Genomic DNA, 142,917 nt, shown 5'->3' on the forward strand with positions numbered 1-142,917 from the left:
AGCAACAGGGGAGGAAGAGGAGGAGAGAGGGGGAAAAGGTATAGAGAATAAGTAGCATAGATTGTAGGTTGAAAATAGATAGGGGGAAGGTAAGAATAGTATGGGAAATGTGGAAGCTAAAGAACTTATAAGTATGACACGTGGACATGACTAAAGTGGGGAATATGGGTGGGAGAGGGTATACAGGGTGGAGGGGAGTGAAGGGGGGAAAATGGGACAACTGTAATAGCATAATCAATAAAATATATTTTAAAAAATTGGAGCCTTCGTAGTCAAACTCTGATAGAGCTTAAGGCACACTGATGCTGAAAAAAGTAATGAAGAGCATGTAATTCTACCAAAACCATCAGATTTGTAAGACACACTTAACGTTTTTGAGGAATTTCAAGATGTTTTTAATAAATACTATAAATGAGAGATTCCACCCAAATTGGCTTTTTATTAATAGTAAAGACTGGACACATACTGCTTGCAAAAAGTATAGGCACAAAAATAAATTAGTAGATATTTAAGGGCAAATGTAAAGTTTGCACATTAAGTCATTAAAGATTTTGTATACTTTTTATAAGTGTTATTTATAAACTAGATTTATTAAGCACAAAAAAAGGTGCAAACCAGCAACTATATGCTAGCATTTCTATTTTTCAAAGGAAAAAATATAGTCAGCAACCCTTACATGTGCATAGACTACTTCTGGAAGATCAAACTATCAATAATTGCCTATGGAACTGGATCAGGAATAGGAAAGAAACTGCTTTTCATTGAAAAGACTTTGGTACAATTTAAAATATTTCAGAGTTACTCATGTACAAAATTCTTAAATATTTTGATTAATGTATTTAAGATTAAACCTTTAATATACAAATTTAACATAAAATTGATTAGTTACATGGTACAAAGAAATGATTTAAAAAGTCTTAGAGTTTTAGGTGTACTTGATAGAGAAATCAGGGTTAATTTAAAGCCAGCCATTAATATGCTACTTACCTGCATGTTATTCAAGACAAGAAAAATGTCAATATACAATAATTAAATTTTTATTTTCTGTTGAAAATAATGATTAAATGTAATTCAGAAATGTATTTCTCTAGCCTGGTTTCTCACATGTATCAAGGTGATGGCACATTAACTGTCTGAATATCATGTTTTATTATTTTTCATGTGCTGTCTAGGCTGGGTATACGCCCTATTTATATATGTGTTTTTCCCATTATCCCAGCTGAACAGTGTCATGTCCCCTCCCCTACCCCGGTACACAGCCTAAATCCAAAAGGAGAAAGTGGGATCACCTACTTTTCCCCAATTTTACACCTTTTGTTAAGGCATTTCAGAAACAGAAATGATCTGCCTTCTCCATTTCACCAGTCAGTTCCAACACAAGAACAACAAATAAAGCAATTTCTGTGATGCCAATGTCTTTGTACTTCCGCACTCTGGAACAAGCACATTTGCAAACAATCAGCTCCAAGAGTGTTAAAAGGCCCTCAAAAAACTAGGAGTAATATCATCTCTAGTATAAAAGAATTCAAAAACATCCAGTTCCAAAGAGTCCCTGAGCACACTGTCCATTCCAGCAAGAATCTCCAGAGAGGTAACGAATGAAAGGCACATTTTCTCCAATTTGAGGACCACTGATAGCATAGTACTAGAGATGGTACACCAGCCAGGCTAAGCAAGGTTCTAATTCAAGACATTCCCCTCTCCCAATTTTAAATCTTACATGCTGGGAAAAGTCTGATGTTGGAAGTAAACACAACACTTTAGACTATAGGAGTGGCAGCTGGAGTGTAACAACCTTTCCACAGACTATTCAAAAATAAAGGACAGCTTCAAGACTCCTCCTCTTCCTTTTCCAGGAAATCAGTCAATGTTCCATTGTCGATAGGAATTAATAAATATTCCACTCCATCAGTTCCCTAAAAGATATAAGAATACCCTGGATGTTAGTCATCTGTAAGAGATAAATTTGAATCCTATTGTAGGTTAAAAAAATGGACTCTCTCTCTCTCTCTATATATATATATATGTACATATATATGTATAAAATTTAAGGGAAAAGAGCACACAGACATATATCCATTTAAATATACGACATTTATGGTTAAGCCACTTCATAGTAGAAAAGACTAGGGGGTAAATAAAGGGGTATTTTCTTCATCCTCCTGCTCTTTCTAGATCTTAGGCTGTTGATTTCTGTTCTTTTATTCCGCTTTCAACTGAAACTTTCCCACTGGTTTTAAAAATATATTTAGGTATCTCCTATTTTTAAGTAACCCTCACTAGACTCCTCATTCTTTCCCAGTTATCACTCAACCTCTGCAGCTTTCCAGAAGAGTAGCCGACAGTCTCCATCTCCTCACTCTTCCCTCAACCCAGTCTGGCCTAGCTACTGCCACCATTTTCATATCCCCGAGTGAGCTTTTGCTCAGACCAGTGATTTTCATTTATCTCATGGCACACATAAACTAATTACTAAAGTTCTGCTGCACACCAAAAACCATATTTTTTGCTGATCTGACCAAAAAATGGGTATAATTTTGAATCATTCACACCTGATGGCTATTGCCGTGTTGGCAGTTGTCACTTTTTTGGCTACCTAAGGGAAAAAAGGCCATGCCGCTGACTAAGGAGTCAGATATGGCATCCATTGAAAATCACTGGCTTATCACCAAGGAATTCCATAAATCCAATAGGTATTTTTAGTCCTCTTTTGTCATCTCAGCAGCACCTGACACTGCTAACCATTCTTTTTTTCTTAAAACATGCTTTTCTTGGCTTTTGTAATATCATACCCTGGATTTCTTCCTGACTCTGGCTGTTTCTCTCAGCTTGCAGGGTTATCTTTTACTTGGCCATTAAATGTCATACTTCTAGACTAGTTCCTGGCCCTCTAATCTCACTATGTCTTCTCTCTGGGTAGCCGCACCAGTGCCTGGTTTCAGTCACAACCTAAATACACGGGAATCATAATCTTGTATGTGTAGCCCAGATCTTTCTTCTGGTTTCTTGTCCCAGGAATCCAATTCTCTAGTTGACATCTCCACCTGGAAATCTCGAAGGAACCTCAAACATAATTAAGTCCAAACAAACCAAGATCATGAGCTCATGATGCGTTTCCCCTAAAATGTTGCCTTCCTGTTTCTCATCTAATGAGTCCACCATCTCTCTGGTTATGGACGCCAGAAACCAGGAATTACTCTTGATACTTTCCCTTGGCTCCAATATCCAATCTATCATCAGTTCTTGTCAATTGTGCCTCCTAAGTATACCTTGAATCCAACCACTTTTTTCCCTTCACCCTAGTCCAAGTTACCATCATCTCGCCCAGACCACTGACACCGCCCTTGCTGGTCCTGGTACTCCCCATTCCACTCTGATGCCAGAGTCAGAACATTTTTTTAATGTCTTCCCATCACCGTTGAATAAAGATTAAAATCTTTTCCCTGGCCCAAAAATCATACATGGTCTAGTCCTTAGATTACTACTTTCTCAGGATTATTTTATGCTATGCTGGCCACCCTTTTTTCCAGGGTCTCTTTTCATGCTGTTCCTGCCTAGAATGCTCTTCTCTTCCCTGTCGGACTAGTTTTAACTTAGTCTGCCTTTAGATCTCAGCTCAGGGCTTCTGATATCCACAATTGGGTTGAATCCAACTGTTTTAATATGCTCTTTCAGAACCATGTACCTTCTGATCATAGGGCTTACCACAATAAAACTATACATGTGTCAGATTACTGAACACATCCATCTCCACTAGAATTAAAGTTCTATGAGAAACGGGTTTTTTTTTCTTACTACTATATCCTAATATTTAGTGCAATATAAAATATATGGTTAGTATCCAATAAAACTAGACCAGATTAATGAATGGGGTAGAATAAAGAGAGGGAGCAGGAAATAGAATGATCTGACTCATAATATATTTCTAATGACCTGTTACTCTAGACCTAGAACTCTTAGGTTTTGTGCTTTGCTCTAAAACCAACTTTCTACAGAACTCAAATGGCACACTGCCTGAATGGACCCTTGTGATCCATCACAGAACCTCAGTTTCATAATCAGATCTCAGTCAAAGGCTTGCTTGTCCAAGATATGCTAGTCCTGGAATACAGTGCCATAGTAGCAAAGTCTCACCTTCTTGGTTCTTATAAGCTTGTGGTCCCTAAATTCAGTTAACTGGGCCCGAAGTGTCAGATCACTATTGACAAGGAATGCCTCCCGACACTGCTGGTAGAAATCTTGAAAAGAAAGTCCTAAAGGTTCAAAAGGAGATTTGAACAGAAGTCAGCATTTAAGACATGACCTGCATATGGATACCCATACCAAAGCACACAGAAGAGTGCTGTGGCCACAGTATTTCAAAGCAATGACTAAGTATTGTTTTTTTGTTTTTTTTGGTGTCTGTGACTAAATTTATCCCTGAGGCCCAGCAGGGGATCAGGGCCCATGAGTCACACTGCTTCTGTGGCAGCCTGCGGAGCCGGGGCCTGCCACAGGTGCGGCAGGCCCCGAATTTGACTCGGCTGCAGCTGATTTTTTTTTAAAGTCCTCTGGAAAAAGCAAAACTAAAGAATACTGTGGCTTATATTTTTTAAACAAAACTGATTGGTTGAAAATAGTCAACTGTGATCAAGTTATTACATAACCCTATGGGCAGTTTTAAATAAAACTGACTTTTAAAAAGGGAACTGGTAAGCCATGAGAGCTGAACAATTATTAAAATGTTTACATTATTTTTACTCAAAGAGAGGAAAATCTGCTAAGATGCCCAATCTAGGAAATAGTAATTGTTAGACATATATCCATAATTAGCATAAGAAATTTAAAAAGCAAGCTGGGGCTGCCTTTCAATTCACATCAACAAGCAGCCTGCTCAGCAGTGCATCTGTAGGGCTGTTTGAACATTTGCTATTGGCACACACACTGATCACAGAGCAAACCATTCACTGCAGTGAAAAGCTGCAGTGCTATTATTAGATTCCAGAAAAAGGAATTTATGGGGTGAAACAAAAGTCACACAATTTAATATCATAAATATTGGATACCAAGGTAAGAAGGGTTATCCTGGCTACCCAGCTGATGCTTTATTAGCAGCCTGAAAATCCCCCTAAGGAAAAAAACAAAAAACAAACAGGAATTAAAATACAAAATATTATCAAAAGATAACAGCTGGTAGTAAAATACATGAAGAGAACGTGAAACACTTGGCTTGTCTATATTAACTTCTGTTCCTTTCTCCAAGGGACATCATATACTGGCCTGTATAAAAAGGAAAAGCTTCTTTACTTCCTTTTAAGGAAAATCTAAGACTATTTTTTTAAGTCAATAGGTTAGTCCACTGTAGAAAACTTGGAATATATAATAAAATCTAATGAGGAAAATATCAATTCCATAGCCCTAAAATAACCACTAGCATTTGATGTGGAGATATTTGTGTATGCTGCTTCCTAAAACCTTAGAAACCTGTAGAATGAGGTAGGATGAAAATACATAAATTCATGCATTTATACATGGTATATATGCTATTTTACACCTCACTTTTTCACTGATTTTGAGTTATTCCTGTAGGAGAGTGGACCAAGTGGAATTATGGTGTTAGAAGCAGTGCTATACAAACTAAGATTCCCAGGAGTCCTTGGTAGAGCAAAAATGTTAGACCTCTGTTTTCATTTTTGTGAGAATCTACAAAATAATTACTATAAGCATATTTTGGATTATCTAAATGACCACTTTATAATTTATAAGTTGACCCTGGAACAATAATGGGGGCATTAGGGGCACCAACCACCCAAGCAGTTGAAAATCCACGTATAACTTTTGAGTAGCCGTTGTCCGTCAGTATCCCCAGGGGACTGGCTCCAGGACGCCCTGCGGATACCACACTCCAAGGATGCTCAGTGCCCTCATATGAAATGGGGAAGAACCCCATAGAGTTGGTCCTCTGCATCTGCAGATTCCCAACCATGAACTAAAAATACTGTTTTTGATCTGCAGTTGATGAATCCATGGATGCGAAACAAGGGGATACAGAGGGCTTACTATATATTTATTGAAAAACGTCTGAGTGTGCAGACTCACTCCGTGGACCTGTGCGGTTCAAACCCCTGTTGTTCAAGGGTCAACAGTACTGCCACTAACTCCACAGCTACATTTGGTTAAGATTTTTGATCATTCACATTCATACAAAGTAAAGACTAAATGATACTGGAGTTTGCAGAATGAACCAAAATTTCATAGTAGTTTAAATATATTTTTAAAAAAGTGTCGAAGGCTTGCACATATTTAAGTATGCCAATTAAAAAATATTTGCTTTAGTGTAGTGTATTTATTCTTGTATTTATATTGCACAGATCCCCAACTTCATACATAGCAACTTGCAAGTAGTCCATGAGCACTAAGCCTAACAGTAAAATTGAATAGAGATTTTTCTGTTCCTAATTCCATCAAAAATTTGAGTAGATACCCATTTAATACCTATTTCAGTATTAACACAATGCTAATCTTATTTCAAGGAAATAAAAACAGCTTTATAAATAACAGTATTCATTGGCATTGAGGGTTAACATAAAAGGAGACTTGTGATGATACAGTTGAGTATCTTGATCCTGGTTGTAGTTGTCAAAAGCTACCCATGATAAAACTGCGGAAGTAAACACACACGCATGCACACCCACTCAAACACAAATGAGAGCATGCATCAGTGGTGAAATCTAAACAAGCTCTATGGATCAGGCCAACGTCAGTTTCATGGTTTTAATACTACACTTTGGTGTGACATGTCAGCCTGAGGGCCAGTTGGGAAAGAGGTGCTGGGACTTCCCTGTACATTTCTTTGCAGCCTCCGTAAATCTGTAATTATTTCAAAACAAAAAGTTTTTAAAAAGCAAAGAAAACAAATAAATGGACAAGAAATTGCTAGCAAAAAAAAACAAAAAAACCCCCCCTAAGATCTATTCAAAGTTCCTGTATACCCCAGTCTCCTATCTATTTCCCTTCCTTCTTTCCTAGGATCAGTACTATTCTAAATTAGGAATTTTTCATATCCACCTATATTTAAAATTTTTATTTATGTGTGTGTGTGCACACACATATACACAGGAGTGGGCAAAAGGAGGTTTAGAGTGGTTTCTATGGAAAATAATATAATAATTAATACATAATAATGTTACCAAGGAGACCCGAGTCAGGGGCTACCTGTACTTGGTTCTTATCTTGTTCACAAGAGAGAATTCAGGTGAGAGAAACATGTACAGTGGAAATAAGATAGCAAGTATATTTAGGAAACATATATGAGCATAAAGTTGTAAGCAGGTACCCGGCTAATCTGAATGTCCCACAGACAGAGAAAATAAAGTTGTTAGTAAGTTTGTTATCTACACACTTCAGCCCCAGGCTACAAGTGGGCACCTATCTGATCTGAGTGTGCCAACTACTGGGACTCAGGGGTTATATACTTTAGCCAGTTTCTAGGTCCCCCCTCCTCTTCTCCCTTCCAGACCAAGAGGTATATCTGAGTTTATACAATCTAAGAAAAGCTGGATATAGCATAAGCCAGCATAAATAAATAAATAAATAAATAACAGTAAGAAAATTAACCTGTTGAAAGAGGCTTTTAGTAGCAACCTACCCCCCAAAGCATAGAATCCTAGAACTATTTTTAAGCAAATTGCCTTGGGACAATTACAAAGGCTTTCTTTCCCAGCCAGTGGAGATGATACACACAGAATTTCAAGGGCTCCCCACCTCCTGCACTATCATAGTTTTGCTTGTGATGTTTGGGACACCTGGCAATCTTATGAGACGGAGCTCAGGACTCCTGGGTCAGCAGGTGAGACGTGACTCCCTTTTGTTTCTAGCCTCCTGTTTTACGTTCTTTATTAGATTGTAATAGCGGGGGCCCTGCTTTATTTCCTCTCCGGCCACTCATTCTTAGCTGCTACCTAACAATAATACAATAAACTTTGTTAAGCATACTCACAACTGTAAACCTACTTACTTTTGACCATCCTAAAGGAGATGTTCATATTTCAGAGTGAGGCTGTATCTTTTATTTTTGTTATTTTATATTTAATCTATTATGCAGCGTGTTTGGCCCAAGAGGAGATGAATTAAAGTGTGAAAGTATTGTGCCATCTTGTATACAAGTGTCCCTTTATTGCTCTTCAAAAAAATTTTTTTTAATTTTTCAGTTACATTCAGTATTATTCTGTATTAGTTTCAGATGTGTAGTGAAGTGGTTAGAAAATCAGGCGTGTTACAGAGTGGCCTTCCCCTGCTTCAAGTACCCACATGGCCCCATACAAAGTTATCACAATATTAATGACTGTATTACCTATGCTGTAATCTACATATATGGGACTATTCTGTAACTTCCCTCATTACACTTTAAAGAAAAAAAAAGACTTTGTTAGTCTCACCTGCTTAGCTAGTCTCACCTGCTTATTCCTAAAGATGTTTGTATTTTAATTCCAAGCACAGAAATCACTTAAAATTTGATTAATTTATAGATCTAATACATTTCTAACTTGAAAGGAATTGCTACCTTTATAACAGTTGTTCCACTCATCTAAGAACATAATATTTATTCAAATCTTTATTCTCAACATTTGCTTAAAAATAGTTCTAGGATTCTATGCTTTGGGGGGTAGGTTGCTACTAAAAGCCTCTTTCAACAGGTTAATTTTCTTACAATTTATTTTTTTTTGCTGGCTTGTGCTATATCCAGCTTTTCTTAGATTGTATAAACTCAGATACACCTCTTGGTTAGGCTGCTGAAATTACTTCACTGGAGACACCACACAAAGGTATTTAAAAGCATGAGCTTTAGAGCCAGGAGGATTTCAATCAAAATCTCTGTGCCCTTTACTAATATCTACCTGAGAGTGGCAGTTATGAAAATCAAATTAACTATTTCATGTAAAGGAACCTGTGTTTGAACCATAATATTCATGTATCATTAAAAATAACCATCAAATTTAGGTAAAGTCCATCAAAATTCTTCCACAATGACTGCTAACATGCTCTTATTCAGAATACAAAAAAATCTATTATGAAAAAAAATGTTGCAACTCCTGCTTATTACTGGGCAATTTGCCAGATGACTACTACTGAGCAGTCTGACTGTTACACAATCCAGTACTAGCAACTATTATGACTACTATTCTCTTAATCCTTCAGACTAAGCAGGAACTTTAGTATTGCCATTAAACATAATAGTACATGTCTTTAAATGTATAGTTTTTTTTAAAAAAAGAAACAATAGTTTTCATTCTTACCTTGCATTAGGGGTAAGGCTTCGTAAGACATGAGTCAGGGAACTAAGTGTCAGTGATCCAGACTGTTTAACCAGGAGAGAATTCTCATAGGAGGTTTCTTCAGTATAAGGACTGTATGTAGTAGTTTCATACCAGAGCCAGTTATAAAGACTCTGCTTTACATGATCCCACACTAGAGCACATGATCAAAGAAATAGAAAATTACTAATTATTTTCATATTGTCATGTTACTAAATTCCACTCTAGGAAAGAATAAGAAAGCATTAAGTGAAAACCAAATCTTGAAAACTTCCATTTTTGCCATTTTCCCCATCCAAATCAGTACCTGACAATCTAATTTCATTGTCAATCAACATCTAATCTTCCTTGGTATATTAAATACAAATTAAAATATATTAGCACTACCAAGGCATTCTTTTTAATAATTTAACATTTTGTTCAATAAGTCTCTGAATTAAATTGCATAAAACAAATGTTGCAATACCACAAAGAACAGGAAAAGACCAAAATAATAGTTGGGTCTTCTCTCTTCCATGAAGCTTTAGTTGTAAAACACCTCCTTTAGAACCTGAATTTTTATTTCCAATAATGTTCTAAATCATATTGAAGACACCTAGATTTTTGGAAACCTGTATCTTTAAAGATGCAACAAAAGAACTAAAACTGTACTAAAAAAAAGGTAAAAATGTTATGACAACATTAGGAAAATTTTCTAAGACTGCTCTCTCAGGAAAGAAAAACAGTGATATTTAACTTACTAAGAGGAGCATTGAGGTGATCAATAGATGCTATAAGGTATATGTTACGTAAAGATGACAACTGTCCAATAATTTGCTGGCTTTTGTCTCCTCTCAACATTTGGCTATCCAAATTGTGGATGAGAAGGAAGAGTTCTAAAGAAGAATCTAAAAGTAAGAAGAATTCAATTATCATTTTCAATGAGTATTTGTGAATTCCCTACCACATACAATATGGATTAAAGAATATATGACAGGACAAAGTAACTATTGCATAGGCATAGGCAATTTATTTGAGAAGATATGTCAGTTATTCATAAAATAGGCAAGACATTATTAAAGCCTTCAAAAATAAAATTTATCCAAAATCAATAGGGACTAGAAGGATTAGAGACTTCACTGGAATGGTTAGCACTTGAATCAGACCACAAAGAAAGCAGTTGCAATAAGACGTAGGAAATAACGCAAGATGCCCTAGCCAGTATGGCTCAGTGGACTGAGCACCAGCCTGTGAACCAAGAGGTTGCTGGTTCATTTCTGGTCAGGGCACATGCCTGGGATACAGACCAGGTCCCCAGTTGGGGGCGTGTGAGAGGTGACCAATCAATGTATCTTGTGCATTGATGTTTCTCTCCCTCTTTTTCTCTTCCCCTCTCTCTAAAAAGAAATAAAGAAAATCTTTTTTTTTTTAAGATGCACATTGGATTGGAGGTGAATCTGTGCATGTTGAATTGCAATGTGGAAGTGGAAGGGAAACACACAGAAAGAGACAGAGTATTCTCATTAAAAATCAAGAGTTAATTTAGAAAACTCTTATTATCACAAAAGCCAAAAGAGACAAAAAAAATGGGAAGAGAAGGGCTTAGGACATTATTTAAGGAATCAGGAAAGTGAGAACAGTGACCTTTAGTCAAGATATGGCATAGGTAAACACAGCTCACCTTGCACAACCACAGCAAAATTACAACCAGACTACAAAACAAGTATCACCCAGAATCGTCAGAATATCAAGTTGCATGGAAGTTCAACAACCAAGGAATTAAGGAAGTCACATTCATCCAGACAGGGAGGAAGGATGGAGGCGTGGAGACACAGAATGGGTGAAGAGATACCTCAGGAGCCAGGGATCCAAGCCCCACACCAGACCACCCAGCCAGGGTTTCAGTGCCAAGAAGATAAGTCCCCACAACTTCTGGCTATAAAAACCAGTGGGGGTTGGGGTGACAGAAGAAACTGCAGGATTCTCAGGAGTCTCCTCTTAAAAGGCCCACAATGAACTTGGGACTCACTCAGACTCACTCCATTTGAGCTTTACTTTACCACCAGGGCAGCAGCTAGAAGGGCACCACTGGCATACAGGGAGAAATTCAAGTGTCCTGCATCAGGCCAAGTGCCAGGAGACAGCTTCCTCTAGAACAAAACTCAAGAGCCCAGGCAGCAGCAGAGACCCTTTCTGAGCACTCTCCCACACAGAGCCATAGAGAGGCGACACCGTATCTGAGACCCCATCAACCTGGTTCACACAGGTTGCCCCATTCTGGTGATTACCTAAGGCTCCACACCATCCAACTAGCCAGTGTGCTTTTCTACAATAGGCCATGCTATTAAGACAGGGAGTCAAAGCAGCTCTACTTAATACACAGAAACAAACACAGGGAGGCTGCTGAAACAAGGAGACAAAGAAATATGGCCCACCTGGCTGGTGTAGCTCAGTGGATTGAGCGCGGACCTGCAAACCAAAAGATTGCTGGTTCCATTCCCAGTCAAGACACATGCCTGGGTTGTGAGCCAGATCCCCTGTAGGGGATGTGTGAGACACAACCACACATTGATGTTTCTCTCCCTCTCTCCTTCCCTTCCCCTCCTATAAAATTAAAATAAATAAAATTAAATTAAAATTAAAATAAAATAAAATTAAAATAAAATAAAATAAAATAAGAAATATGGCCCAAAAGAAATAACAGAACTCTGGAAAAAGAACTAAGCAAAATGTAGATAACCAACCTATCAGATGCAGAGTTCAAAACAATGGTTATTAGGATGCTCAAAGAACTCATCGGGTATTCAACAGCATAAAAAAGACGCAGGCAGAAATGAAGGTTACACTAAGTGAAATAAAGAAAAATGTACAGGGAACCAACAGTAGAGTGAAGCCAAGAATCAAATCAATGATTTGGAACATAAGGAAGAAAAAAACTATCAATCAGAACAGCAAGGAGAAAAAAGAATTCAAAAAACAAGGATAGGCTAAAGAGCCTCTGGGACAATCAACATTCGAATCATAGGGGTGCTGGAAGGGGAAGAGAAAGAACAAGAAGCTGAAAACTTATTTGAAAAAATAATGAAAGAAACTTCCCTAATTTGGTAAAGGAAATTGACATACAATTCCAGGAAGCACAGAGAGTCCCAAACAAGATGGACCCAAGATGGACCCAAAAAACACATCATAATGAAAATGCCACAGGTTAGCCCTGACTGGTGTAGCTCAGTGGACTGAGCATGGGCTGCAAACCAAAAGGTCACCAGTTTGATTCCCAGTCAGGGTACGTGCCTGGGTTGTGGGCCAGGTCCCCAGTGGGGGCCACGTGAGAGGCAACCACACATTGATGTTTCTCTTCCTCTCTTTCTCCCTCCCTTCCCCTCTCTCTAAAAATAAATAAATAAAACCTTTAAAAAATTCCAAAGGTTAAAGATAACGAGAGAATCTTAAAAGGAGCAAGAGAAAAGCAGAGAGTTACCTGCAAAGAAGTTCCCATAAGACTGTGTTGATTTCTCAAAACAAACTTTATAGGTAGAAGGGACTGGCAAGAAGTATTCAAAGTGATGAAAAGCACAGACCTACAACCAAGATTACTCGAGTAAAGCTATCATTTAGAATCAAAGGGTAGATAAAGTGCTTCCCAGACAAGGTATAACTAAAGGAGTTCATCATCACCAAGCCATCATTATATGAAATGTTATAGGGACTTATTTAGAAAAAGATCAAAACTATGAACATTAAAATGGCAATAAATTCACAACTATTAATAATTGAATCCAACAATACAAAGTAAGCATACAAGCAGAACAGAAACAGAATCATCGATATGGAGATCTTTGGAGGGTTATCTGCTGGGTAGGGGAAGGGGAAAATGAGGGGGAAGGTGCAGGGATTAAGAAGTATAAAGTTGACCCTGGCTGGCGTAGCTCAGTGGATTGAGCGCGGGCTGGGAACCAAAGTGTCCCAGGTTCGATTCCCAGCCAGGGTACATTCCTGGGTTGCAGGCCAGAACCCCCAGCAACCACACATTGATGTTTCTCTCTCTCTCTCTCTCTCTCTCTCTCTCTCTCTCTCTCTCCCTCCCTTCCCTCTCTAAAAATAAATAAATAAAATCGTTTAAAAAAAAAGATTTATTTATAAAAAAAAAAGAAGTATAAAGTTGTAAGTACAGAAGAGACAGGCAGATGTTAAGCACAGTACAGGAAATGAAATAGCCAAAAACTTATATGCCTGACCGCTGGACATGAACTAAGGAGGGGTGTCTTGCCAGAGGGGATGGGGGTCCCAGATACAGCGGGGGCAAAGGGGGAAAAACTGGGACACCTGTAATAGCATAATGAATAAAATTTATTAAAAAAAACAACAAAAACAGAACTTGGGCTGGTATATCTCTCCACACTATGCCCCCTCTCCATTCTTAGAGAGTGAATAAAAACTTTACTCTCTACCCTTTCTGTCTTTGTGAATTCTTTCACAGCCCATGTCACCAACCATGCTAACAATAACCAATCAATGTTTCTCTCTCACATCGATGTCTCTCTCTCTCCCCACCTTCCTCCTTCTCTCACTTTCTCTCTCTCTAAAAGCAATGAAAAAATGTCCTTGGGTGAGGATAAAAAAACTAAAAAAAAAAAAAAAAAAAAAATTTGGAGGATGAAACTGTCAACACCACCAAATACTGCAGAGATCAAGATAAAGGATGAGCCAAGGCCAACATGTTTAGTAAGAAGGAAATTATAGGTGATCTTCAAGCATACAGTTCAGGTAACACAGGAGCAAGAAATTAAGGAAATAGATAAAACGCAGAAGGCAGGACACGGCTTCAAAAACCCTAAAATTATACTGAACCAGGCAAATAAAATAGCATGGAAGGGCAGCACAATAAGGTAAAATTTTTTTCTTAAGGTAGAAGTCCTCTACATTTTTAAAAGCTATTCGTAAGTCTCTTAGGGGTTGATAAGAAATGGGACGTTTGGCAGTTATGTTGGAGGATGAGTCTTTTGGAGAGAATAAGTAAATTCCTCTTACACTGGAAATAGAACAAGAGAGACAATATAGTGACAGGGGAGATGACACATTTTGAAAGTCTAAGGTTCCTTGAATTCTAGAAGCCACCAGCCAATAGTATTTAAATTATACATAAGTAAACATATAAATTATACATAAATAGTATATGCTATATTTATATTATATAATTATATGTGATTATAAATATATATCATATATACCAAATATACCATATATCGCATGTATGGCATATATAATACATATACTATATGTATATGGGCATATATGATGAGTTAAGCATAATCAAGCACTCCTTTCAATTCTTCTTTTTTAAGTATTTTTAAAAAGATTTTATTTATTTATTTTTAGAGAGGGAAGGGAGGGAGAAAGAGAGAGAGAAACATCAATGTGCGGTTGCTGGGGGCTGTGGCCTGCAACCCAGGCATGTGTCCTGACTGGGAATCGAACCTGCAATGCTTTGGTTCGCAGTCAGAGCTCAATCCACTGAGCTACACCAGCCAGGGCCTTCAATTCTTAAACAATGACTAAATGACATTGTTAGAGCCTAAATAACTTTATTTCTAATTTTTTTGAAATGTTCATATAACCAGAACATTCACACCAAAAGAATAAAAAATGTTTTTTTATTCCAGATTTTAGTATATGAAATTATTGAAATGCAGTGATATTTACTCAGAATAAGAATGTTTTATAAAAATATTAAATATAAAAATATCAGACAAAGTATACCAATCAGCTGGAGGCATTTCACAACTGCCAAATAAAACCTGAAAATTATTCTGAAATAAGAAGCTTTGGTTGTACAAATTCAAGGTAGTAGGAATAGTTCTTTCCTATTAGTTAACTGGTGAAGTTCACATAAAAAGAAAACACAAATTATTTCAGAGCAATCTAAATCAGTACTGAGAAAAGTGACATTATTAAAATAACCCTCATTTTTGTATGCGTTAATACAAAAGTAAGTAGAAGTGTATGCTTAGTTTCACCCTAAAACCAGGGCATCTACTTCATGTTACCTTCTCTAAATTTGTTTATTATCCAGTCTAGCTGATCCAGCACACTGCGGAAAGTACCCGTATGATCGAGGACTTCTTCTGTTATAGAATTCAGGATCTATATCATAAAAGCACAAGAGGTACATCAATTATAACTTATTCTATCATATAAGATAAATACAACCAGCAAATCAACCCTTTTTTATAAATTAAAAATAAATGTGGATTTCTAACCAAATATGAAAAAATCACTTTAAAAATTCTGGTACTTAAATATATCTATATTGATATTTTTTTACATAAGTTATGGTTAAAAGAAATAAAACAGGGAACAGCAAAGATGCAAAGATAATATATGAGGGATACAAAAATCCCCCCCACAAAACCCAACAATATGAGAAACATTAGAAAACTACAGACCAAAGAAAACGGTACACTAACACTAAGAACACTTTTGGAAAGAAATATCCAGCACCCAAAAGATTTATATTGATTTTCGAATGATGAAGAAATACAAGCATCTGAAGTAAAAATGATCTATAGATGTGTTATAAAACTAGAAAGTATTACTTATATTTTTATTATTTTTAGAGTAGCAAAGTGACATAAAAGCATTATAAAATAAATTTATGCAAGTCCCCCATTATCCTGTCCTTCAGAAAAGTACTGTTGGTATTTGGTGTAGTACACAAAGCTAACTTTTCCCTAAGATTTAATACAGTATCAGTTACAAAGCAGGAAATTCAAAGATGGGGATTCAGAGCTAGAACCTTCTGAGCCCAAGCACATGAACTTAGGCATTCTGCAATCCTACTAGTAGGAAGGCTAGAAACAAATATTGAATACATGCAAATGAAAAGTAGCATCCTCATTAACATGGGGGTATAAATTGACAGATGTTTCTTTTAATATTTTTGAAACTTACTGATTTCACACTGATTCCAGGAAAGAAACCATTGATGACAATATGAATGGAATCTTGCAGCATGGTGGCTCGAAACCGTTCCAGTAAATCTCTCTTAGAACCCAAACCGTAAAGCACAATGTTGAACCCCAGGCTGTTAGGAAAGATGGCATTCATGAAATTAAAGTTCAGTACCTCTTATCACCAGTTTTATAGTTAACCCAGTTTCCTTAATTTAAGCTTATAGAAGAATACAGGAAGAACTGAGAAGGCTAAATAACTATATTGATTCCTAACTCATACAAGGTGAAAGTACAATTTTATTATCTGTATGAAATTGGAGCTTAGAGTTCCAATTTTAGTAGCTTTCTCTCCAGCTCATATTACGTTTAAGTGACAGGTGCCTGGAGGTAAAAGGACAACATGGTTGGTACAAGGTACTAAAACATTTTACAGGCTGAAGCAGAGTTTTAATTGACAGATTAAATTGGGAAGATAGATTAAAATGAGCCATGTCACAAAGGTCTTGTTAAGTCAACTAAAACAATTAGATTTTATTCCAAGGACTGTGAGCATTTATTAGTACCTAGTCAGTTTTTAATGGAAAGGTTTTAAGTAGGAAAATAACATGATCTTTTTAGAAAGATCACAGTGGCTGAGTGGGAGGAATGAATAAGGAGGAGAGACAAAAATGACTTGAATTAGGTGTCAAGAAAAAAAATGTAAGGTATCAATAGCTTCATAAGTCAAATCAATAGGATTTGGAAGGTAGTTAGAAGTGGGAGGCAAGGGAAAGGGAATACTGAAGAATAACTCAATTTTTGGCATAGGCATCTTTCCATGCATGGGGTGGCATTCACTGTGAGAGACAGCAGGTGTGGGTGGGAATGTAAATTTTATGTACACCAAGTTATTTATAGGGCATCCAGTATTCAGATATCCATGTCTGCTCTTGGGGAGTGAGATCTGGGCTGGGCTGGGCTGGGCTGGAGATACAGTTATGTGAGTTATTCACATACAAAAAGCAACTGAGGCCCAGAAAATGAGATGATGCAGAATATGGCACACTACAGGTCAAACTGAAGTTCAACTCCATGTTTGTGTATGGAGGTCAGTCAGAAACAGTATTTATGTGATGCTCTATAGCAATGCATGATATCCTAGAAATAGAAGAACAGAACAGAGATAACCCCAAAGGTAGAGATTAGCAAGATAGAAGCAGCAAAAAAAAGTAGTAAGGGAATTCAAAGTGCTAGCAAGTAGTGGACTATAAGGTACAAGCTAGGAAGCAAAGCAAATCAAGTTATTAAAGTTGACATACTGGAAGAAGGAAGAATTGATGGATTGGGGAATGGGAATAGAGTGAAGAACTGCTTTAGAAATTTATAATAAACCACAAAGAGTTATTGAGAGGAGCTAAGGCCATAGCAGGGAAGACAATCACTTTCTTATTATTATAACCCTTTGACCTATTATTGGAAAAACAAAAACAAAAAACCACCATAATCAATTGGGGAAAAGTGTGGCAATTTCTATGTTCCTACTGCTTGGTGGTCCTGCCTTCTTATTAATCTCATTATACTAAAGTCCTTTTAAACACAAGTATAAAAGTAATTATAGTTAAAAAATAGTTTTTTTTTATTTTAATCATTTTTCTAGGTATTTTAATGAAAAAAATTTTTAAGATTTTATTTATTTATTTTTAGAGAGGGGAAGGGAGGGAGGAAGAGAGAAAGAGAATCAATGTGTGGCTGCCTCTCACATGCCCCCACTGGGAACCTGGCCTGCAACCTAGGCATGTGCTCTGACTAGGAATCGAACCTGCGATGCTTTGATTCGCAGCCCATGCTCAATCCACTGAGCTACACCAGCCAGGGCTATTTTAATGAAAATTTAAAATTCAACATGAGGTATCTGAAAAATGATATAATTGAAAAAATATTGTAAGAAATAATTTTGAAATAGTAAAATAATGTTCAAAGGACAGATCTCACCAAATTCTGAAGGTCTACAGTATGTATATAGAATGAGATTAAAATAGAAATACATATTCTTTCATTTTAGGAACTTTACTATGAAGAACTGGATTAAAATATAACTGATATATCCTGAAAAATTAGATGTTTAAATATTTTTATGAATAATAACCTATAATTTTCAGAAAGGCTATTTATCTTACAAAAGGCTTTCACATGTGTTAAACTTAGAAAAGACAAAGTTCTCGAAAATGAGAATATCTAAGAGCCACATAATAACATTTCTACATGTGCATCATAAAATTGAAAAGAACACCTACGTTTTCAAATTCTATACATGAATAAAAATATTTATCATTTGTTGCAAAAAGAAAATTAAATGTTATATTACTTTGATAATAACGCATATATATTATTCTTTATTTTACAAGGGGTTGCAATGATGACAGTACTTACTGTAACTGCAACATCCATTTATGAAATAATTGTTCATATTGTTGATTTAGTTGTTTGAGTTCAGCAGAAAAGGTAGGGGAAACCTTACTCAATAAATTACGCAAAGTTTGCTTTAAAAAAACAAAGGGAAGAGAGAGGGAAGAAAATTACTTTCAAGCCACATATATCAAATCAATCCAAACTAAAAATATTTCCTTACAGGTGGAGTTTGAAAAGGCCATTAGTTTGGTAATGAGTGCATCAACTAAATACCCATAATGTTTCAAATATGATTTAAATATTTGTTTTCTTAAAGTTTTTAACATTCTTTTTGGTTCAAACATGTGATAGCAGTGAAGAATTTGCTAAAATTTTTTCTGGAACCATTTATATAATTATAAATTTGAAATATAAGGCTTTAATTTCTAAAAAGATCATTACCATAAAGAGATAATTAAACCTGCTTCCCAGCTTTGACAACAAATCTAGGGTTTTAAAAACCTATGAATCTGAAACAATCTAAAAGCTTAAGGTAACAGTTCAACATTGATTCTCAGAAAACATTAAAGTTTCTTTATAATTTACCATTATTAGTAGTAAAATAAACTTTTATCACTGCTCCTGTTCCAAAAGCTATTCCTAACAAATTCTTTAACTTTGATAAGTGTCTCATAGCTTTTTAAACAATAATGTAAATAAATTGAGGAAGATATATTGCCCTGCATTCAAAACTTGGAAATTCATGCTAGTGAATCAGCTCATTTTTTGAAATAGAAACTCTGGCAAAAAGCCTTAAGTGCATGTTTACCCAGGCACTACCATGTTTTCAAGATTCTACCTTCTAAGTAAAACATTCTTTTAACACTGAAGACTAGAACTGTAATCAACATTCCAGGCACTCTGGCCTATACAGTTTTTATTTAACCATATACTTAAAGAGAAACAGGATATTTTAAGAAAAACTGTTAAGTAGTTAAAAAAATTTTCTCTCATTCCTTCTGAAATTTAGAGCCCTGAAAAATTTCCAGCTCTGGCTGGTGTGGTTCAGTGGATTGAGTGCCGGCCTGGGAACCAAAGGGTCATCGGTTTGATTCCCAGTTGGGGCACATGCCTGGGTTGCAAGCCAGGTCCCCATCAGCGGGCACATGAGAGGCAATCATACATTGAGTTTCTCTTCTTCTCTCTCTCCCTTCCTTCCCATCTCTCTAAAATAAATAAAATCTTTAAAAAATAAAATCATAATCCTTAAAATATTTTTTAAAATCTCCACTTATTATGGATTATCAGAGCTGACACTTGAGTGTGAATTCTGGAATGTTATCTCATCTGTGAACTTTCATTTCAAATTTTAGTATCTGTAGAGAATCACATTATTGGTCTCCAAACTTTCCCCCTCTCTATAACCATTCCCTTTGCCATGTGACTTTGCAGTCCCTCCCACTAAAGAAGTGGAGTCTAGTTCTCTGCTCTTTGACTTTGCATCTCACCCATGTGATTTGCTGTGGTCACCAGAATAAGGCAGAAGTGACACTGAGCCAGTTTCACACTGAAGCTTATGTTTTTCCACTTCTCTTACCTCTCTAACATTATCATGAAAAGAACATGCCTCAGCTAGCCTGCTAATCCAAGGAGGAAGATAAAAATATATGGAGCAAATGCTAGATTAGCCAACCCCCAGCTGACCCACCAGACATGAGAAATAAATGCTTACTGACACATGCTACCGAGATTGCACTGCTTAGCTATGTCCACAATAACTTAAAGACCTTCCCTTTCCTCGCTATTGGTAACAGGTGTTTCTTTCACCCTCCTAGAGGTCTTTCAGCCTCCAGGTCCCATGTAGCCCTCCTCTGACCCTAGACCTATTTATCCTTCTCCTATATTACTTATGTTGTACATAGGGTGGACAAAAGTAGGTTTATAGTTCTGAGTATGCAAAACAGCTTACTCTTGTATTATTATTAATTATTGTATTATTTATTATGAACAACTTTTGCCCACCCCTGTATAAAAATATATGCACTAAACAGATGTTAGTGCAGTCACTTCCTTGATACCATTTGGCTTCAGCTACTCCCTGATCTAAGTCTCCATACCAACAGGCCAGATGGCAAAACAAAACCAACTGCACAGCACCATGTCATCCAAGTCACAGAGACTTTTCTATAGATTGAAAACTCTTGTCAAATCTCTTTATACCTTAGAAAATTACACTACAATCTAGCTTGCAGAGAATAATAAATCTTAATACTCTTTGAGCCAATAATAATTTCTTTATTCTTAGATTATCAACACCACTTTGAAAGATTTTTTCTCTGTTGAAGAGGTATCAGTCAAAACCTCAACAATTGTCACAATATGGTATTTCCAATAAAATGAGAAAATGGAACCATTAGTATATAGTAACTTGTCACATTACTGCATTGAGCATGGTTTCCATAATAGCAAGAAGCAAAATACCTTCTTGCTTTTTGCTAGGTTTGTAACTGAGAGTCAGATCACTTATTTTATGATTAGTGTGAGGTTCAATAAATATGTGGGTTAAATGAATAACAGGGATTAATGGTACATGGATATCAAATAAACTATGACCCTAATGATTATTATAGATCCTGAAGAAATAATAAAGGGGAAAAAGTATATAATTATAGTATGCCAAATAGATTTCTAATCCAGTGAGTCATTCAGTATTAATATAATAAAATATGCAAGTTATGTCACATTAATTTGTGTTTCATTTGATCAGGACAATAATTCTGCTTATGTGCACTTACTCTTTAAATTTGGTACTTATATAGTATAATTTTCAGCTTACAATAAGAAAAATTGAAGAAGTAACATTCCTTGCAACCTACCTGATCCAGTTTAGTTCTCTTTAGTTTCTGTAGTGTTCTATCAGAGGTTAAAACTTTGGAACTGCTGTGCGCTTCAAAATATTCTTCTAAGTCAGTCTGAAAATACAAAGTCAGTTCTTAGTTTCAGATATTTCTTTCATATCAAAACTAGACAGTAGTATTAGTGGAAAATATGTGTAATGCTTCTTTTGGGGTCAGTCACTACTTTCTATTTAAAGCAATAACAGATTTTGGACTAAGTGGATTTTATTGTAGTGAGAAAACTGAGTAACTCTTAAGATCATAAAAGTTAGAGAAATGACTAGATTGAATAGTCTATTCTCCAAAATAATCCCCAAGTCTCAACATATAATTTCCATTTAGACTTAAAACAGGGGGACTTTATGTATCAGAACCTTTATCTTGCCTCACAGTCTGAGCAAATCTTTTAATATTAGTACAGTTGAAGTACTGTGAAAATGAGGAGGATATCAACAGCAAGGTAAAAAAAAAAAGACTTGCTTACTATTAATCCAATAAAATGGCTTACACTTGTTCCACTGATGCAGGGCAGGGATAACCTCCACAGTAGTTCGGAAGGGATGAGAAGCCATTCAAGTAGCATGCTTCCCAGACTGCTCTGAATCTTTTCACAGAATGCCAGGATAATTAGCCTTTTCTCCAGTCATAGTGTCTAAGGTGTTCTTCCACACAACTCAGCATGAGTTGTATGGATCCATTGCCACATTATTTATGACTTGAATACATCAACGTTACAAAAATAAAACTACATAAGAAGGTATACACTGAGAAGTCTTGCCCCCAATTATCCAGTCAATGTATTTTTATATTAGAATCTCATTTTTACACACTGAATTGAAATATCACCTTCAGCATATATTATAGTATTATTACATAAACAGATGGCCAAGACAGAAAGTCCAGAAAATAACATATATGGGAATTAATGTGAGAGGCTGACAAAATATAGAAAAATGAAGAAAAACAATTATGCTGATTTCCCCATTTGGATCTCTTCTCTTAGGGTACCATATCTTTGAGATACTACACAATTTTTCTTGAAGGTTTAAGTCTCTCTCTTCACTTACTGTTTCATCTCTTTTCATTTTCTTAGAAGGTGTTTCTTTGCAAACAGGAGCTGAAACTCTATTCTGAGCTTGAATCTTTGAGCTCAACATAACTGTATTAGTGTCCTCTTCATCTTGTGCAACCCCTTCATCATCCTCCGAGTTGGAAGCAGAATATTCACTTTCACTCTCAGAATGAGACCTTGGGACTGTGGTGGGAAAAACAATTGGGAAAATTTGACAGTTTGACACAAGAGGCATTATGAGGTAATAAAAAGAACGTGGGCTTTGAAGTAAGGGCATTTGACTTCTGGTTTTATCATTCCTTGCTGACAATTTCACCAGAGCTAGTTACATAAGTTTTCAGAGCACTGGTTTCCTCAATTATCAAATGAGGCTAATAGTGCCTAATTTAATAGACTGTTGTGAAGATTACAGTAAAGTGTATGTAGAACTACTACCAATTCCTGGCACACAGAAACTGTCAATCATACCCAATACCTCTTTCCTTCTTCCTTGCTAGTAGAACTCCACTTTCGCAAAATGTGGCAATGTGTTCCACCCGAAGGGATAAATAATCATGGTCCTTTCCTTTGTCAGATACTTGCTTTCTCAGACTTCTTTGCAGCTAGGGTTGGCTATGTAACCCTTTGACCAATGAAACTTGAGAGGAAATTTGCTGCAAGCCTCTGAGAAAGACTCACCTTGCTTAAAGAAGGAAAGCCCCTCGTTTATATCAATAGCTTAAAACTAAGGAAGCCATTCTGCAATATGAAGTATCAAACCTAACAATGAAAAATGCTGGTGACAAAGCAAAAAGATAGGAAGAACTTGGGTCCTTCATGACACTGTTGAGTCACTACATGATGGAACTCTATATCCCTAGGCTTCTTATGATGTGAAATAATTAAATGTCTATGGTTTAAGCTGCCTACTGAAAATGTCATCTTAAGTGATACCACACCCAATACATGGTAGTTACCATTATAAGTACTACTGATACACAGGTATACTCTATTCCAGAATTGATACAATAACATTTTAAAATAAACTATAGAAGTCCCCTCTTCCCCCAAATAAAGCTAGTTTTACACTCATAAAGTCAGGAAAACAAGTTTTACATTCAACAAAGTATAAAACTATTATAAATAGTTTTCAAAAATATGAATAACTTTAACCAAATCAGTATATTTATTTTGAACAATAGATATATTTCATAATGTCCAGAGTCAGCATATAACAAATACAGATATTAAAAGAGGGGGATAAAGGCTTGACTCTGTGGGCATATACAGCTGAGCAGATTCAGATCTGCAAAGATTGCTGCTGCCCATGGTAGACACATGGGTTAGAAGTGGTAGGAGCTACCAGAAAATGTCTCTGCTTCATCTATAGCAGATCCACACCATACATGTAAGTATATGGATTCGGTGCTGATGACTGAGATAGAAGAGGAAATTCATCTTTTCTCTAAAAAGGATTCTTATGTGGGGTAAGGAGAAAACATAAGACCTGAGATATATTTGACACAAAATAATAACAATCACAGTTGCACATATCATCTTTTATTGCCTCAGATATCCAGTCACTTAGTACTGCCATTTTTATGTTGATTAAAAATACAATAGTAATAGTAGCTCTATGAAATCTATACTTTGAGAAGAAAGGGGTACAGCATGAATTTGACATTAGTTAATATTATTGTCAAGAAGTAAACCCCAAGGAGGAAGCTGACATCTTTCTGAAATATAAAGGTAAATAAATCATTTACCTCAAAGTTAAATATTTAAAAATCAAAAACCACCTTTAATTTTCCAGAAGGTAGGACCCATGTCTGTTTACTTGGCTGGGTAAAGCATTCCATACAACTATGACTATTTAACACTATTTCACTATAAAATTTCTAAATAAATTAACAGAAATACTTCCAAAACAAACTAAGTCTTGTTATTTTATTAGAGAAACATTTTAACTAAACTCAATACCCACTGACTATAGTGTGAAAGATACAATGCTAAGTGTTGGAGTAAAAAATATAAGATATAGTCCTTGCCCTTAAGGAATCTACAGTTTAATTGGGAATATGAACATATCTTGCCTTTCATGAAAATAGAAATCAGTAGTTATAAGATTAAAAGGTAATAATAGCTAACACCTGTTAAGCACATATCAAAGTCAAGCACTACACTAAGCACTTTGAACATCCTTTATTTCAAGTAATTTCAAAACAACTCTGGGGCTGGTACCATTATTCTATCTATTTTGCAAATTAAAAAACTGAGGAATAAAGAAGCGTCTAATAAATGACTGGCCAAAGATAAAAAGCAAGCAGTCTAAGACTAGAACCTGTATACTTAACCATCACTGCCCTTTTTTAGATGCCTCTTTTTATAAAAACTCAGTGTAAAAAGAAATACATACCTAGTAATCTTTTCCTTAGAACACGAGGTGCTGTTGACAGAAATTCACTTTTATCGCTGTCCTGTTTAAACATAAAAAAAGCAATATAGTTTGGTCAAAAAATAATGATGACATGGAAATTAATGATAGATCTGAATGAAAGAGGCTAGAAAAGAAGAAAAATATTTTGTTTTCAATAGGCCACATTAGAAATACTTCCCAGAACTAGAAGACAATGACAAACACACTGGTTGGGGAAAAAAAACCCAAAAATGATATAACAAACTCCAAAGGATTGCTAGAGTGATTCTGTAAATTGTATTCCAGACATCTGTAAAGTATATATGTACTTTTATTGTTACGTAAAGAAAAAACATAAGTATATTAGTGTTTTAAATCACTTTTCACCCACTAGATTAGCAGACTATTTTTAAAAATGTATTAATGTCCACTACTGATGAATACACAAGGAAATGGGCACTCCTGTGCATATGGCAATGGGCCTTTTAATATGGTGGAAATTTACTGGTGTTAAAGCATGACATTCTGTGAGGAAAAAAGCAGAGATTCATACTTTTTGCTTTTGTATTTTTAAATTTTTAAGCACTTTACAAAAGTATAAAGTATTTTTTTTCAGAGAATTTAACATTTTAACACCATTACAATACTAACCCATTCAAATGCCCACTGTTGTTTACATGTTAATTTTTAATGGTACTGATAAAAAGATAAAGTACCTTTGTTTTGGGTCAAGATAAAAATATGACAAAAAATGTAAGTCTTCTAGTGTCACAGGTTCAATTCCCAGTCAGGGTACATGCCTGGGTTGCAGGCCATGACCCCCAGCAACGGCACATTGATGTTTCTCTCTCTCTCTCCCTCCCTTCCCTCTCTAAAAATAAATAAAATCTTAAAAAAAAAATTTAAGTCTTCTGTTTTGTGATAGGTTGTTGGTGCTAGTTACAAATGTTAATAAATTTTTATTTGGGATATCAATAATGTACTATAGCCCTGGCCGAGTAGCTCAGTTGCTTAGAGCATTGTCCCAATACGCCAAGGTTGCAGGCTCAATCCCCGGTCAGGGCACATACAAGAATCAAGCATAAATAAGGTTATAACAGGTTAAGGAATGTATAAATAAGGTTAGGAACAAATCAATGTTTCTCTCTTTCCCCCTTTCTCTAAAAAATCCATAAATAAACATTAATAATAATAATAATAATAGTAGTACTACAGTAAGTGAGTTTGTTCCAATGGATTTATGAAGTATAGTACATTTCAACTTTTTTTGATCTATACCCTCACTGTGAAGGCATCATCCTGCAAACTGAAAGGTCCCTGGTTTGATTTACAGTCAGGGCACATGCCTGGGTTTCAGGCCAGGTCCCCCGGTTGGGGGCATGCGAGAAGCGGCTGATTGATGTTTCTCTCCCTTTCTCTCCCTCCCTTCCTCTCTCCCTAAAAATAAATAGATAAAATCTTAAAAAAAAAAAAAAAACCTTTGTGATCTACATCCTCAAAAAAAAATTTTTTTGCTATGTTGATCCGGTACATATGTGTATATTTAACTAAGATAATTATAATACTTACAAAATAGAAAATTTCTGTTATTCTATTTCATTTTTTAAACTGCACATCATGTCCTACTAAATTAATTTTAAGATCAAGAGTTGAGGCAGTCTCCATCCACATACTTTAATTATCAAGTCTGAGAATACCTGCGTCAAAATAACTGTTTCCTAACAGTTTGTTCATTTGGGCAACCTGTTCTCCCATCAGGACAACAGATTACTCACCAGGGTAAAGACTTTGTCTGTCAAAGAGTAGTTTACTTCTCAAGACCTAGTTCAAGACTTCCTCCTCCCTGTGTCCACCAATCCTCAAATATCATGTCATGAATTTTGTCTGATATAGATCAGTCCCCCATTTTGATAGATGTGTCTTAAGCCCCCTGAGTCCAGGTCTCCTCAAGACTTACACATATTTGCCCCTGAACTCCCCCATCTAAGACACTGCCCTAAGACTCTGTCATAGTGATGTTGTCTCTTACTGTGGTAGGTGTAATATTTTATTAACAGGTTTTCTGATGGTCGCTTGGAGAATTGACATGATCCACTAATGTGTTAATGATCCACAACTTAAAAAAATAATTTGCTAATATATCTAAATTATTGGTTGGATTATGGAAATGAGTTTTATTCTTTTGTAGTGATAATATACACAAGATATAGTGCAGGAAAGATGCATTTTTAAAGACAAAGGAGACTGTGGCATGTCTAATTACACACCTGGATTGCCTAACTAAGCAGGACATTCCTGCACAGGCCATAACCATGGCCCTGAATATTCACTCATAATCTCTTTTTTTTTTTTCCAATTTTCACCCAAGGCATATGCTTATTGATTTTTAGAAGGAGGGAAAGGCAGCGAGAAAGAGGGAGAGAAACATCAATTGGTTTCATCTCATTAGTGCCCCTAACGAGGACCCAACTTGCAACCTAGGCATATATCCTGACTGGAATCAAACCTGAGACCTTCCAGTTTACAGGCCAATGCTCCAACTAAGTTAGCCATACCAGCCAGGGCTGAATATCCACGTTCTTATAAAAGGTGTGAATTTAGCCTGTACACAAGTCCAGGCACGTCTAAATCTATAGCCTCCCAGACCTGACACACTAGCCACTCACATACTCATCATCATGGATTTGTCCTTGCCCATCTGGGCTTGCCCATATTCAGGTGGGGCCACTGGGCAAGGCATAATGAAAAAAATAAAACCACAAAAACACAGAGGAGAAAATAAAAATTGTCAATTCCTTTAATCTACTCTAGTATGAATTTACCAAAGCCAACTTAATTTTCAAACGTAAATTCTAAAAGGGTAGACTAATAGACTTAATGGACCTTGGGACCAATCCCAAGAAACAACAGAATATTTTATATAAAAGCAAGCAAAACAAAACAAAACCATGAAACTTCCAGGGCAGGTCTACTAAGCTGTAAATATCCAGGGATAGTTCTGACACAAAAGAGGCACGACAGTGGGGTCCTAAAGACCTGGCTTCATTTCCCAGCTATTGTCCCTCCTAGCTAGGTGAACCTAGACGAGTCACTCCACCTCTCTGAACCTCAGATTCTTCATTTGTAAGTTAGGTATTTAATTGGCAAATACCTGTAAACTATAAAGCACTATATAAATTAAAAGATGAAATAGATATTTGTCATCATGTCTTACTTTATAACACTAAAGTTTTTGCTTGTTTATTTTAGTCAATTGCTTACCTTCGACTGAACTTCATCTGAAGTTGAATGCCCTAAAGAATGAAACGAAAAGCCATTACTTACTATGAATACTTCACTTTTCGTCACAGTTTAGTTTTATTACGAGCAAAGCTGCAGTTTCTACTCAGAAGCCACCACATATTATTGAATTCTCAATTAACTGCATCTCCACTGCAGGCTGAATTGTCACTATTAATTACACATTTTACTCCCATTAGTGACAGCAATGTCCTGCATTCCTGTAGCATTCATTAAAAAAAAAAAAGAGCCCTTTTCTTTATTTAAAAGCTCATGTTCGACCTAGTTAGAATGGGTCACTCGAAAACAAATGCTCCACAATTCTCCACAAACTGTTAAGACTTTTAAACCCCCAAAGCATTATATCAAATATTACTTGCCAAAGCAGATCTTCCATGAACATGTGGCTACCTCAAGCAAATGACAACAGGAATTTAAGCCTCTTTCTAGTTGGCCCTATCAATCTGCACAACTATAACCAGCACAAATATTTATTGACAGCTAAATATTGGTATACTAAGGCACACAGTTTCAGGTATTAACTGCATTTTGTTGAATGAATTTGCAGAATAGAAAATAAAAGATAGAAAAATGTACTTATGACAAGGAAAGAAAAGTCACATACTATTGTATAACCTGAAGCAATAATGAAAACCCTCTTCAAAGAACTGAGGTAAAATCTTACCCTTGCTACACTGAGGAATGTTTATCATAATTTCAGGATCATTCTTCAAATTCAATGACACATTTTTTCTTGGTGTTTTTGCTAGTTCTGAAGCTGTAAACAGAAGAAATATATAAAATACCTCTTAATGGACAATAATAGATGAAGAAGAAAAGCAGCCTTATTTCACTTACATAAATTCTTAAAAAAAAAACAAAACCAAAAACCTGCCTGCTACTATTATGTCTCTCATTTTTTTTAAAAAAATGGGAGAAAATATAGTTGAATTTGCGTAAATTAAACCACTTACTGACTCAAACTCTTTCTAACCTATTTTAAACAGTTTTATCCTCCAATCTTGAAACTGACCCAAGATACTCATGAGAGTCCCCACAAAAGCACTGGCTTCTTCTCTGTTTCTTAACCTCCTTGGTTCTCTATATCATTCACTAGAGCTTTTTAAATGTTTCTTTGACATTACTGTTCTATTTCGGTTCAGTAACATTATCCTGGTCCCCTGGCTCCTGTTGGTAGTTATTCCATCTCTTTCACTGCCCTCGCCCTCCCCAACCATCTACCTGTAGGTATGCCTAGACTCAGGCCTTGGCCTTCTCGTTACACTTGAACAATACATTGATACCATTTTTAGACAAAAGGCTGCCAATCCACAGGATTGAAAAAAACTTCACGTCAACAAAAAGACCTGAAGTACAAAGCATCTTAGCTGGGATCATTTTGGTTTTATATTAAAACATGAAAATTATCTTTCCATGACTATTTTTCTTTCAGGCATGATGATGGAAATGCACACAACAACATTTAAGTTTCCTGCAGCACCCACGGTATGACACATATCATTTCGGTTCTGTGCATGTTGATGATCTACTTGGAGAACTTCTACTTGATTACTTCTCTGGGGTTCCACTCTTTTCACTATTAGTTCTCCTCTTTCTCCAACATTCTTTGTCCTGCTTCATTGTCCTATTGCTTCTTTTTGGTCTTGGTGTCTATCTGATCCTCCCTCTAATAATTACATTAGTATTTCTTCTCTGGTTTCTCAGATATCCTACACAGAATTCAGTCATTTCTAGAGATCAAAAAACTTTTATTTTCTTAATGTAGTTAAGAAATATCAATTAGTATAAATTATTGCATACACAATATTATTCAAAATTAATGATTGTATTTGATATTATACTTTTCAGAAAAACTGAATTTTTTTTTTTGCAATTGACTGAATCATATTGTTTTCAGAAACGGGTCTTATAATTACTTCTTATATGTTCCTATTCGGTGTCGACACTTAACAAGAGTGCTTTTCATTTGACCTTGAACAGTTACATGATCATTGACTAGAATGATTGCTTAAAAATATACCAGTTAAGAAATATATGTTGCCCTGGCTGGGTAGCTCAGTTGGTTGGAGCATAGTCTCGTACACCAAAAGGTTGTGGGTTTGACCCCCAGCCGGGGCATGTACAGGAGGCAACCCACCGTGTTTCTCTCTGATCTGACATTGATGTTTCTTTCCCTCTCTTTCTCCCTCACTCTTTCCTCTCTAAAAATAAATAAATTAAATATGTTTAAAAAAGAAATATATGTTGGTGCTTTATAATTATAGGTTATAAGCCTTCTTACCAGGTAGTAATTATTATTCTATTGCTCCTGACCTTTTAGTATTCCCAAACCTTCAAATACTTATAGACCACTTTAATTTTCAAAGTACTTTCCACATGTTATTTTCTTTCCTCAAAGCTTTTAAAAGTGATAACCCCTCATACCACAGGATCCAAATATAGTGCTATCTGAATTTTTTCAAAGAATTACTAGTTTAATTTTAATGTTATATGTAATTTATTATAGTCTAACTCTCTGAAAATCAGTAATTCATGTGTAGTTGGTATAAGTAGTAACTTGAGTAAGAAAATGTTAGAACAGCCCATTCCCAACAATTTATATAAATAGTTTTCTATATATAGTATAAAATTCTTGTGCAATAATTTCAGAACATACCTTTGTGACTTAAGTCACTCATTTACTTAACAAAAACTTGTTAAGAACCTATATAAGATACTGTGGGCAGAAAAGGAAAACAGGGTTCCTACTATGAGAAACTTCTAACCTAGCTGAAAACAGAAGACATCTGAGCATGGAGAAACAAAAACTACTGACTTTAAGTACGCTTGATAATATATGAAATGACATCCTTCATCATTCTAGGGAATGTAATTGGGAATGTGGTTAAAGATACCTTCTTTAGGTGAATAACAATCACAGAAATCAGAAAATTAACATACCTAATTTAGCCATCTTTTCAGGGTGCTTTCTACTCTGAAAAGAATAAACTTTATTCCCACTGACGGTAGTAGAGCCATTTTTCAAAGATTCTGAAAGAGAAAATACAATATGCATTTAGAAAAAACAGAATTAACCGGAAAAAAATCAATACATATTTATACATAAAGTATTTTTAAATACACAACAGACTATGATACTGTTTATATAAATTTTAAAAAACAAAAAATTTATTCACAGATACACAAAAATATATACATATATAAAATTTGTTTTTAAAAGCCCACTACAAAAACCCTCCACACTAGAGGGCTATGTATTCAATTCATGATAGTAGCTGCCCCTGTGGAGGAAGCACAGAAATGACTTTATTAGTTATATTTCCTTCCTGAAGCAAAGATGCAAAGAACAATTGCTAATTGAGGTTGAATTTAGGCACAGTTGGTACATGGTAAAAGCTCTTACTCTCAAGACCCTGAGTTATTTCATTTCTCAATCTTCCTTTTTAGTCCCAGCTGCTACCTACAACGTACTGGACACTCACGGCTAGTAGCCTGCTCTTTAGCACAGCAGTTCTCAAAGTGTGGTCTGAAAGGTCTCTGAGGTGTCCTTCAGGCCAAAACTCTCTCTTAATAACACAAACATAATTTGACTTTCTGACTCTCAGTCAAGGGTGTATAGTGAGGTATTCCAGAGACTACAAGGTGTATGATGACATCACCACCCTGTTGGCTACTGGAATGTGAAGAAGCAGATAGGAAAATCCAGCTGTCTTCTACTAAGACATTGAAGAGATTTGCAAAAATGTAAAACAATGCCCTCTGCACTAATTTCTTTTGGAAATAAATTATTTTTATGATTTCCTGATTCTGACATTTTGATTGACTGACCAACTAACAATGGTTCTAATCACACTGGACAAGAGGGCTTTACATTATATGTATTTATGTACATACAAAACTTGAGTGCCAGCTCTGAACCCAAAGGTTGCTGGGTCAATTCCCAGTCAGGGCACAGGCCTGGATTGTGGTCCCCATTTGGGGGTGTGCGAGAGGCAACCAGTCAATGTACCATATTTTGCCATGTATAATGTGCTCTTGTGTATAATGCACACCTGCTTTTTTTGCCCAAACTTTCAAGAAAACAAACTTTCATTTTAATTTTTTAATTAAATTATTTATGTATTTATATTTAGATACTTGTTTTTTATGTTATAAAGGAATTTTAGCATTTATTGTTGAACATATTTTATGTAACAAATAATTACAAAACATAAGAATAGATATAAGGTATTTCTTAGGTACTACCCATGTATAACATGCATCCTTATTTTTCCCTCAAAAATGTGGGCAATAGAGTGTGCATTACACATGAAAAAATACAGTATTGCACATTGATGTTTCTCTCCCTCTCTTTCTTCCTTCCTTCTCTTCTAAAAGTAAATAAAATATTTTAAAAAACTATATATGGATAATAACTATATGTTTTTAAAAATAAGTAAAATCAATCAAAATTTTTTTAAAAGCTCACTTTTTTTCTGTTTATAATAAAAGACAAGACAGAAGCTTTATTGCTCAGTATCTGAAGTAAGGTTAAAGAAGACTATGATAGATGTCACCATTCCTTCCCTGGAAAAAATAATAAAAGAAAAGTTTCCTTGCCCTGACTGGTATGACTTAGTGAGTTGGGTGACGTTCCTGCAAACCAAAAGGTCCCAGTTTAATTCCTGGTCAGGGCACATGCCTATGCTGGGGCCAGATCCTGGGTTAGTGGTACATGTAAAGTAACTGATGGATGTTTCTTTCACACATTGATGTTTCTCTCTCTCTCTATCCCACACTTCCCCCTTTCTCTAAAATTAAATAAATAAATAGAATCTTTAAAAAGAAAGAAAGAAAACTCTCCTTCTTATAGCTTATCTGAAACACCACTCTCCACCCCTATACACATTTTGGCAAACAAGAAAAAACAGGAAGAGTCATGTCTATAAGATTTAACTATAAGTTATGGGCTCCTCTGCTGTACATGCCCATAGCCAAATGAACAGCTCCGTTTCCTGGACTGAGAGACTGTTGATACAAGCTTATATGTGTACATGCATGTACATATAGATAGAAGATACACACCAAAGAGAAGATATACAGCAAATTGTTAAACAATTCCAAGTTTTCTAAAGCATGAATTTTCAACAGGAATAATATTACTTCTGATGGAATGAAAACTGGCTCTAGGTGCAAGGAGAAGTATGAAAAACATCTTAGATATTATAATAGTCTGTGGCCCTCCAGAGGTCATAGCACATAGAGATATACAGCACATATGTAGTATTAAAATTTCATGGATGGGGGTGATTAGGAGAAAACACTTAAAAGCATTCTCTGGAGAATGACATTTTTTCTTTAAAAAAAGAGGTTGAGAAACAATGGTCTAAAGCAAAATTTCCCTACCAGTCTGCAGAAATTAAAGGTATGGGTTATAGGTGAGCTGAGTATTGCTCTGATTAGGCTTTGAGGATGTCTATAGGTTGGGTGGGAATAAGGGTCAGAAGCCATAGGGCATTTGTCCCTGGTCTGGGCCATTCTCCATTTGTTCTAGTATGTTTCCAAATATTATTTGCTATTGGTGCTATTAGGTGAAAAAGGTTGGAAGCACTGAGTTTCTACTACAGATGATAAAAAACAATTTTTAAGAAAATACTTCTAAAAATACTGCTTTCGATCTATTCCTAGATCTAGCATAGTAGGTAGTCAAGAATCTTAAGTTGTACTTACAACATGCCTTAACAATGTCAGCTCTCCTTTGGGAACACTTTTCAGAGAATCCAACCTGCCCATTAAGCCTATTAAGGGACAGTGGTCACTTTCTGTATCGTGTCATTTAACACTTGTAACAAAAGCAAAAGCAATGACTTAAGATGTAACAAAAGTCAGGAGTAGTCATAATGGCTATTTATAAGCCAAATACAAGAGAGTAAAAAATACGTACATGAGGGAAACAGAGGCCACAGAGAGAACAGAACAGATACACAGACATGAGGGAGACTAGGAGACCCATGAAAAAGCAAAGTCTCAGTTTTTAATTGGTACCAGTTCCGATGCTCCTAGAGCCCAACAATACTGATTTTGTTCCTTGACCTCCCCTATTTTTTTAAGCCAACTTCAGTAGACTTGTGCTCCTTGCACCCTATTATAAATCTGTGCTCCTTAAGCCCTAATTAAATATAATTCAAGCCTGCCCTGGACAGGTGACTCAGTTGGTTTGAACATTGTTCCATGCACCTAAAGGCTGTGGTTCCATGTTCAGTCAGGCCACATACCTAGGTTGCAAGTTTGATCCCCAGTCAGGGCACATGTGGGAAGCAACTGATCGATGTTTTTCTTTCACATCGATGTTTTTCAAGCCTAAAGAATTGTAAGTATAATCTGTCAGGAATTTGGCATGGGTAGGTTAAAATGACATTATTTCTTGGAATGTTCTTCTCTTTCTGTAAAGAAGATCATGGTAATAGTGAAGTGACTGGCTTTATGAAGTTATTTCATATTGGCTAAAAGTAAAAATATCTTAAAAAATAACTTTGGAGTCTCTAGTCTATACAATCTGTCTTTCTAAAAGTGATTAAGAGGACTGGTTGTCTGTAGAGAACAAACCTGTAGTAGAAACTCAGTACTTCCAAACTTTTCAATTGTAGAGAATAAAACCTGAAGCAATGCTGCTTTTCTAATGAGAAATTATTGGATAGCACACCACATGAAAACAGTTCTGGAGATGGATGGTGGTAATGGTAGCACAACAATATTTAATACAAGTGAACAAACTCAACTGTACTCTTAAAGATGGTAAAATTTTTATGTATATTTACAGTAAAAGAAAAACTGGAAAAAATAATACAGCACACCATTGCCTAAGTTAACAGACTACTTTTATGTATCCTGCAAAGCAATTCTAACTATTTATAAATATACAGTCCCTCACCCTCCTCAAGTACCTTGAACATCTCGTCCTAAAACTGCCACATAGTTCTTATCTTTAAAGCCTTCTTGGCCATCTTCCTCCAAATCATATTCTGGCTTCTTTATTATTTTTTTTGTATTGACCAAAAGTTGAGGTCGCTCCTTTTTTAATTTAACTCCTGTAAGAACATCAAAAAAATCAGAACATGAAAGGTATAAATTCTTTCTAAACATTACATTTAAATAAGTAAATGAATTACACTACTTACATTGTTATTACCAAAAAGATAGAACAAAATTCAGTGTACTCTCTTTGATTAAAGTACACATCCAAGCTTCCACAGCTTATATAAGTTAAAAAAATAGAAAAACCTTGAAAGTATGTATTTTGAGGGGTCAAAATAACTACATTTCTATCACAATGGGTAGTTATTTACCAACACTATTGAGCATTTCATATTGGAAAAGGCTTATTTTTAATTTTCAATAAAGTTTGAAAGGAATGAACAAAAAATTAGTTTTTATTTAGAGTCTTACTACATCAACTACTTTGCTATATTTTCAAAAAAGGTTAAGATATTTTAAAAAGTGAAATAATCCAGCACTGACTTTTGTGGTTCAGTTGATTGGTTGTCATCACATAGGCTAAAGGTCACCAGTTCAATTCCTGGTCAGGACACATCCCTGGGTTGCAGGTTTGGTCCCCGATTGGAACATGTATGAGAGGCAACCAATCAATGTTTCCCTCTTTCTTCTCCCTCCTTTCCCTAAAAACAAATAAAGTCTTTTTAAAAAATCCATAACCATTATAAAGATTGTATGAACACTTACTACCTTCTTCTCTATCAAGAATATGATGAAGAACATCATCATCTCCCACGAACCGAACCTCCAGCATCTTGTCTTCCTTTAAGTTCAATTTATTCATCCTTGCTAACCTAAACAAAAGGAATAAAGCACTCAAAAGTGATGAAAAATTCCTATCAACAGCCAAATAAATTAAACATACACACAATGAATACATGTATATGTATAACATTTTAAAAAGTCTTCTTGAAGAAAAAAAGTTTTCTTAATTATAAAGACTACATTATGCATTATTGTATTGACGTAATGTTTTTGATAAAAAGAGGAAGGAGTGTTTCAGATTAGAAAAAAGCCAAATCCAATCAAGGCGACTAAAATTCCCTATGGTACTGACAAGAAAATAATTCTGCCTATACAGAAAGCTCTAACCAATCTACAGAACAACATTACCAGAAAGGGAATGGTTAATACATGAGAATTTAGAAAAGGTACAACCAAACAAAGAATATGGTTTGGTGGATTTTAATTTCTGCTCACTAGAAAGATATAGTCCATCTGGAGAAGTCTGTGTACTTCACTGGTATACCAAGCCTAGATCAAATAATCCTCAAGTACCTCCCTTTAGTATTACTGCATGCTCACCAAACAACTTTAAAAATATGAATATGGCTTTCTTGGTATCTTGGCAATTAAATAGTAAGCATAAATCTTTTCAATACTTTATAGTCAGTTCTTCACTAAACAAGCATGAGTTTGGCAGGCAAAAGATTAATCAGCTCTAGCCACTCTGACAAAATTTAGCTTCATAACTTATAATACAAATAGCCTGAAATTAATGATGATTCTAACTAGCTGCCAGCTAGTCATTTTACCCCCAAAGATGATTTCTCTTATTAATCCTATTTTTGCCTTTTCTCCTGACAAGAGGAACTACTAACTGTGCCCCTCATGAGTCAGCTATCTGCATGCAGATAACTTACTTAATGTTGTAACTAGCACTTAAAATGACTTGTCTTAGTTTTCATTTACCTTTAAAGGCACTGCATATTCTGCAGTTCAAAAATTCGGGTAGAGCCACCTGTAATTGAAAAAAGAACTCAGCATCAGCTAATAGGAAAACCAAAGCAACCAAAGGTCATGAGTTTTAACAAACAAAATGAATCGATAAATTGATTCTTACAAAGCTGAAGTTGTTATGGTAGTTATTATTTACAGTAAAGGGTAAAATAACCAGTACCATTTTAGCCAGGAAACTTTAGAAACTGAGATCTGGATTGGGGAGAGAATAGAGGGAGGAAGCCAAAATATGAGTACTTACTATATGCTAGACATAGTTCTGAATATTCTATATGTATTCTCATTTAATCTTCACAATGATTCTATTTGTATATAATGACAATACTTCATTTATAATTAACATGACCATTGCCAGTAAAATATATCCTTTTGGGTTATCTTTGTAGTCACAATAGTGCTTATTTATGGGAATACAGGTATATAGAGAAAAGGGATACTACATCTACATGACATTTGTATAAAATAAAGTCTTTTTGAGGGGCTATTTGTCAGGTTCTGTTTCAGGCATTTTTATGTATACCAGATCATTAAATCCTCAGATTCACTGAGGTAAAATATATATAATTTCCCCTATTTATAGATAAGTAAACTGAGTTAAATATTAAATTATTCAAATTCACACAATTAGAAAGTGTATTAGGGCTAAAACTCAAGTTTGCCTAATTACAAACTCTCCAATTATTCAGTTCAACCATGCACTTCTGCCATTAAATAAAATCTGTTATCCTAAATGCCTGTTTTGACATCTGAAAACTATTCACAATATGTTTAATCACTTTCCCATAGGACAGTACAAATATCCAAAGACATCTAGAGCTCCTTTAGGTTTCCAGTTCATTATGTCAAACATCACTAGTTCTACCAAGCATACTTTTAAAAGCATGGTCAGATTCAGCATAGTGTACATTATTTAAAACTGTATACTGCTGTGTTCTATAAAGGATTTGAAGCAGTGATAATAAGCAAATGCAATAAAATAATGATAAACTATAATACTAATAGGGAGTTCTGGATCAGGGAAAAGATAAAGCAAAGCAGAAAATAAAATCATACAAAGAATTTTGGCTTTTTGTCTATTTCAATGCTTCCCATTAACTCTTGTATTATATCTGTCATTTTCATCAGTGGCAAACTGTTATGTTGTAAAACAGAATATATTTATTAGTAAAAATTAGAAAAAAAAGAATTTTAGCTTTAAGCTTCCTAGCATTTTCAAAGTGAAAATGGAGGAAAGTCAATTTCCAGTACATTAATTCTCATTAGCAAAAGTTTAGTAGTTCCATCAGGAGGGAAAAAAAGATTTTCAAGTAAAATTTAAAAACAAATATTCCAGACAATGAATATTTTCCTAGGCAATTTCCCTATGACATTTTACTTAAGAATTGTCTGGACAGAGGTAGCCTAACTTGGTCTTATTTCCTTTTCTAGTTTTTTGTTTGTTTTCTTAAGAGAGACGTCAATAGGCTGCCTCTCCTAGGCTCCTAGATGTCAGGAGCAGAGACCTCCAGTACGGGCGGGGGGCGGGGGCGGGGGCTCCCCCCAGGACAAAACCGAATGTGCCCTGACTGGAAGCCAACCCACAACCTTCTGATTTACAGGATGACTCCCCAACCTAGAGAGCCACAAGGACCAGGGCCCCTTTCTAGATTTTTAAATTATCTATTATATAGGATCGAATCATCAAAATGAAGAAATTTCTACAAAGACTTTGAAAGAAACCTTTCCTTGCTTTTTCTTCAAGAATTTCTGAAAACAAAACAAAACAAAACAAAAAAACTCTCTACCCAACAAATCACAATAAAAGGCACTGTCTTAAGCACTTACTTTTTTTTAAGTGGACTCCTTTCAAGGAGTTAACAAGGTAATATAGCAGCACCAAGTGAGTGTTAAAACAGCAACACTCGCCCCTGAAAGCAAATAAAGCATTGGCTGCAAATTTAAAAAACACAATCCTTTTATAAAAGGGGGTATAGGTTAGTACCTAAGCACCAATTTTAATGTCAGATAAACTTTGGTTCTGATGTTAACTCCACACTAATAACTGTGTGACTGCGGCTTTGCAGAAAGTTGTGATTATGAAATGAGACCATGTGCTTGGCACATGAAAATGCTAATTAAATGTTCCGTATTATGGGTATTTTTACTTTTAACTTCGACTTAACCATGCAGCTCTCTTGTAGTTCTCTACATCCCATCTGACAGAAAAAGGGCTGAATAAACACTGAATAAAAGTGGTCCATGACACAAAGCTGTAGGGCCACGCTCTTTCTTCACATTGTAATTTAACTAGGGAAAGCCGTGATGGTTCCATTAGGATTTCAGTTGTAAAATGACAAGTGATCCATCAACATCCTTTTAGTTTAAAAAGCTCTAGCAAAAGAGCCCGACTTATTGACACTTTACAACCAAGCGTTGTCCCCAGCGACTGCTCAATTAAGGTTCCTGCGGGGCTTCCAGGTTGGGATGACATCAAAGGGTTTCGCTCCAGTGGTAGTTCTGGGACGAAATCGCTTCCTCCGCAGCGCTCGTCGTACCTGCTTCTCCCCCAGGGCACTTTTTACTTCCCTGGGCCCCGTTTCAGATATTCGCAGTTCTCTCTTTGCAATCACAAGATTCCTTACGTCGGGAAGCAGGCATGTTGTTAACAGGCATCCTTTGCACAGAAGGCCTACCACTGATGGACAGACCGACCAAAGTTGTCTTTCTAAAGGGAGCCTGTCACCCAAAGTATTTACGGACTTCAGTCTGGGCCTCGCACCATTGACCACTAGTTGTCTGCGCTCCACCCGCCAGGGATCCTCGGGACCACAGGGCTAGGGGGGGACAGCCCAGGGAAGGAAAAGGGGAGACACAGCGACCCTTCCCCGAGTGCCAAGGGGAAGCCCGGGACACGGTCACCCCTGCTCGATCGCTGGGCTGGACGCACCTCACCTCACAGGCTGGAGATAAGCAGGAAAGGGAGGCAAGCTGCACGCGCGCCACTCCGCGCACAGCTAGGTGCCCCCCAGGCGCGGCTCCTGCTGCCTCCTGCCTGCCCGATGCTACCCTGCTGAGTGGTCGCGGAGGGAAGGCGGCTTCGGCCCGATGGGGAAGGCCAAAATCTCGCAAGAGGTGCAGAACCCAGGTCTCAGGGTTGCACGGAAACACACTGCAGCGCGGCTAGCGGGGGATGGGACGCCTGCTGGTACACACCGAATCTCCCGCCCTGCTCAGTGGGCGGAGCCCCGGAAAACCAATAGGAAGCGGCGTAGGCCGAGAGCGAAGGCTCTGCTGGCCACCCGGCGCAGGCCTGCGGGCCGCCCTGCCCGCCAAGAAACCTGAGGAAAGCTAATCCTGAGACGCTAGATTTGGGGCCTTTCCTCTTTCCGTTTCCGGGGAAGGAAGAAGGAAGTGTTGGTTAGATCCCAGGAAGATTGCGGAGGTATAGTACGCTGAGCGGTTTCTCTGTCTTGAGGGAATCTTAAAAGTGTTCATTAGTTTCTCTACATACCTTCTTTTGAGGAAAAAATATAATGGGGATGAATTTGCGTTTTTTTAAACTTTACTTTCTTTGGCGTGAAATGTAGGATCCCGTGTATCTCAAAGGTTAGGGGTTAGGAGGAGGGGAGAAAGTCCTCTCTGTAAAGAAGAGAATTAGAGCCCCGACACTCAATATGGAGTTAGGATGAGACTGCTAATGGAATGAAGAGACAGGGAAAACAAGGATCAGGCATGGAAGGAGGTAATGAGGAAGAAAGGAATGAACCTGCTGGGACACAGTATTACCAACTAACAGAATGGTCATTCATTTGGATTCAGTCATTCATTCAAGACAAACTGCAGAGTTCCCTGTGAAGAATAGCGTGTAGAAATAAAAGAGTCAGAGTCACTATAGCCAAGCCTCTGAATTACTAAAATCAAGTAGGTGGGGGTATGAGGAAACAGTTCCATTTTTATTTAACTAGCCTGGGTACTTAAACTTTTGAACTTTTCAGTCTTGTGTCAATGTCTGGATATACATCAAACCTTCATGTAACCCTCTGATTACGCCCTGGACTAAGGAAAGAATGTTCCCATGTTTAGGCCACTTGACAGCCATTATCCAGACCACTAGTCATCTAGAGCAGGGGTCCCCAGCCACCCTCGTCCACCACCCCCACTTCCTCTGCCCCGGCCACGGACCAGTACCAGTCAGTGGCTTGTTAGGAACCGGGCAGGAGGGAAGCTCGCCAGAGCTCTGCCTCCTCGCCATGCCCCTCTCCTTGTCCACCCTGCCCCCGCCTGAGCTCCACCACCTGTCGCTCCTGCCACCCACCCCCACCGCCGCTTCCGTGGAAAGACCAGTCCCTGGTGCCAAAAAGTTTGGGGACCTCTGATCTGGAGGATTATCTCTTGGACCTGTCCAGAGACTAAATGCCGGACCGATTCTTCTCAAATGTACTTTTCACTGTAAGAACTCAGCTTTTCTTTTTTCTGTGGATGACTCTGGGTATGACCTAGTTGTGCTTATGGTTTGCAAACCATAAAACCCTTGAATAAATCTTCATTATTTCTAGCCAAAGCCACCACCAGACTCTTTTTGAGTTCAAAACCTACCAAATAATAAAGGTGCACTATTAAGTGAGCCAACATAACTTCTGTCCTCACAGTAACTACTATATTGGAAGAGAATGAAAACACAATAGTGAGAAAAATGCTATGATATTGTAAGTCCAGTGTTTTATTAGACTATAGTGTGGCAGGAATATCTAATTAAAGGATAGAAGAAATCATACTTTCCTTGGAGAAAGAGATATATTTAAACTAAACCTGAGAGTTGAATAGATTTGAGCCAGGAAAACAAAAGGAATAAAATTTTCCAGTAGAAGGCCCAAATCAATACAGCAAGTGCATAAAGTACCAAGAAGCAAGTGCCAAGTTTTGGTCTGTTGTTATGAAGGGCTAGTTTGTACTGAAAAATTACTAGTCAGATTTGTACTGAAAGATTACTAGATAAAGGGGGTAAGAGTGGGAGCAGAGGGACAGGAGAGATGGAGGTACGACCATTTTGGAAGCTGTTCAGGACATCCAGTTGAGAAACTGAAATGATGGTAGCCTGGATAACTTTCTCGCTGAATTCCAAACTCCTTACCTACACTTTTCCTTATAAAAAAGATTGGTTTAAAAATGGTTTAAACCATTGGTTTAAGACAGTCTGTTAGGGTACATAACCCACCATCCTCTCAGATCACTGACCATCTGAATAAAGCACCCATAAAGATTTAATCCCTATTTCTGCTTATTGGTTCTGGTAGTGACAGGAAGCACAAACACCAGCTTTTCTGGTTTCAGGTTTGAAATTTAGGGCCTGGCTTTAAAAGACTCTAATATAATCTGATTAAACATGGTGAATTGAACACTTGAAATGCAACTAAAATAACAAAAAAAAATTAAGTTGTTGAAAAACAAAGACTCAACTGAATAAGTTTAACAATCTAATTGGCTTTATTGAATGATTCATGAATCTGGCAGCATCCCATCTAACAAACAGTAAGTTACCCTAAGGAGTTACACAAAATGGAAGGTTTTTACAGGCAGAAAGATGGTGGGACAAGGAAGTTAAAGGAGTCCATTATTTCAGGCCAGTTGACACTTCCCACCAGGCTGGGGGCGGGTGGGCGGGGCAGGATTCTTATCAAGCAGATTATCTCACTAGTGCTCACCAGGAAATTCCAGGTTGATTCGTTTAAAATACTACTCCTGGGAGTAGCTGACACTGTAGTTAGGTTGGGTATTAAGTCTTGATGTAAGTTAGCACAGGTGACTCCATTCGGGTCTGTTGTTTGTTTTTAACAAAGTATAAACAACACACAATTAATATAACAGGCCCTGGCTGGTGTGGCCCAGTGGATTGAGTGCTAGCCTGTGAACCTAAAGGTTACCAGTTCGATTCCCAGTCAGGGCATATGCCTGGGTTGTGGGCCCGGTTTCCCATTTAGGGGTGTGTGAGAAGCAACCAATCAGTGTGATCTCTCACACATGGATGTTTCTCTCCCTTTCATTATCCCTCCCTTCCCATCTCTCTAAAAATAAATAAAATCTTTTTAAAAAAGTTTTTAAAGAACAGGAAAAGAAGAGAAATAAATTAACAAAATTTTGGAAGATGTATAGTGATTAGGCAAAACTGAATGAGCTAAAACCTGGGTCTGCAAAGGAGGATGCAAATAGGAAGCCTATTTCTGTCACAGAAGTTCAGGTGGTCTTAGGAATTAGTCTACAGGAAATTTAGAAGAGGGCTGAGAAATGGAGGGTAGGTTAAAATCAGAAACAAGGAACAATTAGTTCTCACATCCCCTGTCCTACTTAGCATGGGGCCAGGAAATTACAAGATGAACTACAGAGGACTTGGACACAGCACAACAGAGTAGGAATGAGAAATCAAACTGTAATTGGGGAGGGATGGGATTGGACAGATTATGTGGAAAACTAGGAAACTTCTCTTTTGTCTCCTAGAACAATGGCAATTAGTCATATATCCCCTGGTTGTTAAACACTTTCTCTCCAGGCAGGCTAATCAGAAGTCAGGTAGATGGGAGACCCCCACTGAGAAAGCCAGTTAACCTATTGGTCCATACTGAAACCTACTACTGATAAGTCTTTCCACTGCAGGCAGAGCTTCCAACCAATTTTAGCATCACCAACTTTTGAATACTTAAGTCTGAAAGAGACAAAACAAATAAAAAAGGAGCAAACAGGATGTGTGGAACCCAGAAGAGAATGTATTCCAAATGGTAATTTTTAAAATCTCAGAGATAGGACTGAGACTCCCGGCTAAGATGGAAGCATAGCTAGATGCACTTTGCCTTCTCCCACAACCAAAAGGACAACAACAAACTTAAAAACAGAAAACAACCAGAACTGCCAGAAAATCGAACTGTATGGAAGTCTGACAACCAAGAAGTTAAAGAAGAAATATTTATTCAGACTAGTAGGAGGGGTGGAGACAGGCAGCTGAGGCAGAGAGGACTTGCAGCAAGGTGGGGCCTGGAGGACCTGGAGGCACCAGCTCTCAGACTGGGCGAGGTGGCAGCTGGCAGAGTGGGCAGTCCCACATTTGCATGCAGATAAACCAGGAGGAACAAGTGGGCAGTGAGACAGACCGCACAATCCGGGGATCCAGCACAGAAAAATAAAGCCTCGAAACCTCTGACTGGAAAAACCTGCAGGGGTTGAGGCAGCAGGAGAAACTCCCAGCCTCACAGGAGAGTTCATTGGAGAGACCAACAGGGTCCTAAAAGGTACACAAGCCCACCCACCCAGGAATCAGCACCAGGAGGGCCCAATTTGCTTGTGGGTGGCTGGGGAAGTGACTGAAAGCTGGCCTGGAGCCCAACAAGCAGCATTGCTCTCTCCCAAACCCCTGCCCCACTTACAGCTCCACACCACAGAGATGTGGGTTGCCCCACCCTGGCGAATACCTGAAGTTCTGCCCCTTAATACCTAAGAGGCCCACTGAGACAAAAAGAAAAAAAAAAGCCCAAATGAAAGAACAGATCAAAGCTCCAGGAAAAAATAGAACTAAGCGATGTAAAGATAGCCAACCTATCAGACACACAGTTCAAAACACTGGTAATCAGGATGCTCACAGAATTGGTTGAGTATGGTCACAAAATAGAGGAAAGAGTGAAGGCTATAAAAAGTGACTTAAAGAAAAATGCACAAGGAACCAACAGTGATAGGAAGGAAACTGGGACTCAAATCAATGGTTTTGACCAGAGGGAAGAAATAAACATTTAACCTGAACATAACGAAGAAACAAGAATTCAAAAAAAAAAAAATGAGGAAAGGCTTAGGAACCTCCAGAACAACTTTAAATATTCCAACATCTGAATCATAGGGGTGCCAGAAGGAGGATAGAAGACCAAGAAATTGAAAACTTCTTTGAAAAAATAATGAAGGAGAATTTCCCTAATCTGGCAAAGGAAACAGACTTCCAGGAAGTCCAGGAAGGTCAGAGAGTACTAAAGAAGTTGGACCCAAGGAAGCACACACCAAGGCATATCATAATTAAGTTACCCAAGGTTAAAGATAAGGAGAGAATCTTAAAAGCAGCAAGAAAAGAAGAGGCAGTTACCTACAAAGGAGTTCCCATAAAGCTGTCAGCTGATTCTCAAAAGAAACCTTGCAGACAAGAAGGGGCTAGAAAGAAGTATTCCAAGTCATGAAAGGCAAGGGCCTACATCCAAGATTACTCTATCCAGCAAAGCTATCATTTAGAATGGAAGGGAAGATGAAGTGCTTCCCAGATGAGGTAAAGTTAAAGGAGTTCATCATCACCAAGCCCTTATTATATGCAATGTTAAAAGGACTTATCTAAGAAAAAGAAGATCAAAAGTCTGAACAGTAAAATGACAACAAACCCACAACTATCAACAACCAAACATAAAAAACAAAAATAAACTAAGCAAACAACTAGAACAGGGAAAAATCACAGAAATAGAGAAAATCACAGAAATCACAGAAAATGAGGGGGTGGGGACAGAGTGGGAGAAAAGGTACAGGGAATAAGAAGCATAAATAGTAGGTACAAAATAGACTGCGTTAAGAATAGTATAGGAAATGTAGAAGCCAAAAAACCTTGTATGTATGACCCATGGACATAAACTAAGGAGGGGGGATGCTGGTGGGAAGGTGGGTGCAAGGCAGCAGAGAAAAGGGGACAAATGGGACAACTGTAATAGCATAATCAATAACATTTAAAAAAGAAAAATCTCAGAGAGAAAGATTTTATATCTATAAAACAAAGAATGTAAAAAATGTGAGTCATCAAATTTACACTTTTAAATTATGATTTGCTGGAGTCCCAGGTAGTTCCTCAAAGACTAAATGAAAAATAATTCTTAAAGTTTTAATTAATGTTTTTGAGAGGAAGAGAGAAGAAGCAGGGGGAGAGAGAGGGACATCAGGAACCCACAACCTTGGCATATCAGGATGGTGCTCTACCCAACTGAGCAACCCAGTCATGGCAATTAATTAATTTTAAACAGCAGACTGCAACATCAAGATATTAACTGCACATTTTTCTGCACCAGTAATCTCATCTGTCAATACAATGAAGAAAATCAGAATGTCTTGTGTGTGTGTGTGTGTGTGTGTGTGTGTGTGTGTGCACGCACATGCATATCTTTCTCCGGGAGATGACTGAGTTAAAAATGTGAAATCATTTTTTCAAGTTTTACTATTTTTATATTTAAACAAGATTTTTTACCCATATTTTATATGATAAAATTCTAAAATATGTTTATATGTTCCAAATTGAAATATAGTCCAGTCTTTCTGTGACAATAGCACTCTCACAAACAAGATGATCATAAAACTCGCTGAACTTTCTGTAAGAAGTGTGGCAAGCATCAACCCCACAAAGTAACAGTACAAGAAGGGCAAGGATTCTCTGTATCCATGGGGACAGTGGCATTATGACAGGAAACAGAATGGCTATGGTGGGCAGACTAAGCCAATTTTCTGAAAAAAGGCTAAAACTACAAAGAATATGTGGAGGCTTGAATGCATTGAGTCTAACTGCAAATCTAAGAGAATGATGGTTATTAAGAGACACAGCATTTCGAACTGGGAGGAGATAAGAAGAGAAAGGGCCAAGTGATCCAGTTCTAAGCTTTGCAATGTGTGACAATAAAATCATGAGGATAAAAAAGAAATGTAATCTAAACAGCTGTATAGATATATGTCAGTGAAAGATCTAGATTAAACAATCAGGATGAGCCCTGGCTGGTGTGGCTCAGTGGATTGAGCACTGGCTTGCAAACCAAAGGATCGCTGGTTCGATTCCCAGTCAGGGCACACTCCTGGGTTATGGGTCAGGTCCCCAGTTGGTGGCACAAAAAAGGCAACCACGCATTGATGTTTCTCTCCCTCTCTTTCTCCCTTCCCCTCTGTCTAAAGTAAATAAATAAATAAAATCTTTAAACAACCAGGATGAGGCAGGTCTTATGGATGAGGCAGGCTTATGAATATTTGCATTGCCTCTGTGGATGAAAGAGTGGGCAGATCATGACGGTTTGCACTTCTCAGGCCTACACCTTCCATAGTAAAAGGTTTATCTCAGGACATAGTGCCCAGGTATATCCCTTGCCCCTAAGGAACTTAGATTCTATCTGGTAGAATCAGATAATTTCATTGCAGTAAGGTGTTAAGTGCAATCATAGAATTTCCTGAGAACTATCAGGACAACTACCACTTAGCTCAGCCTGGCAGGTGGATGGTAAGAGGGCAGATAGCAGAGGCGAGACATATCCAGCTTCAAAAGATAGAGAATGGGGTGGAGAAAGGATTTCAGGAAGAAAGTATGGTAATACAAACTGGATGGGTGTGGTAGTAGAAAGCAGTATGATGTTACTTCAACCTTAAGTGAAGTAAGAATATGATAGGAGGAAATGGGCTGGGTGAAGTAAGTCTCAGGCTAAGGAACATAGACTTTATCCTCTGATGGAACCATTGAATAATGGTTCAATGGTTATACCCAGAGACTGATAGGTGTTTTATATCAAACACTAAGGAACATAAATTTGAGAGGAACAAGGAGTCTAGTAAGGAGGTTATCGCAGCAATCTGGATATGAAGATGAAGACACAAGTTGTAGTTGTACTAGTGAAAGTGGAGAGGTAAGGATGGGTTTGAAGAAAAGACAAAATTAATAGAATTTGGAGGCTGAATATAGAGGTAAGGAAGAGGAAAGATAATCCCCAGGCTTCTAGCTGGGTTGCCTGGATATCAGAGTATGCTGTAAAAGAGATTACAGATACAGTGAAAGCATAGGAGAAGAACCGAGTTGGGCTTGGGGCATTTTGTCTTTGATGTGGCCGAGGGATATACAGTTATCCTGCAAGCAGTTAGATATGAGTTTGAAATTCATTCAGGAGGTCAAGACCTAGAAAGAGAAATCTGGGGATCATCAACATGTAAGTTAAAACCAGAGGAGAAAAAATGAGAACTGCCCACAGATATTAAGTAAAATAAGAAATGAAGCAAGAAACCTTATCTTCTGAGACAGGTAATAAGGGGATGAGAATAGTTGTAGAAATAGTTGACGTGGCAGGGGAGAGCAGGAAATTAAGAATATCCTAACTTGATGGCCTTCATTTCATGGAGTTGAGACTGCTGAGAAAGTGATACATAAAGTGATGAAGGATTGGAACAGAAACCAAAGGGAATGAGAAAAGGGGCAGGCCAAGAAATTCAAGGACCTCAAAGTGTTGGGAGCTTAAATTTGGGGCCAATTGAAATTGTACTGATGTGTATAGTGTTCAGTAATGGAATAACAAAAGCAGATTTCAGCATTGGTAAGAATTACTCTATTTTTAAAATATTTATGGAATGGATTAATATCTCTTATATTGTTACACAGGAAAAAGGAAAGCTTAGGTATGAAGGTCAGAGATTGTTAAAGGATTAAAGAGAGTTTTCAATGCTGACTGCATATGAGAATTATCCGGGGAGTTTTTAAAAAACTGCTGATGCCAGATCACAATCCCAGAGTCTGAATGTGCCCTGGTCATGAAAATATAAAAAACAAAATCCCCCAGATGATTTTAATGTGCAGCTAGGGAGAAGTACTGAGCTGGGGGAATGAAAAATTGACAATAAAAATTCTTGTTAGATATGGCCTGACCACTGTGGCTCAGTTGGTTGGGCTGTTGTCGTCCTGCAAAGGGGAAGGTCACCAGTTCCATCCCCAGTCAGGGCACGTGCCTGGGTCATGGGTTTGGTCCCTGGTCGGGGCATGTTTGAGAAGCAACTGATTGATGTTTCTCTCTTACATCGATTTTCCCTCCCTTCCCCTCTCTAAAAATAAAGAAAAAAATAAAATCTAAAAAAAATTTTTTGTCAGATATGAAATGACCTAGATGCTATACATTAAACACATACTTGAAGCAGATGCCTTAGCAAATAATTTCTACCCAGATTTTCTTTATTCCTTTTCTTTTTTCTTTACTCAGAGATTTTTAAAAAGATGCCAATTTGATTTCAACCATACTCAGGAGAGAAGTGATTATTTCTGTCTGAACATCTAAGAATAAAGGAGAATACAGTAACCAGAGCCCACTTTACTCCAGGATTTTTAAAAATTGTTTTAGAGAGGGAAATGTTGATTTGTTGTTCCACTGCTCTATGTATTCACTGTTTGATTCCTGTATGTGTCCTGACTGGGAATTGAACCTGCACCTTTGGTGTATTAGGACAACATTCTAACCAATGAGCTACCTGGCCAGGGCTTCTCCCAGATTTTCTGGTATGAGAGGTGATGAGGCCCTCATATAGGACACACAAATTAGTGAAAGATTTGGCAAAGTAAGCCTTAAAAAATGTACACATACTAATTCAAATTCTGGGAAACTAGCTTTAATACAGAAAGTATCTTTAATACAGAAAGTTTTAGTGTACATTAAAAGCCATGATTATAACAGCTGTTTTTAAATTTCAAAGCATTTTATTTTGATATATTATAAAGTTAGTTTACTAAAAAACAAAACAAAACACATTTGATCACCTGGCTCTATTTCCAAACTGTAACAGCTGTTAATAAGTTAATTATCTATAGACTATTTAAAACTCTGTAATTATTTTAAGAAAATGGGAAACCTATGTTTGGAAAATTCCTTCTCAATATTGGAGAGAATGAAAAATCTTTTTGACTGTAACAGTGTTTTTAGTTAAATTATATGAAGGGTTTTCAGGAACCCCTTAATACAGAAAGTATTAACCCATGTATAAAGGACACACAGACAAAACCAAAGGAGGGCAGGATCAAGGGTGGGAGGTGGGGATGGCTGGGGTTGGGGGGAGTGGAGGGGAAAATGGAGACTGTACTTGAACAACAATAAAAAAAAAGTGTGAAAACAAAAACAAAAAAATTCCTAAACCTGTACTAGTCAGCATGACCTGGCCATAAAAAAATGTTTCCATTCCTAATGTGTATCAAACATTGTTCCTTAAGATAAAGTGCCAGAAGTGACTGGCTCACCCAGTGAGTTTTAGTCTAGTTCCATCCCTTTCTAAAGTGAACAAAACAAGGATTGTTTCCACAGATTATATCCATCCTATATATTTGGATTATGTCCCAGGGCCAGCTTTAAAAATGACTTTTCTACCCTTTCCCATGTAGTTTAAAATAACATTAAATCATAAAATAATTGCAAGTCCAACAAAATTCTGATTTCCTCCCAAGCTATCTGGAAGCTTTTTTTCTGGGGTGGTTGGGGCCAAGGGCCTATAAAATATTTTTTATTTTGGGGAGTCTACTTTGTCTTATTATGATCTAAAGTAGCTTTTCTCAACTGAGGTTCCTCATATGAACCATAGAACAACTGTTTTCTCATTTCTCCCCAGAATAGTACATAATTAAGGATAATACACAACTAGAACCACTGTATATGTGTAGAGGTTTGGAGTTTCAGGGCTTCTTTCATGGATTTAGTTTGCCTGTTAGCAATCTAACTCTACTGACATCTAATCTTCTTCCTTCCTATCCCTCCCAGGGGCCTTGGCCTTGTGGGAGTAGGGCAAGTGTACTAACACTTGAGAAAAGTCAACACTGTGTGAAGCAGTATCTTATGAGGTTAAGTGCACAAGTCCATGAGCCTGAGTGGGTTCAAGTCCAGTTCTACCACTTACCCGCTCTGTGACCCTAGACAGATGCATGTTCCTTTTCTTATAAAAGGAGAATAATAGTACTTATTGGATATTGTTGTATTAATTATTGAAGTAATGCATGTTCTTTAAAGTGTTTAGAACAGTGCCTGACATATCCTAGCACCCAATTAATATTAGTTGTTATTGTGTAATTCACATGGAAAAAAATCTTTGGACCATAAAATACTGTGACCTGAACCAGAGTTGTATATGGAGGAATATCTTATTAATATTCACTATTTATTACAATATCTTAGTGCCTCTTCTTTTTGCATTTTCTCTACATTTCCTAAGGTTTTCAAAATGAGCAAATATTACATTTTTATTTATCAATTTTAGAGAGGAAAGGAGAGAGATCTATTTGTTGCTCCACTTATACACTCACTGGTTGATTCCTGTATGTGCTCTGATCAGGAATCGAACCTGCAACTGTGGTGTATCAGGACAATGCTTTAACTGAGTGAACTACCCAGCCATGGCCCATTACATATTTAATAAAAGGAAAAATCTTAAACTGTCAACTGGTGAAATGTAATTTTCCTAACTAACGCAGATCCACAGTCAAGGAGAAAAGAAGCTTGGTGGGTTGTGTACTTCCATCCTTTTCTGGAACTGCTAATCCATGACGGATATAAAGAAACCTAACGTGCTCTAGCCCGTATGTTCAGTTGGTTGGGCATCATCCCACAAACTGAAAGGCTGAGGGCTCAGTTCCCGGTCAGGGCACATGCCTGGGTGGTTGGGTTTGGTCCCCAGCTAGGGTGTGTGTAAGAGGCAACCAATGATGTTTCTCTCCCTTTCTTTCTCCCTCCCTTCCTATCTCTTTGGAATCATAAAAGAAAAGAAACCCAATGTACTTTGTATTGCTTAAATATGAATAAAAGAGAGAACAAAGCCTGGGCCTGTAAGTAGGGAATAATAGTCACAGGGGGAAACGCACAAAAGAGATTTTTCTAGGAAGTGCATGAAAGGGAAAGGAAAAGAGGCTCTGGGGCTCAGCCCTTCATTAAACCATTTTCCAAGGGAAGGCTAAAGTACACATTAGAAAACACAATGTGGGGAAGATGAAGTGTAATGATGAAAGGAAATAGGCACTTTCAAAATACACTGCTGAAGAGAGTGTACGTGGTACTGTAATAATGATGGCTACTTATAAGAGCCCATGAAAGAAAATTTTCTAACATTTCAACACAAACAGTTGTGCTTCACATGCAAAACTGATTTATCTTAAGAATACATGGAAATCACATACTTAATTGTACTTCTCTGCAATTAGCTACTTTAACATTCAGAGATAAAATTTGTATCTCAATAACATATAGAAACATATGGCAATATTTTATGTATTAATTTTACTTTTGCCTTCTTATTTTATAGGCATGTTCATTCTTATTTTATAGTGCTAAATGTAGTTTTATATATTGCCCTAATAATTTTATAAATTACCTTTATTTAATAGCGTGTGACATGAATAAAAGGTTCAGATATAAATAAAATAAACTGCTGTGAAAACATGCAATAAAAATGCAAAGAAGGATCATTTTAAGATATGAAATTTAGGTTAAGATATAAAGTCAACTCAGAAATCCAGTCAAAAGCAAATAAAGCTGTATTTTTATACTGTACAAAAGAAAATTTACATTCTTAATGTAACTAGATACAACTAGGGAAAAATTACACATCTCTCAAGAAACACAATATTTAACATCTTAGATATGTTTCTGCATTGCAGACTGATATTGAATTTTATACATCTTTATTTACAATACCTTAAAATATTTTTTCATCTCTGGAAGATATTTACAGGTCAACAGTGACTACATTTCACATTTCAACAATCAACAGTATTAACCAGTTCAGTAAGACAGTTAAGATAATGGCTTACATGCACCAATAAATATGATCTTAAATGTGCGGGTTTTTTTCTTCAGCTCTGAAAAAGAAACGAAGGTTTTCACTAGCCCTAGGTTGAAAGGACATCAGTCAATAGAAATCATATTTTCTTCATGCCTATCATATTTAAATTTTCACCAGCACTATTCTCTGAGTACTTGGGAAGTTATACCAAATAGGTTGATGCTGTTTTTTTGTTTTTTAAAGAGAGCTGATCCATACGTTCCATATCCTTTTATGAAGCAAACATATGAAAGTGGGTTATCTCCTTTTTACTTGTCCATTTTCACAGAGATCAAACTACATAATGCTCAAGCAGTAAAACTTCAGAAATTGTAGCATGAGAGCCAATTATTATGGGGAAAATCATTGCACCATAAATACTGTTTTATTTAACCACTTTAAATAATGTAAAGCCAGCATAATTTTTAGAACAAGAAAAAAAGATTTACTGTAAAGTAGTTGATGTACTTATTACAAATATTTTAAACAAAAGGGGCATTCAGCATTATCTCCCAATTCAGTTTGGATGATAAACCCCACAAACCTACATTAGTAATTGTTAGAAAGCCACTCTTCTCTTTCTAAGATAGCTGATTGATACATCATTATTTTTTAACTACCATCTGATATGGAAAAAATAATACATAGAACCTGTTTGGAACATCAGTTAATATATAATTACACCTCATATTTTCCAAAGAAATCATTATTTAATAGTTTAAGTAAATCTTTTAGTTCTTATTGGTTTATACATTAAAAAGGAGTATTTCAGTTTTTCATAATCCAATCATATTTTTCTGCAAAGTAAAAATACACCCGGAGTGATCATATACATATATTATGTAAACATACCATTCTAGCCCATATCATACTTACTAGAAATAATTGCCACTGCCCACTTGAAAAGGGGCATCTCCATAATTTCCCCCTCAATTTTACTTTTAAAAAGTCACAATATCATACAATATACTAATTTTAGGAACTTGCTCACTTTTTTCTTCAATACTGATGGAACAGAATCCTTAATTTGAGTTAAGGAGACATGAAAATGTGCCACAGCAATAATATTTTGACTTAATCTTTCACTGGTATTTTTGCTGGGAGTGTAAATGTTGACATTTTACTAACATAACAAGAACCTCAAATGGAATCTTGTAGGTACTCTATATCTATGTTCCAGATCAAAGAATATTTTAATATCTATTTCCCTCAGGGCTAGAAAGCCATCCTTCAGGTTAAATTAATCTTATTCCTTAACAGTTAGGTACTTTAAAATTATATTTGGTTGAAACATTTTCTTTGGTAAATTTTGAAATCAATGAAGATGTAAAGAATTTCCTCTGATATAATTAACACTAAGCTGTTGACACAAATATAGCAAACCAGATTGATATCAATTCTGTAGTTGGGGATAGACTGTCCAATTAAGTTAATTTCTCTTTGAAAATTAAAAAAAATCTGTATTTTACCTACTTCCAGATACATAATTATTTTAAAAAGACTCATTTATACTTTAAGATACACCTAATTATATTTTTTGGGTAAAGTCTATATTAAACATAATAATATAATAGCAAACATTTGAATGTGTCTTAGTTTGTAAACATTTTCTCAAAATCCAGAAGCAAAACACAGAACCTGCATTTCTGCACTATGCTGCCAGGTATTTCACTCACATCATTCCTAGCTTCTTGCTAACTTTTATCCTGAATTGTCTGTCTTGCATAAATTTCTCCTGTAACCAACGGTTAAGACTACAAAAATACTGAAGGGATAGAAGTCACCAAAATTGTGTGATTTTATGGTCAAATTTAGAAGAAATGTGCCTACATGGGCAGGAGATGTTTAGGTGATGATGACTCCCCTGATTCTCATGGCTTGGGACCACCACACAAATTTCTGGCACTGTCAAAAACCCAGTACAGTGTACATACACATTGGATGATTCTATGAATAGTATTTTCTATGCATGTTCAGTGCCAGTATGATATACCCATTAGGTACATAACATAGGTAATACCTAAAATTTATGTCTTTCATTAATCAACATAAACACCTTGGCAACGGAAAATCGTGCCAATCTAGTAACACATGATTTTATTTGCACTGTTAACAATTTTACACTGCATTCCATCTTCTTATAATCTGGCAAATATGCTAATATTTAGAATTTCAGTTATCAATAAGATCTAGTTGTTTTTAGACAACTTGTTTCTAAAAAGCACTTTAGAAAAAATTAAAAGTATTACAAATAAGGGTCTCAACTGACAATAATCATTCAACTTGAGAGATAAAAAACATCATGTTCAGACTGTTTAACATAGCCATAGTATAGAAAAGTTGCTCTAAAATTCTTATAGATTTTCCAACCACTGGCATGACCTATTAAATATTTTTAAACTGAAAGACAAACATGTAACTGAAATACTGATTTAAAAAAAACATAGAACAAAATTTACTTTGTAATCCAACGTCAGAAATGGAGGGATCCTCCTTGCCAGTGTTTGTATAAATAGTGTGCTATCCCGAGACACATACTAATTTTTTTTATTTACAAATGAACATGCAGAGCATTAAATGAGACAACTGATTGTCAAACAACTAAAGTACTCAAAAATGGACCCATGACAAACCTCACCAAGTGAGGTAGGAAAAACACCCTACTTCATTAAAATATTCACAAATATAGTGCAAACAAACCAATCTGAAAAGTTATTTTCAGTATTCCAGTGTCTAATAAATAATTATAATTAATTTAAAGCTACTGAGTGGAATTTAAGAATATAGGTTGAAAATATTGAGCTTATATAGCTGAAACTACCACATTTAAGATATTTTATATGGTATATACACTCTGAATAACATGATGGTCACCATTCCATTACACATCATGAGCTTTGCACTACAAACCTTTTTTAACCACGTAAGGACATGTTGCTTTCATCTATCTGCTCTAAGCACAATCTTTTGACATTAGAAACTAATGGAATCAAGTTTCATCTTTACTTTGCAATACTCCATTGTGCAATACAATTAACTTGCTATCTAGGTGACTATGAAAGCTGGCTGATTCAAAAATTACTTTAAAATAGCTAGAAACACTGATCGAAGCCATTTCATTGGGTTTATTTTTGCACTTAAATAAATCCCCAGCAATATAATCAACTATAAAATGGCAGCATACACTGTTATGTGGCGCAAAATAGTAAGGCATAAATTAGAATAAGAAAAATGTATCTATCCTTACATCTATGGTATAGATACCTACATTTCTAACACTTCCCCATCTATGTTTAGTACTCTACATTTTTCTGGATTTAATACTTTCCTGAATGTGCTATATTCACCAACTACTAGTCCAATATTCACCAATACTAGTCCAAAACTGTACAGAACTGCAGGAGGAGGAGAACTGCAGAACATGACACATTTACCATAGTACGAGTAAAGGGAGGCAGTAGGGTGCTAATATGCATTTGACAGCAGACAGGAGTTTTATTCTGGCTCTGCTTCTTAGTTATGTGACCTTGATTATGTCACAATCTTTTTGAGCCTCAGTTTCCCAAGGATGGATATGGGGGTGGGAGGAGTGGGTGTTAAAGAGACTATCGAGATTATCTCTAGGGTCTCGGCTAGCACAAAAATTCTGACTCTATAATAAATAGGCACAGAAGAGTAATTAGGAGAATAGGGGTCAGGATATCAAATTACAACCACCCCTCCAACTTCTAAAGTATTTTTTATTTAAAAACCTTACTTCTAAGTTAGCTACTCACTTTAGATTCTAGTTTGCTTTTTAGTAACGTGATTTCAGATTAATATCAGAGAGAAGAGTTCCCAAAACCTTCAGATATTTCTTGATCCGACCTGGTACAGATGGTATCAAACTATTTTATTATAGAAAACAAGTATTTTCTCCCTAAATAGCTTTTCCATAGAAGAAAAAAAAAGACTTAAAAAAGGAAGTATAAAACAAAAGGATGTTAAATGATAAAATATGAATATTGCTGGCATATATTTTTAACAAGTATTGTATATCTGAAAACTATTTTTTATTAAATCCAATAATGCAAATGAATATCAAAACTCTTACAAAATTTGACTTATGGTTTGTTTAAACCAACTCATTCCCTTTAAATAATATCTTGCACAGGAACTCTGTTGTAAAATCCTGAATGTAAAGTTTGAACTAAATTAAGTGTTTCTTCATTGGGGCCAAATCATCTCTCTTAAGAGAATGAAACATAAATGTTAAAGGCCATGCAACATTAATGAGTTATGTATACATAGAAAATATATACATATACACACAGATAAGTGAAATCTTCTAAGTTGAAAGTTTTCAAACCAACTTTGCAGGTAAAGATTTCTAATAAACCAAAGGGAGATCTTATAATATTTATTACAGCTTTTCCTGTAATTTGATATTATTAGGTTTTTTTTGTGTGTGTGCTTTAATTAAAACTTACTAGATACAAACATTTCTTCAGCCTCCTAAATCAATTGGGCATTTCTGCCATAAAAGTGACTGACCTACAGCCATGGCTAAGATCTCACTCCCTGGTAAGTAAAATGCTCTTTTCCTTTCATACTTAAGCTTTGCTTTCCTTACTATGTTACAGATCTTTACACTTTACAGATCTTTATTTTGGCTACTTTTAAATTCATTTATCTAACATCTCTTAGTTAAATTAGAAGTAAGGGATACCTAAAATATGTCTTTGCGATATATACATATACACACCATATACACACACACACACACAAATCAGTAAAGCTCTCTCAACTTTTAGCTTTATGCTGGACTTTGGCAATTTCATAGACACTAGTTCAGGTTCTAGTTTTCCATTTTAATATGAGCTGAAAAAATGTTACAGACCACCAAATTCAAACAAGCATTTCACTGCCCTTATAAAGATTCTAAATCCCTTAAAAAACAAGCAAAACAAACAAAAAGCCCTCTTACAATTGAAAAAAGGGAGATTTGTAGGTATGGAAAAAAATGAAGCATTTTAAAATTTTATTTATCAAAATCTATTGTAATTTTAATTGGTAGAGATGAAATTTTAAACTGTTAATTAGGAGAATACTTGCTTTCTATAAATTCAGTATATTTTTCTTTCACAATAATAAAATAAAAATGTCTAAATGTACAAAGCACTAATAATTCTGATGTATTTTGTGGAAGGATAACACATAGCAGTTCAAGTCACAATATACTGATTTTCAAAAACCAATATATTCTTTTCTATTTCAATCAAGTATTAGAACCTGAGACCCAGAAAAGGTCATAATGAAATCTTAACCAACCAAATCAGAATTTTTTTTAACCAATAATGCATTTTTGTAGCACAGTTACCAAATGCTACTTTACATACATTCAACATTTACCTTACTGGCATGATTTCAAAGTTTTATAAAAATGAGAAACTTTGTCAGATATATGATTAGAAGGTACACAAATTGCATTACATTAAACACAAAGGCAGTGTGGTCCTTGTAGGAGAAATCAAGTCAGTACCCCCTGGTAGAAATGTTCTATAAAAATGTATCACATTGAAGCGTCAGTGTTTTCAGCCAATTATCTGTCCCTGATGTATTTCCTTGGAGTATATAATATGTCAGGACTTCAGGTTTCTTAATCCAAAATATCTGACTGAATTTAGGTACATCTAGAAAGCAGCTGAAAGGGTTTCTCCAATAGTCTGACATCACAGAAAGTAGGTTGAGAAATCCCTCTCTTTACCTGAAGACGTACTTGTTCTACTTCAGTCATTAACTCACAGAGGAAAAGAAAGAAAACCAATCAAAACTTCCCCTCACATACACAATCCCACACAAGCTAAACAAAAACCATCCCTCCCTCCACAAAACCCCAGCACCAAAGTGTCAGTCATTCCTGGAAAATAGAACATGCCCCTTGGATTCTCTGATTTGTTAGTTGTTCAAACGTCAAGGACAAAAATGACCTTATGTCCTTGTAGGGGAGAGGGAAGACAAGTTAATGACTATAGAGCCATTGAGAAAGTGCATTATCAATTACACAATCAATTTAGAGCCCTGCCCTCCAATGGAGGTGGACACAACTTGATTTAAATGCCTCAGTAACTAAACTTTTGTGTCCTCGAGATAAAGGAGATGGGAAAAAAAGAGCCACTCTCATTTTAATGAAAAAGTGCAGCAGTCTATCACCTTTCCCCATGCTTCTCAAGAAAATGATTGCACAGACACAGAGAAGTCCAAAGTCATAGCAGAATCTCTGAGGCACTCCTGGTTAAGAGAGAAAAAAATATGACCCAGTAATCATAGTTTATAGATTATGAGAACAAACCCGTTTTTTCTTTTTTTAAGAAAGCTAAAGAATCATTTCATAGGGATCATATACACCATTTCCTCTAACATATCCTCAGTCTCACAGTGTTGAAATGGGACCGATCAGCCTACAATGGATTGCACATCACCCAAGGAGAAAGGAAGGCATGGAAAATGCAGACATTTTATACTGCTTCACAAACACATTTACAAGGAATAGGTGAAGAGAAGATAGAGGAAGGAGGGGAAAGAAAACCTTATTGCTGTTTCCATACAAAATACAGTATGACAATACCTAAACTAAATCAAATCTGACTACAATGACCAATTTTTTCACAATATAGGATGAAGTTTCTTCCTGCACAATGAAATGTTCAGTTTAAAAGGTAAGCAGAACGATAAGAGAGGATGTCAAAACTACACCTGGGATATTAGCTGCATATTGAAACTTGGGGATCGAGACTGCTTGGTTAAGGGAGCCCCTGGGCTGAGGAGCTCTTTACCTTCTCCAGCTTGACCTAGCCGGTCTTCCTGTAGACTGATAGTCGAGTATCGATTAGCATTGTTAGCTGCTAAATTAGTAACTCCCTCAGTGCCAACCCCAATGCTGGTACTTGCTTGACTGACATTTACATAGTCAAATGATTTACTTGAGGAAGCACTGGCTGTCCGGATTAAACTTAAACTATTGGTTTTTGGCACCACCTGGCCAGCAGGCAGGCTCAGGTGTTTCTTCATCGGTGTCAGCTCAATTGAATCTACACTAAAATCAGTAGGTTGCTGTACATACTGTCTGCGGACTACTGAATCTCGAGGGCTCTCATTGGATTTGATGGCAGAGGCTGTTTCTTTATCCTTGACTGAACGCCCAGTTGCTACTTTCTTTAAGCTTCCCCTCTGAGAAGAGGAGGATGGTTTGGTCCCAATTGGCTGACTGCTAAGGGACGCCCCTGATGAAAATCCTTCATCTGCATCATTCAGGTTTACCGGCTCCTCTCCTCCATTTACACCTTCAGCACCTAAAAAACAAATCGGAAAGACTCAGCAATACCTAAATTAAATAAGCAGTAGCTGTGAATAACAACTCAACTGACTATCTCTTGGGTAATGTTTGCTATAGGTTGGCAATGGCTTTGCTATCAACACTTCCCCTAAATAATTTAAGGGAAGAAACCTTAATCTACACAGAATTCTAACGTTATTTGTTCTGTTTATTTAGCTTTAATTAGTCCAGCTTTTATAAAACTATCCACAAATGAACTTAATATACTATCAGTGTTTAGGAATACAAAACAATTTTAGGTAAAACACAACATTTTGTCATCATAAATATAATATATCCATATCAATTTGAAGTGACCATATCTATTAAAAAAAAAAAACAAGAATTTTTCCTCCTATCTTCCTTAACCCACAATAAAATAGACATCTAATTTCAGTCGCCCAGAATAATGCCAAAAACATTTATCCCTAAAATGCCAAATCCTTTTTAACTACAATAAAAATTAATATTTCCTCAACAGCTAACTGCTTCTAATTGGCTTTAAAACCTTTAACATGGAACTAGTAAATTTTCTAATCCAAAAGTAAAAAATCTTTACATTATTTCAAGCTACTTCCTAATTGTATTTTGTCTTATGGACATATCTACTCACTGGTTTCCATATTTTCTTGACCAATTAATGTGAAGAAAATATTTGGTTATCAGAGGGCAAGCTAGGGAACCAGCAGGAATATTTAAGAAGGATTTTTACTTTCTATATTATGTATTTCTATAATATTTAAAAATTTTAGTTTGAGATGTATAATTTTCATAATCACAAAATACTATAATGTCCAATTATGTTTCATGCAGAAACTGAAGTTAACAAAAGAGTCCTTTTCTTGGGATTTTCTAAGAAAGGGAGAAGCACATATTATACATTCAGTCTGGGGTTTCCAGGAAGCTCAATTCTCTTACTGAAAGTATGAACAACATTCTCTTAGAAAATAGTACATTTGCTTCTTTCAAAATCTGATAGCAGTTTGCTACAACATTAAGTATGTTAACCAGACTGTGAGAAGTTTACTCTGAATCTACATACAGATAGCACCATTATAGTTAAAACATTAGGGAAGAAATCTAAATAAATATTACCTTGACATAGGGTTACCTAATTAAACTATACATGAAATATTTAAATACAATTTTTATTTAACAGTACCTGAAAAATTAAAAATATTTTCTTAAGTATATTTCCTCATAGGGATTACTTATTTCCTTCCTTCAAAAGAAAAATGAAATAAGCTATCCTTAAAGCAAAAGGCATGTTGTTATTTTTATCCAGCAGTTTAATAATCTTTAATCATCATGCAAAGCCATATAAAATGCAGCTGACACCACTTCTCTCAACCCCTTGTTCAAAACAACAGTATATAATGTATCTCAAATAAAACTTTAAATTATATGCATATGATATCATCTCGGCCACTTACTTACAATTAATATAAAAACTCTCAAATGCCCAAGAAAAGACAGTTACTGGTTCACAATTAATATCAATAATATAAAACCAGGAGTGAAGAGAAATGTATTATTGGGTACACACAGACTTAGGAAAGGAGACTGAGAGACTTAGTGCTAGCTTCTGAATTTTGCCACATGCAGATCTGATGCATAAGCAACATGGCCATAGAAAAGATGATAATAACATAAAAGCCACCATGCAAGAGAATCTACAGATATTTTATACACCAAAAATGCTGTTTCAGTATAGCAGAACACTGACTATACTTTAATCACAGGCGTCCTCAGTTTAATAATTTTAAATCCAGCTTTAAAAGTCACAAATAAAATGTTACTTGACAATCAAGATAAAGGCAGGTGATAGGCTCATATTCCCTTCAATTTCAACATACACTAAATACACTTTTAATTGTAAAGCTATTTAAAACAACATACTGAAAAACAGATTTTCTTTTCTTAAAGGTCAATTTTAATGTTTATCCAAAAGCTCCAGCAAACTTCAGAATTACTAAAACTTTACATGGGTTTTAGTAATTTCCTTCCTTCTGTTTAAAGAAAAACTTTACAAAACAAAAGGTAATTGTGCCTCATAACTTTTTTCCTTTCTGATTTTCTTCCTGAGTGGTATCAATACTATTGATGGTCCAAAGGAGAGACAACCAAAAAGGATTTTTAATGAACTTTTCCATTTATGTCTACCTCTCCATTTAAATGTAGTATCTACTAATACTGATTTAAAACTACAATTAATCTAGATAAAGGCAAAATAATTTTTGAGAAATTTCAAACACAATGAAGGAACTCATTCTTCTTTCCTTGTAGCTATACTCCACCTTCACAAACTGAAATTTTCTACTAGTGATAAGATATATATAAATATAATATTTTAATATTTAAAAGGAACTATCTTTTTGGTTCCTTTTTCAAAGTATATGACTTTTGATGAACTAAAAGAAATGTTTCAACCTTATCCCACACTTTGTAGAATATCATCAAGTGTTAATATGGCATAGCTATATTTAGCACAAATACTTCAACAATCTAAAAATGGTAGGACATACACATTAAGTGGCTCATTTAGTCATCTAGAATGTTGAGAAACACCTAAAACCTATACAGGGTCCAGCAGAAGTAACACTTGCTTGAGCGTGGTTGGTAGGGTAATAATATGGGTGTAATAATTTATAGTTTTAATTTGAACATTTCACCTAAAATGTCATATGGTGTGTTTGAGTGTGATATTATGTTATAGAATTACATGCTTATGATTTTGTAATAGAAAAGGGGTGTTACTTGTGCCGGACCCTATATAATTTTATTAACCAATATTACCCCAATAAATTCAATTTTTAAAAAAGGAAAAAAAGAATGTTAAGAAATAGGATGTTGTTCAATTTACATCAACTCTGGGTTCAACATCTATTCATACACTTATTTTTATGCCTTTATACAAGTTAAAACTGACTCCCAGAGATAACAAAGAGATACAGAAAAAATGAAAAGGGAAGGCTGCACTTTTCACAGGATCTCTGTAAAACAGCACCAACTCTTTGGGTCCCTAGATCATGCACATGCAACACCGGTAAAGGACGTAAGGTCAATATGGGCGAATGGGCAAGGGAACAAAGGGTTGATTTACAATAGATTCTTACTGAGCATGCTCAAAATTTTAATGCACCAAAGAGCAAGAAACTTCCTTAAGATGGAAGTAACTGCTTCATGTGTGTTTGGTCTTGAAGTAAAAATTTGTACCCTATTTTAAAACTACTTGCTATATTTGATAAATTAGTGTAAAGGTTCCACAATAGCAATATATTAAGTAGTGAAAAAATGCTTAAGCTACAGTTCCCTCTTTTACAAAGCCAACTCCTATGGCATCACATGTAAAGCAGCAAATCAATACTTTCCTATAAGGTAGAAGTGTTCTTTTACAGATAGTGGTGGTGGTGGTGGCGGTGGTGGTGGTGGCGGTGGCGGGAGGAGATGGGACAGTGGGGAGTTTGGAAAAGGAGAGATGACTCTCATTTTGAGATTCCTACATTGTAGAAACAAGAATCTATTGGATACCTGACCTCTAAATAACACATTTCAATTCTGTTTGGGAGCTATATAAGATAATCATTACTTACAGTAAATGTTAAATGTAGTGTGCACCAGGCTAGTACATTTATAGAGGAAAGATGTAAGTAGTTCACTAGTTAGACCCAGGCAATTTGACCTGCAGATTATAAAAAGCCAATCAACATTAGTTCACTTTTTAAAGAGATAAGAAATTCTTGTTAATTGACAACCTTGGGATTAGAGATAAATTGCCGGCTCCACTTTAGTCTAATTTCTCAAAGATAATGTATTAATGTGTTAAAATTCTTCGTAGTATTTTTAAAGAATAAGTTGCTGTATGGATTAAATCAACTTATATTGACTAATAAGGCTCATGTTCATTGGGTGCATTTTTCCTTCCCTAATGTTAGAATAAACATGCTCAGTAATGAGAAAATTCCAAGCATTTGCAGACCTTTCGGAGACAGGCCTCTGCTTTGTTAGTAGCCATGCCAAGCTATTTTTTGATTACACAGGGATGCAGACTCCAGGCCAGCACAAATGGTAACTGAAGATTGTACTTGACCTGGCACTAGGCATATGGGGATTTGTGCTTTGCAAGGAGGAGCTAATATACTCTGGGGTAGTAGAAACACACACTAGAATGGAAAGATGTTCTGCTTGGAGTTAGAAAGCCAGGATCCTTCTCCAGCAACTGCCTCACTGACTTCTGCTTCCTCATCTCTGTCCTACCCTCTGTTGTGGCTGCTGCTGAGTTGGGCTCCGGTGAGCCATGCTCAGGGGTCCTGCGCACCAGCACCTCCCCCTCTTGCACACGTTTGATCCCTAGGTCAGTGGAGCCGTGTTGGATCGGGGAGCCAGGAATACTCGAGTCAGCCTCGTTTGAGAAGTCAAAGCCATCTGGGATTCAACATATAAAATTTTAGTGCTTTTATGCTCCTCTCTTCTTTTCTGAGCATTTTGACCCAGGCAGATAAGAGAATGTATATATGGATATGATATAAACACAAATGCTACTTATATAGTTACATGTGTGTGCACAGCATACACACACATAAGGCACATGTGAGGATGAACAATGTGAGGTTTGCAAATGAATAGGATAGAAAAATAGGGATCATTAAAATGGTAATTAATATCTCTTAGGAAAGACAGGTTAACTATCCAAGTACCGTATGACTACGTAATACTGCTGGATTCAGCACTTCTAAAACAGGAAAAGCAAAGAGAAGAATCTAAAAAACAATAGTAACTTTTTGTAAGATTTCATGAATAACCTGCACTATACCATGAGTTTGGCTAGTTACACAGTGTTCTCCCACAATGCTCACACATGCACCTTTTTTTCCCATTACAGTAAAAGGCTTAAAGAAACTTCTTTCCTATTGTTATTACTAGTTCAAAAAAAGAAAAATTAACTTGATTTTCTGTTTTAACATTCATAGAGCATTCTAAATAAAATCTTTCTACTTTATTAAAAATTGTATTAAAGTATATTTAGGCATTTAAACCAAATTTCTAATGCTATTTTTAAAAACTGAACAATTTTACTTAAATTATAAAGACAACTACAATATTATGTTCTAATATAGTCTATAACAACAGTGATAAACTTACTTGAATCATGAGTGAGCTGTAGGGATTCTGTACTCACCTTCTCTCCTCCATCTATGGCGACGGATGGAAGCTGTTGTAATCGCAGTCCGAGAAATCCTCGGCACTGTTGGAGTGACTTCTACTTTAAGTACTTTCTGGCCTTCTTGTGAAGAATCAGGAGCATCGAATGGTAATGAGTTTTTCATGGCATTAGCAACCTAAAATGATAATTTAAGTCTATACATATTTACACCCCATATACAATTTGTACTTATTCTACACTTCTTTGTGTCAATGATTTTTTGAGTATGTATTTAAAACTTGTACTATAAAATATAAAAGTACAATGTGTCCAAATATTTGTATCTTTATTGTTCTGCATTCTTCTAGGCAGGCTTTTCAAATGAGAATTTATTTTTAAAAATGTCAGTCATCCTACCAATTCCTTGAAGTTGCTGACTTTCAAAGAAAAAATACATTCCAAAGGAAAAAAAATTGTTTAACATTTGAACCCTGACATAAGAAAAACTATAGTGTTTCCGATTCTTCAGATGATAAATAACACAAAATCTAGTCTCTGATAAAAAAATTAGCCTTTTCTCCACTCCTTGGTTTCCATTAAGAACTTTTCCCCAAATATGTCTGGCATTTTGTCCCATCACTTTTTGCCCTTCATCACTTTTTAGAGTAACTGTCATTTACTTGTTTATGTTTCTAAATTAGGTAGTGCTAATCTGGCAAAGATCTTGAAACCGAAGTATTTATTTTTCTCCCTCTTCTACTCGGACAAGGACAAGTGGAATGTAGCAAGCCTTCTCTACCAACTCAAACATTCTGTCCTGGGGTCTGTTCCAAGATCTAGACTGAGGGGTAGAGAGTAAGTCTTTCAATTTAGCCATTATTAGTACTACAGATGATGTTTGTTTCTCTGCCAACTATTTTATCTACTTATCTCATCTGGCTCTAGATTTGAATAGAGAAGAAGAGTGTTATTTATTGGGTTCCTCAGAGATCCCAATAATAAAGAACTATGCCAGGCCTAGAGATTACTAATCTCTTTAACTCCATTGCCTTGGAAATGCCCCTTCTACTTAATTTATAAAATAAATTTAGTTACAAAGATAAAAGTATGATTTAAAGAGCTTCACAAATACAAGGTATTATTATAAATTTGAAAAATCTTGTTATCCATTTGTTCTAATGTAACCCTTAGATTAAAATTAGAGATGATGACTTAGAAAACAAAAATTTAAAATATAAAAAAATAAAGAAAATGGCTTTTATAAAAAGTGTTATTTTAAAGTGCTGCAAGTAAAAATAAACAATATTTTTAAAATACTGTTACAAAAATACTATATAAAGTTTAGAAAACAGAAAATTGCAAAGAAATAAAAAATCATCCACAGTTGAATCACTTAGACAACGATTAGCATTTTGTATGTTTCATCTGTCCCATCTAGATTTTAAAAATAGTTGTATACTGCTTTACATCTTAACACAAACGAGCATCTTTCTTCAATATAAATTTTCAAATACATATTTTCATCAAGAAAATATCATATAACTTAATTATTCTCTGCTGTGGAACATGTAAACATTTTGATTCCTTTGAAATAAAAAATAACACTAATACTGTGCTTACAACACATTTTAAACACATTTAAAGTAGTTTTCTGGGATATGTTGCTAGACATGGGATAGTGGGTCAAACAAAACAAATACTCATTACAGAACGGCTTCTGCAGAGGGGTGTTTAGAGTTGCGCTACACTGCTACTGGGAACATAAAGAACACCTTCCTTAGCCCACTCCTGGATATTTACATTTGGTTTTAGATGGATCATTTTATCTTTTGGAGATATATTTATTTTTTGTGGCAGAGTATAAAATCTTTCATATAAACAAAATATTAATTGGCTTTCTTGTCATGCTTGTTGAAAATATTTTATGCACTGCATATTAATTTTGTTTTTAAGACACTGATAGTTTTGAATTTAGATGTTTATATGGTCAAAAAAATCATCAACCTTTTTTAGTGACTTGTCATATATATCACTTGAGCTTAGAAAGTCCTTCCTCCTGTAGAAATTTGAATAAATATTTATAACCTTTTCCCCTCTCCTTCCTTAAAGATGTTTCTCTCCCTCTCTTTTTCCTTCCTTAAAGGAAAACATGTAATTCTTTAATTAATTTGAAGTTTATTTTGATAATATATATGGTAAAAGGATAGGTTCTAAACCAACTTTTTAAAAAGATGTTATTTATTTATTTTTAGGAAGAGGGGAAGGGAAGGAAAGAGAGAGGGAAAGAAACATCAATGTGTTGCCTCTTGCATGCCCCACCCAGTGGGGACCTGGCCTGCAACCCAGGCATGTGCCCTGACTAGGAATTGAACCTGCGACACTTTGGTTCACAGGCCATTGCTCAGTCCACTGAGCCACACCAGTGAGGACAGATCTAAACCAATTTTGTCTTCACTCCAACAGTTAACCAACTGTTTCTGTGGAATAAACCTTTTTCCTCAGTGATTTGGATTGCCTCATGTTACATATTAATATTTTTACCCTCAACAGACACAGTTATGTTCAATAAAAAGTAACCACTTACCAATAGTGGTTGAGAAAAGAGTTCTAGCTGTGCTCTATAAATGATGTCATCAAGGACTTCCTGGCCAAGGTCCCACTGTCCATTATACCTAAGGAAAAGCAGATTGTTTACTATCTATAGCAAATATCTCTAATATTCAACAACAACCCTTTTATTGTTTCATGTCCTATTTTTGTGGTTCTGAAACAAGATTTTCAACAACAATTTTCACATCATTCCATTTCTAAATCATCCCACTTTTAGTTACAGGAACAAAATGAAGATTTCAGATATTAACATTTAAAATAGTTTACAGATTGTCTCTTCAATAAATTGTTTTTTATCATGTGTTCATATTTAGGGTACTTTGTTTATTGCATTAGTGAAAAACTGGGTTATAAACTACATAGAGAGACACAGTTTCCATAAAGGAAACCTCAACAATTTCAAGACTCCAATTTAATAACTACTTATGTTATATTTTGGCTGTTTTAAAAAACCAAAAGGATTATGAAAAATTATACACCAACAAACTGGACAACATATAAGAAATGGATAAATTCCTAGAAATCTACAACCTACCAAGAGTGAATCATGAATAGAAAATCTGAGCAGACTGATTACTACTAGTAATGAGACTGAATCAGCAATCAAAAACTTCCCAATAAACAAAACCAGGCAGCTTTGTGGATGAACATTACCAAACATTTAAATAAGAATTAATACCAAACCTTCTCAAACTCTTCCAAAAACCAGAGAAAAAGGGAATACTTCCAAACTGAATTTATGAGGCCAGCATTAACCTGACACCAAAAACATACAAGAACACTACAAGAAAATTACAGGCCTATATCCTTAATGAACATAGATGCAAAATTCCTCAAAAAAATATTAGCAAACCTAACTGAACAGTATATTAAAAAGACCACAAACAATGATCAAGTGGTGTTTAGCCCTGGGATACAGGGATGGTTCAATACCTGCAATTCAATCAATGAGAGACACCATATTAACAAAATCATATGATCACCTCAATAGATGCAAAAAAGCATCTGACATCCATTCACCATAAAAACTCTCAACAAAGTGGGTATAGAGGGGATGTACCTCAACAAAATAAAGGCCATATATGACAAGCCCACAGCTAACATGATACTCAACAGTGGAAAACGGGCTTTTCCTCTAGTCACTTTTATTCAACATAGTACTAGACAGTCCTTGTAAGAGCAATTAGGCAAACCCTGGCTGGCATGGCTCAGTGGCTTGAGCATTGGCCTATGAACTGAAAGGTCGGTGGTTGGATTCCCAGTCAGGGCACATGTCTGGGTTGTGGACCAAGTCCCCAGTTGGGGAATGTGAGAGGCAACCGATTGATGTTTCTCTTACACACGTTTCTTTCTCTTTCTCCCTCTTTTTCCCCTCTTTCTGAAAATAAATAAATAAAATCTTAAAAAAAAAAGAAAATCCTAAAGACTCCACCAAAAAGCTGTTAGAACTAATAAACAAATTCAGTAAAGTAGCAGGATACAAAATCAATATACAAAAATCAGTTGTGTTTCTGTACATTAATAACAAACTGTCAGAAAGAGAAATTAGGAATATAGTCAACTACATAAAAAAAATACCTAGGAATAAGTTTAATCAAGGAGAAAATGACTTGTACACTGTACACTTACAGTTTTTATATAAGATACTGATGAAAGAAATTGCAGAACATAAATATATGCAAAGATATTCCATGCTCATTAACTGGAAGAATTAATATTGTTAAAATATAGTACTGAAAGCAATCTACAGAATCAATGTAATCCCTATCTAATTTGTGATGGCATTTTTCACAGAAATAGAACAAACAACCCTAAAATTTGTATGGAACCACAAAAGACCCCAAACAGCCAAAGCAATTTTGAGAAAGAAGAACAAAGCTGGAGGCATTACACTTCCTGATTTCAAACTAAACTATGGTTATCAAAACAACATGGTATTGGCATAAAAATACACATAGATCAATGGCACAGAATACAGACATTGCAAAGAGTATAATTCTTAAAAGTTCTCATCTTAAGAAAAAAAAGTTTGTAACTGTGGTAAAGGATGTTAACTAAACTTCAATTGATGTTTCTTCCTGATATTGATGTTTCTCTCTCTTTGTCTACCGCATCCTCTCTTTAAAATCAATAAACATATCCTCAAGAGAGAATTTTTTTAAATAATAAAAAAAATAAAAATGAAAAAGTACTGAGACAAGTTCATATTAGAAAAATAAGATAATGGGTCCATCATGGAGCAAAAAAACGCAGTGTTGTGCAAGTGATAAGGAAAAAAAGAGAGATATTAGGTTTCTAAACATTAGGAAGAATTCTCCCAATTTCATAGTCCACCTACTTACATGGCATAATAAACCCCTGTGAGAAGTTGCACCATAAATTCAGGATCCAATACTATTCGACCACAGAGTTCTTTCCATTGTTTTTCATGTTGCCGTGGAAACCCACTCACACAAACCCTAGGAAAATATAGTATTTATCATGTGTGATTTCCTGTTTCATTAAATCAGATATTTTTGCTTTTATAAATTCCTCAAATATTTACTGAATACCTGCCATATTCTAGTAACTGTCCTGGGCCTCAATATACAGTTGTGAAGAGACAAAAAGGAAAAATAAATAAAAATAAAATCTGTACCCTCATAAACATATACATTCTAGTGGACTATATCAATAAAACAACTTTTTTCAAAAAGCTGAGTCTTTCAAATTCATCTTTCTCTCTTCACAAAAATAAATGCATAATTTTCTTGCAACCCAAATTTTATCAGGACGAATTAGTGGGAGATAAAGCAAATAAAAGGACATTTAAACTACTGATGTGAGTACTATAAACAATCCTCTACCATTCATCTTCTTAAAAGATGTTTCCAGAAAATTATGCTTAATAGTTATAAAAAGTTGTATCTACATTATTTTAATCAATTAATTTATTAGAAAAACTGCAATGGTGAGTCCAGAAGATATATTTTTGTTTTTAGTGCATCATAGTCTCAGAAATTTTTTTCAAATTTCAGTTTATATATACACATGTTTTTAGCAGAGATGTATAATTAGGTGATCAATAAAAGACTTATAAGTATAAAACAGCATTATATTACTATAAAATACATGGGTAAAATATAATAGAAATTCAATTTCAGGAAGGGAATGAATAATAAAGGGTGGGGCAAAAGTAAATTTACAGTTGTTTGTATGGAAAGTAATACAATAATTAATAAATAATAATACAAGAATAAATTGTGCTTCATATACTCACAACTGTAAACCTACTTTTGCCCCACCTTCTACAATGTCAGAGTATTAAAGAAAAGCTTGTTCAGTTATTCCTCAAATGGATGCAGTGAGCATTAGATCACTGCAATATTCATGTTATACACATTTGACCCAACCACTAGTTGTCCCAACCACTAGTTGTCTTATAATGTCAATATTTACATATTAGAAATAATATCAATTTCTACTATTTAAGATAGGATGAAAAAATTTAAATGTTAACTTAAAAATATACAAGGGGTATACAGTTTTTCAAAATTATTTAGAGGATATGTGAACAAAAGTTTGAGGACCATTAAACTCTGCCATCACTTCTGTTCTTAGGAAACTTTTCTTAAATGCCACAATAGTGTTGCCAATTAAAGATTCAGCAGTTTGTTTTAGTAAACCAAAGATAGTAACTTATAAATAAGTTTATCTGTAGATAGGCAGTAAGTGCTTAAACAGTATATTCTCTTGATAACAGCATCTAGGTCAGAGACAAGAACTTTGTTAGTCATTAATCATGTTATTACAGGCAAGTGAAAATAATATACTTATTTTAAGATCATCCATAAAATCAAACACAGCTAATTTGGATTGGCCTTCCTCCAATTAGCAAATTTTAATTTTATTATCAACAGCATCACACTCTCTTCCCAGTAACACAATAACATGAACATGAACAAAGAATTTGTGGTGAACAGACTCCCTTGGGGGCTGGGACCTCTATGATCTCTCCTTCCTGGCATTCAGGCCCTCTGTCATTTTCTCTTCTTGAGTGTGGGTGGGACCTGTGATTTGCTTCTAACCAATAAAACATGAGAAAGGTAATATGATTTCCATGATTATGTGTACTTGATTATGTTATTTAAGAATGTAGTGCAGCTCTTTCTTCTACTTTGAAGAAGTAAGCTGCCATGTTATAGGTAGGCTATGTTGAGAGGCCCACATGACAAAGAACTAAGATTGGTCTTTAGCGGACAGCCAACAAGAAACTGAAGCACTCAGTCCTACAACTATAGGAACTGAATTCTGTCAACAAAAGTGTGTAATTCCTCAATCAAGCCTAGATAAGACTGCAAATCTAGCCAATGTCGTAACTGCAGCTTTGTAGACCCCCTAAGCAAAGGAACCAAGTCATGACTCCTGACACACTGAAACTATAAAATAATAAAGGTGTGCTGTTTTAAAGTGCTAAGTTTGTGGTAATTTGTCATGAAGCAATAGAAAACTAATATAGTATTTAACACTTTGGGGGGCTCAGTTTCCTCAAGTAAAAATAAGTTGAACAAGATGAACTCAGGATTCCTTCTGTAACTAAAATTCTGTGACTCTAAATGTCCACCATCTCCAAACTGATTTCTATTACTTAAATTGTCTTTCTATAGTGGATATTTCAGCCCAGATCTGTCAAAAGTATTAAAAATTTTGCTTTAGTAAAAAGTACAAAACACAAATACTACAACTAATTTTCTTATACAAAGCAGTGATAGTTATTTGTGAAATAAAGAAACCAGTTTACATTTCTTAAGACTTCCTTTACATATGAAAATTGGTATATCACTAAACCACCCTAAACTTAAGACACCTTGTCTGAACTTGATGTTCAGACTAAAAATACTTTTTTAATGCTGAAATATTTTCAAGAAGTCCTGATACATAAGATAATAAGGATTCCTACAGGAATATAAGCTCCATGAGTTTTATTCACTGCTATGTCATCAGAAGTTATAACAGTGCTTACCACAGAGAATATGCTCAATAAATATTTGTCAAATAAATAAATATGAAGGGTAATGACAATTATTACTCTCACCTGGAGCCCATCCGACAAAGAGATTGATAAGATGAAGCAGGCATATACACAATAGCAGAATTGTAACACAACATGAGAAAACTCAGGACTTCAAACCTAGAAAAAACAAAAACAAGGGGAAAGGACTATAAACAATCACTTCTACTAGAGACTCTAGTAAATGATTTCTTCATTGGACGGTTATAACAACAATGCCTTAAGATTGACTTTCATGATTTCTTAGTCTGATTATTAGTCTCTTCCTCAATGCTTTCCATTTCCATTTTCCTTTTTAAAGGTTATATCTCTTGCTGTCACCTATATTTTTTTCCTCAAGAAATAAACCATCATGGTTGAACAGTTGACTCCCCTATCTATATCAGTCCACTTTCCTACTGACTGAACGATGAAATGCAAACTCACCATGGCATACAAGGCCCTTTACAATTGGCCGTCAACCTCCCTCTCCAACCTTACCCTCCCTCCGCTGACTACCACATTACATAGATCTTCTTACCACTCCACGAATATGCCATAGCCTTTCATAACAACTTGCTTCTATGCTTGCTGTTCTTACTAGAACATACTTTGGAAACTCCTGCTAAGGTTTCAAGTCCTAGCTCAAATTTTTACCCTAGACATGAAGCTGTTCCTAATTCCCCTAGCTAAAGGAAACTACCATTTTTTGCCATGTATAATGCTCACTTTTTGCCCAAATTTTTGAGGAAAAAATAAGGATGTTTATTATACATGAATATAATGATTACATAGCATGTGCATGATAAGCCCGTGTATAGTGCTCACAAAAATGTGGGTGTGCATTATACTCAGCAAAATACAGTATTCCCTTATCTGTGTAGCTCTAATACAGCATTTATTCCACTAAATCATAATTCTCTGTCTTTATCTCTGTTTTACCCATTTGGTAATAAACAACTTTAGGGTAGAGACCTTGATTTATCATCTCTATCTCTAGTATCCAACACAGTGTCTAATACATTATGATATTATAATAAATATTTATTGAATGAATACATGAATGACTTCCTAATATACACAATGTCTAAGAAAGTGGCTCCTAAACCTGAATGCACATTATAGTTATTTAAAGACCTTTTGGAAAAATACATTATTGTGTCTCAACCCAGACTGACCCATTACAATCTCTGTGGGCAGAACCCTAGGGAATTTGTGCTTCTAAAAAGCTTCCCATACATAGCTGGTGAAGAGTATATTGAAACTATTTGTACCATTTTTGCAAGTCTGAAATTATTTCAAAATGAAAAGCTAAAAACTGGGTTGAGGGGAAGGGTGGGGGAAAAGGCAGAAAACTGTACTTGAACAACAACAAAAAATGTTAAAAAAAACTGAGTTGAAAGTCTGACTCAGAAGCAGTCATGTTCAGGTCCCTTCTTCCCTATATCGTTTGGTTTACTGAATATTTATTTTCTGAAATTTAAAAATTTTTTTCTGAAAGGATAAAAAGGAAACTTCTACCTAGAAACCACCAGGCACAACTGTGGCTTGGGGTGGGGGTTGGAGGGGAAAGAGACCATACTGAAAAAAGCAGTATTAAGTGAAACACACCTTATTCGAAATCGGGACCTCATGCTCTCCTTCCCCACCTGGCCACCAGAGTGCCGGCAGCTAGCCCTCTAGTTAACAGACTACAAGAGTTTTCTCTAAGGAGTTTCACCACCCTAAGAAGAAAGATTTAAAGATACGGACTTAGAAAATTCCCCAAGTGAATGGCCCAGAGAGCAGTTGTGAAGTTCATGGTCAACCAGCCCTATTAACATGGTAAAAGCTTCTCAACCTTTCCCCTACATTTAAATTTAAGGGAGAGAAAAGATACCTGAGGAAATCCACTAACATGAAAACAAGATCAAAAATAAGAAAGTAGAAAAAAAGTATAATTTGAAGGAAACATAATATACAAAGAGAAAAACCTTTGAACAAAAGCAAATTACCATTAATTTTCTCAAAAATTTGAGATGTTTCCACACAAAAAAATGCCCAGCAAAGCAAAACCAGAATCTATTTTAAAAACCATTCAGAAAACAAGAAAAACTTTTAGATATGCAAAATAATTGCAGAAATTAAAAACTCACACACACAAAAAAGAACCAATGAATGAAGTTGAGGATGTAAATAAATTAAAACAGAAGAAAAAAGAGATGGCAAATAGGAGAGAAGACCACTCCAGGAGTTTCAACATCCAAATAATAAAAGTTCCAGAAGATAGATAATAAAAGACCAGATAAAATGGACAGGCCAAACTAATTAATAAAAATAATTCGAAAAATTTCTCAGCCTCAGAGACATAAATTTCAAAATCAAAGGAGTCCACTCAGTACTCAGCACAATGGAGGAAATAAACCCACCCCAAGCAATATCACAGTGGAATTTCAGAACACCAGGAACAAAGAAGGAGAGTCTAGGGTACAACCAACAGTAGATCCACGCAGGAAAAAGACAAAGGGAATTTCCAGCATAAGAAGGAAGGAGATGCCAAGATAAGTGTGTACCAAGCAAAGAGGGTAACACAGCCCAGACTGGAGTAAGTAAAAAGACTCTAGGAGCTCCCTTTTCAGGAAAATAAAACTGAGAGAATGATCAATGTGAATGAAGACTTGAAAGGAAATTATGAGAGTAGATAGAGAATTTGCAGGGATTGGATTACAAAGCACATAATAAACAAAGAAAAAAAAACAATTATGAACTACAAGGAAAATAAAAAAGGCATAAAGGAAAGGAAAAGTAACCAGTTAATCACAAAGCTCAGCATTGAATAGCTAGCTCTGAATGAACCATGGCCATTCATAATAATGAAAAATCTGAATAATGAATTCCCCACAATTACAACATAATTACCTTGAAAATATAGGGGAATAAGAAAGGTAATGAACTAAATCATTGTCTTTCTTAGAGATATGTTAATAAATGTCTACAATAGAAAAACTAAGAATTAGCAAGTTACTCAAAGATGTGGAGATAAATATTAAGAGAGTCAGCTGAAAGCAAGATTTTTAACTTCAGCACTATTGGCATTTTGGGTTAGATAAGTGTTTGTTGTGGCAGGTTGACCAAGGTATTGTGGAATGTTCAGCAACATCCCTAACTTCTACACATGAGATACCTATAGTAGCCCCTCCTCAACCCAGTTGTGATAATCTCAAAAGTCTCCAGACATTGCCAAGTGTTCCTGGGGCAGGAGTGATGGGTCCAGATCTGCTCTGGTTGAGAACCTTTGTTGAAAGGCATTACATTTGGGAAAGAAGACATGGGAGACGGAGCTGGTGAATGCAGTTATTTTATAATAAACTGTGTAGAATTAGAGCATATTTAACTTTGAAATACATACATATATATATATATATATATATGAGTGTGTATATTCCTGATATAGTTGACTGTACAAAAAAATTAAAACAAATGCAAAAACAAAACAATAGCACAATGAGATATCACTCTTTACTTAGGGGTAAGAGGGCTATAATAAAAAAGAAGAAAAAATAAGTGTTGGTGAGGACATGGCTGATTTCAATTTCTACCCTTTCCTTGAAATAAACTATAACTCTAAAAATAACAGCTTTCATTCATTGAGTTTTGTGAGTCCTTCTAGTGAGTTATCAAACCTAAGAGTAATAGGGTAATTTCAGGAATGCCCCACCCAACCTTGTAATTGCTATCAGACGTGAGGGTATTCTTGTGGACTATGCATTCAAACTTTGCAGTCTGTCTAATTTCAAGTAGGTAGGTACTCTCATTAACCCATTCAACAATGAAAAGAGCAAGGTGTAGAGAGTAGATAACCTGCCCCTGAGGGCAAGCTTCTAAGTTTGGCTGACTTCATGCCTACACTTTTAGGTTTTCCATTGCTTTACACAAGATGACCATAACACAGTACCAAGCATTGGATGGATGGGTATTTTACTGCTATGATGTATTCACTAGTATCACATATTTAACATTTTGCCTCTTCTCACATCAAACTTGAACCAAAGTAATTAGAGTTAACTATTAAGCATAAATTAACAGTTATTGCTCTCTACAGTTTTGACCATTACCGGTTTTGCGCAGTGAATGTTTCCCTCTGAGGATGAAGATCACTATAAACAACCCTGATGAGATCATGCTGACACAATGCCCCTTCTGTCAAAGCCATGGATCCAATTGTTGAGGGCTATAAAAATAAGGTAAAGTATGAGACTGTCTCTAAAATGAACAAAAAGTATGTATCAAATAATGATATTTAATTTTGTTTCAACAAAAGGCAGTTTCAGACCATTTCTTTTTTTAAAAAACCCTTTCTACTTTTCAATTATACGAGCAGTGACCCCCAAACACTGGAATTTATTTGTCAAAAATTGTGTATTTATTCTTATATGTTTAAACTTCCAGTCACCTTCAAAATACTACCCATTTGATGCAATACACCTGTGGAGACATTTTTCCCACTGCTCAGATTCTGAGCTCATTGATTTTGACACCTTTTAGTGCTTCTGTTATTTTTTGTCTCACCTCTTCCACATCGGCAAAACATTTCCCTTTGAAGACTTTTTTTTTTTAATCCAAGGAAACAAAAAAAAAGTCACATGGGGCAAGATCATGCAAATAGGGTCAAAAACTGCTGAACATGCAGCGTGGTGTGGGCAGGTGCACTCATAAATCACCTGTCATGAAATGGACAAATGAGTTGAAAGAGTCTTCAAAAAAAATTCACTGAAACTGAATGCAGCCTCTTACAACAATGTCAGCTGGTACACTGATACAGATGGGTTCCTAGAACACTCACCTAGTGGGGGAGGCCTGTACTACAAGGGACCCACTGTCCAGAAGATAATTCCGGGGATTTTTGGGTCCTTTCTATTCTATAGCTATCAATCTATCTAGATATCTGTTTGTTTGTTTATTTATTTACTTTTTAGAGAGAGATGAAGAAAAGGGGGGGAGAGAGAGAGTCAGAAACATTGATTTGTTGTTCCACTTACTTATGCATTCATTGGTTGATTCTTTTATGTGCCCTGACTAGGGATGGAACCTGCAACCTTGGCATGTTGTAACAACATTCTAACCAACTGAACTACCCGGCCAGAACTCTACAGCTCTTTTTGAAAATTATACTGAAAATATACTGATTTAATTTTTGAAAGATTATGAAATAAATCTGTATTTAGGGCACAGATAAGAATAGTTGCTAAAAAGACTAAAGGTTACAAATACATCAATTTTGTTTGTTCTCTACAACAGTGGTCCCCAACTTTTTTGGCACCAAGGACTGGTTCAATGGAAGACATTTTTCCACAAACCAGGTTGGGGGGCATGGTTTCAGAATGATTCAACTGCATTACATTCAAGCTCACCTCCTACTGTGCGGCCCAATCCCTAACAAACCCGGATTGGTACTGGTCTGCAGCCCAGAGATTGGGGACCCCTGTTCTAGAAAACAAGCAGTCTTGGGGACTGCACAGTCAAACTATGAAGTTTTACTAACTTCAGGTAGGTAAGTACTCCCATCAATCTCATTCTACAATGAAGATAGCAAGATGCAGAGAGTTCTAATTATAAAACACAAACAATATTGAAGGCTATGATCAAATGTCTCTTTAAAAGTGACATAATTGACTTCATGTTTCTACAGTTAGAAGAACCATCCATTTATAAATGTTTTACTATCCTCCATTTTATTTCATAATATGATACACAGAACTTAATTAAAATTAAATTACTCAGAAATATTCTGTGCTAGCTATTTTGTGTTAGTCCTGGCTAAATAAGAGGCACTCTATTTCCAACACAAAACGAAGTCCCAGAGGGCTTTATTATGGAAAAAAAAATAGCTGCATAGAGCTATAAGACAAGAGGACACTGATTGTTGACAAGAAAATGGCATACAATTTTTTTAAAAAGATGTTTATTTATTTATTTTTAGAGAGAGGGGAAGAGAGAGAAGCATCAATGTGTGGTTGCCTCACACACCCCCTACTGGGGACCTGGTAGCTGTCTGGGAGCTGACCTGTCTGGGAGCTGAACCAGTATTCTTTTGGTTTGCAGGATGGTGCTCAATCTACTGAGCCACACTAGCCAGGGCTAATGTTACACTTCTGATTTTTGCTTATATTATTTGGTTGAACAATGTGAAAACACTGATTGTCATGTAGGTAGATGACTCCTGTTGAGCTGAACTCCTTCTGCATCTTCTCTTGAACAATATATGTTATGAATTAAGCTTCTGGTCTCTAGGGGCTTTTAGTGCATAAAGTCATGAGGAAAGCATTTAAAGAAACTTTATGAGTAGTCTAAAAATTATATGCCACTTTCTGCCCTGGCTGGTATGGTTCAGTGGATTCAGTGCTGGCCTGCAAACCAAAGGTTGCTGGTTTGATTCCCGGTCAGGGCACATGCGTGGGTTGCAGGCCATGTCCCTGATAAGGGTTACGTGAAAGGTAACCACACATTGATGTTTTTTTCCTTCTTTCTCCTTCCCTTCCCTCTCTCTAAAAATAAATAAAATCTTAAAAATAAATAAATAAATAAATAAAATCTTTTAAAAAAGTGTAATGTTAATGAACAGCTTTAGATTGCATCAATTAGAGTCCTTCAAATGGAAATAAAATTATAGTGATAAAATTCTTCTAAGTAGCCATTTTCTCTAAAAATAATAAAACCTAAACAATTTATCATATTGTTTTCTAACATGATTTCTAATTATATGTAAGACTTTTTTTTAAAGTAAAGAATATCATATGTCAACTGTAATTGAAAAATAAAAAGTGTTTTAAATTAAAAAAATTAAGGAATATTTTTGAAAATTCAAAAAAGACTAGTAAAAAAGACTGAAAATGATATTCTTTGAAGAATACAAAGAAATAAACAAGAACTAGAGGAAAATGTTTCATTAATTACTTTCTGTCTCTCTTGACAACAGCTCAACTTTATATCACTAATCGTAAACATTTACTTTTAGGAAGTAAATATCAGTAAAGATGTCTTAGAAATATTTATCTCCAGTAAGAAGTTGAATTTTATCTTTATTCAGTATAATTTTAAATAATTCTACCTTTTCAATCTTACTTACCTCGTGGTATATTGAAGGCTTAGATAAGGAAGGGATAGTAAAAGACAGAACTTTATTGTTTCCATCTTTATCAGCAATTTCCTATAGTTAAAGAAATATACAAAGATAATGAAATAATCACAGGACTTTAAGAAATAATACTTTCTGAATTTACCAAATATATCATTGGTAACTGAGGAAAATTTTTAGAAAAGTAATATATTAAAAAATATTACTACTCTAGTGTATCTTTGCTAACCTATTGGCAAACTTGTACACTTTGGTAGCTGAATTATTCTTTAAGAGATCTGAGTGTAATACTAAAGTAAATCAAATACAACAGGCACATACGTCAATTTTCATGTTAAATTTATACACAGGTCAGAGAGAGTACAAGCGATTAGATCTTTCAGTAGAAACATAGATGAGTTATATTAAAACTAAAGGCCTTAGCCAAGAGATCCACACTTACTGAAATAAGAAAAACAAATTATTCTAACATAGAATGACTCTTGACTAAAAATAACTCCTACAATTATTCATCAATTAAACTAATGATTTGAAATAAGCTACATATCATGATAACCACTATTAGTCCAAGTGACTAAAAATAAGTTCACATTTAGGTACATAATTCTTACTGAACTGGAAGAGACTTCTTGTGAATTTTAAAAGCACTTTAGCTTTCATTGAATAGGACAATAGTGTCCTTCATTTCTACAGTCTCTGGCACCTCCAAACTTCTACAGGTATCAATAAAAACCTGCCTAAGGCACCCACAATTAAAGGGATGAAATGCTCCTCCTCCATCAATCCCTTTCTCTACTGCCTCATTTTAGTTCTATGTTTCTTTTACAACTCACATTAGTATACATAATGGGCATACAATTCATAGAGAAGATTGTCCTTACTAGACCTGGCAGGAAGGTGGTCACAGAGAGACTAAGGAGTTAAACAACATAAAAGAAAGAAAACAACAACAAAAACAACTACCATCACCAAAACACAAACCCAGAAGGACATCCCTATAGGGCTCATTTCTGAGTTTTGTATGTTATAGGACAGTACTAATTATATGTGAATTAATGGTCCTACCTCTAATTCTGGCAGGAAAAAAGGTTTAAAAATTCCTTAGAGAGATCATTTAACTACTTTGTAGTCACACTAGTTACTACCACATGTGGGCCATTGTGCCTCACAGAAAGTCTATGCTAGCTAAGATGAATGAAGTTGATTAAGTTAGGCAAAAAATTTTTAATTTTTACTCATAAATTTTTAATTAAGCCAAATACTTTTGATGTACATTTGTATTTGTGGAGAAGAGTGTTCTGAACTTTGTTTAAGGTGAGGGCAATATAAAACTCTCCTGAGGCTATCTTAAACAAACAAGTGCTAGGGAGGGAAAGAAAAAACAGAAATGAATATATAAAAGAAAACCAGTGTGATAAGAAAAAATGAGAACCACAGAGAAGACAGAACACAGATATCAAATGAATTAAAAGACAGAATCCTGAGGTTACATTTCTGACATATAATTGAGCATTTTTTTTAATAATCACTCTATTTGAGATACCAAAAGATAATTAAACCACAGCACTAAGTACTGTCAAGAACTTGTCAAGCCTTCTACTATACAAAATATTTTTGGTTCATTTGTCCCACTACTGAATATTACATTAATCAAATTAATAAAAATGTCAGCATAATGGTAAACATAATCTAAAACACTAAATTCAATGATTAAATCAACAAACATTTACTAAGTAACCTGTGCTAAGCACTAGAGAAGACACAGTGATATATGAAACAAATTTAATGATTTAAATAAAAAAACAATCAGAAAAATTAGCAAAATAGAGAATTTTATACCTAGAACAGCTTTTTATTTTAAAAACTCACCTTCAATTTGATACTACTGCAAATAATGATAAACATTTATCAAACACCACAGGCATGATGTTGGATTTTTCTAATTGTTTTTAATCCTACAACAATGTTTTATTTCTGCTTTACAGAGGAGGCAACTGAAGTCAAAATATTAAGTAACTTGCCCAAATTTAAAACAGCTAACAAGTGGCAGGGCCTGGTTTTAAACAAAATATAAAGTGACTCCAAAGGTCATGCATGCTCCATTCTTCAGATATATGTCCTAGTGATGGAGATGTTTTCTAATTATTTTTTTAAAAGATTTTATTTAATTATTTTTAGAGAGAGGGGAAGGGAGGGAGAACAAGAGGGAGAGTAACATCAATGTGTGGTTGCCTCTCATGCACCCCCTACTGAGGACTTGGCCTGCAACCCAGACATATGGCCTGACTGGGAATTGAACCAGCAACCCTTTGGTTTGTAGGCCTGCAATCAATCCACTGAGCCACACCAGCCAGGGCTGTTTTATAATGATTTTTAAGGGATAACACTTAGAGGAGCAAGCACTGGTGCAGAGGAATATTATTTACTGTGAGACTCAATATTTTATGAGGTGCTTTATTACCTCTCAACTATATGATGCTTCAACCAACTGGCCACCTGGCCAGGGCTCAATTAAAAACCTTTATTTATTATGTGGAGTGTTTGTTTATAAGGAATACTGAATACACAAAATATAAGACTTCAAAGGGCAGTTTCAATACCAATGTTCTAAAATAGGCACCATGAGAAATAAAACAGAAGAATAATGTTTACGGTACTTAAGATTTCCTCTGAAAAAAGTTTCATAAACAACGTAGTATCAGAGACATAATACATTATCAAATAATTATTAAAAACAAATTTGAACAAGTTTAAATGCACAGCATTTATAAATAATGGTCAAGTAAAATAACTTCAAGCAATGTCATAACATGTTAACAATGCTATCATTTATAATAGTTGTACCTATTTTATAAAACATATTATCAGCAATTACTTACTAAGCACCTCTGTACTCCATTTAATTAACTCAAATAGAGTATTCAGTAGATATTTCAATTTTTTTCTCTAAATATTCCTTAAGTATTGGTTCAGAGAACTTAAAAAAAACCCCAAATTATCATTTTCAACTTACCAAATTATAAATTCCTAACAGAAGTGCTTCAATGCAACCATTACTTTGTCTGTCTCGGCTAACTGTGAGCCGTAAATACACCCACATCAACTCTGGCAAGAACTGCAGTGTGAATCTCTTAAGTCGAACTTCAGAGCTACGATAGAGTTCAAACAGCTGATGGCAGACAGGCTCCAGGAGCTAAAAGAAAAATGAAGTGCATTAGTTATTTCCATTCTTTTGGCTATAACTGTATTTTATTAAAGGCACATATATGTTTTCAAACTAAATTCTCAACATTAATTCTTGCATATTTTGAATCAATGCAATGAAAACCTTAATCTCTATGTATGGAGACTACATATTAAACTGACCAATATACTATCAAAAGTACTTTGTGTCCATTTAATATCAACATAACTTTTAATACACTGTACTATCAAATTATTAGATAATTAGTTCTTTAACCAATGTACTACACTTATATTTAATGAGCTCCCTTTTCTTACCAACCCGTACTTATCCCCCATTTTTAAAAAAGATTTTATTTATTTATTTTTAGAGAGAGGGGAAGGGAGGGAGAAAGAGAGGGAGAGAAAAATCAATGTGTGGTTGCCTCTCACACACTCCCTACTGGGGCCTGGCCTGCAACCCAGGCATGTGCCCTGAGTGGGAATCGATCCAGCAACCCTTTGGTTCAAAGGTGGCCTTCAATCCACTGAGTTGCACCAGTCAGGCTTATACCCCATTTTTAAAAGTTTCTATTGGAAGAAAATAATTTCAAATTATCTTGTTGAAAATAAACTTTAAATATTGACTTAAGAGTATGATTTAAACAAATTATATACCACTCAATAGAGAAAGGGTTTTTTTTTTGGTATATAATATTTGGATATCCAAAATGCTAGCTAGTATTTTAAATTAATGCTAGCTAATATGTAAAATAAAACAGATTACTTTTATGTTTGAAACTGACAAATTCTACGAATTGTATTTATTTGAAACATTTTGAAAAGGAAGAAATTATACAGAAACAGTTTTTCTAATATTTAATTGGGTAATTCTTCATATGATATCACACAACATGACTCATGAGGTACTTCATAACCTTGAAAGCCGAAAAAAATGAGTTTAAATAAATCTTCCCCCTTTCTCTAAACATGTACTGCCAACTTAGAATAGTTTTGTTGGAATAACTGCAGACTAAACAGAAGTATGATTTCAAAATGCAGGCAAAACACTGACAAGAAATTATAACTTTTAAAATTTAAACTTATAAAATTTAACTTTATAAAAATTACTTTTAAAATGTAATACATATACATTTGGAAATCTGTTAGAAATAGTTATATATCTGTAATAATCTAACACTCTAGAATAAAGTCATTATTTTCACAACTGTAAATTAAAAGTCAACAAATTCTATGTTGATTGTACATGTTATATATTTAGATGAGTTAAGGAACAACTCTACAGGTAAAAAAGTTTATACACACACATCCTAGTCTAGTAACTTCTAACCCTTTTATGTGAAATTACTATCACTACATTCAAAGTCTTAAAAAACATTTCAGCTTTCCTGTTACAATTAAGTCTAAATCATACAATTTGCCCAAGTCACAGAAGTTAGTGGTGGAGAAAGACACTATAATTCAGGTCTCCCAACACCAAGCTGATGTTCCTAACATACCATTTCTTTTATTAGAGTCAAGGTAGAGTAGGAGGTGAGAGCTGTTTAATTACAAATAGTATATTCCACATAGTGTCAATAATGAAGTCATAAACTTTTGAAAATGGTCAATTACTGGCATCTTTTTAAAGTACTAACAATAATATTTGGTCTTTTAGGACATTAAAGAGCATTGCTCTCATTATTTATTGAAAAATATATACAGGTTTTAAATTGACTTTCCTCTTTGTAAAAGACTCTAAAATTGCCTTCTCTAAATGTTATTATCCATGGAACAATTATGATTTGTTCATGTTATAAGGATCTTAACTTCCCTTCCTCAGTAACGAGAACTGCACTGGCATGTAGGAGACTATATTTTAATTAAGCATAACAAAGAAATATAGAGTGAGAAAAATTATCACTCTTTTTTAAAAAGTGGAAGAGGGGTGGCTGGCAATCCAGTAACTTTTAATGAAATAACACTGCAAAATTTGATTGTCAAAAACTTGCCAATGCTATCTCTTAAAAAATCTTTAATTCTAAGAGTATGTATCAGACTATTGTGTTCTAAACTTTTAGTATCATAAATGATGCTGACCTTCCCTAAGTGACACTATCACCCACATCAAAAGGTGTTCAAGTCATTATATTATCCTCTGGCTAAAAAAAAGCTTAAGAATAACTGACACCCAAATTTAGCAAACAGTTTGATGTGATAATTACTAAGACACAGGCTATCTGATGAACACACTGAGACAGTTTGGGTGGAAAAATGGAGACTGAAGCCCAATTTGGGTTAAAGAGAGAATGTGAGGTGAGAAAAAGGGGTCAGTAGAAAGCGACTATAAATAAGCAATACTTTATAAGGTTCACCTCTGAAGAGGGACAGAAAAATGGTAGAGATAATAAAAAATGAGGCAAAACAAAAAAGCTTTTTAAAAAATAGAATGATTGTTTACCATATTCATCAGAAAAGGAAAAATCAATCATGGAGGGAAGAGAGGAGGTAATTGCAGGGTTAATCTTTGAGGTGCTAGAGAAGATGGGCTCTAGGCTGAAGGGAAAGAGATGGCCTTTGATACAACCTGGGATACTTCATCCACTGAATAACAGAAAAGGCAGGAGAGGATGGGTAGAGATGCTGGTACAGTGGTATATACATTTGAATGGGAAAATAAGAGAGCTCCCAACTACTTTCTTATTCTTTTTTAATGACATAAAAAGTAAGCTGAAGATGAGTTGGGAGTGTAAAAGTATGAGAAAAGAAGTGTAAAATGAACAGTGGGAGAGTATACCAAAGAAGTAAGACAGCAAGAGATTGTTAGTCTTGCATTTAAAGTGCAGATAGACGAAGGTCTCCTCGAAGTGGAAGAACTGCTAGAGTGATTAAGGTAGCTGAAAGGAGGGAAAGAAGAAAAGAAAAACAATTTGTTGGTGTAGGGCTTAAAACTTTTTTAAAAGATTTTATTTATTTATTTTTAGAGAGAAGGGAAAGGAGGGAGAGCAACATCAATGTGTGGTTGTCTCTCATGTGTCCCCTATTGGGAAACTGGCCTGCAACCCAGGCATGTGCCCTGACTGGGAATCAAACCAGCAACCATTTGGTTCACAGGCCAGTGCTCAATCCACTGAGCTACACTAGCCAGAGCTAGAGATTAAAACTTAAGTGGCAGTAAAGTTGGCCATGATATGTAATATTAAACATCTAGGAAATAAAAACTTTCTTAAAAACTTTTATGGCCATTAAAGTAAAAATGGTTGTCATAAGAGTGTCTTAAGTTTCAAATAATATTACATATGGCATGTGACATTTTTCTGAAATAACTTCCCATTAACTAAATATTTGATTATGTTTCAGAATATAACAAAATCAGAACTAAAAGGGCCTTTCTTCTAGGACTAAAGTCCAGAATTGCTTTGAGAGTCTATAGAGCTGAAAATTTTTCTGAAGTATGAACACATGGTTAGAACTTTATGACCTGAGAGGAGAAAGAATGGACAGACAGACCCACTCTGGCAACTGGTTGATTACAATGACTGCTGAGTTTTAACCTTGAATCTCTCAAGTTGTAATTTTTCCATTTCTATCCATGATGAGGTCTGACACGTTAACATTTTGAAGTAAAATAATGTGAATAACTTTTTTTTTATGTCCTAGCTTCCGAGTATAGCAGAAGAAAGAAAACTGGTACTTTTTATACATTTGTTGAGTCCCAATGAAAATGACAGCGTTTTAGAATCACATTTTGTATTTCACTATTCTTCTAATCAGTATTTATTAAGTGTTCATTATGTACATGATAAAATAATAGGTTCTAGAAAGTAGCAAATATAGAATATATGACAACTGCCCATGAAGAGCTTACAATCTAAAGAGAAAGCATAAAACAAATTTTAAAAGTTTATGTTAAGACAGTACAAAAAGGGGTGGGGAATACACACATTCATTATTCAAACAGAATTTTGAAAACTCCTGACCAAGGATATGCATATATGTACATTACCACATCTAAAGTTATAAAACATTCATAAATGCACAGCAAGAGAAAAAAAAAGCAAAGGAATCCTGCAACTGCTGCTACAAATAGCAACAGGTGCAAGTCTAACTGAGAGCCAATCCAAGTTTAGGAGATAGGAAAGAAAGAGGTCAATAAGCAAGCTTTTAGTGATAGGACAAAAATGAAGATGCACTTTAAGTTAAGCTGCTGGTTAGGAGATGATTACCTGAACTTCTTCAAACTCACTCCAGTACACAGCAGAGGCACTCGTGGAGGCTGTATCTGGGAAGATAAGAAGCTACTTTCCTGTGTGTTCCTTTCATTTTCATTTTAAATCATACATGAATCCAGTGGTGATAAAACTGTGTCATACTATTGTGTTAATGCAAAGATAATGTGTGTATTTTGCATAAATTAACAAATAGATTCAATAGCTGCATTTTTTCCTCTTATGACAAAACGGAATAATAGGACACTCTTATTCTAAGTTTTTAAATCTTCACTATTTAGGTTAAAAAGTGCTTTCTCTGATCATTTTCAAGCTAAATTTACTAGCAGTATCATGTTATGTTACCAGTCTAAGTTCACTGGTTAGGTGATTATACACAGTTCTATATTGTCAATAAAATAACTGCAAACAATACTTAAAAATAAATAAAACTTAACCAGTGCATGGTTAAAATTTGGCTTCCAGAAAAGAAAACATTATAGAACAGGGAAGAGAGAAGAGTTTCAAATTAAATAAATAATCTGAGTGATGGCCACTCAGATAAAGAATCAAAACATACTCTCCTCGACAATAAAAAATTTGACCAAAACATATAAATATATGAAGAGAAAAGGCATGGGGAAAGCCAAAGCAACTATCAGAATGAAAAACAGCAGAAAGAAAGTTTTCCAGTTCCTTAAGAAGGATTTTAAAAAAGAGAAAAAAAGAGTAGGGAAAACTACAAAATTTAAATACATGTGTTTTAGTACACATATTTCATTTTACTGTGTTGAAGTTATTTTTCTCATAAACTCTCCTACCTCATTATTTGAATCTTGAATAACTTTATAGAGGGCTGGTACCAGTGTTTTTTTCCGATGTAAAGTAGCTGCATAATTGGTGATCTGAGTATCAGGTAATGCCTAAAAAACATCAAAGGAAAATAAAAGTGAACTTAATATTTGAGAAGTCAGAATCTTTATTTTAAAGGAGTTCCCCTTAAAAATATTTGTAATAGAGCCAACTAAGAAAAAATTAATTAATACAAGAAATAACCATGAATGTTAGTAAAACAAATTAAGATATACAGGGTGGGGCAAAAGTAGGTTTACAGTTGTAAGTATACAAAACATAGATTTTATTCTTGTATTATTATTTATTATTATATTATATATTTGTATTAGAACTGTAAACCTACTTTTGCTCCACCCTATATAATTCTAACTATTCAACCATAAATATGATTAGAAATCACATATTATGCTAAGATTTGCTGAAATGTCTCATCCTAACCTAATGTACTCTAAAAATGTAGTGTAGGATATATTCCAATTTTTCTATGTTATGTTTACAAAACCCTCATTTCCATATTTTTCATAAATTATAGTTTTCAATCAACTCAAAGAATGATTTTAAGTTACAGGAAATAAAATATAAGGCAAAAGTCCTATTTCTAAGCTTTATTAAAACTTGGAGGCTTCCCCTCTTTTATTCAAATAGTTTAAAATTTATATCCTCTCAAAAATCCTAATAACTATTTTAATTTTTACATATTATCTCTAATCATTATTCACATTAGTGACTTTTTGAAGAGCTGCAGTTATAGAAATGTTATTTCATATTTTGCCATTTCTACCTCATGTCATAATATTTCAGTTTCTCCAAAGAACACACATTCACTGTCTGAATTACTGACATACAGAATCATATGATACATTCTTATCCCCAAGCCAATTTACCTTGAATTCTGATAACCATTCTTCCACAACACCACGTTCAGATCCCAGCATCTTCTTCTACCTTCTGTTACTCTTAACTCTGAAAGAAAAAAAAACAAACCCACTGAATTGAGGAGAGCAATACTATTTACAGAAACTACCAAAGGTAAGAGATGTGCACTTTTCACTAAAGGAGAAACTCGTTTAGTATATACTTTAGAAGAGGAGGCTTACCTTTAGAACAAAATTCAGTTAAATTAAATTTTTTAAAGAGAGAAATCCTATTTTTAATGGTACATTTGAAACCTATTTTCCTAATGCTTTTATATTTCACACAACAATTATACTTTAAGGTGGCAAAAACAAGTTTATTGAGTGAAACTGAACTTCCATTATCCAATGCACAGTCTGGAGTAAGTTATGCATCACAGAATAAACCATGCAACAGATTATAAATGTCAAAGGTAAAAATCAAGGGTCATAAATTTAGCAAACTGATTATAAATGTATGTATACTACATAAAATAAAGCCTTTGAAGAAGGCAGATTTCTGTTTTATAAAATGGAAAAAGGTCCAAGTAGAAAAGTAAGTTATACAATAGTATGTAAACTATAATTCTTTTTAAAATTTACATAAAATATAAAAACAAACAAACAAACCTGGAAGCATATACAGGAATGGGCAAAGTAGATTTACAGTTATTCATATGGAAAAATACAAATAATACAAATAAATCATATCATAATTAATAAATAACACAAGAATAAACCATTTCACAACTGTACACCCACTCTGCCTACCTCTATATATACCAAACTTAAAGTGTCTGCCTCTGAAGGAAGGATTACTGAGGATGTATTAATTATATAACTTTGAATTATTAAAAAATAAATAAGCATGTATTATTTTTATTTTTTAAAAGATTTTATGTATTTATTTTTGGAAAGAGGGGGAGAAACATTGATTGGTTGCCCCTAACACGCATTCAGCTGGCGACCTAGACCGCAAGCCAGACTTGTGCCCTGACTGGGAATCAGGTGATCTTTTGGTTTGCAGACTGGAACTCAGTCCACTGGGCCACACCAGCCAGGGCATGTATTATTTTTAAAGTGAAAAAAATAATAAAAAGTTGTGGTTTTTAATTTAAGGCTCAAAAGGTAACAACTAGAAGAACTAAAGAACTTCTTGTGGGAGGAGTGAAGTGTCTTCAAAGCAACTTAAAGTTTACTAAAAAGACAATTATTTGCTAAGAGTGTGTCAAATTGCACACTAAATTTCTACCTAATGAAAGGAAATTGGATTTTCCAAATCTGCCCCCTCAATCCCAAAAGGATAAAAATATCCCTATATAATGCACTCTACCAAATACTATGTAAGCAAGGAGTATAAAAAGGAGTAATACATGATCCTTATTTTCAAATAGCAAGTGTTTTGAAGATAGACCGATAAACTGAACAGAAAAAGAGATGATAGAGAAACCTACAGATTAAAAGAGATGTAAAAAGAAAAATCAATAACCAAAGTGTGAATGTTATTTGGACTCTGATTCAAACAATTAAAAAGAGCATGACAAGTGGAGGAAGTTGAACATGACAGATTATTTAATGATATTAAATTAAGGATTATAGGTGATTTTTATATTTGATAATTATATCATACCTTTTCAAAAACAGTGCTTATGTCTCAGAGATACATACTGAAATATTTATTAGTGAAATAATGACTGGGACTTACTTTAAAATAATCAGGGACAGAGGGGAGAGCCAAAGGAGGACAGTGCAATGGGTATAGATGAAATATGACTGATCATGATGAGTTGATAGCCACCGAAACTGAGTAATCGCTTACTGACACTTATGCTTCATTACACTATTCTCTCTACTTTGTTACAGGTTTGAAATGTTCCACAATGAACTGTAAGAAAAAATAGAGAATTGATGAACTAACTCTACATATAAGCCATGATATATAAGATACAAAGCAATGGTTCTTAATCTTTTTGAGGAAGCAAAAGCAGAAAGTCACAGACCCTTTCCCCTTTTAAAATATGAACAAAACTATGGATCCCTAATTCAGAAAAAGATAAGTATGATGCTCATATGTACACGATTTTGCAAATAATTTTAGGGAGTTCATAGATATAGTAAAGCCATAGCAGACATGGATCCCATGTTAAAACTCTTGCTGAAGAAATGAGACTCTTAAAAATAACTTCACAAAACAGAGTACAACTACACATTCAAATGATAATGTCCTTCAATGAAGTAATTTTATCAGGTTCATTCATTTATTACAATGACTGTTCAAATCACTGTCAGAATTCCCTTTCAAATATTAAGTGGTATTAAATACTCTTTAAAACCTCGGTCTTCACCTAAAAATGAAGTTTGATATGATTACTGTGCATCTTATTCTATACAAATTCTATCTCAATAAAAATAACAAGCATGGATTCACCATACAGTATAATTTCCAGTTTGAACAACTGTCTAAATATGCTAAGGCAGTTGCCCTGGAAGCTTCTCAAACCTTAAGCAGACATCTGAGCAAAGGAGAATCTGGTCAGAAATTCACTGATCTATTCCATAAATATTTCTTAAGCACAAATCATATGCCAGCTATTATGCTAGGAGCTGGAAATACAATGGTAAACAAAACCAGATGTAGACCCACTCTACTGGAGCATTTGTCTACTGGAGGAGATTATATTTTTGCAAAGAGATGGTAAAGAACGACACACTAAACCATAAAGCAAAGGAAACTAACGCTCATGAAAGCAAAAGAGGCTTCTCTGAGGTAGTGCTTAAATAGAGATATCAAAGATCAGTAGGAGTTAAGTAGGAAAAGAACATTCTAGAAAGAGGGAACAGCCTAGAGGTCCTGTGGTAAGAAAATAATACAAAATTTTTGAAATGTCTGTTCAATATCTGTGAAATATGTCACTGGTATTTTAATAGGGATTGTATTGAATATATAAATTACTTTGGGTAGTATGGACATTTTGATGATGTTAATTCTTCCAACCATGAACATGGTATACGCTTCCGTTTATTTGTGTCTTCTTTAATGTCTTTTTTTAGTGTTGTGTAGTTTTCTGAGTACAGGTCTTTTACCTCCTTGGTTAGGTTTATTCCTAGGTATTTTATTTTTCTTGTTGCTATAGCAAATGGGATTTCTGTTTCTGATATTTCATTGTTGGTGTACACAAATGCCTTTGATATAAATTAGTAGTTGATATTCAATTATTAAATAATTTTAAAATACTTATTATAAATAGTATATGCCTGTAAAACAAAGGCACTAAGAAAGCCCAACTACTTATGCCACCCACTAAGATAAACAGAAATACAGAATCAACCACTTTGTATGTACTTTTCTTCCAGATATACATTTATGTATATGAATGCATGTATGAAAATGTTTGTATACATAGTTTAAATATAGTCATGTATTCATCATACAGTATTCTACAATGTTCCGTTTCAATTGTTAAAAATATATGTAAGACCACCCACTGCACAAATCTTTTTTTGCATTTCAACTGTGTTTTTACCTTTCTTGAAATAATAAAGCATAAAGCGCCAAAGATGTTCCATATTTTTTCCCATCTTCAATATTAAAATGGCTACACAAAAATTCACCAATTTTGATAAGTATTTTTTAAAATTCATCTTGATATGACAGCTGTCACAGCACAATCTAACAAAATTGTTTCAAGTGAAGTTAAAGACAGCTAAGCACTACTAGAGCCACTGGATGGAAAAAATCAAACAAACTTTTTGGCTAACCCAATAATGAAGTGCTTTAAATCAAGATTTCTGTTTTGGGAATAACTTATAAACTAATAAGTTATCTTTTTGCTAACTATAAAGAATTAGAACATTTTTAAAATGTACACCACTATTTTATAGAAAAGGGGAAAAAAGCAACTACAATTACTGATTTTCTTCAAATTCTCTACAAAGAGTATCAATTGCTTTTAAAGTAAAAGAGAAACCCCAGAAACACAAATCTTTTTAATCTGATATATATTGCATCAGAATCCCTAAGTGTAATAGGGCCTGTAACACATATTTTGAAAAATCTCCCCAACTAATCCTAATGACAACCCTCTAGTTAAAAAAAAAAAAAGTATTACATCCAGGTGAAATGTCTTATTTTAAATTACTATCTGCATCTCTCCTATAACCACAAATTTGGAGCACCAAATCACTTTTGTTTCTATCAATACCATTAAAAAATGACTGTGACTTCAATACCTTTTAAAGAAATATAGTGGTATCAATAATTATAATTATTTGACTTTGGGTGGTGGGCACACAGTGCAATATACAGATTGTGTTATCATAGAAATGTACACTTAAAATTTTAATTTTATTAACCAATGTCACCTCAACAAATAAAATCAAAACACCATCATATTTCTTGAGTTCTTTGATACTACTGATTTTAAGACAGTAATTCATTAACAAATTTAAGTAAGTAGAAAAGAAGCAATTATTAAAAATAAAAATACTGACTAACTATAGGACAAGAGCATAAGCTTATCAGTAAAATCACATAGGAATTTAAAAAAATTATCCTTTATGTTTCCAGCCATCTTTGGTCTTTCAACTAGCTACTTGGTACACTCTCCCAGCTCTCATATGGCTGGAACAGACTCAGTTCAAATGCCATCTCCTCAGAGAAGCCTTCCCTGTCTACTTAAATTGTCTCCCCCTAGTTCCTCCTCCCTCCAATCCTTATTGCTCCATTCATTTCCTTCATAGCATTTGGCAAAATATGTAATTATTTTGCTTATTGCTTAGTTCTTATAGTCTGTCTCTTCCACTAGAATCTGTACTTCATAGGGACAGGTGCCATACCAAAAGTGCTAGGCAGACAGCAGGTACTCAAACATCTATTCATTTAATTACTTGTACGCATGAACTCAATGACAGTTTTATTTTTGGCCAGAACAAAACCTGAGATTTCTGCCTGCATTTTTGACTAAAGCTTAATAATTTTATTTTTCCAAATTAAATACAGACAGAAGCTAACAGCTTCTTTAAAATCACTCAGAAACTTTGACAGGTAGATATTCTCCCAGATGCATGAATCAGTCATACCAATCTTGCCCAGGTTTGAAACTGAGAAACTGAGATATTTGGCAATTTTGTTGTCTTTGAATTAATTGGTATGTGTCAGGCAATCTGCTGAGACAATTAATTGTTCATCACAAATCTGTATTATACTATGATATTTTGTAGACATTTTAAGCAACAATTAGGGATGCAAATTCAATTAAAAATTCAACCCTATGTGGCACTACTAATATCAATTGAAATGATAACTGAACAAATGAATACATAAAGCTAAAGTCTCGAAATACATAATAGGGCACGACTTACTGCTATTTCACAATTCACTTGCCTGGTTGCTGAAAAGTTTATTCAGACAAGACATATTCTTATTTCAAAAATGTTAAAATATGAAAAAAGTGTCTTAAAAGTTATTAATGAGCCTATCAAGCATAAACACTGTGTCAGCTGTTTTCTATATTTTATCTGATTTAATGAGAGACAACAGAACAACAGAATCTAGTAGTCTGGAGCAGCAATTCTCAAATTTTTGTCTCTGACCACCTTTCAGTCTTACATTTTAACAGTTTATTAATTCATTTTAAAAATTAAGCCCATTACATGTTAACATAAATAACATTTTTAAATTGAAAATTTACTTTTCCAAAACAAAAACAAATTTCATGAAAAAGTAACATTTTACATTTTTTTCCAAATCTCATAATTGCTTCTGTAGGACTATATTAATCAGAGAATGACAATAAAGAAGGCAAATACTACCCAAGTATTAATATGAAAAATAAGTTTGATGCCATGGACCCACATAACAGATTCCCAGGACATTTTGAGCATGGACTCTGGAGCCAAACTAAGTTTAAGGTCCCTTCCTCTAGCTATGTTTAAATCCTCTTACATTACCAGCTATACTTAAACTGTCTGTACTTTATTTCTCTCATTTCAAAAAGAGAGATAATAGCAGTACTGTACTGCATACTTGGAACAGTTCTTATCAGAAGGTAAACACCATATAAGTATTTCCTACAAGTGTTATATAATTAATCTTCATGATACTATGTGCAATATAATAGGTTCTGTTATTTCCAGCTAATAGATAAGAAAATTAAAGTGTAAAGAGGTTGAATGACCCACACAAGGTAACATAGTTTACGTGGCAGAATTCAGATTTGAATTTAACACCTACTGTGAAGCCTATGATTGAAAAAACTAAACCAGCCCCTTTCTTATAGCTTATACCATTCCCCCCACCATCTTCTATGTCCTGCCCATACCCTTCTTTCAGTTTCTCTATGACTTTACACACATCTTCACCCCAGGATTCTGGGTAGATTGTTTTAGGACTGGAACACTATCTTACTGCTGCTATTTAAATAGGTGGCTCCCACCCTGGTTGAGGAGCTCAGTTGATTAGAGTGTGGTCCCAATACACCAAGGTTGCAGATTCTATCCCTGGTCCGTGCATATACAAGAATTAACCAAATCAATGAAGACATTAAATAAGTGGAACAACAAATCAAAGTTTCTCTCTCTCCTTTCCTCTCTCTCACTCTCTAAAAATACATACATACATACATACCTTAAATAGGTGGCTACTTTCAATCCTGTTAGTATCAGAAGACCTTCCTCCACCACCTTAGCAGTTCTTTATCCCTTCTACAGTATTTTCCATTCCAACAAATATGGTTCATTTCCTTTCCAGAGCTTTGGATTTTGTACCTTGTTTATTAGACCTTATTACTTATTGTCTATCTTCTCCATCAGATTGTAAGTTCCATGAGAACAGGGTCCATTTCTGCTTTCTCATATTTGAGTATTCACTATGCACTCAAAAGTAACAAGCATACTATGGTATCAGGACCTATGTCCGGTACTTAATACATATTTGTTGAATCAATGAACCACACTTCTTCCATGACCTTCAACAGATCACTTAAACTCTTTGGGCTTGTTTTCTACAATGATAAGTTACTTTCTAAATCTAAAATCCTATAAATATATTTTAGTACCTTCATTTGAAAAATAGAATAGTACTGGTTATAGAAAAAACTTTTAAATATGTATTTCTTAACTAGACTCAGTATCTTTTAGTACCTGGAGGAAGCTAGGAACACAGGTATAAATACACTGCAAACTTTATTTAAGCAAATGACACAGAATTCTGAAGATCATTTCTCCTGTTTTATAGCAGACCCATTCCATCACCTGGTATATATAAAAACTCTCTGTAAGAGCAAAAATCAAGCTGATATTCCAACGTGCAGCTCAATTCAGCCCATGCTGCTTTACTCCCAGAGTGTATAACAAAGTAAAGAGGATATCACGGAAGATAATTTTCTTTTTAGTGACCATGGAAATGGCGACCTTTATTAGCCAGCCCTAATAAAATATAATGAACAAAATAATGAACTGCTGGAACATGATCTGAAGGAGGTCAATAACTAATTGCTGGGGAGCAAACTCAGAGTACTTGTATAGTAGTATGATAAGCTCTTCATTACCTACATGGATAAAAATTGTCTTAGCTGACAATCAGCACATAACTTTTTAGGAATTGCCAATTTACAGAGAATCAGAATGTAAGCGATGGTGCGGCCAAATGGTTGAAGAGTATGGGCTCTGTTCAGTGATAGACTGCCAGAGTCTGAATTCTAGCTCCACGACCTACCAGCTATGTGTCCTTGGGACACTTACTTAGCTTCTCTTTATAAAATGGGGATACTATAAGTACCTATGTCAAAGTTTTTTTTTTAAGATTAAATAAGTTACATCAGTGAGCAAAACTAACTATAAGGGTTTCTTAAGGGTTTCTGGTGGACCAAAATTTTGAATAAACAAAGCTACACAAGTATCAGGACAACATATAAGAGTAAAAAGTGAATTCGCAACTATAGATTTTCAAACTTAGGTCAAAGACTATTTAGATTAAGTTTGAAATTTAAACATGTAAAATGTGCTGTTATTTGTAAATACCAAGTTCCCTAAGGAAAAACCTACAGCTATACTGTCCAATATAGCAGGCACTAGCTGCAAGTAGCTATTTAAATTTAAATTAAAATAAAATAAAATTTAAAGATTTAATTCCTTAGTTACCCTAGCTATATTAATTTCAAGTGCTCAGTAGCTTTATGTGGTTTGTGTCTCCCATACTGGACTGCACAGGTAAAGAACACAGATATCATCATGGAAATTATACATGAATCTAGATATAGCTGAATAATAGTCACACTGAGTAAATTTGATAAATCAATAACTGTACAGTTTAAGTCACAAAAAGGTTAAAATACACAACTATTAAAAACAAAACACTTCCAAAAGTAAATTTCAAAATGCATTAAGATGTGATTATTTCAACTCTCCTAGGTAAAATTGCTTTAAAAATAGAAGATACCTACCAAAGATTACCCAAAATTCTAACATGTCTAACTGTATGGGAAATTCATGCTTTATCCTTTAAAAAGTTAAATTCTATAATTTTTACCTCTGTTCTGAGATCAATTTTCTAAAGGAGGAGGTGGCACAGGAATGCAGCACAGTTCAAGTATGGAATTCATTTGTTGAGACTTAAATATTTTCCAACCCTATAAAAAATGAAAACAGAAAACTGTAAAATATTGTGAAATATTCTCAAGAATGTAATACAGAGAAGAAAGAATAATTTTGGTAAGACATTTATAATGTAGTTTATCTAATTTAAAAAATAATTAGGGACTCAAAAGTTTCCATAATAACTAGCATATACTTTTGTGCCGCTACCAAACCAATTAAAAACAAAACAAAACATTAGATTTAGAGAAATGAAGTATGAGTTTTAGTTTCATATTAGTTGTTAATTATCTGTAAGACCTTGAGCAGGTTACTTAAATTTTCTGGAGCCTCGCTTAACTAATCTAGAAAATTAAGATATCCAACTAATAATTCTTTGAATCCAATAGTATAGTGATTTCTCTCTCTCTCTCTCTCACACACACACACACACGCAAACAATCATTAAAACTTTAACATACACCCTAGCTGGTGTGGCTCAGCAGAGTGAGCACTGGTGTGGGAATCCAAGGGTTACCGCTTTGATTCCCAGTCAGGGCACATGCCTAGGTTGTGGGCCAGGTACCTAGAAGGGGGCGTGCAAGAGGCAACCACACATTGATGTTTCTCTCCCTCTCTTTCTCCCTCCCTTCCCCTCTCTAAAATAAATAAAATCTTTTAAGAAAATTTTAACATACAGTATAAAAACAAGCTTAAATACTAAGTATCAATGAACATAAAATCTTTTTACATGAGTTTTAAGAACTGAAAATTTTATCATTTTAAAAAGAACACAGAAAATGCTATTACTTGAATTTTTGGTACAAAAAGTTAAAAGTTTTTTGACCAGAGAGAATCATTTTCAAATTGCTAATGGTATACTTTTTTTCACAAACTGGTAATTATTTGCATATAGTTGTTGATCACATGATGCTCTACCTCTTTGATTCAAAACTGTATCACAACTCTAAATCTAAAACACCAAAAGAAAATTAACATTTTAAAATATGTTCACTAAATAAAATGCGATTTGTTTAAATACAAAAAATACATCAATAAAATTCTCTTGAAATTTAATTATCATTAAATTCAATGGTTTTCAAACTAAAGATGTGTCAGGACTTCCTACCCCAACCACAGCGGCTGACTTTCTTATTTATTGCAGTTGGCAGAATCATAGTACTAACTAGTCTAACAGACTACAGTACTTAATATCTTCAGTTCTCAGAAACCTGTATACAAGTTTATTACTCCTATTATTAAACCTCTCTAGAGTGGGGAGTATTTCTCAGTTGTGTTTGTATTTCTAGTTCCTAATAGGGCCTAGCACATGGTTAGCACTAATTCATGTCTACTGAATAAATGCCTTAAGAGCAACAACTGGTCAGTCAGTAGCAGACTTAGCAGAGAAGTCAGGAGGCAAGTATGGCAAAGATTACTAGTTCCCCAAGACAGGGATGTCCACTCTTACCACTCTTAGTCAACATAGTACTGGAAGTCCTCACCACAGCAACCAGACAAGAAGAAATAAAAGGCATCCAAATTGAAAAGGAAGAAGTAAAATTGTCATTATTTGCAGATGACATGATACTTTATATAGAAAACCCTGCCCTGACTGGCGTAGCTCAGTGGATTGAGTGCAGGCTATGAACCAAAGTGTCGCAGGTTCAATTCCCAGTCAGGGCAAATGCCTGGGTTGCAGGCCATGGCCCCCAGCAACCGCACATTGATGTTTCTCTCTCTCTCTCTCTTTCTCCTTCCCCTCCCTCTCTAAAAATAAATAAATGAAATCTTAAAAAAAAAAGAAAAAAGAAAAAGAAAACCCTAAAGATTCCACCAATAAACTACTAGGACTGACAAATGAATTCAGTAAAGTACTAAGATGCAAGATATCCAGAAATCAGTTGCATTTCTATACAGCAATAATGGTTATCAGAAAGGGAAACTAAAATCCCATTTACAACTGCATCAAAAAAATAAAAAAAAACTTGGAATAAAGTTAACCAGGATATAAAAAACCTGAACAGTGTTCTGTACTCAGAACACTGTAAGATACTGAAAAAAGAAACTGAAGAAGATGCAGATAAGTGGAAGCATATACTGTGCTCATAGATATGAAAAATTAGCAGCATTAAAATGTCCACACTACCCAAAGTAATCTATAGATTCAATTCAATTCCTATCAAGACACCAATGGTGTATTTCACAGAACTAGAACAAATATTCCAAAAACTTATATGGAACCACAAGACTGAACAGCCACAGCAATCTCAAGAAAGAAGAACAAAGTTGGAAAAATCATGCTACCTATATCAAACTATACTATAAAGCCATAGTAATCAAAACAGCATGGTACTTCTGGTCAAGATGGCAGCATAGGTAAACACAGCTCACCTCCTCGCACAACCACATCAAAATTACAACTAAATTACAGAATAACCATCACTCAGAACCATCAGAAATCCAGTTGAATGGAAGTGTGAAAACTATGGAATTAAAGAAACCATATCCATGCAGACTGGTGGGAGGGAGGACATGCAGAACTGGCTGGTCCCAAGCAATTCCTCTTAAAGAACCCAAACATGGACTCAGCTACTGAGACTCACTCCCTCTGAGCTCTAGCACCAGGATATTGGCTTGAAAGGCACCAGTGGCATACAGGAAGGAAGTGAAGGGTCTGGCATTAAGGCAAGAGCTAAGGGACAGCTTTCTCCCACACAGAGAGGTCACTGTCCCTATTCTGAACCTTCCCCTCACAGAGCCACAGAGCTGGCAGAAGGGTACCATTATCTGAGACTCCATCAACTTAATAACACTGAATGCCCTCCCCTGGAGATCCCCAACTTATGGGCCCACCCAAGATGTTACAGAGACTTTTCCATTTGAATAACTATTATTGGTTTATGCTTCACGACTTCCTAAATCCTCTAAAACAAACAACAGTCAGCCTCAGTGAGCTCCCAGCCCCTGTACCTCTTGCTAAATGGCCCAAGGCCTGGAACTAGCTGCACCCAGCCTACATTCACAGTTTATATTCTCCTGGGAATCACCAAGCTCAGCACCAGTAGCAACCAGCACAGACTGCTTTATAGCCCAGGTAGGGTGGCCCTGGGTTAAAACACAGGTAGGGGCTGACCTTGGCCTGCACCACCCAAGAAACCATAGAATCTGTGCACCAGGTGGACAGTTGTAGACTGCGTTGGAACACTACCACCCTGTGCCTGCACAGCTGATCCTTCACAGATGGTGGAGGTTGGTGGCTGACTGGCCTGGGTAAATCCCTCCCACTGATCTTGAATGCCAACAGCATTCAAGGCTCAACTACAAGAGGCAGATATACTCTGCCCAAACAAAAGATGCTTCATGAGTACCCAGATTGGGTGATAGGAGAGGCCAAAACCAAGGAGTTAAAGAAACATTTATCCAGGCTGGTGTGCCGAGACAAAGAAATAGTGCCCAAATGAAAGAAGAGATCAAAACTTCACAAAAAGAACTAAGCAACGAGGAGATAGACACCCAATTTGACGCAGAGTTCAAAACACTGGCAATCAAGATGCTCACAGAATTGATTGAGCTCGGTCACAAAATGAAGGAAGAAACGAAGGCTATGCAAAGTAAAATAAAGGAAAATATACAGGGAACCAACAGTGAAGGGAAGGAAACCAGGACTCAAATCAATGATTTAAAACAAACGAAGAAATAAAAATCCAACCGAAACAAAAAGAAGAAACAAAAACTCAAAAAAGTGAGGAGAGGCTGAGAAAGCTCTGGGACAACTTTAAACATTCCAACATCTGAATCATAGGGGTGCCAGAAGGACAAAAGGAAGAGCAAGTAATTGAAAACTTATTCAAAAAAATAATGGAGACCTTCCTCAACCTGGCAAAGGAAGTAGATGTCCAGGAAGTCCAGGAAGCTCAGAGTCCCAAAAAAGTTGAGCCCAAGGAGGAACACATCAGGACACATCATAATTAAGTTACCCAAGATTAAAGATAAGGAGAAAATCTTAAAAGCATCAAGAGGAAAGGAGAGAGTTACTTAGAAAGGAGCTCCCATAAGGTTATCAGCTGATTTCTCAAAAGAAACCTTGCAGGCAAGAAGGGGCTGGAAAGGAGTATTCAAGGGGCTGGAAAGTCATGAAAGGCAAGGACCTGCATCCAAGATTACTCTATCCGGCAAAGCTATCATTTAGAATGGAAGGGCAGATAAAGTGCTTCCCAGATGAGGTCAAGTTAAAGGAGTTCATCATCACCAAGCCCTTATTTTATGAAATGTTAAAGGGACTTATCTAAGAAAAAGATGATCAAAACTATGAACAGTAAAATGACAACAAACTTGCAGCTAAACAACTGAACCTAAAAAAAAAAACCAACCAAACAACTAGAACAAGAACAGAATCACACAAATGGAGATCACATGGAGGGTTATCAGTGGAGTAGGGTAGAAGGGTGGGGAAAGGTACAGGAATAAGAAGCAAAATAGGTAAACACAAAATAAACAGTGGGAGGTTAATAATAGTATAGGAAATTGAGAAGCCAAAGAACTTATGTGTACGACCCACAGACATAACTGGGGGCGGGATGGGGGTGGAGCTGGAGAGTGGGGAGTGCAGAAAGGAGAGAGATATGAGGAAAAAAAATTGGGACAACTGTAATTGCATAATCAATAAAACATACTTTTAAAAACTTGATTATTATTTATGTATTTTAATATATTTTATTGATTATGCTACTGCAGTTGTCCCATTTCCCCCCTTCACTCCCCTCCACCCTGCACAACCTCTCCCACCCACATTCCCCCCTTTAGTTCATGTCCATGTGTCATAAGTTCTTTAGCTTCTACATTTCTCATACTATTCTTGCCCTCCCCCTATTTTCTACCTATCATCTATGCTACTTATTCTCTGTACCTTTCCCCCTCTCTCCTCCTCCCACTCCCCTGCTGATAACCCTCCATGTGATCTCTATTTCTGTGGTTCTGTTCTTGTTCTAGTTGATTGCTTAGTTTGTTTTTGTTTTAGGTGTGGTTGTTAATAATTCTGAGTTTGTTGTCATTTTACTATACATGTTTTTTATCTTCTTTTTCTTAGATAAGTCCCTTTAACATTTCATAAAATAAGGGCTTGGTGATGATGAACTCCTTTAACTTGGCCTTATCTGAGAAGCACTTTATCTGCCCTTCCATTCTAAATGAAAGCTTAGCTGGATAGAGCAATCTTGGATGTAGGTCCTTGCCTCTCATGACTTGGAATACTTCTTTCTAGCCCCTTCTTGCCTGCAAGGTCTCTTTTGAGACATCAGCTGACAGTCTGATGGGCACTCCTTTGTAGGTGACTGTACCCTTATCTCTTGCTGCTTCTAGAATTCTCTCCTTCATTTTTACCTTGGCTAATGTAATTATGATGTGCCTTGGTGTGTTCCTCCTTGGGTCCAACCTGTTTGGGACTCTCTGAGCTTCCTGGACTTCCTGGAAGTCTATTTCCTTTGCCAGATTGGGGAGCTTCTCCTTTATTATTTGTTCAAATAACTTTTCCACTTGTTGCCCTTCCTCTTCCCCTTCTGGTACCCCTATTCGGATGTTGGAATGTTTAAAGATGTCCTGGAGGTTCCTAAGCCTCTCCTCATTTTGTTGAATTCTTGTTTCTTCTTTCTTTTCTGTTCAGTTGTTTCTTTCTTCCTTCTGGTCCACTCCACTGATATGAGTCCCAGTTTCCTTCCCATCACTATTGGATCCCTGTGCATTTTTCTTTATTTCACTTTATATTCACAAGAATAGTATGAGAAATGTAGAAGCTAAAGAACTTATGACACATGGACATGAACTAAAGGGGGGGAATATGGGTGGGAGGGGGTGGGCAGGGTAGAGGGGAGTGAAGGGGGAAAATGGGACAACTATAATAGCATAATCAATAAAATATATTAAAAAAAAAAGAATCAAAAGGCAAATAGAGAGCTTCCCAGACAAGAAAAAACAAAAGGAGTTCATCATCACCAAACTATTATTATAGAGAATGTTAAAGGCATTTTTAAGAAAATTAGATGATCAAAGTATGAACAATAAAATGGCAAAAATAAATATCTATTAAGAATTGAATCTAAAATACAAACTAAGCAAACAAGAAGAACAGAGACAGAATCATGGATACAGAGAGGGTTATGGTGGTTTCCAGGAGGGAGGGGTTGTGGGGGAATGGGTGAAAAGGTGAGGGGATTAAGAAGTATAAATAGGTAGTTACAGAACAGCTATGGGGATATAAAATACAGTATAGGAAATTAAGTAGCCAAAGAACTTATATGCATGACCCATGGACATGAACAGTGGTGTGGGGACTGCCTGAGGGAGTGGGGGTTGTTGGGTATAGGTGGGCAAAGGGGGAAACACTGATATAAATGTAATATAAGTAAAATATAAGTAAATAAAAGTATAAGTAAAATATAAGTAAAAATACAAGTAAAATATAAGTAAAAAAACATTATGGTACTGGCATAAAAACATATAGTCCAATGTAAGTGAATAGAGAGCCCAGTAAATACCCATACCTTTATGGTCAATTAATATTTAATAAAGGGAGCAAGGACATACAATGGGGTAAAGACAGTGTATTCAATAAATGGTGTTGGGAAAATTGGACAGATATATGCAAAATAATAAAACTAGACAACCATGTTCTCACATCACATGTAAGAATGAAGTCAAAATTGATTAAAGATGTAAATATTAGACTCAAACCATAAAAATCCAGAAGAAAGGATAGGCAGTGAAATTGCAGACATTTTTGTAGCAACATTTTTTCTGACATAACTCCTTGGGCAAGGAAACAAAAAGAAAAAATAAACAAATGGGACATCAAACTGAAAATTTTATGCACAGCAGTGGAAGCCATCAACAAAATGAAAAGGCAACCCACAGAATGGGAGAATGTATTCACCAGTCTATCTGATAAGGAGTTAATATCCAAAGTTTATAAAGAACTAATAAAAAACACCAAAAAAACAAATAATCCAATTAAAAATGGGCAAAGGATCTGAATAGACACTTTTCCAAGGAGGATATATAGATGACCAATAGACACATGAAAAGATGCAAGATGCTCAATGTCACTAATCATCAAAGAAACGCAAATTAAAACCGCAGTACTTCACCTCATACCTGCCAGGATGACTATCATCAGTCAACCAACAAATACGTATTGGCAAGGATGTGGAGAAAAGGGAACAGTCATGCAACATTGGTGGGAATGCAGACTGGTGCTGCCACTGTGAAAAGCAGTATGGAGTTACCTCAAAAATTTTAAAAAAGAAACTGCTTTATGACTCAGTGATTCCACTTTCAAGAATTTACCTGAAAAAACCCAAAATACTAATTTGACAGAATATATGCTCCCCTATGTTCATTGCAACATTATTTACAATAGCCAAAATTTGGAGGTAGCCCAAGTACCCATCAGTAGATGAGTGGATAAAAGAGCTGTGGTAGAATACTACTTAGCCATTAAAAAAAAAAAAAAGAAGAAGAAGAAGGAGCCCTGGCTGGTGTGGCTCAGTGGACTGAGCACTGGATTGCCAACCAAAGGGTCGCCGGTTTGATTCCCAGTTAGGGCACATGCCTGGATTGCGGGCCAGGTCCCCAGTTGGGGGCTCATGAGAGGCAACCACACACTGATGTTTATGTCTCTCTCTTTCTCGGAAAATAAAGAAAATATTAAAAAAAAAAGAAAGAAAAAGAAAAAAAGAAGGAAATCTTGCCTTTTGTGAAAACATGGATGGACCTGGAGAGTATTATGCTAAGTGAAACGAGCCAGTCAGAGAAAACACAAGTACCATATGATCTCATATGGGGAATCTAATGAACAAAATAGAAACAGACTCATAGCTGTCAGAGGGGAGGTTGGTAGGGGCTGGGTAAAAAAGGTGAAGGGATTAAGCAAAAAAACAAAACAAGACCAAAACAAAACTCTCATAGACAGATAACAGTACGGTCATTACTGAAGGGAAATGGGGAAGGGGTGGGTAAAGGAGAAATAAATGGTGACGGAAAGAGACGTGAGCTGGGATGGTGAACACACAATACAATATATAGATGATATAGAACAGTGTATCTTAAACCTATATAATATTATTAACCAATATGACCCCAATAAATTCAATTACAAAATTTCCACCATGTGATTTTTCTCTTTAACCACAAGTTGTTTATTAATAAATTTTCAAAGTTTCTACCTCCCAAAAGATCACTAGTCCCCATTTAATACAGATTCCCACCCCAGGCCCCACTGTTCTTTCTAGTCTATACGCTCAGCTAAAAGTCACTTCTGAACCTTACTTATGGCCAAATGACTTAAGTCCTGATCAATCTGATCAGAGGAAATATTGTATGGGGAATTCTAGAAATGTTTCTTAAAAGTATAAGGCATGCCCTTTTTGTCCTTTGCCTTTCTTTCTCCTTCCTTCTGCCTAGAACATGAGTGTGATCACTGGATAACCATTCTTTGACCTTGAAAATGGAAGCCACATGCAAAAAAGAGAGGAGACTGGGTCTCTGACAACTCTAGAGTTGCCGTATCAGTCCTACACAGCCAATTTCTGAATGTTTTTTCACAAGCCAAAAATAAATTACTCTTTTTTTTTAAGATTTATTTATTTTTAGAGAGAGAAGGGAGAGAGAAAGAAAAGTCGAGAAACATTGATGTACACGAGATACATCAATCGATTGCCTCTCAAATGGCCCCAATTGGGGACCTGGCATGCAACCCAATCAGGCATGTGCCCTGACTGGGAATCAAATTGGCAACCTTTCAGTTCTCAGGCCGGCACTCAATTCACTGAGCCACACCAGCCAGGGCTAAATTACTATCTTGTTTAAGCAATGGTTATTTCTTATCTTTGTTTCTAGTAGCCAACCACAATTCCTGACTAATAATGTAAGAAAGAGACTCTGGCAACAAATATGTGGTCTAAGATACCAACAGCCATCTCAGCTATGCTTCAGTCTGATAAAGTGTAAGGTATTTCCACAGAAATGGGAGTAAAGTAGAAGGCAAGCCTGAACAAAGAGCCTGTACTCTGTGACTGTACACCACCATTAGAGTCCAGTTGGAGGGATGTTACTGTAGTTTAGTACACTGACAAGCTTTCATAATACAGTATTGTAACTTCTTGCCAACCTTTGGGAATTTTGTTTTAGAAAAGTAATTTGGCATATAAAACTATGATCATAAAGACCAAATTATATAAAAATAAGAGGTTAAGTTTAAACTTTTCAAATAAAAAAATGAATGACCTTTCTTCAGATTAACCTTCTTCAAGTTTTCAGGAAACACTGCTATTGCACAACAATCAGATAAGGTTGATTCTCTTACATATCACGCAGACTACTTCATGATTTCCAAATGCCTCACCTTGTTTGCCACTTAATGTCTTTTGTACTTGGGTATTTGTTTCTACTATTAAGCCTCGGCAAAACTTTTCACAAATTTTTATAGCAATTGTGTCATTTTTGGACTTTTTTTCATCCTTAAATTAAGAAAACAGAAAATAGTCCCATCTCTACATGGACCACTGTTATGGACATTTTTGCATCCCACCAAAATTCATATACTGAAATAGTAACCTGCAACGTGATTATATTAAAAGGTGAGGCCTTTGAAAGGTGATTAAGTCATAAAGGTAGAGTTCTCCTGAATGGGATTAGTGCCCTTATAAAAGAGGCACCCAAAGAGCTCTCTTACCCCTTCTGCCATGTGATGGTACAGTGAGAAGACAGCCATCACAGAATAAGGAAGTGGGCCCTTGGCAGGCACACAATTTTCTGGCACCTTGATCTTGGACTTACCAGCCTCTAGAACTGTGAGAAATAAATGTCTGTTGTTTAAGCCACCCAGTCTGTGGTACTTTGTCATGGCAGCCCAAACTGGTTGAGACAGAGGTCCTTCCAATAGAATATGGTAAAAGGCCATTATATTAACATAAGTTCAAAGCCTAAGCCTCAAACAGGCCTTGCAACCTTGCAGCCATGCAGCTTCCACCTTCACCTGTTTAGGACACTACCCTGAGAATGCTTTATAAGAATGCCAGTAGCCTACTAGAGGAGGGGAAGCCACACAGAGAAGACTGTAGCACTTTAATAACAGACAAGCAACACCAACTACAAACATGTGAGTGAGGATATCTTGGACCTTCCAACGCAGTCAACTCTCCAAGTAGATTCAACTGAATGGGACAGGCAAATGAAACCAACAGAGGAACTGTTCAGCCAACCTATAGAATCATGAAAAATAAATCTTTTTGTCTTAGGTCATTAACTTTTGGGATGGTGTGTAAGGCTGCAATACCAAACAAACTCTAAAACAATACTTTAATAGTTTCTTGAAGTTGAGAAAAATTACTTGAGATTTTTGTTTTTATCCTTGATTGACCTATTATAATATCCTGGAGGTCATGCTGACTCCAATGCTTCATTCCACTACGATTAAAAAACAGAAATTAATGTATGAAGGTACAATGGGGAGACGTTAAAAGAGTTTTGTGTGAAGTGACCAAAATGTGATAGGCACTCTGGTTGCATTATAGAATGGCCTAGAGGGAAGAAAGACTGAGAGTAAGGTGACCAATAAGAAGACTGTTAGAATGGTCCTAGTGAGAGGCATAGTAAGAAGTTAGAGGCCTGACATATCACTGCTGCTGCTATTATATTTATTATGTAGTATGATGCACCAAGTACTGTAATAAGAAACTTACATATACTTGCTTATTTAATCCTTAAACAACCCTTTAAAATTTTTTTAAATATATGACATAATTGAGTTTTTACTCCTTTCTCCAAAATTAAAGTATACACATTTGCTTTTTCTAGTACTTGTCTTTGTGGCAGACAGATACTCAAATAGAAAGTCTAGAATACATAAAAATGAACCATGAATTTCTAAACAGGACCTCTGTCAAAGTCAACACATTCACAATTCCAAGTTTTACTATGTATCACTGAGTGAATGTTTATGCAAAAGCTAAATGTATATCTTCTTTGTATCATTACAATATTGCCAAAAGACCTTTAACTGAGAAAATTTCCAATTCTTATTTTCCAATTGTAGCTTGATTCTAGAATTAGACAGCTTTCAGACACATTGAGAGAACAAGATATAAGTAAATATCTGTGCAAGTTAGCACAGGTCTGAATCATGAAAGAAATTATCTTGGTTTACGGAAAGCAGCTAAATGCCAAGTACAAACTAATCTAAACCAAAACATTCAGCAAGATTTTTATTTCTGGCAACTTTAGTTCCTAACTAGAAAATCTATCCCAGCTATGACATTTAAGGGTGAAAATTTATTGAGCTATAAAAATATTGGTAGATTTGGCAGCCCTTTCTCTCAAGCAGAAACTACTGTTACTGGTTCATATCACGAGTAAGAGAGCTTTGAATTAGATCAATGATTTGAAAGTGGAAGTCAATGATGAACCATATCATCTGGAGACTTTTTTTCTTCAAAATATGTATATCTACCTTCCTTCACATTCATCCTACCACTAAGATTCTGAAAGGTCGTGGAGATGATGTGTGTGTGCCTTTTTAAAAAAAACTCCTCAATTATTCTGAATATATTTATAAACTCCACTTTCACTGAGATTTTCTGAATTAGGTCCAACTCTACTTTAACATTGTATCAATAGCAGGCAAAAGGAGCAGAGCTACAAAGTGACAAGGATTCAGTAGAAGGCTCTGCAGATTAAGGGGCTGTACTCACACCAGCTGTACGCCGCCTTCAGAGCTTTCTGTGCCAGCTCCCTCCAGAATCCATTGTATCACATTTTAGACAACAGCAAATGTTCAGTTCATCATTTTGAGAAAAGCACATAGTCTACTAGCCAGACAAAAATGTAAAAAAGAAGCTATTCTGGGTATCAAAAAAACTAAGAAGTCATATACACTGAAACATAAGAATTCATTTGTTCTTGCATTGAAAGAACAATAACAAAGTACTATGTTGTGCAGCTGATAACTTTTTGGGATTCATTATTTTCTGCTCATGGTTCATCATTTTAGTTTTTTTATTACTTAGCATCTGTTTTTCTATTATAAAGCTCAGTCAGGCTGAAAATCTTAATTATCTTAAAACTTACTAAACTACTATAAGATGCCAAAACTGTATTAAAAACAATCAAATAGACTAAATCTATTGCATGTGAAGGTCGCTTAAGAGTTGGATTTAAAAACAAGCTTTCAAGGTCCATTTTAGGGCAAACAATTATACTTTCTTATAGCCATTGTTTCAAATTCCTTATAAGAGCTCCAATACTGAAATGTGTCAGAAAAATGGACTTCTAATTATGTATAAATAATCAGCCAATTATTATTATATTTTAATTTGGACTAGTGTTTCTTAAATCACTTGATAATTTCCTACTCAATTGTTCAACTTTATTGCATTCTACAATGACACCTACTGGCCATTCAAAATCAGCCATTAGTTCTCTGAGACAGCTCTAGTAGGCTGATTACATAACAAGACATACACACACACACACACACACACACACACACACACACCCCACTACATAGAAGCAGATTTGTTCACAGGTATTCACACTACTAAAATAGAAGCAGAACTATTCTTTGTGACTGAGAGATAGTATTATCCCTGCAAAAAAGTAAAAAGGCAACGAGACACCCCGTGTCAAAATTTTAATCTAAAACAGTGATAAATATTGCAGTACTCCCAACATTTCAGAACTAACAAATAAACTCCAAAGACCCACCTCTCCTTACCAAATGATATTTAGACAAATAAATGAATTTTTTATTTAGGTTCTGGTATATACTAATATAAACTATAATCAGAAAAATGAAAATTATAGTACACTTGCTAATACTACATTAGTCCTTATATTCTAAGTAAAAGGCAATGTTTCAATCAGCTTACATTTTACCAATTTATAATGCTTCTTTGAAAACTGTTTTCCAGCGAGCTATGGAACCAAGTTTTTAATGTAATTTGTCTTTCCATAACATACTTAATGAAATTCTTATATTAATTATACATTTCATTGTGCAAGAGTGAATTATTAAACCCAGGAAAAAACATAATTCAGTTATTAATGTCTGTAAATACATTTTACCTGAGTCAAGATAAATAAATAATCCATAACTAATAAATAATCCATAACTAGTTTCTCAGATTTACACAGCAAGTTACTTAAAGGATGACTTTTGTATTCCCCCTTCTCCATTTAAACCACCACGTTATTTTCAGACCTCTAACATCCACAATATCTAGGGGTAAAAATCTAACAACGAAATTTCCAGTCATTTTCCAATCTGCACTTACCTCCCACTATAGATTTTTGAGGCTCTCCACTTTCCTGAAGATGAGAAAAAGTATTTGTAATCAGCTTTGACCCTCAAAACAAATAAATTCATGAACTACAAAACGTGAACCTGGCCACGTTCATCTCAAACTAACGAGTCTCTCAACCCAAGTCCATATTTGGGATAAGGTCTTCGTGACTATCTTATCCTTCACACGTCTACTCTTATAGAGCCTGCGAGGCTCTCTGTAACCAACGAAAAAACTATTCTGACACATCAATAGGTTACCGGACCTCCTTTTCCAAAGAGACAACCTAGTTTTTAGGGTATACAACAGCCAAGGGTTATATAATGTACTCGTGTAGCTATAAAGAGTTTCAAGGATCTGACGGCCAGTAAATATCTTTCTTCTCTGCTTCCCCTTCCCACCCCCCAAAAAGGCCCTAGGATTTCTCTCGGGTGCCTGCAATGCCGCATCCTTTTATCTGAGCTTCGTGCAAAAAATTTCTCCAGCCCTCACGACACTGTCTTCTTCCCGCCTCCTTCCTCTGGTTGCTGGTGCCACCGCAGCCCCCCACGCCCTAGGCCCCCAGCGTCACCGCACTGGGCTCAGCCGCCACCCGCCTCAGCTGCCTTCTCCTCCTCACGACCCTCCCAAGCGGCTACCTGGTCTACGACAGGTTCCGGAACCACCAACACTGCGGCTACCACCTTCCCAAACCACCCTCGTCAGATCCCCTCTATATATGTAGATCCCATCTGCAGCCGGAGGAGGTGAAAATCCCTCCTGAGGAAGCCCTCTGCGTCCGCCAAAGACAGCGTAGCTGCCTACCTGTCACCCCGCTGTCTCTGGCTTCTAACCGCCACCGCCTCCCGCAGCCGCCAGCCCACTGCAGCGCAATAACCAGCCCACCCACTGGGTGAGTCCACGCTTTAACAACAGCCTCACTTATTGGCTGCAGGATGTCCACGGCCCACCCCTCTGTTCAGTGGCTAAGGATTCCGGTCTCCAAGCGCGGAAAACAGATCCTCTCTCCCGCCCTTCTGCCCTCCACAATTTCTCTTTTTGAAGATAGACTACGGATACACAGATGTGCGGAAACACTGTCGGCTTACGGGCCCCTTCGCGTCACCTCCATAAATCTGTGACCCTCTACCGGAACGTTAAATGACTTTCTGGCTTTCCTGCGGAAAGGTACCCGAGATGACAACTTCCGCTTCCGTTGGGCTCCGGCTGGAGGGTTGAATATTGAATGTCCTGAGAGGTCAGATTGCTGTCAGGTAATTAAGAGAGTCGGTGGGACATCATTTGAATGGGAATAAGAATGAGACTTTGTTCTGGGGAATTTAGAAAGGGAGAGGCTAAATAAAGAAGGATGATAAGGGAGTATCGCTCCGGAGGGAAGAAGGTTGAAGAACTAGCGGGAGAGAACTATGAAGTCCCGGGATGGTGAAGGGTGGTTGTAAAACGATGCTGGCAGAATTACTGTGGTCGTTAAGTCCAGATGTTTTGGGGTTTTTTTTCCCCTTCTCTTCCACCAGCACTACCTCCCCTATCTCGTGTTTTTTAGTTTACCTTTGAATTGAATAAAGGCCGAGCAAGCCCCATATCAAAAATTTGTAAAGTAGGAATAATTGTAATGCCTGCCTCACAAATATGCATAGTTTTAAGTGAAATTCTTCTGGTAGGAGTGCTTTTGGCACAGCGTTAAAATGAAAAAAGTAGAATCCAAAGTCACATTCATTTTTGTAGTGTAAATCAACTCTAAAAGTTTTACTGTTTTAAAGTTGCATGGTACATAGATGCAGGGACCTGAAGAGACACTAAAAGTTCACTTGTCTTTTATTTTCTAATGCTCTAATAGTATTCACAATTTTAAAAATGAGAGGAAATTGAGATATATACTTGAGTGGTAAACCATAAAATTACAAGTAATGTAAGTGCCGTTATCCTCTTATTTCCTTCTTAGGGATTCCAGCCCCTTTTAGTGGAGGTTGATGTTCACGAAACTTACAGGTTTACGCCAAACATAGGTAGATAGCTTTTTAAAATTTCATGATTACATGGGTTTCTTTTTCTTTTTAAAGATTTTATTTAATTGTTTTTAGAGAGAGGGAAAGGGAGGGAGGGAAGTATCAATGAGTGATTGCCTCTCACGTGGCCCCCACTGGGGACCTGGCCTGCAACCCAGGCATGTGCCCTGACTGGGAATGGAACGAGGGATCCTTTTGTTTGCAGCTCGCGCTCAATCCACTTAGCTACATTAGCCAGGACTAGGTTTTTATTTTTTAAACTAATTCCTTGCTATTCTTGTTTGAACAGCTCTGAACTGGAAATAATCACCTGTTACTGAGTCCTTGGCATAATTTGTCACTTTATCTAATTTTACTTTTTATTGTAAAGTATACATAACAGAAGAATGTATAAAACATAAGTGCATTTTAAAGAATTATAACTAAGCAAATGCTTGTGTAAACCACCTTTCAGGTTAGGAAATAAAGCATTGCCTATAACTTAGAATATGCATTCTTAAAAGAAGTAATTGACTTTCAAGCAGGTGAAAATTGGTTTTGTGAGGATGGAAGGGGAGTGAAAAAAAATGTACTACATTTTTTTCTGATACTACAATAATTTATGCCCTTCCAAAGAGCCACAATACATAAGCACATATACAATATGTCTGTGGCATTAAAATTTCATTGGGGAGGTGGGTGAGAATGTGATAAGGAAAACAACTGTCCAGGAAAAGCTTTAGGGTACAAGAATTAAAAATAGGTTGAAAAACACTGCCTTATAAGCTCCTTGTAGAGCTCTGATTTTCTCTCCTCCACCAAGAGGTAGCTACTATCCTGACTTGTGATAAGCATTCACTTGTTTTACTTTAATTTTCCATCTGATGCATTCCTAAAAAATGAATTGTTAGGTTTTTCAATTTATATTAATGGGATAAAAGTATATGCATTTTTTATGACTCACCCCTTGCCCATTATTTTAGTTGTAAGATGCATTCATACTGTTGCATTTTGTTTTTCATTTTTTAATATTCTGTGGGGACTATTTAATAATTAATCAGTTATTGTTGGATATTTGGGTGTTTACTGTTTGGGGCTAGCATCAACAGTGTGGTTAAAAGATTCTTATAAAACATATCTATTGATATCTACATGCAAGAATTTCTCTAGAGCAGTGTGTTGCCCAACAATAATGTAATACAAGCCACATATGTAATTTAAAACTTCTTAGTAACTGCCCTGACCAACCAACACTCAGTTGGACTTCATCCTGCAGAGCAAAAGATCCCTGGTTTGATTCCCTGTCAGGGCACATGCCAGACTTGCAGGTTCAGTCCTGGTCAGGGTGCATGTGAGAGGCAACTGATCAATGTTCCTTACACCAATGTTTCTCTCCCACTCTTTCTCATCTACTTTCTCTCTCAAAAAAAAAAGGAATAAATTTCTTAGTAACCATATTAAAAATGTAAAAAGAAACAAAATTAATTTAATAATATATTTGTGAGTATATTCAAAATATTTTAAAATGTAATCAAAATATCTTAAAATGTAATCAGTGTTAAAAGATATTCTGAAGATATTTTTTCTTCATACCATTTTCAAGTTCATGTATTTTATACTTGCAGAATATGTATGCTGTTTTCACAAATATAAACACTTGATCTGTTTATATTTTATTAAATTTACTGTTGATATGTTGATAAAGTAAATCATATATTTTCCAATAACTAATTTGAGAATCCATTTTTAAATTTAAATTAATTACAGTGAAATAAAAAGTCTAGTTCTCCAATTGCACTAGCCATATTCAAGTGCTAGTGGCTACCATACTGGACAGTGCAGACTTAGAATATGTATACTTAGGAGTAGAATTGTTAGGCCGTAAAGTATTCAAATGTTCACTCAGCTTTTCTAGGTCATGTCAGTTTTTCAGAGGGGTTGTGCTAAGTCATATTCTCACCAGCAGGGTGTGAAAGTGAAAGGCACATCACGATGTGCTTTCTCTGTTTCTCACACTATTTGCAAGGTAGCTTTTATCATCATGTTATATGAATAAACCGAAATTTAGAGAGATTAAATGATTTGCCCTGAATTTTACAGCAGTTAGTGGTGCGTCCAGGTTTTGATGCCAGATCTGTACAGCACCAAAGTCTGCACTTAAGCAGAATTCCAAACTTGTCCCTCAAGTGGTAAGGATAAATCATTGTTTGATTTATGGCTGTTCTGAAGTAGAAATAATTTTTTTAAAGAAAGTGAAAAGTTTTCTAGAAATAGTGTTGTTCAACTTTTTGAAAGGTCATTGGAATATTCTGTTTAGTACTGAAATGTTTTAATTAGATATAAGAGAAAACACATTACATTTATTAAAGGAAATTTGTTTAGGAAAAATTTTGTATACTTCCATGTTTTCTTCAAAAGATTTATCTTCAAATTACTTAATATTTTGAGCACAGTAATATAAAATTGAGACATACTATGGTAATGTTTTGATTTTTATTTTCAAAATCAAACTATTTTTTGTCAAAAAAATTTGATGTTTGTTTTGTATTCTCTTCTAAGTACATTGATACTTGATTAGGGTTAATATTCTAGAATTGACATTTGCCAAAATAAGGGTCTGGACTGTAATCTCTTCAAAGGTTTTTGGAATGAAACATTGCTTCAAAAATATTTTTTAAAACATGGTTTGAAGAAGCCAAGACATTATTATTGTTATTAAACCATTCTAAAAGTTTTTTGTAATACAGTATTGAGTTTCAAAGTTCAGGCTGAAATCTAAAACTAATTTTTTCCTTTATATTATTGAATCTACTGAATAAAAATGAAGTAATTGATTAAATGTTTCATTCAAAGTTATGAATGTTGTAGTTTTAACTTGTGTTTGTTGGATATTGGTTTTTATTCTCTTTTAAATGTGAAAATCATCAAGGTAATGTTTTGTGATATCTTAAGATGTCTTTAGATATAAATATTAAATATTAATTTGTCAGAATTAGTATGTACAGTTTTTCCCCTGTATTCTGGGAAATATTGTTTAATGAAATGAGCACTTTACATAATGTATCTTTAGTATACACTGTCTAATAATTGCCACTGTTTTCTAAAAGGCAGTTTAAGAATTCTGCCTTATTATTGGGCTGTTCATATTTATAAATGCAAACAAAATGGTAATAATTGTTTGGCTTTATTTCTGGACAGCAGTGATTATAGAATTGCTACTGCTAACCTTCTATAAAGTTACAATGTAGCATTATTAATTTATTCCTCCTTAATTTGAAATTCATAGCAGTTTAACTGTTTACTGAGCTGAAGTTTATTTTTACATTATCTATAAAATAATGCTAGTAAGATGTTTAAAATAGAGGAAGTGGAGGCACTTCCAGCCAAGATGGGGGCATGGATAAATGCAATACTCCCATCCTCTGTAATTACATCAAAATTACAAGTAAAGTATAGAAGAACCACCATTCAGACCTCCTGAAATCTGGCTGAATGGAAGTCTTACTAGGTTAAATAAGAAGCCACATGGAGACTGGTGTGAGGGATGGAGACACAGAACAGGCTGGTCCCACGCCTACAAGCCTCAGATAAAAATCAGAAGGGATATCTCAGCCACAGAGTTACCCCCTGAGGAGTGAAGGATCCCATCTCCACGCCAGGCCCCCAGGCTCAGGGTTCCAGTGCTGGGAAGAGAAGTGCCTATAACTTCCGGCTGTAAAACCAGTGAGAATTCTAGACAGAGGGCTGCTGGAGTCCCAGGCAGTTCCTCTTAAAGGGCCCACACATGGACTAAATCTTACTTCCTAAGCTCCAGCACTGGGATAACAGCTTCAAAGGCACCAGGGACAGCTTTCTCCCAGACAAAAGCACTGGCAGGAGCCATTGTTCTTTTGATGAGCCCTCTCCCCACAGAGCTGGCAGGTGGATGCCATCAACCTGGCCATCACTATTTGCTCCAACCTGAAAAATCCCTGAGACACCTCTCCACCAAACTTGCAGGCCCACCCAAGCCATTTCTAGTGGATTTTCATGTGAATGGCCTGTCTTAACTCAAGCTTCAGACTTTGAAGAGACTAAAACCTCTCAAACAAGCAGCATCTAGACTCTGTGTACCTCACACCTCTCGCTAAGTGGCCCAGGCTCAGCACTAGAGGCAGCTGGCCTTGGTTTGCAGCTTGGCCGCTCCTGGGCACCTCCAAGCCCAGCACAAATAGCAGCCATCTGCAGACCATTCTGTAGTTCATGCCGGGTTGCCCCAGCAGGACTCAGGTGGTGACTGACTTTGTACCTGCTGGGAGGCCCCAGAGCTGGTGCACCCAGTGGACAGCTTCAGACCATGCAGTATTATAACTACCACCACCACAAGCCACACGCTCAGGCAGTGGATTCCATGAGCACCAAAACCCCATTGAAGCAAGTCCTGTTCCATAGGCTCAACTCCAGCACAGTAGCTCCTCTATTGTAATCACAGCTGGTCCTCCCAGCCATTTGATCTGGGAATTAATCTCTTCAAGTGATGCCAGCAGCAGTCAAGGCTCAACTACAACAGGACAGTGCACACAGCCCACAGAGGGGCACACCTGCAGCACCCAGCTTGGGTGACTGGGGAGGCTGTGCCACTGGGCCCTACAGGACACCTGTTATACAAGACCACTCTACCAAGTCTAGGAGATTGCAGCTCTAACCCAATACATAGAGAAGCAGCCAAAATGCAGAAACAAAGAAACAGGTCCCAAATGAAAAAAGCAGAAGAAATCTCCAGAAAAAGAACTAAATGAAATGGAGGCAAGCAAACTACCAGGTACAGAGTTCAAAACAGTGGTGATAAGGATGTTCAAGGAACTTAGTGAGAACTTCAACAGCTTAAAAAAGGACCAATTAGAAATGAAGGATACATTAACTGAAATGAAGAATACTTTACAGGGAATCAACAGTGGAGCAGATAAAGCTGAGAATCAAATCAGTGATTTGGAATATAAGCAGCCAGAAACACCCAGTCAGAACAGCAAAAGAAAAAAGAATCCAAGAAAATGAAGATAGTGTAAGGAACCTCTGGGACATACACTAGTTATGTAATAATAACGCTGTTTTATAAAATCTCTTTCAAGTATTTATATTGGCTCTCTTTTTAAAACAATAGTAAACTTGGTGGTTATTTAATATCTACAATGAGCATATTTCTCTCGTGTTAATCTTCTATAGACATGGCCCATGGACATGAACATGGACATGAACATGGTCACAGTAAAATGGAACTTCCAGATTATAAACAATGGAAGATAGAGGGGACACCATTAGAAATTGTACAGGAAAAGCTGGCTGCACGAGGGCTAAGGGATCCATGGGCCCGGTAAGAATAATTAAATAATTTAGAATTTAAATTTAAAGAATTTATCATAGAAAATCAGTATCTTTTTCTTTTTAATGTATTTCCCTTTTTAAAAAATCATTGAAAATGATTTTTACATTAAAGTTTTGAAATCAGTTTTATTGAACTATTTACATACGGTAAAATTCACCCATTTTAAGTGTTTAATTCCATGAGTTTTGACAAATGTGTGCAATAATGTAACCACCACCACAATCATGATAGAGTCTATTTGTGTCAACCCAAAAAGTTCCTTCTTGCCCCCTTTCCACTCAGTGTCATCCTACCATTGGCTCCTGGCAACCATTAATCTGCTTTTTGTATCTATAGTTTGCCCTTTCCTGAACTTTGTACAGTTGGAATCACACAGTATGTAGTCTTCTGTCATGGCCACTTTCACATAGTATAATGACTTTGAGACTTATGCACGTTTTTAACTTATATCTGTAGTTCCTTTTTTATTTTTGAGTAATGTCCATTGTGTGCATATACCTCATTTTGTTTGCAGGTCATCAATTAATTGCCTTTTGGGTTGTTTTCAGTTTTTGATTATTATGAGTAAATATGCTATAACCATTCAAATATAAGTCTATGTGAAGATAATGTTTTTATTTCTCTTTGGTAAATACCTAAGAGTGGGATTTCTAGATCATATAATAAGTGTGTGTATGTTCATTTAAAAAACTGCCAAACTATTTTCCAAAGTGGTGGTACCATTTTGCATTCCCACCAGCAATATTACGAGAATTTCAGTTGTTCGATGTCCTCATCAATACTTAATATTATAAGTCTTTTAATTTTAGCCATTTTAGTGAATGTGATACCTCTTTATGCTTTTAACTTGCATTTCCATGAAGACTAATGATCATAACAATCTTTCCCAGTGTTTGTCATTTGTGCTTTGTGTGAGGGGTGCACAGTGGCTGCTCAGATCTTTTGTCCATTTCTTTATCAAAGGTTACACACCTTGTTTATCAAGGAGTTTGTCTTTTATTGAATTATGAAAGTTCTCTATATTTTTAATATGTAAGTCCTTCATCAGATATGTTTTACAAATGTATTTATTTGGAGTCTTATTGAATCTATAGTGCAATTGAAGATCATTGATATCTTAACACTAGAATTTTCTAGTTTGTTGACAATCAAGACTCTCTTTAATTTTTAAGCAGTGTTTTATTGTATTGCTTTATATATGTCTTATACATATTTTATTAAATTTTTTCTGAATTATTCCATAATTTCCTGTATTATTCCATTATTACAATCAATTACCAATTGTTCTGGCTAATATATAAAAGTAGAGTTGAGTTTTATATGTTGACTTTGTGTCATATTCCCTTGCTAAATTCACTTTTTAGTTCTAACAGTTTTTTTGTAGATTCCTTAGACTTCTTAAATGATCATTTTGTGTTACAAATATAGTGTTACTTCTTCCTTTTCAATTTACAAACTTTTAATTTCTATTTTCTTTGCATTATTTTACTGGCTAACACTGCTAGTATAATATTGAATAAAAGTAGTATAAATGGACATTCTTGCTTTTGTCCTAGTTGGTGGAAAGTATTCAGTCTTTCACCACTAAATCTAATCTTAGTTGTAGGCTGGTCATAGATACTCTTAGTCAAGTTAAGGAATTTCTCTTTTATTCATAGGTTACCATGAGTTGCTATTATTATTGTTATTGTTGTTAATGGGTATTGAATTTTGTTAAGTGCTTTTTTGCATCTATTGAGATGCTCACATAGTTTTTTTTATTCTGTTAATATGATGAATTACTCTTATTGATTTTCAAAGATTAAACCAAACCAGACTTGAATTCCTGGAGTAAATCCTGTTTCATCTGGATATATTATCCTTTGCATATATTGCAGGATTCAATTTTCTAAAATTTTGTTAAGAATATTTGAGTATCTGTTCATGAGGGATATATTACTCTATAGTTTTCTTTCAATGTCTTTGTCTGATTTTGGTATCTAAATGATGTTTGATTAGCTCTCATATTTTCTAGTAAGTCAGGTTTTTAGAGTTAAGGGCTTTTATTCTTCATAACGTGATTTATTTCCACTCACTTATCCCCACCTGTGAGAGAAAAGTTTTTTTTCCACCAGAGGTCTCTGACATCTTTTTATATCTTTATTTAGGGTACTCAGAAGAATGGTTGCCAGAGTAGGAAATCAGTCTTCTAAAGTTCAAACTGCTATGACAGGGAAATTTATTAGCAGTGATAATAATGTCAAATGTTACATACTGTCTGTGCCAAAGTATATCAATCATTACCCTGTTTATTCTTTATAACAATGCTGTAAGGTGGATAGTAATCATCATTAAGTAGGAGAGGAAACGGGTCCTGACAGGTTAAGTAACTTGCTCACCCTAAAAGAGTGTTAATCTAGTATAGGTGGCAGAGCAAAGATTAATACCCTCTAACTACTTCTCTCCATGATGCTGTAATGACTAGTATGGGTAAAGCCACACAGCTCACCTGTGATGGATAGGGCCAAAGAAAGTTTTACATTTGGGAATTTTGTAAAATCCTGAGTATTATGATTGTGAATGTGAAATCAAGTGTTTTTTCTTCTATTTTATATGTGAAACATGGGCATATAGATGTAACTATCCTATTCCACAGAAAGATTCCTATTGTGGTCCACTTAGATTATCTTACAAGATTGCATTTACATCTGTTAGAAAGATGAAAATTAGCCCTGGCTGGTGTGGCTCAGTGGATTAAGTGCCAGCCCTCGAACCAAAAGGTTGCCAGTTCGATTCCCAGTCTAGGGCACATTCCTGGGTTTCGGGCCAGGTCCCCAGTAGGGGGTGCATGAGAGGCAGACACACATTGGTGTTTCTCTCCCCCTCTTTCTCCTTCCCTTCCTCTCTCTAAAAATAAATAAAATCTTAAAAAGAAAGGTGAAAATTAAATGTATTTTATTCAATTAATACACATAGTTGTGTGTGATTATAATTTTTTCCTTCTTTTCTTCTAGCAATGAAGCCTGGAGATACATGGGTGGCTTTGCAAACAATGTTTCCTTTGTTGGTGCAATATTGAAAGGATTCAAATGGGGATTTGCTGCATTTGTGGTAGCTGTAGGGGCTGAATATTACCTAGGGTCCCAGAATAAAGATAAGAAGCATCACTGAAGATAATATCTGGAAGTACCTTAGTGGCTTCTTAACTCTCATAAAAATAAGATTTCTTTACTGTAGCCTACTCATCTATGTGTTTGTCCATTAAAGAATACTAGTAAGATTTAATAAAGAATACATATGCCAGTCTGTTTTTGTCATTCTTAAAAAAAAAAAAAAAAGTGTTTCCAGCCATTCAGATTTGCTTTGGAACACATGGAGGTTGACTAATACAAGCAACAGTGTATTCTGCATATAGCAGGCAGCCCGCATATATTTGAACAAATGGATATTTCTAACAGGATGTTTTTAATTTTTAAATTATGATAAAATTTTCCATCTTAACTTTTTTAGTGTACAGTCAGTGGTATTAAGTACTTTCATAACATTGTGTGACCATCACCATCATCTCCATAACTATTCATCCTTTAAAACTGAAAGTCTACGCCCATTAAACAATAATTCCCTATTCCCTCTTCCATCAGCAACCACTGTTGTACTTTCTGTCTTTGTGATTTTGACTACTCTGTCTAACCATCTCATGTAAGTGGAAGCATACAATATTTGTCTCTGTGACTGGCTTATTTCACTTGGCATAATGTCCCCAAATTTCATCCGTGTTGTACAATAGCATGTGTCAGAATTTCTCTTCTTTTTAAAGCTGAATAATATTCCATTGTATGTGCATGTCAAATTTGCTTAGCCATTCATTCATTGGTAGACTCGGATTACATCTGCATTTTAGCTGCTATGAGCATCATGTTCATTCGCCTTGTGATATTTTCACTCTTACCTTAGTCCTCTTTCCCATATTGTGAAAAGTTTGACATTTTTTTCTGTATGTCTAACAATACACTAGACATTTTCCCCACATCACTGAATTTTAAATTTTTAATTAAATCTCTAAAGTTGAATCTTAAAACTTTTGAAGAGGGCTACTATATTTTGCTTGAATAACAAAGCTAATATAAAACGAGGTTTTTTTTCTTTGTAAATTTTTGTTTGTAAATATAAACTTGAGAAATCACTAAATAAATGAGTCAGGAATTCCTAATAAGCTGATTGTCATAAATGGAATGTGGTAAGATGCAATCAAAAAAGACAAAGAAGATGAGGAAAGAGTTTAACAAGGAACAAAATGCTGGGTAGAGGGAAGCAAAGGGGGAAAACCTGGGACAACTTAGTAGCATAAAATATAATTTAAAAATAGAACAAATAGAAATAGCAAGATGGTAGATTTAAACTTAAATGTAAATGGTCTAAAATTTAAATCCTAAAACATTCCAATTAAAAGACAGATTGTCTTCTTCTGGCCAGGTACCTTAGTTGGTTAGAGTATCATCCCTAAATGCCAAGGTTGCAGGCTCAATGCCCAGTCAGGGCACATACAAGAATCAGCCAGTGAATGCATAAATAAGTAGAACGATAAATGGATGTGTCTCTTTCTACCCAACGCCCCATCCTTGCTGTCTCAAATCAATACAAAATATTGTCTTTTATTGCATGATGCTCTCAACGTCTATCTGTATCACAAATGGCAATATTTCACTTTATGGCTGAGTAGTATTCCATCATATAAGGTGCCACATCTTAATAAAAATAAATAAAGATTGTCAACTTGGGCAAAAGCAAGGCCCAATTATAAGCTGTTTACATGAAACCCCCTTTAAAGACAGAGTGGGAACATTTGAGGTCTTGCTCCTCGATACATGCTCATCAGTTTGGCTCAGATAAACTCATAAGAATTCTGTACAGGTTTGGATATTTCATACATTGACACCACAGTCTTAGAAGACCCTCGCCAGGATCTAGGTATAAGAGGTAGACAAGAAGGTTGATGTGCCACATGACGAGTGGACTAAGGAATTAGAGCCCTTTATCCAGGAAAAGAGAACTCGAAGCAATGGTGTGAAAATAATCCTCAGACATTTGAAGGAAATCAACATGCTTCGGTGAGGGGTGGCAGCTACTTGTGACCATGAGGGGAATCAGCCTTTCATGAAACCAATTCTGTGGACTGCTAAGAAGGAAGGTGAAGAGAACCTGGGGTTTTAATGATCCCTTCCAGCTCACTGAATAGATCTGGCTGTGAACAGAAAATCAGCTCCATCTTTGAGTCTCAGACTTCTTTCATGCTGTGACCTTTGACTAACCTCACTGTCCTTAGCAAACATGAAAGCCTTCTAGTTGATGATTACCTATGTTCCATAAACTGTAGTCATAAATATTTTTGTTATTAAAGGCCACAGTGGCATGACAACCATGATAAATATCAAAATGGTGCTAGTACCAACCGTAAACAATCATCCATCACAAGACAACCGGGACGTATGGCCTCCAGCTCATACTGCATTCTTTGTCCCTTTGTCTTGTCAATCATTAGCACCTAAGGTACACTAGTAAACAGTATTAAACAGGTTTCTGGTAGTGAAGAATAATTTGTGCAGAATTGCTGGGTCATCTTTCTGCTCTGACCCTACATCCCTGTAAGTAAATTACCCTATAATAAATTCTGTTATATTTTAAAATATATTTGATTATGCTATTACAGTTGTCCCATTTTTTCTCCCATTTATTCCCCTCTACCCTGCAATCCCCCTCCCACCAGCATTCCCCACCCTCTTAGTTCATGTCCATGGTTCATACATATAAGTTCTTCGGCTTCTTCATTTCCTATACTATTCTTAACCTCTCCCTGACTACTTTGTACCTACCATTTATGCTTCTTATTCCCTGTACCTTTTCCCCCATTCTCCACCCTCCTCCTCCCCACTAATAACCCTCCATGTGATCTCCATTTCTGTGACTCAGTTCCTGTTCTAGTTGTTTGCTTAGTTTGTTTTCATTAAATTCTGTCATTCTTTCTTTTAAAAAAGAAGACATCAAATAGAGTGAAACCTAGATTAACATGCTAATTACCTCTTGTAATTAAATTAACTTTAGGCATTCACTTGTCAGAAACAAAAGTTATCTTCTGGCAATGTATTGCCCTTGTTACTTGGACTGCTAGCATTTCAAATCAGTGCCGCCTCACAGGGCATATATCTGAGGAGACTGGTAGCATAACAATAATTACAACAAGAAATAGCTAATACTATCAAGAATTTTATCATGTATGCAACCGGACCCTATGCCTACCTCTTATATTCATTACATCTCATCTTAATCCTCAAACTACTCTGTGAGTAGGTACTGCTCACTATTGAAATGAGGCAGTTATATGCCAAGGAACATGGAGGATTGCCAGGAACTACCAGAAGCTGGGAAAAGTCAAAGAAGGCTTTCTCCCAAAAGCCTTCAGAGTGAGCATGGCCCTGCTGACACCTCAATTTTGGACTTACGTTTTCCTGTAAGAATAAATTTCTGTTTTAAAAAAAAAGGCAGGGTAAAAATAAAGAATGGAAAATGGTATACTGTGCAAACACTAATTAAAAGGATATTGACAAAATAGATTTTAGAATAAATACTGTCATAAGGAGATACATTTCATAATAATAAAGGAGTCAGTTCAATAAGAAAACACCAAAATCTTAAGTGTATGTGCACAGACCTCCAAAATATATGAAACAAGAACTAAAAGGAGAAACAGGCAAATCCACAATTACAGTTAGAGATTTCAACATTCCTTTCTCTGTAATTGATAGAATGAGTAGATAAAAAATTAACAAGATCATAGAAGACTAGCTTGATGTAATATTTACAGGTTACTCCACTGAAAAACAACATGCATTCTTTTCAAGTATACCTGGAACATTCACCACAATAGTGTATTCTGGGCCTTAATACAATATATTAAGAGGATTGAAATCACACAAAGTATATTCTTGGACCACAAAGATTTTAGACTAAAATAACATCTGAAAAATCTACAAATATTTGGAAATTGGACAGCACCCCATATAAATACCTTGTGCTCAAAAAAGAAGTTTACAAAAAAATAGAAAATATTTTTAACTCAATAAAATGAGAACAAAATATTAAAATTTGTGGGATGCCACTAATAAAATTGACTTCTAGCCCTGACTGGTGTGGCTCAGTACACTGAGTGCCAGCCTGTGAATCAAAAGGTCACTGGTTCAATTCCCCATTGGGGCACATGTCTGGGGTGCAGGCCAGTTCCCCAGCTGGGGGTATGCAAGAGACAACCAATTGATACGTCTCTCACACATTGATGTTTCTCTCCCTGTCTTTCTCCCTCCCTTCTCCTTTTTCTAAAAATAATAAATAAAATCTTTTAAAAAAATTGACCTCTAGCTAGACTGATGAAGAAAAAAATATATAAAACAGAAATATTAGTAATGAAAGATTAGACATCACTACAAATTCTAGAGACATTAAGAACAATAAAGGCACTTTACAAACAACTTTATGCCAATAAATTTTGGTGAAATTGATAATGTCCTTAAAAAGACAAATTAAAGCTCACACAAGAAGTAGAAACATGAATAGTCATGAATAAACTCATTTGCTGGGTTGGTAGAGAAAAGATAGAAGTGCAGTGCTTAGTGCATTGATAGTGGGGAACAACAGTAGTTTTACTCTCCCATCTTAGAGCTAATTTTTCATACCCATCGTAACTCTTGCTAGAAGCAAGGAATGAAGTCTTTCTTATATTTTGTTATTTTGCAAATCATTGCCTAAACTTCATAGGAGCTCCAAAACACACAAACCACTAGCAACTGTTGCCATTACTTGGACTAGAGGCAATTAATGCAATTATTTGTTCTTAAGATTTGTGATCAAATTACAATAGAAAATAATGCTTATTATGTGTTTGCTAGGCTCAAAGTAAGCCCTGTAGATTGTGTGTGCGTGTGTGTGTGTTAGCCCCAGTCTGTACTTGGCAAGTCCATAGTAAAGTAACAAAACCAAACATGGCATAGCTAGTAAGGTTCAGAGTTAGATTTTGAATTCAGGATTGACTCCACAACCCATAGTAACCACTATATTACACTATCATGTCATATCTGATAAGTGCTATATAAGATGCCATAAAATTATCCTTTGGATCTTTTTGCAGGGAGGGGTTGTAGGGAAAAGTTGTATTTTCAGTTCTTCTTTGTAACAATAGTCTGGTTATGAGCAAGATAGTTGTATGATACAGAATAGACCAATTGAGCACATTTTACACTATGAATGTTCATAAGCCCAAGTACAAAGATTATGGAAAAATGCTAAAGCCACAGGAATGCTCGTCAGAAAATTGGTTAGATATAAAACCTCTTATAACCTTATGTCAAAGGAACTCTATATTTAAAGCTACTCTATGTCCACAATCCTTATGTATGCTAAGGAAAAGCAATATGGCTTAAAGAAATGAAGGACTGGACTTCAGGAGCTATAAATTTAATTCCTAGTTCTGTTATTAACCAACAGGAATATTTCCTCATATTAAAACACATCTTTGTGAGCTATGAGTGTGTTACACGGGAAGATCAGAGGACCTGGATGAGTGCACCAGCTAGAACCTTACAAGCTCAAAAGCATTGCAACCTAAAGTATTATTATGAAATCATATTTAAGAGATGATTTATTTTTTATTTTTTGTATTTGAATTTTCTTTTTTTAATTTTATTTTAATCATTGTTCAAATACAGTTTTCTCCTTTTTACTCCCAATCCAGCCCCATCTCCCACCCCTCCCCACTTCCCTCCCATTACCACCCTCCTCTTAGTTTATGACCATGTGTCCTTTAAGTTTGTTCCCGTGAACCCTTCCCACTGTCCCCTGAAATTCCCTCTACTCTCTTCTGTGGGCACTGTCAGCCTGACCTCTATTTCAGTGTCTTTGGTTATATTTTGCTTATTTCTTTGTTTTGTTATTTAGGTTCCTGTTAATAAGAGCTGATTTATGATTCCAGGTTTACATCAGTTCCTTTGCTACAAAATGGTTATAACCAACCTCTGCCCTTCGGATCTTTTCCCTGAACTACATACTTTCTAATTATGATTGATATAACCAGTAAGAATTTTTAAAAATCTAAAGTACAGCATGTAATATTTCATGAAAAGAGAAAATAATGAGTACAATAAATTTACTGTATACCTATACTTTGAAGGGAACTGTGTTTTGACATACTGAATGAAACAGATTCAGACTTTTTTTAAAGTAACAAAGAATTCAGTGGCATTAAAAATGTGTACAAATACAAAACATGAAAGGACTAGGAATTTATTCATGTGGAAAGTTAATATGGTGGAAGAAACAAATTAGGAGAAAATAAAAAAGGTAAAAAATGGGTCACAGGATACTGACATGATGGAAAGAGTAGAGACAAGCACAGTCTGGTACACAGTAGGGAGTATTTACAGCCATCCACTTGCTACTTCAATCAAATGTAGACTTAAACGATACTGGGGGAAGGAAGATGCTTTATACTAGGTTTTAAAGGAAATGCACAATCGGTCTGCATATTAATGTGAAATTTGTTTAACTTCAGAGAGAGAGGACATTGGCAAGGCAGACTGGAATAGAGGCTAGGTAGAAGCATTCCGATAGAAATAAATTAAATCTTAACCTTCATTCTTCTCTTGTCTTTGTGGATACTGATCATATTTGCCATTTTTCTTCATAAGAATTTGGTTATCAGAGAATAGATTCCTTTTCTAAAACAGTGATCCTACAGATGGAAACATATAACTTGGAGAATATGCAAGCCCACCCATTGGGATGAAAAGAAAAAAATATTCAGACTTCTGTTTATATATTTTCCTATTTAACAAAAATGAATTCAATTTTGCTAATGTTTAACATACAGATTGAAAACGGGAGTTTCCTTCACTTGGTGGAAAACAAGTGGTCACATAGAATTTGTGGCAGGTAAAATATTCTAAAGGGAAAATGAGAGTTCTACCCGTCACAGAGGAGAACAAAGGGACTTCTCAGCAAATTGTTACAGACTGTACTTGATATGTGTTCCTGGAATCTGTTATCTACTACTTTTAACAAAACTAACTTTCATGAAGTCGATAAGTAGCTTAAGAAGATTTTTACAAAAAAACTGCTAATTGAAGCTAATACTGCTAATGCAAGAACAGGCAAACAAGAAAATAAGAGCTACGAACTCTTTGTCAGCAACATTACCAGGCAAAAACAATGATCTCATCATTTAAAAAAGTCAAGCAAAATAATACTAATAATAATAATCAAGAAGACTGAAACATCCTGGTTGGCGTAGCTCAGTGGATTGAGCACGGGCTACAAACCAAAGTGTCGCAGGTTCAGTTCCCAGTCAGGGCACATGCCTGGGTTGTAGGCCATGACCCCCAGCAACCGCACATTGATGTCTCTCTCTCTCCCTCCCTTCCATCTCTGAAAATAAATAAATAAATAAATAAATAAAAATTCTAAAAATAAAAAATAAGAAGACTGAAATATGGACTTGGACTCACTATCAGGAGTACAATGAACCTTGCCCTAAGAGTGTACTGATTGATGTATGAACTGATGATAACATATAGTCATCATGTTCAGCAAAACATTGAAAGATGTTTAGCCCTGCCTGGGTCAGAGCGTCATCCCAATAGCCAAGGTCATGGGCAACACCCTGGTCAGGACACATGTAAGAATCAACCAATGAATGTATAAACAAGTGGAACAACAAATCAATTTCTCCGTCTCTGTCTCTGTCTCTCTCACACACACAGGAATTAACCAATGAATGCATGAATGAGTAGAACATAAATCAATGGTTATGTCTCTCTGTCTCTCTGTAATCAATAAGTAAAATTTTTTAAATGTTTGGTAAGTTTTGTCTTACCTTTAATTTCTATGTTTGTGTATTCTTAGAGTATGCAGATGATAGTATTTACATATTACATATAGACTGTTAAGACAAAGACCAGGGTTTAATGTGATTGCTCCTCACACTATTCAGTGTCGTTACAAAGTAACATTCAAAGAACTCATCAGATTTTAAAGTGTTTTTTAAATGTATAGTTTACTATATATTGTATAACCCAGGTAGATTAACAAAAAAATTAAATGTTACTTTATATGGCTTCTCACTCAGTTGTCAACATGAGTTTCAAAATTTCATAGTGTAATCTTCATGGGTTCTCAGAATCTCTATAGTTGCAAAGTATTCAAATTCAAATAGATATGCTGAAGAGATGGAATCTTCTAGTTGAGTCCTGGTTTACCTTCAATATTAGTTTGCAGGGAGGTGGGAATGGGGTGGGGGAGGGTTTATATGAGTTTTTGGCATTTTGCTTTTGTTTTTGTTTCTGTTTTGGATCAGAACATCAGGTTCAGAGACTCAGAGACTAAAACATGCAATGGAAATTGCATTTGCCTACCAATAATTCTATGAGAAAGGATCTGCTGCAAAGAGGTTTATTTTAATTTTTTGTATTATGTTAAATATAAAATATATTTTGTATTTTATTTTATATAGTATTACATTATCATATATTGTAAATACAGGGTGTGGCAAAGGTAGGTTTACAGTTGTTGGTATGGAAAATAATACAATAATAAATAATAATATGAGAATAAACTCTATTTTGTGTACTCACAGTTGTAAACCTACTTTGGCCCATACATATAAAAATTAGCAATTTTTCAAATGCTAGCTCATATAAAGGTTAAATTTCATATCATACTTGATTTAATTACCTTTGTTACTACATATAAACAATTTAAAACATGGGTTTAGCCATTAGAAAAAGACAAAATAAAAAAAGACAAAATTCTCTGTCTCAAGCTCTGTACATCTTTCTGTTTAATCTCACATGTCAAAAGATGAAACTCTCTCTTTTTGTTAAGATTTTATTTATTTATTTTAGAGACTGAAGAAGAGAGGGAGAGAGAGGAAGAGAAACAAAGATGAGACTGTCCACTTCCCATTCTCCCCCAACCGGGAGCCTGGCCTGAAACCCAGGCATGTCCCTTGACCAGGAGTCAAACAGGTGACCTTTAGGTTTGTGGGATGACGCCCAACACATTGAGCCACACCAGTCAGGGCAGCAGATGAAGTAACTCTTTTGAAATGTGCTCACATGTTACAAAACTAACTGAAAAGAATTTTGCATGTTGCTAAAGACATGTTTCTGGGAATCATTACAAAATAAGAACGTTATCTATAGTTCAAATGTAAATAAGAAGTTTTTATGCCATTTGGAAATGTCACCTATTTCATTTCCTGTTTTAAAATTGAATGAATAATTCTTAATAATGTTCCAGTGCTCTTTAAAGCATATTATGGCTAAAAAGAAAAATTTGGCTTTTAGATTTTTATCAATGAGAGTACTTGTAAATTATTAATTAAATTTCATTGTAAATACAGTGTTTAGTACCTCCTGCTCTAATTTTAATTACTCAGTTCCTAAACTAAATTTGGAAATAATAACAGCATTTAATTTATATTTTTCTGCTGATTTGATAATTAATCAAACATCTTTCTAAATTTACTTATTTTAAATACATTGGTCATTTTTATCTTTTATAGAATAGCTAAGAAATTTTTTAAAGTCTTTGCAGTATACATTTAAATGAATTGCACAATTAAGTGAGTGTTTTATGATTATAGTTCTTCTTGTGCTGTATTTAGGATGTATTTTATTTCACTTATCATCTTGCTACAGAATTTCCATGGGAAATACTAACTGTTCAGGGACAATACTGAAGGCCAACTCCGTGGTTAACAGTAACCATAGCAATAACTGTCCTAAAAATAAAGAGTGCTTGTGTCAGCACAGAGAGGATCCTCTTACTGAGGAAGAATCAGGTTCACAGGCAGTGGTATCACCTGGACCTGGGAATCCCACTTGATAGTAACATAATACAAGAGCATGAGGGTTTAATACAAATATAAAGGAATATATTTAGACCAAACTTTCTAGTAAAACATACTTAAAAGCTAAAACTATGTTTATAGATGCTAGATAACTTCCAACAAGGAAACATGTCACAATTCATATATTGAACAACACAGGGATTAAACTCAAGGTATTAATTTCAGGGTATTAATTTCTTAATTCATGACCTATAAATGCTTCTTTATACGTATTTGATCTGGGTTTATCAGCAATTATAATTCTGATATACCAATTTCTACACTTATAAGTAAATGAAAGGAATTTTTACAGCCTTAAGAGAGAAATTTCTATTATAGCATTTATCATAATGCATCATGATTATTCACTTACTTGTTTGACTTTCTCATTAAGCCATGGCCTCCTTGAAAACAGGCCTATGCCTGTGTACCTGTGTGATAAGTAAATGCCTATTTAGGATGCCCCTGATAAACGAATTAATAATTAAAGATCTAAAAGTACAAGTGAGGAAAGAGATTCTTTGTCACAGATTAACACCTCCTTTACTAATCTATAAAGGTTTAGTGGGAATGAAAGATTGGAAAGACATATTTTCCAAAGTGTTAGGGGCTTCTTGAACTCCAGTTGCCTATTAGAAAACTGAGACTATTTACAAAACACCCATAATGGTGACTTGGGTACATATTCTGAGATTAGAAGGTACTTCCCCAGTTCCAATTCAAGGACATTAGAATTGAGCTAGGCCTAAGCTTTTTGACATGTCCTATGTAACCTTCCCTACTTATTGATGAGTTAGTGACAAAATACTATCAAAGGTCCAGACCAAGTTCTGCTAAAAGCAACCAATTATTCTATGGTCAGTGCATGCAATAAATGTATCTCCTTTAACACATTCATCATTTTTGTTCTGTTTATCAAAATTGCAAGAAACAGAATCCCTGCATGCAAATAATGGGGCATGCTTGCCCAACCTGCCTCCAAGGTCCAAGGTGAGGAGCTCCAGGGAGTTGCAACTAGAATAAAGGCAGACATCTCAACTTTTTTTTTCAAATTCTATTCATTCGCTTAAATATTTTTGTAGGGATAAATATTTGTAGTAGGCATCTTCATGGTCCTAAGGAGACATCAATGAACAAATCAAACACATTTCTCTCCTTTTGCTACTTATGTACTTGTTATTTTTTTATATTATTATATTGATACCATTTTTTCCCTGATACTGACTAATGGTGGAACTTGTCACTACCGAGCAGGTACCAGAAACATTTGGTCCACATGTAGTATATTTTACCAACTATACATTTTTTTCATGGGAACATAGATCTGAAATTATAGTTTGAATCAGTGAATTTTTTAAAAAAAGGAAAGAAAAGATAACTAAGAAAATAAAAATACAACCATCAGATATTAAGTTTTAAAATATGTGATTTTTCTGTTCCATGTATACGCCTCTTTTAAATCAGAAATCTCCCTCTTTATCAAATGTGATAATTTTATCTAAGTTATACATTCACTGCCTCTCCTTTTTATCTACTTACAAGCATTTATTATACTTGCTTCATGTACTAAGTAATTCATTTATCCTTTTCACTGTCCTTTAAGGTCAATTGATTATTATTACTAATGGTAATAAAATGTGTAATTCCAAAAAGTGACAAAATCTAAACTGAGCGGCTTCCCCATGCAAACTTTGTGGAGAAATGTAGTGGGTTTGTGTGGCTGTCTCGGCTGTATGAGAGGTGGCCTGAGTATATACATGATAGCATGAAGCTGACCTGGTTGTGTACATTACACAAACCATTCTCTTCTGTTCTTAGGATCCTACAGTCTCCAAAGGAGGCCACAGGAAATACAGAAACATCTGTTCACTAAGCCACAAACCACAGATTTAGCTTTAGTGCCAAAAGGACTCCAAAGCTCACAATCTAGCAACTGGTTTAAGCCCAGGTTATTTTTCTGATTTCCCCACATTCCCTTAAAATTTCTTGGAAAATTTTCACAAGAATACTGGTAGGAAAAGTGGTTGAGGGTTGAGGCAGAGAGCATTTATAAAATCAGGTCTGGAGAGAATACTGAGACCCAAAGCCAGATAATCCTGTCCAAATAGATTGTGCAAGTAAAAAGGACATGAGCATAGATTAAATTTCGAAAAGATAGCCAAGCCAGGCAGGCAAAAAAAAAAAATAATAAATGGAACAATTCTAGATAGTAAATGGCAGGTTGTTTTGATGAAATCTACTGACATCTGGTATTCCCTGAGACTGGATCTCATGTGTTAGGGATGATCAAATTCATTTAAAGAGTGTGGAATGGAACAGACACTAAACTTTATATTCTGGCAAAGCTCCAAGGATACTGTTTCTTTAACTCAGTCAGTTCCTGTGCAAAGGGAAAATTATGGGTCAGGTTAACAGGCCATTTATATCCAGGGGCATGTCAGTAGATTTAAGCAATTTATCATGTTATTTGATATAGTTTTATTCATGTGTCTTATCCTTCAGGTTTTTTTTAGCTTCTTTGATAGTTTTTATCTAATTTGTAGTTTTCAACCATTATTTCTCCAAGTATTTTTTCTGTCTTCTACACCCTCCTTCAGGGACTCCAATTACATGTATATTAGGCTGCTTGCAGTCATATTTCAGTTTCCCTAATAGGGTTGATTTATTTTCTTTCAGTCTTTTTCCCCCCTGTGTTTTATTTTGGATAGTTTCTATTGCTCTGTCTTCAGATGCACTAATCTTTTCTTCTTCTAGGTATAACAGATGAAGTATTTAATCTGTTGCTAATTATATTATTTTGGATAGTTTCTGTTGCTCTGTCTTCAGATGAACCAATTAATTTTTCTTCTAGATACAACAGATGACATATCTAATCTGTTGCTAATTATATTGGCGTTTCTGGGTCTAATCCTGGATTGTGGCAGCAGGAGAAACTCGCAGCCTCACAGGAGAGTTTGTTGGATAGACCCACAGGGTCCTAGAATGTATACAAGCCCACCCACCCAGGAATCAGCACCAGTGGGGGTGCTGATTGTGGGTAGCAGGGGAAGTGACTAAAAGTGAGGTGAGAGCCGAGCAAATGGCATTGTTCCCTCTCTGACCCCTCCCCTACATACAGCGCTACAACACAGTGATGTGAGTTGCCCCACCCTCCGAATACCTAAGCCTCTGCCACTTACTACATAACAGGTGTGCCAAGACAAAGAAATATGGCCCAAATGAAAGAACAGATCAAAGCTCCAGAAAAAATACAGCTAAGCGATGAAGAGATAATAGCCAACCTATCATATGCAGAGTTCAAAACACTAGTAATTAGGATGCTCACAGAAATGGTTGAATATGGTAACAAAATAGAGGAAGAAGTGAAGGCTATGCAAAGTGACAGAAAGGAAAAATGTACAGGGAACCAACAGTTATGGGAAGAAAACCATGACTCAAATGAACAATTTGCAGAAGGAAGAAATAAATATTTAGCCAGAACAGAATGTTCAAGAATTAAAAAAATAAGAATTCAAAAAAATGAGGAGAGGTGTAGGAACCTTGGGACAACTTTAAGCATTCCAACATCAAAACCATAGGGGTGCCAGAAGGAGAAGATGAAGACCAAGAAATTGAAAACTTTTTTGAAAAAAACAATTAAGGAGAACTTGCCCAACCTGGCAAAGGGCACAGACTTCCAGGAAGTCCAGGAAGCTCAGAGTCCCAAAGAAGTTGGACCCAAGGAGGAACACACCAAGGCACATCATAATTACATTACCCAAGATTAAAGATAAGGAGAGAACCTTAAAAGCAGCAAGAAAAAAGGAGACAGTTAACTGCAAAGGAGTGCCCTTAAGACTATCATCTGATTTCTCAAAAGAAACCCTATAGGCAAGAAGGGGCTGGAATGAAATATTCAAAGTCATGAAAGGCAAGGACCTGCATACAAGATTACTCTATCCAGCAAAGCTATCATTTAGAATGGAAGGGCAGATAAAGTGCTTCCCAGATAAGGTCAAGTTAAAGGAGTTCATCATCGCCAATCTCTTATTATACGCAATGTTAAAGGGACTTATCTAAGAAAAAGAAGATGATCAAAACTATGAACAGTATAATGACAACAAACCCACAACTATCAACAATTGAACCCAAAACAAAAACAAAAACAAACTAAGCAAACAACTAGAAAAGGAGCATAATCACAGAAATGGAGATCACATAGAGGTTATCAGTGGGGAGGCGGAAGGAGGAGAATGTGGGAAAGGTACAGAGAATAAGAAACAAATGGTAGGTACAATATAGACAGAGGGTGGTTAAGAATAGTACAGGAAGTGGAAAAGCCAAAGAACTTATATGTATGACCCATGGACATGAACTAAGGGTGGGGGACAATGTCGGTGGGAGGAAGAGTGCAGGGGAGAGGGGTATAAAGAGGAGAAAAAAATGAGACAACTGTAATAGCATAATCAATAAAATACACTTTAAAAACAAAACATAAAATGAAAAACAAACAATATATAGAATATTTCCCTCACTCCAAAATTTTTTTCATGTCCCTTTATAATCAGCACTTCTCACTAGAACCACTGATGCACTTCCTGTTGCTATAGATTTGTTTTGTCTATTCCAGAAGTTTGAATAAATAAACCACAGTGTCTGGATTCTTTCATTGAGCACAACGTTTTATTCTGAAACTTTTTGTTATAGAAATGTTCAATCATAGAGCTAAGCTGAATTTTACAGTGAATATCCATATACTTACCACTAGATTATATCATTAGATTCTACTACACTTGCTTTAACACATCTTATTTTTCCATCTTATATTTTGATGTATTTTAAAGATATCAGTATATTTCCCCTAGATATTTTAGCATGCACATCAGGCATAATTATTCATGTTGTTGCACAAATCAATTTTTTTTCTTTTATACTACCGAGTAGTAAGTATTCTATTGTGTGATATATCATGATGGCTTCTCCATTTAATAGATATTTAAGTTATTTCTGGCTTTTTTGCTTATTATGAGTAAAGCTGCTAAGACTGTCTCGATACAAGTCTTAGTATGGGTATGTGCTTTTATTTCTCTTGAGTAGGTATTTAAGAGTGATTTTTTGGGGTCATATGGTAAGTATACTTTATAACAAATAGCCACACTGTTTTCCAAGGTTTTGTACCATTTGACATTTCTGCCAGCAATGTATTAGAGTTGTAGTTGTTCCACATTCTCACTAAAACTTTATATTGTCAGTGTTTTCTTATTTTTGCCATTCTGTTAGGATATTAATTTACATTTTGATAAGTAATGATATTGAATACATTTTCATATACTTATTGGCCATTGTATAACCTATTGTGTAAGTATCTGTTCCAATCTTTTGCCCATTTTTATTTTTATGGTATTTTTAAAATTTGTTGTTCAAGTACAGTTTTCTGCCTTTTACTCCCATCCCAGCCCACCCCCCAGCCTTCCCCACCTCCCTCCCATTTACAACCCCCCCCCTTGTTTTTGTCCATGTGTCCTTTATACTTGTTCCTGCTCTTTTGCCCATTTTTAGAATAGGTCATTTGTTTCATTGTTCAGAATAGATATTATATACATATTCAAGCTTTGTGTCCCCTGTGAAATATGTGTTAGAACTAATTCCCCCTAGTCTATGTTTTGCTTTTTCATTTTCTTAATGGTGGTCTTTGAAGAACAGATTTAAAAAATTTTGGTGGATACCAATTTATAAATTTTTTTATGTTAGCACCCTTTCATGTCCTGTCTAAGAAATCTGTACCAGCCCAAGGTTAAAAAACTTTTTCTCCTGTGTTCTTCTAAGAATTTTATAATATATACCAATGAAAAATTAACTGTACCAGCATATAATACAATGAATCTCATGAACATAATGCTGAGCAAAAAAGGAAAACCAAAAGAAGAACATTTTTCATTCACAAAGAGTGAAAACACCATCAAAACTAAGCTACACTATTTAGAGATGCACACATAAGTGGTAAAACTTATAAAGGAAATCATTATCTCTAAAGTTAGGATAGTGGTTGCTTGTAGGAGGAAGAAGTGAGTTGTGATAAGGGAGGAGCCCACAGGAGACTTCTGAGATGCTTCTATTTTGTACCTCAGGTGATGATTATCTGAACGTTTGATAAAAAATTCTTCACTAATGTGTGTATTTATGTTTCATGCACTTTATTGAATTCTCTACATTTTACAATTTGGAAAAAAATTCAAAGAGCTCTAGCTTCATTGTAATTCTTTATGATTAAACACAAACAACCTCAATAAAAGCATTGGAAAATAGAAAGAAAAAAGTCCCAGAAAGTAGAGTTCAAAGACAAAGAAAAAAGGAGGAAACAGGAGGAAAAAAACACAAAATAACTTTAGAAGACAAAACATTATAGGGGTGGGGGGAGAAAGAGAAAGACACAGAGAGAGAGAATATGAAAAATGGATGAGATAAACCACCAACTAAATACTTAAAGAAAATCTCTGGGAACTGATGGTTGTGTTTCAGGACTGAAGACCCTGAGTGTCCAGCACAGTGAATGTGAAATGTGAGTGCAAGGCAACATTGTGAGATTTCAGAATATAGAGGGCACAGAGAAGATGCTACACACTTCTTGTATTGGAATTCTCCAGAAAAAAAGAGAACGAGTAGGACATATAGAGATAATTTAAAAAGAGATTTATTATGGGGAATTGGCTCATGTAATTATGGACGTTGACAAGTCCCACAGTCCGAAAGACCGAGGCCCAAGAAAGCCAATGGCGCAAGTCCCAGGCTAAGTCCTGAGGCTTGAGAACCAGGAGCAACAATGTCCAAGGGCAGAAGAAAATGGATGTCCCCGCTAAGGCAGAGATAAAATTCATGCTTCCTCCTCCTTTTTTTGTTCTATTCGGGCCCTCCAAGGACTGGATGATGCCCACCCATCTAGGGAAGAGCCATTTTCTTTACTCAATCTAACTATTCAAATGTTAATCTCTTCAGGTGAGACTACCACAGACACACCCAGAAATAATGGTTTACCTCCTCTCTGGGTTTCCCTCCTCTCTGGGTTTCCCTTTGCTCAGTCAAGTTGGCACACAAAATTCACCATCACAATTCCAGAGAGGAAAGTGGGAAACAGTTCACACATAAAAAATAAGAGTCAAAATGACTTTGGATGATTCAACAGGAAAATTGATTGTTAGAAGACAATGAGAGACTGGAGGTCCAAGATAGTGAAGGAGTAAGTGGAAGCTGCACTAACCTCTTCCCAGGACCACAATCCAGAACCACAACTAAATTGTAGAGAAATCATCCAGAATAACCAACTGAACACCAGCTAGAGAGAAGCCTTATAACCAAGGACAGACATAAGAAACCACTTCACCACAACAGGACTGGGCACTTAAAATTACAAACAACTTATCTTGCTCTCCCATGTATACTTTATGAAACTAGATGAAATAAAAGTTTTGAATAATCAAAAAAGAAGACAATGGGAGAAATGCTTTCTACATTCTGAAGAAAACTTACTTTCAATTTAGCATGTGTTATCCCAGAGAGGGAATAATAAAGACATTTACACACTATAAATTCTTACCCATTCTCAGGAAACTTCTGGGGGATATTGTTGGACTTTAATGAAAGAACAAATCAAGAAAGAGAAAGACATGGGGTATATGATACAGAAGATCCATATGTAAAGGAGGTAAAGGGAATTGCCAGGTTAACGGTTTACGGAGATCCCAGATGACAGCAGGATGCTCTGTGCAGAAGTGAACCAGTCCAGACTGAAGCATGTCCAGCGGCTTTAGAAGTCACTTCTTCAGGAGCCTGAAATTAATGATATACCTTCTGTATCAATAAATTGAGACAAGATTTGGATAACTGACAAAGAGTCCAGCTAGGGTCAAATTATTTATAAAACCAAACCAAACAAGACAATTATTAACTTCAGGGAAAACTAGAAGTTGCACAGGTCATCATTTTGGTACATGACTTAGCTGTGACTATTGTTTGCATGATTATAGCAGTATAAGTACTAAAGATTGCTCTAATCAAAATCAGACTATAAGCACTTGGAAAGATGGTGAGATAAAAAGGTTGGAGTAACACGAAGTAAAAGTTATGGGAAAAGGGTGCTATAGTCTCAAACCTAAAATAATCATGAAGTAACAATATAGGCATGTTATTCAGAAAAACAAATACAATAATCATCTAAGAGAAGTGATAGGTTACCTCTGGGGAGGGGTTAACTAAATGAAGAAAAAGCATTTTCTTAAATTCAGCATTTGCCCTGACTAGTGTGTGGCTCAGTGGGTTGGGCACTGTCCCACAAAGTAAAAGGTCAACAATTGGACTCCCGGTCAGGGCACATACCTGAGTCTCGAGCTTGGTCCCAGTCAGGGCATGTAGTATGAGAGGCAACTGATTGATGTTTCTCTCTCACATCCATGTTTCTTTCCTTCTCTTTCTCTCCCTTCCCCTCTCCCTAAAAATAAATAAATAACATTTTAAATAAAATGAATAAATAAAATCAGCATTCAATCATGATTTTTAAAGTTTCCCTTCCTTCTTTCCTCCCCCTTTCCCCTCCTAATTACCCAGCCTTAAAGCCACTATATGGGGCAAGGCAAAAAAGGAAGCCAAGCAAATGGCTGTCTTGTATGAGGTGTCAGGGCCTGAGCAGATTGTGGTGAGTATCCGTCTTGGGGGAGAAGAGTGAAAACGGGAGTGGTAATCTCAAATGTTTTTGCCATTTATATCTGCTCTTCTGGGAATTGCCTCTTTATATATTTTCTCACAAACTTTTTACTATATATTTTTTTTATTATAGTTTATATACAAACTCCTTATATATGTATACACACACACACACACACACACACACACACACACACATATACACACAGTGGTACCTTGGTACTTGTCGTTAATTAGTTCTGGAACTCATGACAAGTGCCAAAACCGATGAGTACCAAATGATGAAGCATTTTCTCTTGCTGGGTGGTACTGTGACTCATACAAGTTCTAGCAAGTACAACAAGTCCCAAGTAAGTGCCAAGTGCTGAAACATTTTTTTCCATTAAAATACAATGAGTACAGGGTTTGATGAGATCTGAAGTCAACAAACACTGAGGTATAAATATATATAGTTATATACACACATATATATACACACACACACTTAACATAGTATTTTCAAGGTTTATCCATATTATGGCATATCAGTGCTTTATTCCTTTTTATGGCTGAATAATCTTTCATTTTATGGATATACCACATGTTGTTTAGACATCCATCAATTGAATGGACATTTTGGTTGTTTTTGGCTATTATGGATAATGCTGCTGTAAGCATTTGTGTACCAGTATTTGCATGGGCATATAGTCATTTCTCTTGGGAGTGGAATTTCTGGTTCATATAGTAACTCTTCAATTTTTTGAGGACTGCCAGACTGTTTTTCAAAATGGTTGCACCATTTTACATTTCTACTATCAATAAATGAGTGTTTTAACTTCTCCACATCCCAAACACACTACATGACTTTTTGATTCTAGCTGTCTAGTTGGTATGAAGTGGTATATTATTATAGTTTTGATTTGTATGTCCTTGATGACTAATGATATTGAGCATCTTTCATGTGCTAATTGGCCATTTGCATTATTTTCCTTGGATAAATGCCTATTCAGATGTTTTGTCCATTTAAAAATTATTTTATTTTTCTATTTATTATTGAGCTGTAAGAGTTCTCTGTAGAATCTGAATACAAGTTCCTTATCAGATATAGAATTTGCAAATATTTTCTCTCATTCTATAAGTTGTCTTTTCACTTACTTGATTGTGTCTTTGAAGCACAAAAGGTTTTAATTTTAAGGAAGTCCAATTTATCTATTTTTTCCTTTTGTTGCTCACACTTGAGTAATATCTAAGAATCCTTTGTCAAATCCAATATCATTAAGTTTTACTCTTATGTTATCTTCTAAGAATTTTACGGATTAGTTCTAACATTTAGGTCTTTGAGCCATTTTGAGGTGTTTTTGTTTTTTTTAATGGTGTGAGGTAGTGGTTTAACTGTGCTCTTAAATTTTTTTTTAATTTATTGATTTTGAGAGAGATAGGCTTATTTATGCATTCATTTGGTTGCTTCTTGTTTGTGCCCTGACAGGAAATCAAACCTACAACCTTGGTAGGTAGGGAGGATGCTCTAACCAGCTGAGCTACCTGGCCAGGGCTAACTGCACTCTTTTGCGTGTGGAAATCAGTAGTCCCAGCATCATTTGTTGAAAGAACTATTTTTTCCCTATTGAATAATCTTAGCACTCTTTTGCCAAAAATCAGTTGACGACATACATATGATTTTATTTCTGGCCCCTTACTTCCATGTTATTGATCTACATGTCTATCCTTGTGCCAGTACCACAGTACTTTATACTCCTTTTGTTAAATTTATTCTTAAGTGTATTATTTTTTTGATGCTATTGTAAATGGAATTGTTTTCTTGATTTCACTTTAGACTGTTCATTGCAAGTGTGTAGAAATAAAATTGACTTTTGTATATTGATTTTTTTACTTAATTAAGCATGTAACCCATTTTTATTGAAGGAATATATACATAAAAAATCATTTCACTTAGCCTACCATTCAGTTAACCAGTTCACACCTAGTATGTATCTTTCCTGATTTCCTTCTGTGCACATGCATTATGTTCAAATATTTTTAAAAAATACACAATTATACTAGGAATTCATCTATAATGACGTCTTCGTGTGAATTCAGGTCTGTACCTTATTGGGTGTGCATACAGGCTGGCATCACTAAAACTGCATAGCCTTCCACTGGACAGATACACCAAAATTTATGTAATTCCTTGTTACTGGGCATTTTTGTTTTAATATTTAGACATAGGAAACAGTACCTAAAACAACATCTTTGTACCTCTCTCTCTGGTATAATTATTTCCTTAGGATAAAGTCCTAAAAATGTAATTGCAAGGTCTAAGAGATTACGAGCATTTTTAAGGCTTTACGAGATTGTTTTCATGGTGTATCTGTTAACATCCGGCTTCCAAACAAACTCCTCTGTGTAGCCAGTGAGTGCCCAGGCTGCAGCTTTCAGCACAGATGAAGCCAGTCAGGACACTCCGGCTCAGTCTGTCAGCCTTTAGGTAGTTGACCAGCTGAGACATGTCCTGGAATTCAAATACATGTACCGCCAGCATATCGTTTTCTCAGGGGGTGTTTTCACCAGAGATACAGATGGGGGCAAGCACTCTGTCTTATCTAAGATCTGTCCTTGTTCCAGGGCTATTTTAGTTTTAAACTTCTGGAAAAATTTATCTTCCCTGGATTCACATTTTGCCGTGGAATCCAATTCTTCCTCAGGTGCTTCACCCATGCTTCCTATAATCTCCACTTCACCTTTCCGTCCTTGAAACTTCAGGTGTAATCTCATCTTCTGTTTCTGTGACGATTTCAAATTCTGGAAGAAGGAAGTCGTGGTCTGGAACTCTATTGTCCAAATTATCTGACTGTCTACAAGCCTGCATATGCTGCGATCTCCAGTCCAGAGTCTGGTGCTCCTTACTGCAGAGATGTGCCTGGTAACATCCAGAGCACATCTTGGGGCCTGAACAGCCACAAACCCTGCAGAGATGGAGCCCCGGACTTGAACTGATGGCACACGGATTCTTCCGTCTCTGGAGGAGGATCCTCCTGTGAATAAATAATTTTTCCTTCCGTAGCTGATTTCTTAAAACGCACGGGCCTGAGCAGCAGCAGGCCGGCGGCAGAAGAGGAAGAGGTTGTGGTGGAAGGAGTACGCACGACCGC

At 35.6% G+C, this 142,917-nt stretch overlaps 3 protein-coding genes, 1 non-coding gene and 1 pseudogene across 14 annotated transcripts; 1 reads left to right on the forward strand and 4 right to left on the reverse strand.

Moving 5' to 3' along the window:
• Positions 1–419: 419 nt before the first annotated feature.
• ORC2 (origin recognition complex subunit 2) lies at positions 420–40,204 on the reverse strand. Of its 7 annotated transcripts, none has more exons than XM_045847669.1 (19): positions 39,957–40,204; positions 38,850–38,932; positions 36,978–37,026; positions 35,973–36,079; positions 35,177–35,320; positions 31,194–31,283; positions 28,918–29,010; positions 28,215–28,246; positions 24,954–25,014; positions 22,554–22,741; positions 21,466–21,561; positions 18,632–18,741; positions 16,221–16,353; positions 15,317–15,413; positions 10,034–10,180; positions 9,276–9,447; positions 5,046–5,107; positions 4,135–4,253; positions 420–1,916 (listed from the first exon to the last, which is right to left on the reverse strand). In XM_045847669.1, the coding sequence occupies exons 4-19, from the start codon at positions 36,067–36,069 to the stop codon at positions 1,830–1,832; spliced, it is 1,728 nt and encodes a 575-aa protein (XP_045703625.1). In that variant the 5' UTR covers positions 36,070–36,079; positions 36,978–37,026; positions 38,850–38,932; positions 39,957–40,204; the 3' UTR covers positions 420–1,829. The 7 variants fall into 7 exon arrangements, with proteins under 7 accessions (XP_045703625.1, XP_045703627.1, XP_045703628.1 ...); XM_045847671.1 differs by having other exon boundaries at positions 39,952–40,204; XM_045847672.1 differs by lacking the exon at positions 38,850–38,932 and having other exon boundaries at positions 35,976–36,079.
• On the reverse strand, positions 4,396–4,528 carry LOC123824502. Its single transcript, XR_006786707.1, has one exon. It is a non-coding gene; the product is annotated as a small nucleolar RNA SNORA5 (small nucleolar RNA).
• A 12,072-nt stretch (positions 40,205–52,276) lies between the features above and the next one.
• On the reverse strand, positions 52,277–111,800 carry FAM126B (family with sequence similarity 126 member B). Of its 5 annotated transcripts, none has more exons than XM_045847681.1 (14): positions 111,664–111,800; positions 110,851–110,884; positions 97,482–97,581; positions 88,946–89,024; positions 88,028–88,129; positions 82,850–83,029; positions 79,828–79,908; positions 76,817–76,932; positions 72,768–72,863; positions 70,036–70,152; positions 67,668–67,755; positions 65,120–65,279; positions 64,198–64,365; positions 52,277–59,917 (listed from the first exon to the last, which is right to left on the reverse strand). In XM_045847681.1, the coding sequence occupies exons 4-14, from the start codon at positions 88,994–88,996 to the stop codon at positions 59,316–59,318; spliced, it is 1,761 nt and encodes a 586-aa protein (XP_045703637.1). In that variant the 5' UTR covers positions 88,997–89,024; positions 97,482–97,581; positions 110,851–110,884; positions 111,664–111,800; the 3' UTR covers positions 52,277–59,315. The 5 variants fall into 5 exon arrangements, with proteins under 5 accessions (XP_045703637.1, XP_045703638.1, XP_045703640.1 ...); XM_045847682.1 differs by lacking the exon at positions 111,664–111,800 and adding an exon at positions 111,498–111,633; XM_045847684.1 differs by lacking the exon at positions 64,198–64,365.
• A 158-nt stretch (positions 111,801–111,958) lies between these two features.
• Positions 111,959–121,488, forward strand: NDUFB3 (NADH:ubiquinone oxidoreductase subunit B3). The gene is made up of 3 exons (XM_045847686.1): positions 111,959–112,112; positions 118,047–118,194; positions 121,200–121,488. Exons 2-3 carry the CDS (start codon positions 118,049–118,051, stop codon positions 121,354–121,356), a joined length of 303 nt encoding a protein of 100 aa, XP_045703642.1. The 5' UTR covers positions 111,959–112,112; positions 118,047–118,048; the 3' UTR covers positions 121,357–121,488.
• Positions 121,489–142,111: 20,623 nt separating this feature from the next.
• The window catches only part of LOC123824449, an 831-nt pseudogene continuing 25 nt past the window's right edge, over positions 142,112–142,917 (reverse strand).

This window comes from Phyllostomus hastatus, unplaced genomic scaffold, assembly GCF_019186645.2.
Source record: "Phyllostomus hastatus isolate PE091 unplaced genomic scaffold, TTU_PhHast_1.1 phas_contig_57, whole genome shotgun sequence".
Classification (NCBI taxonomy): domain Eukaryota; kingdom Metazoa; phylum Chordata; class Mammalia; order Chiroptera; family Phyllostomidae; genus Phyllostomus; species Phyllostomus hastatus.

What these genes read in the sequence shown, in the direction of transcription:
- FAM126B (XM_045847681.1), bottom strand. Translation starts at nt 88,996, where the DNA reads ATGCTGGGATCTGAACGTGGTGTTGTGGAAGAATGGTTATCAGAATTC. An exon ending in CTTTGTCGGATGGGCTCCAG is followed by an intron (nt 70,153 to 72,767) that starts GTGAGAGTAATA and finishes ATATTTTCCTAG; the next exon opens with GGTTTGTGTGAGTGGGTTTC. An exon ending in TCTTTTCTCAACCACTATTG is followed by an intron (nt 65,280 to 67,667) that starts GTAAGTGGTTAC and finishes TTATCATTTTAG; the next exon opens with GTTGCTAATGCCATGAAAAA.
- NDUFB3 (XM_045847686.1), top strand. Translation starts at nt 118,049, where the DNA reads ATGGCCCATGGACATGAACATGGACATGAACATGGTCACAGTAAAATG. An exon ending in CTAAGGGATCCATGGGCCCG is followed by an intron (nt 118,195 to 121,199) that starts GTAAGAATAATT and finishes CTTTTCTTCTAG; the next exon opens with CAATGAAGCCTGGAGATACA.
- ORC2 (XM_045847668.1), bottom strand. Translation starts at nt 36,069, where the DNA reads ATGAATAAATTGAACTTAAAGGAAGACAAGATGCTGGAGGTTCGGTTC. An exon ending in TTTAGGACGAGATGTTCAAG is followed by an intron (nt 31,284 to 35,176) that starts GTACTTGAGGAG and finishes TTTCTCTTTCAG; the next exon opens with AATCTTTGAAAAATGGCTCT. An exon ending in TCTAAGGAAAAGATTACTAG is followed by an intron (nt 22,742 to 24,953) that starts GTATGTATTTCT and finishes TTCCCACCACAG; the next exon opens with TCCCAAGGTCTCATTCTGAG.